Source organism: Mustela nivalis (genome assembly GCF_964662115.1).
Source record: "Mustela nivalis genome assembly, contig: HAP1_SCAFFOLD_690, whole genome shotgun sequence".
Classification (NCBI taxonomy): Eukaryota; Metazoa; Chordata; class Mammalia; order Carnivora; family Mustelidae; genus Mustela; species Mustela nivalis.
Genome location: NW_028135973.1, coordinates 11,638 through 154,235, shown reverse-complemented (window position 1 = coordinate 154,235; position 142,598 = coordinate 11,638). Strand labels below are relative to the sequence as shown.

The 142,598-nt window shown below is 47.2% G+C and overlaps 1 protein-coding gene and 3 long non-coding RNA genes across 6 annotated transcripts; 2 read left to right on the top strand and 2 right to left on the bottom strand.

Moving 5' to 3' along the window:
* Positions 1–62,799: 62,799 nt before the first annotated feature.
* On the bottom strand, positions 62,800–63,780 carry LOC309857412. The gene is made up of 2 exons (XR_014307698.1): positions 63,193–63,780; positions 62,800–62,945 (listed from the first exon to the last, which is right to left on the bottom strand). It is a non-coding gene; the product is annotated as an uncharacterized lncRNA (long non-coding RNA).
* Positions 63,781–63,925: 145 nt separating this feature from the next.
* Positions 63,926–92,901, top strand: HAPSTR1 (HUWE1 associated protein modifying stress responses). 2 transcript variants are annotated; one of them, XM_082750112.1, is made up of 4 exons: positions 63,926–64,830; positions 65,491–65,571; positions 77,197–77,472; positions 89,756–92,901. In XM_082750112.1, exons 1-4 carry the CDS (start codon positions 64,605–64,607, stop codon positions 89,998–90,000), a joined length of 828 nt encoding a protein of 275 aa, XP_082606238.1. In that variant the 5' UTR covers positions 63,926–64,604; the 3' UTR covers positions 90,001–92,901. The 2 variants fall into 2 exon arrangements, with proteins under 2 accessions (XP_082606238.1, XP_082606239.1); XM_082750113.1 differs by lacking the exon at positions 89,756–92,901 and adding an exon at positions 84,455–85,477 and having other exon boundaries at positions 64,051–64,830.
* LOC309857400 lies at positions 91,659–94,822 on the bottom strand. Its single transcript, XR_014307686.1, has 2 exons — positions 94,484–94,822; positions 91,659–94,322 (listed from the first exon to the last, which is right to left on the bottom strand). It is a non-coding gene; the product is annotated as an uncharacterized lncRNA (long non-coding RNA).
* A 441-nt stretch (positions 94,823–95,263) lies between these two features.
* On the top strand, positions 95,264–109,065 carry LOC309857399. 2 transcript variants are annotated; one of them, XR_014307684.1, is made up of 3 exons: positions 95,264–96,083; positions 101,457–101,691; positions 107,448–109,065. It is a non-coding gene; the product is annotated as an uncharacterized lncRNA (long non-coding RNA). The 2 variants fall into 2 exon arrangements; XR_014307685.1 differs by lacking the exons at positions 95,264–96,083; positions 101,457–101,691 and adding exons at positions 103,070–104,328; positions 106,109–106,201.
* The last annotated feature ends 33,533 nt before the right edge of the window (positions 109,066–142,598 follow it).

Here is a 142,598-nt window from a genome sequence, read left to right as displayed (position 1 = left end):
AGACTGGAAGGCGGGAAGCACGCATTTGCTCCTGGCGTGGGCTGGCAGGGAGGTGATTCAGATCCAGCGCTCAGCGTCCCCTCCGCACATCTGCCATCAGAGGGACGCCAGGCACCAGCGTCCTGAGAAAGGAAGATGAGCAGGCGTGGCCGGTTTCCCTGGCCTACCTTATGCCCAGCGGCTGCTGACATCGCAGACAATGGGCTGCTACCTTCTTCTCCCCACCGAGGTTCTTACGAGGAGAAAGCAGTTTTTCAATGCAGTAAACCGAAGAATCTCTGGGGCGTTTTTTTGTTTTTTTTTTTTTTAAACGCAGATTCCAAAGTTCCACCTGAGGTCTGGGCATCTGCATTTTTTACGAGCGCCCAACTCATCCCAGAAACACACACACACACACACACACACACACACACACTGACCTTCACAGATGTGGTTTTGGACCATGCTTAGGGAAACATAGGAATACAGTGTGGATTTTCATTTTTTTTTTATTATTGTGATTAGTCTTTTTATTTTTGTGGTTTTTTAAATTTTAATTTAATTTTTTTTAAGATTGCATACATTTGAGAGAGGGCGCACGTGAAAGAGATAGGGAGAACACAAGCACGGGGGGAGAGGCAGAGGGAGAGGGAGAAACAAACTTCCCACTGAGCCAGAAGACTGACATGGCGCTCCATCCCAGGACCAGGAGATCATGACTTCAGCCAAAGGCAGGACGCTTGACCATTTGAGCCCTGCTATTTTTATTTAAAAAAAATTTTTTTTAAAGATTTTATTTATTTATTTGTCAGGGATAGAGGGAGAGAGAGCTAGCGAGCATAGGCAGACAGAGAGGCAGGCAGAGGCAGAGGCAGAGGGAGAAGCAGGCTCCCTGCCAAGCAAGGAGCCCGATGTGGGACTCGATCCCAGGACACTGGGATCATGACCCAAGCCGAAGGCAGCTGCCCAACCAACTGAGCCACCCAGGCGTCCCTGGTATTTTTATTTTAAATAGGAGTAACTAACTAGCCATAAAATTTCCTCTCTCTTTATTCATGTTAACACCAGCCAGTGCGATCACCTGGGTCTAGAAAATGCACCTGCTCTTCATTTCCTATCACTCTTATTGAGATAATAATACTAAAGGCAAGAGCAAACATTTATTTAGGACTGACTAGGCAAATTTGCATAACATTTGCATTTTTACCCTTGCAACACTCCCAGGAGACGGTACTAAAATTATCGTGTCCATTTCTTGAGAGAAGGAAATAAAATAACCTAACTAAAGTCACCCAGCTAGTAAGAGGCAGAGTGAGGATTTGAACTCTGGGCTGTCTAAGTGCTCAGCCACCACACCACGCTCACACTGCCTTCCTACCTGGGGCATCCTGAACATGAGGCAGGCTCTGATGGGCACCACAAACAGGAAGTGTGAGTATCCCCAGGGAGAGGTCTCCCCGGGTATAGGGCTGGCATCCAGACCTCATTTGTCTTTTCCTCTAGTGGCCACAGAGACATTGCTCAGACGTCCAGTCAACCTTCCGTTCACACTAGGAAGGGAAATCGGCTGGGAATTCTGTGTGGGGGACTGGGCTGGCCAGGGCCACAGTTTGGACCCAAAAATCATGAGGTTTGTTTTCAGCACGGTGCCCCCCAACAACAGGGCAGATTTTTAAGAAGATTTTATGTATTAATCAGGGTGCCCGGGTGGCTCAGTCAGTGAAACGTCTGCCTTCAGCTCAGGTCTCGATCCCACGGTCCTAGAATCAAGTCCCACTTCAGGCTCCCTGCTCAGCGAGGAGTCTGCTTCTCCCTCTGCCTGCCACTCCCTCTGCTTGTGCTCACTCTCTCTGACAAATACATAAATAAACATCTTTAAAAATATATTTATTTGAGAGAGAGAGAAAGAGCTTTTTAAGGCGACCCATTTAACTGTATCAGTCAGGATAGGGTTCTACTGAGTAACAAATGATCCGAGAGACCAGTGACTCCAGCAGCCGAAAACAGCAAAGGTTTACTTCTTGCTCATACTACAAATCCACTGCCAGGTGTCAGAGACTCTGTTCCTCATGGTGACTCAGGGCCCAGGCTAACACGGCTGGATACAGCACCAAAAGGAACAGGAGCCGCTAAATGTCTTACACGGTCCCTTTGACGCACAACTCACCAGCCAAGGAATCACGGAGTCTCGCACATACAGCAGGGGGCAGGAAGTGCCATCTCAGTGTGTCCCCAGAAAGGGGGAACTGGGAACATGACTTAACACACAATCCTCCTCACCCTCGGCAGAGAGTCGCTGGCAGCCATGTTTGGTTGCCACGCCCCCTGTACCACTTACTGGACTAGGGTTGTACATCTGACTCATTTAGGGCAAAGAAGAATCCATTCTCCGGGAATTTGGAATTGGGACTGAAGGAGAATTGGACTCTGGAGCCAGGTTGCCTAAATCCAAATAATCCAAGTTTAACACCTGGGTGGTCCTGAGCAAGTTACTTTGCCTGCTCAGCCTCAGCTTTCACATCTGTGAAGTGGGGATAATTACAATAATACCCACCTCATAGGGTTGTCGTAAGGAGTTAATGAAACTACACAAAAAGTAATTTGAACAGGGCCCAGCCCATAGAAAGTGCTCGGATACGTCTGTTGTTGTGACTGCTGTTGTCTAAGTTGGGTTTCTTGATTATAAGCAGCATCCAACTTTGCTCTATCTTAAGCAAAAAAACAGGCATTTGTTGGAAGGAGAGCGGAGAGATCAATCAAAGGAAAAGATGAACAAGGACAAGAGCAGCCTTGGGGGATCCAGGAGGCAGGATCCGTCTCTCCAGGCACTGCTGCTGAGCAAGTAGGCTCCAAGATTCAGACTCCAAGACAGATCTAGCTTCAACACATGTTTACCCTGTGCTACCTTGACTGAGAATCCCAACCAAGCTGCAGGTGGCTGGGAGAGAACAGTTCTTTGAAGGGATTCGAGGGCTGTGGTTGGACGATGGTCCAGAGTTCACTCTGGGTGCCACTAAGCCATCCAACAGCTTTGTTGAGTTAGGGGAGGACCTTCCCTGTGGGTGGAAGTGCCCCTGAGCCTGTGCACATGGCTTGACAAACACAGGAGGGTCTCCTAGCTCAGGGGTCCTTGTACAGTGTGGAACCTGCTTAACAGCCTGTAGCCAACCTCTACCCTTTGCCAGGCCCCAGAGAAAGAGAATGAGAGAAAGACACTATGTGGCCATGACTGAGCTCTGGAGCTGCCACAGTCCTTGGGAAATCAGGCTGGAGGAAGAAAGAAGAAGAAATCCAACTTGCAGAGAAAAACAGAGCCAAGAGGCTCCCGAAATGCAAATCTGGTTTGCAATTCTGATGGCTTTCCATTTCTGGACCCTCCGGAGGCCTTTAGGTTCTGCAAGACGCTCCATTTCCTTATAGTAAGCCCTCCCTTTTGCTTAAGCTAGCTGCATTCCAGTCCCAGCTGACTCCTAACAAAAGAGGAAGCATTTGGTCCCAGCGATCATTCTCCTGGGTTGACAGGGAGACTCTTTTGCCGAACACCCCTGGGAGGTGAGATTCAGACTATACCCGGGGTACAAAGGGGAGTGGTGTGGTGGAGCTGATGTCCCGGGAGGTCGTGATGAAAAATGACGTCGGGTTCCCTGTGGATGATGGATGAGAACGGAGCTACCTCCACCCCTGCACTGTAGCTATTCTAGGAAAGCAGCTCTGGCAGCAGGGAGAGTAGCTTCCACAAGGAGAAGCCTCCATGGGTACAAAATGCCTTTGATGAACCCCTGAAGAGTCCTGCTAGACAGTCTGACACCAGGCCTTTCTCATTTTTTTCTGGGTCACAAACCCCAGGATGATGAGTCCACATCAAACATTAGGGTAAACATAGCACTTTCTCCCTTCCCCTGTAAAATACTCCCAGTAGGGCACCTGCATAGTTCAGTCGATTAAGTGTCTGCCTTTGGCTTGGGTCATGATCCCAAGCTCTTGGGATCAAGTCTGGCATCGGGCTCCTTGCTCAGTAGGGAGCCTGCTTCTCCCTCTGCCTGCTGCTCCCCCTGCGTGTGTTCTCTCTCCCTCTCTCTGTGACAAGTAAATAAATAAAATCTTAAAAAAAAAATATATATATATATATGTATATGTATACACATACACACATACACACACACTTTGAGATCCTATTTCCCTCCCTGTGATTGGTTCAGGAATCCAGGCCTAAGCCAATCAGCTTTGGGCACTTCCCAATCCATGGGTAGCTATGAGACCAATTACACTGCGAAGACTTGGGGGGGGTGCTCTCCATTGCTCATTGGGTATGAACAAGGCATAGAGCCTCAATTACCATGAGAAGCCACCCAGTGCCCACCAAAGAAGTTCAACCGTAGCCTGAAGGTGAAGCCTGGAGAGAGAAGGAAGGTTTCTGGGCCCCCAAGGACCAGATTCAGTTTCTGGGTTAGCCATGCCTGAAGGACACCATATCTCTGGGCTCTCTGTTATATGAAATGATACATTTTCTTACGGTTAATAAAAATTTCTGTTCCTCCCAGACAAAAACATCTGACTGATGCATGTAGATATTTACCTTCATTTTACATTCAAGAAAGCTGAACTCGAAGCTGTTATGCAACGCAAATGAGTCACTCGGGTAATGAGTGGCGGATCTGGGGCTGTCTGACTTCCATGCTAATGCCTTCCATTATGCCAGTATAAGGACTAGCTTGGGATCCAGGTCCCACTACCCCCATTTCTGTAATGCAACTAACGACAACATCAATAACAATAAAAATGATAGCTAATATTTGTTGAATGCCTACGTGCTAGGTACTGTTCTAAGTGATTCGCCTTTGTATTGTTACATTTATTTATTTATTTATTTATTTATTGAGAGAGAGACAGCACACTCGAGCAGAGGGAGAGAGAGAGTCTCAAGCAGGTTCCATACTCAGTGAGGAGCCCAAAGCGGGGCTCGATCTCGAGACCCTGAGATCATGACTTAAGCCTAAATCAAGAGTCAGTTGCTTAACCAGGTGCCCCTGTAAATTGTTACTATTATCACCGTTGAGCAGATGAGGAAACTGAAGAAGGGAGGGTTTAAGCAAACTGTCCAAGGTCCCATGGGACTCCGACTGCAAATGCTCTTAGCCACTACACCAAATAGAGCAACGTGTTTTAGTACGGATTTCACTTGGCTGAGCAGAGAAACTTGGGGCCAGACCTCAACCACACCCTATCCTTACACTCAGGCTGCTTCACTTACTGACAAAACCAGCTAGCTCCTGAAGGCATAGAATTTCTTTTCTTTTTTTTTTTAAGATTTTATTTATTTATTTGACAGAGATAGAGATCACAAGCAGGCAGAGAGAGCGGGGGAAGCAGGCTCCCTGCTGAGCAGAAAGCCCGACACGGGGCTCAATCCCAGGACCCCGAGATCACGACCTGAGCCGAAGGCAGAGGCCCAACCCACTGAGCCACCCAGGCGCCCCAGGCATAGAATTTCTGAACCTTGATGCATAGCAGGGAGGCAAAAAATAACGGACGTTACTTTCTATATCCATTTATTTCCTGGTTCATTTTGCTTGTTGGCTAGCTTTTTCCAGTTTGCCTTCATATCTGCACTGACACCCACTTCCGTATGTTATGCCTTTAAATGAATTACATTCTTGGAACATTCACCTCCCTTCTTCCCTCTCTGTCTGAAGCTCAGTAAACCCAGCTGGCAATAGGTCCATCTCCTCCTTGTTTCTTCTTGCACATCATTAACTTCAGACCTGAAAGCAATTCCAAGTCCATTGCCACTGTCCAAGGATGCTTCCCACAGGCCCAGTGCAGTTCTGAGTCCTCAACGCACGCTCCTTGAAACAACCTCTGAAGCAAGTTCTATTATTTTCATCCACCCTTTAGGGATAAAAAAAAAAAAAAAAAAAAAAAAAACCGAGACACAGAAAAGATTCAGTGATTTGCCAAGGTCACACAGCAATACACAACAGAATAAAAACTTGAATGTAGAAAGTCTGATTCACCACTCATTATGGTGGACCCTGGCACTGCACTTACAAGGGGAAAGAGGGAGCAATCTGTATGGTATCAGGGAGCTCTTGAGAGAGTAAAGGATGCCACCATCCCCCACCTCTGCGCCAATCCTGTGTTTGCTAAAGATCCCATTGAGTGAAGAATTATATTAACTGAGACCTCATCTTTCTCAGCCTGGCCCTTTGTGCTCAGCCCGATTTCCTCAGCTTAAAATGCTCTTTGCAGGGGCACCTGGGTGGCTCAGTGGTTAAGCTGCTGCCTTCGGCTCAGGTCATGATCTCAGGGTCCTGGGATCGAGTCCCGCATCGGGCTCTCTGCTCAGCAGGGAGCCTGCTTCCCTCTCTCTCTCTCTGCCTGCCTCTCAGTCTACTTGTGATCTCTCTCTGTCAAATAAATAAATAATATCTTAAAAAAAAATGCTCTTTGCAGGAGTGCCTGGGTGGTTCAGTTGGTTAAGCATCTGACTCTTGATTTCAGCTCAGGTCTTGATCTCAGGATCTTGAGTTCAAAACCCATGTTGAGGGGCACCTGGGTAGCTCAGTGGGTTAAAGCCTCTGCCTTCAGTTCAGGTCATGATCTCAGGGTCCTGGGATCGAGCCCCGCATCAGGTGCTCTGCTCAGCAGGGAGTCGGCTTCCCCCTCTCTCTCTGCCTACTTGTGATTTCTCTCTCTCTGTCAAATAAATAAATAAAGTCTTTCCCCAAAAAAAAAAAAAAAAAAAAGCCATTTTGAGCTCCATGCCCAGTATGGAGTTTTAAAAAAAAGCAGCTCTTTGCAGCCTTTCTCACTGGCTCTTTCATCCTTCCAAAGGTGGGCTGTCCAACATGGAAGTTGTCAGCCACTTGTGACTCCCAAGAACTTGAGGTGGGGCTAGTCCAAATGAAAAGTGCTGTAAGCTTTCAATCAATGCACACTGGATTTCAAAAACTTAGCATTAGGGCAAAAGACTAATCAAATCATCTAGTAGCTGGTTCCCTCCAAAAAAATAAAAATTAAAAAAAAACTCAACATTTGGAAAAAAATAAAATTTCAATAATTTTTGTATTGATTACAAGTTGAAATGATGATATTTTGTGGGTACTGGGTTAAGCAAGATATATTATTAAAATTATTTTCACTTTCTTCTGATTTTGATGTTAATTTTAAAAATTTTTTCTTTTACTTTTCTTCCATTTTCTTACTTTGTAAATGTGGCTACTAAAAATTTTTATTTTATTTTATTATCATTTTATTTTTAGAAAAATTTAAATTACATACATGTCTTATATTATGTTTCTATTGGATGTCTCCCTTCCAATGCCTCTTTCTCCAGGAAGCCTTCCTGAACCACCTCACCTAGAATAAGCCTCTTCCCCTTAGATGGGTTCTAATCACAGGTATTTAGTTCTCTGTCACTTGTCAGTCTGAACATGGGCAGTGCAAAGCTGGGATGGGGTTTCCTGGTGTCTGAATTCCAGGCTCCTTCTAACTTGTTGCTCTGCTGTACATGGCCTTCCTTACATGGTTGGAGGGGGGGGCTCCAGCATTCACCTTTCTAGCAGAAGGACCTGCCTGCTCTTTCAGGACACTTGCCCATCAGCTTTCATCTCATTGGCCAGGACTCAGTCACATGGCCATACCTGTTGCAAGGGAGCCTGGGAAACGTTGCATGGCCATGTTCCCAGCTACAAACGGGGGGACTCTATGACTTTAAAAGGAAGAAGAGATATGGGAGAGACAACCAGTCATCCCTGTTCCATCTCCTATAAGCAGCCTCCTCTTGGGGCACCTGGGTGGCTCAGTGGGTTAGAGCCTCTGCTTTCGGCTCAGGTCATGATACCAGAGTCCTGGGATCAAGCCCCATATTGGCTCTCTGCTCAGCAGGGAGCCTACTTCCACCTCTCTCTGCCTGCCTCTCTGCCTATTTGTAATCTCTACCTGTCAAATATATAAATAAAATCGTAAAAAAAAAAGGGGGGGCAGCCTCCTCTTGATTTCCTAGCACAGGTTACAATCTGTTATTATTTTGATGGCTTATCTGTTTTCTCTGGGACACACTCCCTCCTTCAAATGTAAGTTCAAAGAGGGCAGAGATTTGACAATCTTTTAAATTATGTCCCACTACTGGTGATGGGTTACCCCAGCACAAATGAGGCAACATAGTGGCTGTTTATTTAATATGTTTGTTGGGGCAGCTGGGTGGCTCAGTTGGTTAAGCATCTGACTCTTAATTTCAACTCAGGTCTTGATTTCAAGGTCATGAGTTCAAGACCTGTTCGCCCCCCCCCCCCGTGCTCATGTGCAATCTCTCCCTCTCTCTCAAAATAAGTAAATAAAATAAAAATAGATCAATGTATATAAAAGCCCAGTCATTTCTAGGAGAGCCATCAGGCAGGTAATGAGTGGGGTCTATAGAATTTTGCGTATCACAAAGTCAGGGTACTAAAAGAGAGAGCTCTCCAGATGATTGCTGGGCAGGGGTAGGGCTGGCCGTGCCTCAAACTTCCCTTTATTACTCAATCAGAGTGGTGCCCCAGCGGACTTTTCCCAGAGAGAATGATCCTACCTTTGCGTGGTTACAGCCCTTCACCGATCTTGGACCCCTCTTACAATGTTCCCTGGAATGATTACGGCAACCAACCAAGACTCCAATTTCCGCTGTGAAATTCCTCTCCCTCAATCCCACTTAGCTTCTTTCCCCAGCCCCCAGTGTCTAACATGTGTGATCAAATCCCAACCCCTACAACTGTCCTTTGGGAATTTCTCTCAGGACCACACCTTAAGGAGGAGTGGCCCATTCTCACCAATAATGAGGAGGATGATAAAACAACTCAATTCTGTGCCAGGCACTGTCAGAGCCACCAGAACATTTTCATGGGTTTGGGGCGCCAGGCTGGCCTGGTCAGCAGAACACGCCACTCCGGATCTTGGGGTCGTGAGTTCAAGCCCCATGTTGGGGATAGAGATTACATTTTTTTTTTAAGATTTTATTTATTTATCTGACAGACAGAGATCACAAGTAGGCAGAGAGGCAGGCAGAGAGAGAGGAGGAAGCAGGCTCCCTGCTGAGCAGAGAGCCCAATGCGGGACTCAATCCCAGGACCCTGAGATCATGACCCGAGCCGAAGGCAGAGGCTTAACCCACTGAGCCACCCAGGCGCCCCACATTTTTTTTTTTTTAAAAAGAAGGCTTTCATGGGCCCTTCTTTTATAAAATACATATTACAAACAAAATATAATACATTTTGTGATTGTGTTGGTACAAAGACAAAACCAAGGCAGGTACGATTATATTCATTTTTTCTTGATATTAAGATGAATTAAAGTAGTTCCGTGGGCCCCTAAAGGTATAAGGGTGCCTAGGCCCAAAGCCTGTGGTGCCTACTAGAGAATCAGCCTTGGACACTGTCCTAAACACAGTCTCACTTATTTGTCACGAAGGCCGTCTGGAGCAGGGACAGGATGGAGCATACTCCGTGTCTGGGATTCCTTCCTAAAGATCTGGCCTGGTTTTAAACTTATATAATTTGGGGCGCCTGGGTGGTTCAGTGGGTTAAACTGATATAATTTACCACCAAATCTGATTCATATTGGTAAATATTTCTATTTCCCAAAGACATGATGTAACAGGTGTTGTCAAACCGTATTCAATGTCCTGAGCCTCCCATTCCTGGTCATTTTGGAAATATTAAGATTCCTGGCACGTTTAACATCTGAGAGGCCATAAGGGCTGCAGGAACTCAAGGAACTTAATTACAAGCCCCCCAAGGAGGGTTCTGGGCAAAGCTGCTGGCTGCTGCGTGTAGCTCATCCCTGGACACTGGAGGAACGGGGCCCTGGAAAAGTATCCAGGCACATTCCAAGGGCCTGCCAAGTAAGCACACAGTCCCAGGAGGTAAAGCCCTTTCCTCTGGGAAAGTCTCTTGCCCTTACATACCTCCCATATCAGCTGACTCAGGAAACAAAATTTCAAAGGGCCCAGAACCATTTTCACAGGGCAGATAAGAAGGGTGAATTTCGGTAATTGGCATACACTATAATGGTTAGAATTCTTCTAGTGGCAAGGGACAGACAGCTGATTCAAACCTGCTTTTTAACAAACTGATGTGGGGGATGCCTGGGTAGCTCAGTCGGTGAAGCGTCTGCCTTTGGCACAGGTCATGATCCCAGGGATCCTGGGATCGAGCCCCACATAGGACTCCCTGCTTGGCCAGGTGAGCCTGCTTCTCCCTCTGCCTGCTGCTTCCCCTGCTTGTACGTTCTCACTTTCTTCCTCTCTCTCAAATAAATAAATAAAATAATAAATAAATAAATTAAATAAATAGCTGTACATGTTGGGGCATCTGGGTGGCTCGCTTGGTGAGGCATCCAGCTCTTTTTTTTTTTTTTTTAAGATTTTATTTATTTATTTGACAGCCAGAGATCACAAGTAGGCAGAGAGGCAAGCAGAGAGAGAGGAGGAAGCAGGCTCCCTGCTGAGCAGAGAGCCCGATGTGGGGCTTGATCCCAGGATCCTGAGATCATGACCTGAGCTGAAGGCAGAGGCTTAACCCACTGAGCCACCTAGGCACCCCAATGCACCCAGCTCTTGATCACAGCTCAGGTTTTGATCTCAGCGTCATGAGTGTGAGACCCTCCTTGGGCTCCGCACTAGGCATAGAGCCCCATTAATTAGCTAGCTAATTAATTAATTAAAAAGCTGTGTGTGTGTGTGTGTGTGTGTGTGTAGGGGTGGAGGTATACAGAGTCTCAAAGTAACACCCCACAGGTTACCTATGAAGTACAAATAACAGAAGGTGCCTTTATGGCGGATAAATGTGGAAGTTGTCGCCTTCAATAAATGGCCAAACTTTACATCACCGATGGTGAGAAAAATCAACATCACGTGCCCTCTGTTGGTGAGGAACTGAGGGACACAACATCCCTTAGGAAGCACTCTCTCTAAAAACACTCCATCAGCATCTTAACAGTGGAGGGGCGCCTGGCTGGTTCAGTCAAAAGAGCAGTGGCGGGGGAGGAGGGGGTAGGGGCGCCTGGGTGGCTCAGTGGGTTAAAGCCTCTGCCTTCGGCTCTGGTCATGTTCCCAGGGTCCTGGGATCTGGGAGCGAGCCCTGCATTGGCCTCACTGCTCAGCACGGAGCCTGCTTCCCCCTCTCTCTCTGCCTGCTGCTCTGCCTACTTGTAATCTCTCTGTCAAATAAATAAATAAAATCTTTTTTAAAAAATTAAAAAAAAGAGCAGGGGGGTCTCTGGATATCAGGGTCATGAGTTGGAGCCCCATACTGGGCACAGAGACTACCAAATAAGTAAGTAAATAAATAAATAAATATTTTAAAAGTGCATCTCGGCAGTAGAAAACAATTTTACAAATCCAGATTGAGATGCTCTACAAAGTAACTGTCTGGACAGAAGCCTCAGGGCCATGAAGAGCAAAAATGGTCAGAGAAGTCTTGTGAGTTGGAGGAAACTGGGGAGCTGACAGCCGAGTGCAGCGTGTGATCCTGAATTGGAGACAAGAAGGACGTTATGGGAACATCTGGGACAAATGACATGTGGACTATCTACCAGAAGACAGTAAGGCATTAACGTTAAATTTTGTTCTTTTTTTTTTTTAAGTTGATGATAGTAATAGATGAGACCTACTGTGCTAACGAGGCAGCCAATGATGATAATAATAGACAAACACAACAGAGAACTAAAGAAATGTAGGAAAAAATAATTTTTTAAAAAGATTTTATTTATTTATTTGACACAGAGAGATCACAAGGAGGCAGAGAGGCAGGCAGAGAGAGAGAGGAGGAAGGAGGCTCCCCGCTCAGCAGAAAGCCCGATGTGGGGCTCGATCCCAGGACCCCAGGATTGAGACCTGAGCCGAAGGCAGAGGCTTTAACCCACTGAGCCACCCAGGCGCCCCGGAAAAAAATAATTTTTAAAACAGGAGCAGTAGAATTGACCCACACAACTAAAAAGTAATATACCAGCTTCACACATAGTGGGATACATGTGTCAAATATGTGTCAGGAATCTGTCTTTCTCTGTCTCTCATCTCTGCTTTGCTCCCATTGGATCTCCCAGCTCACACCCTACCAGCTTAGCCATGCCAGTGGATGGATAATCTCTCTTTCCAGGGCTGATGTTCACTGGACACACTTGGGTCATATGTCCACCATTGAACCGTTATGAGGACGGTATGCCTGGATCGGTTAAGTTGGGTCATGTGCCCACCCCAGAAATCTAGGAATGGGATCAGCCCCACAAATATCTCATGAGCTGAGAATGAAGGACTGATCATTCCCCAAGGAAAACTGGGGAAGGTGTTACCAGAGGAAGGAAGAATCAATGAAGGCAGGTAAAAATAACATGTATGGTACACACACACACACACACACACACATTTAACTATCTGTATACCCTACCTATTTTTTTTTTAAGATTTTCTTTTTTTAAAGATTTTCTTTATTTATTTTAGAGAGAGAGAGACATCATGAGCAGGGGAGGAGCAAAGGGGGAGGAGCAGAGGGAAAGGGAGACAATCTCCAGCAGACTCCACGGTGAGTCCAACTCAGGGTTTGATCCCACAACCCTGAGATCACGAACTGTGCTGAAATGATGCTCAAATGGTTGCTCAACCAACTACACCACCTAGGCACCCCTTAAAATTTTACTTTGAAGTTATCTCTTTCTCTGTCTCTTATCCACACCCAATGTGTGGCTCAAACTCACAATCCCAAGATCAAGAATCACATGCTCTACTGAATGAGCTAGCCAGGCGCCCTGAGACAAACATTGTTCATTCATCAAGATATCACTGCCAGGGTTCCTGGGTGGCTCAGTGGGTTAAGCCACTGACTTCGGCTCAGGTCATGATCCCAGAGTCCTGGGATCGAGTCCCGCATCAGGCTCTCTGCTCAGCAGGGAGCCTGCTTCCTCCTCTCTCTCTCTGCCTGCCTCACTGCCTACTTGTGTTCTCTCTCTGTCAAATAAATAAATAAATTCTTAAAAAAAAGAAAGATATCACTGCCAATTATATCTCAATAAAGATGGACCATATACATATATATATATATATATATATATGTATATGTATATATCACAGACAAGAACAAAATCACAGACAGTAGAGAAACCTGAGAGACACTACCTTATCCAGGTCATCGTCAAGGTCAACACCAACAGTGAGAAGTTAGGCTGGTGATCTGTACCCTTGATTTGATGCAGTCAGAATGGCACTTTTTCTGTGTGGTCTTCCTCCCCAGCTCCATCATCCCAGGGTCTTCATGGGGGAAAACATCACACAACTGAGGGCCATTCACAAACACCTGGGCAGTACTTGTTAAAGCTGTCAAGGTCATCAAAGACAAGGAAAGTCAGAGAGGAACCTAAGGAAAAATGACAATTAAACGTAAAGTAGTATTCTGGGTAGGACCCTGGAAAAGAAAAAGGACAATAGGTAAAAACTAAGACTATCTGAATAAAGTTTGGATTTTGGTTAATAATAATGGATCAATATTAGTTCATCATTTGTAACAAATGCATCATACTAATTAAGACATTAATAGGAGAAACTCAGTGTAGGCAGATGGGAAATTTTCAGGCTATCTTTGCAATTTTTCTGCATCTCTAAATAAATGTTATCTATTTTTCTGCCTCTCTAAATAAATGTTATTGATTTATTTTTAAAGATTTTATTTCTGGGGTACCTGGGTGGCTCAGTCGGTTAAGTGTCTGCCTTCAGCTCAGGTCATGATCCCAAGGTCCTGGGATCGAGCCCCGCTCCTCTCTCTCCTGCTTCCCTCACCTGTAAGCTCTCTTTCTATCAAATAAATAAATAAAATATTTTTAAAATAAATAAATAAAATAAACCAGGGGTCAGCAAAGTTTTCTACATTGGGCCAGAGAGTCAATTTCTTTGGCTTTGGGATCCAGGCTTTCTTGCAACTATTCCATTCTGCAGGCCCAAATGTAGCCACAGACAGTACTAGGTGGACTGGCGTGGCTCTCTTCCAATAAAACTTTGTTTGGGAAGACAGGTGGCAGGCTGAACCTTACTTGTGAGCCGTGGTTTTCTAACCCTAGCCCAAACCAATGGGGATTCACTGGAGCTGGGCCCATTTCAGTCTGCTCAACACCAGGAGGCTGTAAGACAGAAGAAAGAGAAAGGGTTTGCTGGAGAGAGGACGGGGACCATAAGAGTAAACATCTCGAAGACAAGAATAGTGTTTCCTTCATCTAGTTCTGTACAGTCTCTAACACAAAGGCTTCTAGCTCAGGCAATGTTCAGTTGAACGAAAACAACCAAATGGGAGTGTTTATGGAGGGGCGTGCGGAACACTTCTCCTGAAACACAACTCAGGATCAGCCGACTCTCCAGAAATGGTTTGGGAAGAAATGTAGTCAGATCAATCAAGTGTCTCTCTTCCTACCCGAACCATTCCCCAAAGATGTCCATGTCCTAATGCCTGGAATCTATGATGACGTTATGTTCCTTGGCAGGGGGGACATTAAGGGTCAGGATGGAATTCGGATAGCTCATCAGGTCACCTTGAGATGGGGAGGTTATATCTGGATTATTCAGGTCGCTCTAGTGTAATCATAAGTGGCCTTCTAAGGGGAGGCAGGAGAATCAGAGAATTAAAAAAGGATGTGTTGGTGGAGGCCAAAGTTGGAGATGTGCTTTGAGGATGGAGAAGGGGCCTCAAAGGAATGTCACCAGTCTCTAGAAGCTGGGAAAGTCAAGAGAAAGGATTCTCTCCCAGAGCCTCCAGAAAGGAAGTCATCCAGAGTGCACTCTGAGTTTGTACGGGTGAGACCTGTTTTGGACTTCTAACCTCCAAGACTGTCCGACAATCAACAGGTGTTATTTTAAGCCATTAAGTTTGTGGTGATTTGTTCCAGCTACCACAGGACACTGGGACACTCTTTCTGGTGCCCAGACCCTAACTAACAGTGGTTCCCTGGGAGCTCTCTCTCTGGGGTCGCTCCCCCCCACCCCACACTGAGTCTGCGCTGCCTGGGGCTTACCCATGGTCGGTGACAGATGAGGTTCTCATGGGCTCCAGACCCAAGCCTCAGGAGGGCTGGAAGGGCCACCCTGCACTTTTGGGGAGTCCCCAGATGCAGTAGATAGAGCTCAGCGGCCCTATGGGGGTGGGGGGAAGCTGGTGAGAGGAGAGACCCTGAGGCAAGCAGCTTGGAGCAGAAGGGGGCCCAGCCTTCTCAGGGTCCCCCTGTAGCCTCCAAGTGACCCCGGACCGTCAGACGGCAGCAGCGTGGCAGACCCCAGGCGAGATCAGCTGCGGAGCAGCCCAGCCCGACGGGTCCACCCACAGAACTGGAGGGATAATAACACGGTTGTTTTAAGCCACTGTCTAATTTTAGCTGCCATGAGCTGAGGCCCTGCTGTGGGGAGTGCTGGGGAGCCATGGCTTCCTGTCACTGGCCTGAAGGTCACCCCACTTCCAGGATGAAGAAACTGAGGCCCGCGGAGGGAAAGCGGTAAGAGCTGCTGATGAATGGGAGAGCTGGGTTAGAACCCAAGCGCGTCCACCTCCGGAGCCCTAGGACTCGGCACTTCCGGTGCCGGCCATGGGGGCCGCCATGTTGCTTCAGGCGGACTCAGAGCCACACTCCCGGCCCTTTTCTGCTCTTCCTGCTGAGACTTCCGGGAGGAGAAGCCGGATTCCTTACAGTAAGTGAAAACCAAGACTGCGAGCGGAAGTGCAGCCTTATCCATTACAGGGTTATTCTAGCCCGTAACGGACCTGCGCGCTCTCGGACCCAGCCAGACTGTCTGGAGAGGGGCTGGGAGGGTTTCGGGCCACGCTGTGGCTGCTCCTGGGAGGGTCACGGGCTCAGGAACGCCGAAGTGAGGGGACCACAGAGGGTGTTGCTCCTCCGGGGTCTCCGGGAACTGCCACCCCGTACCGCCAGTCAGCTTGGCTAGAGTAGCAGACGCTCCGCGGCGGGAGTGTTTACCTGCCTTCCTGGGGCTTTCCAGAACCTTCTGTGGCTTCTCCCAGGCCGGCAGGGAGGGCCTTCCGGAGCTCATCACTCCCCTCGGGCCTTGACTCCAGCAGCCCCGGCAGCGCCGAGGTCCGGCCGCTGCCCGTGGTCCTTGCACCCTCTAGTGGCCATGGGGAGAAAAGAGACGCTTGGTAACAGGTCCGCGGAGGTCGGGACACCGAAAAGTCAGGCTCTCCTGTCCCTGTGCCACCAGGTAAACGGAAGAGACAATTCAGAAGAGCCGAGGGCCCCACTCAGACATCTCTTTTCTGGCGCTGAATAAATGCTGGTGTCCACGGCCTTATGGAATAGCTTGCTCCAGCCAGATTAGCTGGGAAGGGACTCTTGGTCTCTCAATGGTTTTTCTTTCTTTCTTTTAAAGATTTTATTTATTTATTTGACAGACAGAGATCACAAGTAGGCAGAGAGGCAGGGAGAGAGAGAGAGAGAGAGAGAGAGAGAGAGAAGCAGGCTCCCGGCTGAGCAGAGAGCCTGATGCAGGACTCCATCCCAGGACCCCAAGGTCATGACCCCAGCCAAAGGCAGCGGCTTAACCTACTGAGCCACCCAGGCGCCCTCTCAATGGTTTTTCTTAAGACCGTATCATCATCATCATCATCTTCATCATTATTATTACTATTACTATTTTTGGAGCAGTTTAAGGCTTGCAGCAAAATTGAAAGGAAGCTACAGAGATTTCTCATTCACCCCTGGCCCATACACCTGCACAGCCACTCTCAGCACTCCCCCCCCATGGCAAGCAGGGCATTTGTTACAACGGGTGACCCTCCATGGAGGGTCACATGGACACATCCTAGTCTCCAGAGGCCATTGTTTTCATCAGGGTTCACTCTAGCTGGTGTGGTTTCCATGGGTTTGGACACACACATAATGACCCGAGCCCATCCTTACCGTATCATGAGGACAAGTTTCACTGCCCTCAAAATCCCCTATTCATCCCTCCCTGAACCCCTGGCAACCACCGATTTTTTTTTTTTTTTTTTTTTAACCATCTCCCTAGTCTTGCCTTTTCTGGAAGGTCACATAGTTAGAATCAGACAGCATAGAGCCTTTTCAATATGGTCTCTTTCACTTCATGATGGGCATTTAAGGTTCCTCCGTGTCTTTTCATGGCTCCATACTTTCATTTTAGCGTTAAATAATATTCCATCATCTGGATGGACAATTTATCCATTCACCACCTAAGGAAGGACATCTTGGTTGCTTCCAAGTTTTGGCAATGATGGGTACAGCTGCTCTAAAGATCTGTGTGCAGGTTTTCGAGTGGACATCACTTTTCAACACATTTGAGGAAATACTAAGGAGCGAGTCTGCTGGATCATAGAGCAGGAAGATGTTTCCTTTTGTAAGAAATCTCCAAATTGTCTTCCGAAGTGCTCGGACTACCATGTGCATTCCCACCAGAGAAGCAGGTGAGTTCCCGTTGCCCTGTGTCCTCGCCAGCATTTGGCGTTGTCCGTGTTCCAGAGTCTGGCCATGCTGCCAGGTATGTGGTGGTTATCTCTGTTGCTTTTCTCATTGTTTTTCCCCATAGAATCGCAGATGCATTCTCCTGAGTTAAAACAGGACAAAACCAAAGCAACCCTCAGTCAACTCCTAGGAAAGTGTTCTCTAGATGCATCTAACATGACTTTACCTTTTGCTAGGGGTTCCCCATCACCCAAAGTATTTCCTAATCTGGAGCCTACGGAGCACCATAGTATTCCCAAATGGGCTTCAGACAGGAAATCCTCTGAGTCATCTGTTAAATTGTTTGAGGGATTGGAGGAGGAAGAGTGTCTTCATCAGCTGCTTGGAGGGGGGCTCTGACTCCAGTACTCCAGTCCCCTCAAAAGTTTAAGAAAATCACGGAAAATCCTGGTTTCTTAGCATGGCCTCTGTGTCCTTCATGATCCAGCCTGTTCCTACCTCTGATCACCTTCCAAAACCAAGAACAGATAAGCAAACAAAAAGTCACCCTCCTTTCTTGCCTGTTATATGAGAGGGGAGAGGGCAACCGTGAAATCAACCCCCACATCGCAGGGGCTTAACACAGTAGAACTGTAATTTCGGACCCTTGTCCAGCAGCGAGCCCCCTCCTATCGGGCCACACCATCCATCAGGGACCCAGGCTCCATGCCTCTGTCCATCTTGTCCTCCTTGGCGTCCTCTCCATTTGGCTGGCCGACAGGGAAAGAGCAAGGAGAGGGGGCGCCTGGGTGGCTCAGTGGGTTAAGCCGCTGCCTTTGGCTGGGGTCATGATCTCGGGGTCCTGGGATGGAGTCCTGCATCAGGCTCTCCGCTCGGCAGGGAGCCTGCTTCCCTCTCTCTCTCTCTGCCTGCCTCTCTGCCTACTTGTGATCTCTCTCTGTCAAATAAATAAATAAAATCTTTAAAAAAAAAAAAAAAAGAGCAAGGAGAGGATCAGACATCGGAGGTTTTCTCGGACCAGGCTTGCAAATGGTGCCCGAGGCTTCCCTTTACATTCTACCCAAACCCAGCCCTGTGTCCACACTCAGGGAAAGCTGGGAACGTGGTCCGGCACCACAGGAAGAAGCCGGTTTGCAGAACAGCTGGCACTCCCTGCCACCCCGGCTGACCCCTGCTCATTCGCTCAGCTCACATGTCTTCTCTAGACAACATGCTCTGACACTGTCCCACCCCCCGCAACACACTCCCGCCCCCCCCTCCGCCACACACACACACACACACACATCCCACACACACATCACCCTGCCTTGGGTCTGATTCCAGTCGATTAACGCTCCTCAAACTTTACCCTGTGGTCCAATCACTGTGGGACCTTTGAGAAAATGCAGATTCTGGGTCAGGGAGTCTGGGGCGGGGCCTGGGATTCTGCATTGCTAACTGGTGTCCAGGTGATGCCTGGTGCTACCAGTCCATGGACTGAACTTGGAGAAGCAAAGAGTCACTTGCCTCTTATCTTGTGTCCATAGCACCCTGTGCTTTCCTCCATCAAATCACTGTGGTTGACGTGGTTCATTCCTGGGGCTGTGTCTCAGGCTCCCTGAGACCATGCGGCTGCCTCTGTTCATTGCTGGACTCCTCTGGCGCCCAGCACGATAGCTGGCCCAGCGCAGGAGCCCAGGGAATGCTGTGGAGAGAATGACAGATGAGTCTCTTCCTTTGTAATTGAGCTTCCCCCTCCCAGTCCCCCGGCTGAGCCACCGTGAGGCTGGGGGACAATTTAAAATTGCCAAATTGGTCAGTGGCAGAGCTGGCCCCATGAGGTAGTCTATGATGCTGGAGGAACCAGCGAAAGACCCTTTGCTTGGGTTCCGAGGTGGGCTTTGCAGCAGGCTGCCCCCACCACCACTCCGCGTTCGCCATCCTCATCCCAGAACTCTGCTTTTGACAGGGCATCCTCTGGTCTCGAGACATTGTGTTTCTGATTTCTGTTGTTACAGCAGTGACTCTGCCCCCAGAAGGGGTCCCCCGCTCCTCCTGCTGGTTGGGGAAAAGCCTCATGCTGTCTGGGCCACTTTCCTCAGAAGCAGACCCTTTGACTAAAATTTATGGACAAGCATTTTATGCAAGAAGGGCTCTCGGGAGAAACCAGTAAGGCCATCCCGTGCTTAGGTCTTGTGGTTCTGGACTCAGATTCCTGGGGTTCAAATCCCAGGTCTACCTTGGGTCAGACACAAACTCTCGTAGTCAAAGTCCAATGAGGGTGAAATAAGCTGATGTGTGTGAAGTACTTAGCTCGTGGTGAAGTACTTAGCTCCTGAAGTTGAGCCCTATTTCCCTTTAACCCTTCAAAAATGCAGGGGTTAGAGGGGCACCTGGGTGGCTCAGTGGGTTGAGCCTCTGCCTTCAGCTCAGGTCATGATCTCAGGGTCCTGGGATCGAGCCGCGCATCGGGTTTCTGCTCAGCGGGGAGCCTGCTTCCCCCTACCTCTCTGCCTACTTGTGATCTCTCTCTGTGTGTCAAATAAATAAATAAAATCTTTAAAAACATGCAGGGGTTGGGGCGCTGACCCCCCAACAGTCAAAAATCAGCATCTAACTTTTGACTCCCCCAAAACTTAATTACTAGTAGTAACCTCCTGTTGACTGGAAAGCCTTCCCATACCACGGTCAATGAACACATATTTTGTTTGCTATTTGTACTGTGTGGTGTATTTTTGCAATGAAGTAAGCTAGGGAAAAGAGAGTGTTACGAAGAAAATGATAAGTAAAACACATTTCCAGGACTGAACTATATTCTTTGGGGAAAAAAAAAATTCACGCATAGGTGCACCCATGTAGTTCTAATTCGTGTCATTCGAGAGCCAGCTGTCTGTGGTAGGAGACGCTGCTGTCCCCGGAGCATAGGAAGAGAAGGGATTTGGAAGTCAGACCCGCTGTCAGCCGCGTAGGCTTTGCTCCCTGAGCCTCAGTTTCTTTGTCTGTGATGTGGAGCTGAGTAGGATTTCATCGAGGTGATGTGTAGAAGTGAACACAGTGCTCCATGTGCCTTCAAAACGTGGTAGTTACTTTGTTTGAAGGTGAATTGGCGTGTATTAAAGGGCATATACTTTAAGAGTATCTGTTGGTGAGCTCGACATACACACCTGCAACACCAGTGCCGCGATCAAGAGGGTGAGCACCTCCGCTGCCCCCTCATTTTCTCGTGTCCTTTGTGACCCTCCCTCCCACTCCCCCCCAAACCGCGAGCCCCCACCACCTGTCTCTAGGCAACCACTAGCACCTGTCTCCAGTGAGGGAGAAAGGGAAACACAGCTCAAGTGTTTGCCCTGGGAGCTGCAAGTCTCCCCAGTGGCATGGCAGCTCACACCGGTATTAGGGCTGTGGAAATGTACATTGTCAAGCTTCCCTGAGGTTCCACAGACATTAGCCTGCCTTAAAGTAGGTGTGTTGGAGGGAGAGAGAGACAGCACCAAGTGCAGGAGCCTCCAGGAGAGCATCTCTGCTTGACCAAACCATCTGTAATACACATGTCAAGGAACCGGAAATCGGCTTGGAAGTCTAGAGGGGAAAAGTCAAGCGTGTTCTCCTTCTTCTTCCCCCTCTTTTTCTCCTCCTCCTCCTCCTCTTCCTCCTCCTTCTTCTCTGCTTCCTCCTCCTCCTCCTTTTTCCTTTTTCGGTGGGCAGCAACGCAAAGTTTATTGAGCGATAGTATAAAGCTCCCAAAAGGGAGGGAACCTGAGAGGGTTGTCCTCAGAGGTGTCCTGATGTGATCTGTTTCACACTAAAAACTCATCCGCCTTGTCTTTGGAGAAAGAGAGGACTTTTTCCCTTGATTAGTGGTGGGAATTAGTAGCAGGCAGAGGTTAAAAGTTAAAACAGGCTCCCTGCTGAGCAAGGAGCCCCGTGCAGGACTCGACCCCAGGATCCTGGAATCATGACCTGAGCCGAAGGCAGAGGCCTAGAGACTGAGCCACCCAGGTGCCCCATAACTTACTTTGTATTCATATCTGTATTGATAAGTGCCCAAAAGGATATATACCAAAATGTCACTAGTATCTGTACATCTGGCAAGGTGGAATAGGAAAATGGGAGGAAAACGTTTTATTTCTTCATTGTTTGAATATGTTTCGTTGAACAAGTACTGTTTTTGTAATGAAAATTTTCCTGTTATCAACACTGCCCCCATGTCATTAAGTATTTGAGGAAAACATGATTTTCAAGGACTTGCATGGTATTTGAAGGGTTGAATTCAGGTTGGAGACCAAATCCACTGTCCATCTACTGACCTGTGGCGTGCAGCTGCCAGATCTCCAGGGCAGGGACCTTGGGCCATTCATTCCGCAAGGCCTGGAGCAGAGAGCAGGCCCATTCAGGAATTCTGGAATGAATGCGCAGAGGAGGGCAAGGGCCGTCTGTGAGAATGTGGTCAAGAGAGCTGGCTTGGCATCCAGATCACTTGCATTGGAACTTTGGGTGTTTCTCAGGCAGGTCACTTAGCCTCCCTGGGCGTGTTTCCCACCTAGAGAGTACAGAATAGCAATAGTTGTCTACCTCACAGGGATGTGCAGAGGACTTTTTTTTTTTTTAAGATTTAATTTATTTGTTTGTCAAAGAGAGAGAAGGGAGAGAGAGCACAAGCAAGGGGAGCGGCAGGCTCCCTGCTGAGCAAGGAGCCCAATGTGGGGCTCCATCCCAGGATCGTGGGATCATGACGTGAGCCAAAGGCAGACGCCTAACTGACTGCGCCCCCACCCCCAGGAACCCCCCAGGCATCTGCATTTTTACTAAACTCTCTGGGTGATGCTGAAGTTTGAGAACCTCTGATTAAGAACAGCACTTGCCTTAGATGAAAGTGGCTCATTCTGGGGCGCCTGGGTGGCTCAGTCCTTAAGCACCTGCCTTCGACTTGGGTTGTGATCCCAGGGTCCTGGGATCAAGGCCTGCATCAGGCTCCTTGCTCGGCGGAGGACTGCTTCTCCCTCTCCCACAACACCTCCCTCCCTGGGCTTGTGTTTCCTCTCTTGCTGTCTCTCTCTCTCTCTGTCAAATAAATAAAATTTTTTAAAAAAATATTTTATTTATTTATTTGACAGAGAGAGAGAGAGATCACAAGTAGGCAGGGAGTCAGGCAGAGAGAGAGAGAGGGAAGCAGGCTCCCCGCTGAGCCCAATGCGGGGCTCGATCCTAGGACCCTGGGATCATGACCTGAGCTGAAGGCAGAGGCTTTAACCCATTGAGCCCACCCAGGCGCCCCAATACATAAAATCTTTAAAAAAAAAAAAAAAAGAAGAAAAGAAAAGAAAAAGAAAGTGGCTCATTCACCACCCAAGACTACATACCTCAAACCTCCTGCAAAACCTATAAATGTCTACCACACCCCCTTCTAGGGGTGGCTGGGGTCTGGGGACCATTTCTAACTTAGCAACACTGCTACCCACCTGTGTCCAGAAGTTGGGCGCATTGTTTTTTTTTTTTTTCCTTTGACTTTTTGAGGGCCCCGTTAACACTAAGGTGTTGCATATGAAATTGCCTATATCGAGTTATTTTTGACCCAGGAAAAGTCAATTTCATAGGATTCAGCTTAAGAATGCCATAATTCATGTATTTGCTTACTCATTTCCCTAAAGGGATCTACAGATAGTCCTTCCTGAAATATTATGACCCAGAGTGGGCAACAATGTCAAAATAAAGAAAAAGGAGTCACCTCTAACCACTTAAAAGGAAGGCAGGATAATTGTACTGGGAGCCCAGGATGAGACAATCAATGAACTTGATAGCTTCTGTACATACAGTCTAGTTGTTTCCAGGAATCCAGGGTGAGGAGGGAAATTCAGAGAGCGTAAGCTTTTTTTTTTTTTTTTCTCCTATCAGATAAAAGCATTTAAGTTCAGAGGAGGATCTAGATGTTGTCCTCAACCCAAATTCAGGATGAAGATGGTCACATTAAAACCAGGTCTGGGTGAGTTGTCCTTTCCTAAATTTGAGCTCCTCGGAAATCTCATGTTTCTTTAAGCTGGAGGAAATAACAGTGGCTTTTGGTTCCAGCAGGAGGCATCACCACTGCAAAAGGCAATTATCAGATCAAAGGCACAATTTAATGTGTCTTTAAAAGCCACTAATTGGATGCAGGGATGACACTCAAACCCTGCTCCCAGGACTGGTTTACTTGACCTTAAAAAAAAGGTCTTGTCAAAAAAAAAAGAAAAAAAAAAGGTCTTGTCCATTTTGCGTCTTGCTTTAAATTTTCAAATCAACATCTCTTTTATTCCTAGAGCATTAAAAAATAAACAAACAGAAGTGATTGAGATCATAGACCCAGAAAGCTTCAGGGACTGATAAGAAGTGGTTTCTTGCACCCAGGCTCTCCCCAAATCAGCACCAGGATTCTTATCTCCAGAGAAATCCAGATTCAGGATCCCAACACTTCTCTTCCCACCATTCCGGCCCATAGTCACCTCACAGGTACAGTTTCTACCTTTAGGCTACTGATTCTCAAACAGGGGTGAGGAAGCAGGGAGGGGTGATTCACACAGAAATCTATTCTGGCAATGCTTCATGTGTGTTTTGGTTGCCACGACTAGGGCATATATGTGCTGTTCACATCTAGTGAGTAGAGGAGGGGCCTGAGGAGGAAAGGGAGAGAGAGAAGGGGAAGAAAAGGGGGCGGGAGAGAAGAGAGGGTAGAAGACATAAGAGACACAAAAGGAGAAAAGAGAGGACCTAGGGGAAAAAGTGCCAAGCCTCACATGGGTGCTAGATCCAGCCAGACCTGAAATATCCCTTTGGACTTTCCAATGATGTGAATCAATCACTTTCCTTTTTAGCGTAAGCCTGTTTCAGATGTGTTTCACTTGTAAGTCGCTTATAGCCAAAAGACTCCTAGTTAACCCAGAATTGAGTGACCACCCACACTTCAGGGTGCTAAGGCTGAATATATAGTTTCCGGCCTTGGGCTGCCCTTGCCTTGGGTCACTCTCAAAGCTGGGGGAGCATTCTGGTCCAGACAATCATCTTGGGTTTATGGTGTGATGTGGGAATGAAACAGAGAGACAGGGACCCTGGGTAAGCAAGAAGGGGCAGCAGGTGTAGGAGCCCCTGAAGAAGTTCCTGAAGAAGCAGGCTCACGCAGGCTTTACACCTTACGTTGGAGGTGGGAGTCCCATATTGCCTGAGACAGGGATATCTTCTTCCAGATGCAAGCGAAGGGGTGGTTCCAAGAGGAGAGTCCTTGGGGCTACCTGCTTGTGCTCCCTAGGATGTGGAACTCATGCAGGAGAGCACAGGAGCCAGAGGGCTGCCTCCCACGTTCTCCCTTCCAGCCTTCCCTTCTGTCCCCCTCCCCTCCCTGCCTGCACTGGGTGGGCTGGGGGCCACGGCAGGCGGAAGAGGTGAGCTAGGTAGCCATCAGTCTGCGTAGTCTCTGCCTGGGGGGATGTGTGGCAGTGAGGGCTGGACCATTTGGGGAGTCAGGATTTGGAGCTGGGTCCAGGGAGGAGGCGGCCCCAGCAGCTAGCTGCCTGCCCCCACCCCTGCCTACCCAGCCAAGCTCGACTCCCGGTTTCCCACCAGGTGGGAGTCCTGCTGGAAAAAATCACACACACACGGAGGAGAGAAGATACTCTCAGCTCCTTTTCTTGCATAAGGGATGCAGAGGCGTGGGAATAACTCAGCCAGACCTCTTCTGTTGAGGAACGAGCGTGAGCTGCTCTGCTTTGGCATACCACAGTTGCCAGCATCTGGACAATAGGAATATGGAATTGGGCATCACCAGAACGTGCTCTGGGATATAAGAATATCATCCATTCAGTTGTTCTCAATCCTGACTGTACCTTGGAATGCCCTGGGGAGCTTAAAAAAATCCTGATGCCTGGATTCCATGTCCTGGGAGGCTGGGGGCAGGGGTGCGATTGAACACACAGAAGAAAACACAAGCAAATGGAGACTGGAAACCACAAGCATCCTATGAAATTGGGTTTGGGTCCTGACTCCACCTCGATGTCACAGGGACCAGACTGTGACACTGGCCAGATTTCATGACCTTGCTGATCTGTAATTACCTGTAACGTGTGTGTGTGGGGGGGGGGGGCAGCGTCAACTGCAGAAAATTCTCTTGCTCTGACTTTTCCAGCCACATTGAATTTCATGTCCCCAGAGGCTGGCACTTCTCAGGTCTTCATGATTCCATCTGGACTATCTTCCCTGAGTGGCTCACCCCAAACTGTCTTCAATATCCAGTTCAAGTGTCGCTTGCTCTGAAACCCCTTGTGAGCACATGTAGTTCCCTCTGCCTGGGATGTTCTTCCTCTTGCTTGTGGCGAAGACCACTAACAACCCCCTCATATCCATTCTTCTCTTATTCCCTTAGTACTAGATGCCCGAGCGATAACTGAGTACACAGACAGAGGAAGACGGTATTTCTCACCTGATTGAATTGTGGCTTAAGGAGTGTGAGCCATGTCATGTCCAACTTCTAGGTCATGGCCTTAAAGGAAAGCTGCATGCTCTCCATTTTCCTTCTTGCTGGCTGGAATGTTAGTGTTATGGCAGGTGCTACATCAACCATTTTGGTTTACGAGGTAACAGTTTGCATTCCTGACATGGAGGAGCTGCCCTATGAGTCCTGCACTGAGAAAAGTTAAATAAGAGAGAAATTTCTGTCTTGTTCTATCCGCCATTAATTTGACCTTTGTTACAACACCCAAACCAATATACTAACTAACACACCACTCATTCCCTGGCTAATATCCATGCACTCTTCAAACCTCAATAAAAATATCACTTCCTTAACCTCAGTCGGTTAAGCATCTGCCTTTGGCTCAGGTCATGATCTCAGGGTCCTGGGATCAAATCCTGCATCGGGCTCCCTGCTCGGGGAGGAGCCTGCTTCTCCCTCTCCCACTGCTCCCATGTTTATGCTCTCTCTCTCTCCTAAATAATATCTTAAAAAAAAAAAAAAGATTTAAAAAATCACTTCCTCAAAGAAGTCTTCTCTAATATCTTTATATTTAAAATAGGCTCCCAGGGGCACCTGGATGGCTCAGTATGTTGAGCCTGTGCCTTCGGATCAGGTCATGATCCCGGGGTCCTGGGATCAAGCCCTGCATCAGTCTCTCTGCTTGGCGGGGAGCCTGCTCCCCTCTCTCTCTCTGCCTGCCTCTCTGCCTACTTGTGATCTCTCTCTGTCAAATAAATAAAGTCTTAAAAAAAAAAAGTAGGTCCCCCTTCATACCTATGCCTTCAACGAGTGGGCTAAGTATTTTATATACACTGTATCTTTGAAGTTTTTCACTTCTTAAGAGGCAGAGCCTCATTAATCCCATTTTGCAGATGAGGGAGTAAAGCCACAGAGATGGTCGCTAGCCTAGTCCGATTCCACTGCCTGTTACTACAGTATACAGGCCACAAATGCAGGTGTGCAAAAACAATCCCTTCCTTAGTGTTCTAGAATTCAGGTTCCCTCAAACCCCCATCCTTTCAGAGACCCCCACCCCCATCTCTCTGTGGTGGTGCTGTAGTCCTGGGGTCTTGCCCAGTGCCAGAGTGGCCCTCTATCATCGAGCCGCAGAGATGGCCATGGAGACACCCGCCATCTTGGTGTATGGGGAGTCTCAGGCTCCAGCCTCCCCTGCAGCATCTACATCTTGTTCGGGGCCTCCAGGAAGTCTGGGTTCAGCTGTTCCTCTACCACTTGCAAGTCCTGTCACCTCTCCAGGCTCTGGCTTCCTCACCTGTGAGATGGGGATGGAGGATTCTCCAGTCCCTTTTGCTGGGGTGCACCACCCAACCGATCCCCCCTCCAGCACTTTGCATCCCGTTCACTAACTCTGCCCAAGGCGGAGCCCCCGATTCGGAGACCCACAGACCTCTGTTCCCACCACTTCTCTTCCGTCCGCCCTCAGCCAGAGGAGGTCTGGATTGAAGCACCACCCTTTTTTCTTTTTTTAAGATTTTATTTATTTAGAGAGGGAACACAAGCAGGGGGAGTGGGAGAGGGAGAAGCAGGCTTCCCGCTGCAGCAGGGAGCCCAGTGCAGATCTCATCGAAAGACCCGGGCATCACGAGCTGAGCTGAAGGCAAATGCTTAACTGGCTGAGCCACCCAGGTGCCCTGAAGCATCACTCTTCTTTCCGTTTCTGCCTTCCGCTGTCTGACTTGACCAATAAACCCATTCTACTTTTTTTTAGGTAAGCCTTTTATATGCTTAACAGACATAAAAGGATACAATGAAAAGTCTTCCTCCTTCCCCTGTGCATTTCCCTCCAACTCCTGACCCCAGATACCAACCTTGCTACCAACTCCTTTTGTCCTTCCAGTTAAAAATCCATGCAGATCCGGGACGCCTGGGTGGCTCAGTGGGTTAAGCAGCTGCCCTCGCTCAGGTCATGATCCCAGCGTCCTGGGATGGAGTCCCACATCGGGCTCCTTGCTCCGCAGGGAGCCTGCTTCTCCCTCTGACTCTGCCTTCCACTCTGTCTGCCTGTGCTCGCTTTCGCTCGCGCTCTCTCTCTGACAAATAAATAAATAAAATCTTAAAAAAAAAAAATCCATGCAGATCCTAGCAACTAGTTCCACATATCTTCCTTCCCTGTTGTGTACACATCATTATTTGAAATTTTTGAGGGAAATTCTAAACATATGTCAAAGTCTAGAGGACAGCATAATGACCTTACCCTGTGCCCACTGCCCGGTTTCAGCCACTGTCCACCCACAGCCAGCCTTGTGTCATCTGTACCTCCACCCACTAGATTAATTTGAAGCAAATCCTAGACACATTAGTTTTTCGCTCATAAATATTTCAGAATGGACCTCAAATATACAAGGACTCCTTTTAGAGGTCACACTCAGGATAACACCATTCATTATCTGTCTAACTTTAACAGTAATTCCTCAACGCAATAAAACATCAGTGTTCAAATGTCCCAGATTGTTTTATTCTTTCTTTGGACCGAGACAAATAAAGCGCCTACGTCCCAATTACTCCATGGGGCTAAGTCCCTTTTAATATTGTTTCCCTCCATCTCTGCCTTTTTCCCTCGTGAGAGTTTGCCGATCGCTTGCCGGATAATGTCGCTTCACATACTCCTCTGTTCCCTGTGCTGCCGTTAAGCTGGCACTTAAGATCTGACCTGCATGACAAGGCTCGGGCATTGTGATCCATGCCAGTCTCTCTCTCACCCTCTAGAGGTCTAATGGCTTCATCAGAATCAGATTCCAGTTTTGGGCAAGACTGCTTCCTCAGGGTGGGGTATAGAGCTTGTCTGTTACACTGGCTGTCCTGTGTGCTCTCCGCCTCCATCTGTTACTAATTCATTAGAAGTTGCAAAACAGTGACATGCTGACTGCCTCTATTCCTCTTCCTGTATTAGGTGGAATCTTACCTTAATCAACTCTTTCATTAACTGTTTGGTTATTGAGGCACGGTTCTCAGAAGGCAGAACAAATGCTCGTTTCTTTCCTGTTATTTACCTGTTTTCAAGATAATGAATTTGTTTACTAGCACCTACCAAGGTGAGGCTTTTTTTTTTTTAAATATGATTATGAATTTATAGATTTATTAATTTTTTTAAAGATTATTTATCTGAGAGAGAGAGAGGAAGTGTACAAGGAGTGGGAGGGGCAGAGGGAGAGAGAGAAGCTGACTCCCCACTGATCACAGGGCTCCATCCCAGGACCCTGAGATCTTGACCAGAGAGGAAATCAAAAGTCAGATGCTTCGGGGCGCCTGAGTGGCTCAGTGGGTTAAAGCCTCCGCCTTCAGCTCAGGTCATGATCCCAGCATCCTGGGATTGAGCCCCGCATCAGACTGTCTGCTCAGCAGGGAGCCTATTTCCTCCTCTCTCTCTGCCTGCCTCTCTGCCTAGTTGTGATCTGTCTGTCAAATAAATAAATAAAATCTTAAAAAAAAAAAAAAAGTCAGATGCTTCAACCATCGAGCCTCCCAGGCACCCTGAGTTTATTGACTTAAATATATTTGCTATGTTTCAGCCTGTTGAGTTATCCTTATCAGTACTCTAATCATCCCCTCTTTGGCCTGTGGGAGACTCTTGAACTTGGCACCTGAGATGATTTGATAGGACCCCAGTAGTCTTTAATAGCGCCATGCTCAACTTGTACACTTCCTGCTCCAGGGCTAAAAACAGCCATTTATCCAAGGAGCCATCTGCCTGCTAGGGTTACACAGCTCTCTTCTTTCCATACGCACGAACTCTAGCAAGCTAACCAAGCCATTCTGCATCTTCTTCGCAACACGGTATATCCTGGGTATCATGCCAAGTATGTGCTTTCGACTTTGGAAAATGAAAGACCCAAAGATTCCTTCTGTGTGTCCCCTGCTACATCTCTCTCCCTGATGTGGTCAGCCCCAGGCCGACCTCAGTGTGAATTCAGGGAACAGGAAGGGTGAGAGTCAGGGAGAAAACTCAGGGTCTATAAAGTACATAGCACACGAACTAGGTGATCAGATGAATGATTAATCTCATCCTTCGTATTTGCTCCTTCCTCACATCTTTAAAATAATACCTTTCAGTTCAATGATTCTTAGGAGCATTAACCCAACTCCTTCTTACCAAGGAGGGAAAAAAATGCAGAGAACCCAGAAGTAACAATGTAACACACGTGGCTGAAATGCCTTCTCTGATCTCATCGAATTCAGTGCTTGCCAAAAGTGCTGGCCCTGTTTGGGTGCAGAAGAAGACAGCAGTCTGTCCATCTCCTGTTCCTCAGAGCCTTCTAGAGCTGGATTTCATGCCCCAACATTAGATTCTGTCACCACAGTACAAATTTGAGTCCTGCGAACTCCTCCATGCTCTCCATTCTTCCCCCAACACCCAGCCCCTCCCTCCTCATCTTGTCAGCTTCTGACAGGTGTTAGTGAGAATCTGAAGTTCAAAAAGGCAAGTTCATGGAACTAAATGCCAGGAGCCTTGAGTAATCTCACTTTGCATAATACAGTTCTTAGGGTTATTTTTTTCAAATGCCAAGGAGCCTTGTCATCTCACTTTCCTGTTTTTGATAGAGAAGTGGGTGCTGAGAGATCCAGCTGTGTGGAAGGAAGAACAGTGATCCGGGTCACTGAGCCTTTGAATCGATCCTGTGTGTTTGGTGTGAAGTAGAGATGCAGCTTCATTCTTTTGCCTGTGGTTATCCAGTCGTCCCAAACTCCTGGTTGGCATAACTCTGTAATTGACAGTTTGACTGTGTTAAAATGTTTCTGTGGGGCGCCTGGGTGGCTCAGTAGGTTAAGCCTCTGCCTTCGGCTCAGGTCATGGTCTCAGGGTCCTGGGATTGAGCCCTGCATCGGGCTCTCTGCTCAGCAGGGAGCCTGCTTTCCTTTCTCTCTCTGCCTGCCTCTCTGCCTACTAGTGATCTCTGTCTGTCAAATAAATAAATAAAATCTTTTTAAAAAAAGTAGGCAGAGAGAGAGGAAGGGAAGCAGGCCCCCTGCTGAGCAGAGAGCCCGATGCGGGACTTGATCCCAGGACCCTGAGATCATGACCTGAGCCGAAGGCAGCGGCCCAACCCAGTGAGCCACCCTGGTGCCCATAAATAAAATCTTTTTTAAAAAATAAAATAAAGCGTCTCTGTGAATCTGTTAGATAAATATCTTTAGGGGGGCACCTGGCCGACTCAGTCAGTAGAGTGTGTGACTCGTGATCTTGGGGTTATAGCTTTGGGCCCTACATCGGACTCCAAGCTCAGAAGGATTCTGCTTGAGGACTCTCTCCTTCTGCTCCCCCCTCGAATAAATAAAGAAATCTTTTAAAAAAATTTTTAAAAATCTTTTCAGTGTCATGTTTCTAATGTACAGTCAAGACAGATTCACTTTACTGAATCATTATCAAAATTATTTCATTAGTTATTCTTATGATTCCTTTTAAAAATGATACAGCAGGGGGATGTGTCATGACATCCCACATAATTTGGTTCCCAGTTTGAAGTCCTTTGATAAAGATAAGGAACTTTGATGGAACAAGGTTATTATTACTGAGCAGTGAATGGAGCTTTAGTTTCATAAAATGTGAAAATAGGGGCGCCTGGGTGGCTTAGTTGGTTAGCGTCTGCCTTCAGCTCAGGTCATGATCCCAGGGTCCTGGGATCGAGCCCACATGGGCTCCCTGCTCAGTGGGGTCTGCTTCTCCCTCGCCTTCTGCCTGCTGCTCCCCCTATTTGTGCTCTTTCTCTCTGTCAAGTAAATATATAAAATCTTTTTTTTTAAAAATGGGAAGAACGGAAGAGCTCCTTTGGGCATGACATTTTTGATAGAAACAAACAAAACAGAGTAAAAATAGCAAACTTTCAGTGGCTTCCTACTGTCTTCAGGATTAAGTTCAAAGCCCTCGGGAAGGCATTCGAGGTCCTTCCTGATCTGACTACTGTTCCCAGATCTTTTAGGGTTTGGAACACACAATCAAAGTGTGTCATCAGCAGACAGCCTAGAAACCCAGATGTGAAAGACAATTACCAGTTTTGCTCCTCAAGGTCAACGAAAGAGCTGGGCGGGGTCAGAACCTGGGTCGTGTGGACAGCTCATCAGATCCACAGCTCCCTTTTATCCCAAATATTTTATAACCTCACTTAACTATGCTGAAAGGAAATTCGTGAATAAGGTAGTCTCTCTCTACACATAATCTGCAAAACCCACGATGATGACCCAACTATATTCTAAAAAAGGAAAAATGAGAAGAAAGCCATTTGAAAAATAAAAAATAAAAGAAAGCCCTCTCTAATAAAAAAAAAAAAAGCATGCATTTTTATAAGTAAATGTCTCAAGTTTATTTTTTTTAAAGATTTTTATTTCTTTGAGAGGGAGCAAGAGAGAGAGCATGAGCAGGGGGAGTGGTAGGCAGAGGGAGAAGCAGGCACCCGCTGAGCAAGGAGCCCATTGTGGGGTTCTATCCCAGGATGTTGGGATCGTGATCTGAACTGAAGTCAGACGCTTTACTCACTGACCCAGCCAGGTGCCCCTAGAAGTTAATGCTTGGGCACAACTACTCTGTAAGATTTAAAAAAGCAGTCATGATTATTTCGGGGCGCCTGGGTGGCTCGGTGGGTTAGGCCGCTGCCTTCGGCTCGGGTCATGATCTCAGGGTCCTGGGATCGAGTCCCGCGTCAGGCTCTCTGCTCGGCGGGGAGATCATGACCTGTGCCGAAGGCAGAGGCTTTAACCCACTGAGCCATGCAGGTGCCCCCTGTTTGTTTTTTTAATGAATGTTCAGTGGGATACTCCTAAGTCCTATAGGGGATGCAGGACAGTTCTTCATTTTGTAGTACTGATGTGTTATAGGACACATCCCCAACTGTGGCCCACTCAATGCTAGTAGCTCCTCAATAACTGTGCAAACAAAAAAAGAGCCCCTCTAAGTTCCCCCAAACATTCCCCTGGGAGGGGTGATCCCTTCTGGTTGAGAACCAGTGTTCTAGAGCTGTACTTTCCCATATGGGAGCCACCAGCCACCCTGAGCCTTTGCAATGATGCTGATGTATTAAAAGACCACACAGGATTTCAAAACTCGGTATGAGAAAAAAGATAATGTTTGTGTCCTCCTCAAATTCCTATGTTGAAATCTTGCCCCATGATGTGATGGTTTTAGGAGGTGGGGTCTTTGGGATGTGAGCGTTCATGAGAGTGGAGACCCGGTGATCCACATTAGTGTCCTTGTAAAGGAGACCGTGAGAGCTCTCTTCCCACCACATGAGGACACAGCGGGAACCAGGAAGAGTTCTGTGAACCGGGAAGAGCCCCCCCCCCCCACCAGCTTCAGGATCTCCTGACACCCTGGTCTTGAACTCCCCAGGCTCCAGAACGGTGAGAAATAAATGTGTGTGGTTTCAGCCCCCATCTGTGGTATTGTTGTTACAGCCTGGACTGTACAGACTTATACACAGTAGGCTTGGACGTAGACTTAGCCCGTTGGACTGAGACAGTACTTATGGTTCTGATTCTCAATTAGGTAAGGAGAGGCTTATCTTTGCTGCTGTGCCCCCTGGGACCTAAATTCTCTGAGGATTTGGTTTATCTGTAGAGGCAGGCTGGGAGACCCTTTAACAAGGCAGAGAAGAAAGGAAGAATCATGCAGGGGGTCGGGGGTGGGGGAGCGGCTGTGGCACCAGAGCCCTGAGGCCCTCCCAGGTCGCCCAAGGAACTGACCCAGCGAAGGAAGCGAGGCTATTTCAGCACCTCCTGGGGAATGATGTGCAGCTCTGGGAAGGCATCCACAGAGTAATGTCCTCCTGCCATTGATGGGCAAGGGGATGATGACAAAATGTGCTCACTTGGTGAATAGCCAGGATGCTTGCCAGGAGCCATAGAGAGCAGACTCTTTCCTGTGGAGGAGGCCTCCTCCCAGGAGACAGGGTAGCTGGATGAGGCTGGATAAGGCTGACCAGTGGCTGGGTGTGGGTGCCCTCGGCAGCTTGGCATCGCCACATTCTCAGGGGCATGTTGTGAGAGCAGAACAGGAGTGGTGGGCAGGGTCAGTGCACAATGGCAGCCAGGTTGGGGGTGGGGGCGGGGAGCTTTGACTGCACCCCAAGTCTGGTGGGCTGCGTGGGGAGGGTAGAAAGATGACGCCGGCTGCAGTATGGAAAGTAGACAGCAGGGGGCGAGAGGAGGCCAGCAGAGGTCATCCTGGGACATCCACCTGCAGGCGTGGGGACACCCCGAATAAGGGCGTCCTGCTCTGGATGCCTCCACAGTCAAAAGCCCATATAAGATGTGGCCACGGAGATACATGTCCGTTGTCCCTGTGCCAAAATAAGTAAAAGATGAGTGGGTTTCAGCGGACTTCTTACTGCAGCATGAATAAATAAATAGCCAGACTACAGGCAAATCTGCTGTGGGAATGTGCTTAACGCCCCCAAGGCCAGTTGACTGAACGTCCTACCCGGCCACCGACATTTGCGTCCCAAATACCGTGTCTAGAACTGTTCCTGGAAGGCAGTATGATGTGTACTTGTAAGATCAAGACCATTCCCTCCTGTTAGTTCACCTTTCAGAGCTTTGGTTTCTTTATCCACAAAATAAGATCACAATTTCCACAGTAGTGTGGTTATGAGGATTTGCTAAGCTGATGCACCAAAGTGCTTAGTCCAGTGCACTCAAGAAATGATAATTATCATTACTGGTATTGGTTTTTTCCTTGAATAAGAATGTAATCCATATATGTTATTATTAAGTCATTGTTCAACCACAAAGCTGTTTCTCCCAAAGGACTGTGAGCTCCCCAAGGGCAATGGGACATCTTAGTCACCCGTGTCTGTCATAATGAACCTACTACCAGGAGTGGGAGTGGAAGAGTGAGGCTGCCCCTGTCCACAGTGCTGAATCTTCATGGCGTGGGTCATTCCTGTGATGCTTCTTCTCCAACCCATTCACACTGTGTTCTTTGCCAGGATGCCCTCTGGAGTGGGGCAACTCAGTGGCCCTGGGCCTGATCTCCCACATACGTTAACGTGTAGGAAAAGAACAAATACCGATTGATCTCACTGTTGAAAAACACACCATATGCATATTGGGAACAAATCGAACATGTGTGTAGAAATACGTAAAAGGAGGGGCCTCTGCCTGTCTCAGTAGGAAGAGCATGCAACTCTTGATCTCAGGGTAGTGATTCTGAGCCCCATGTTGGGTGTAGAGCTTACTTAAAAATCAAATCTTAAAAAGAAAAGAAAAGAAAAAGAAATATGTATGATATATTCCAAACTGTTAATGGTGGTTGTCACATTGAAGTGGGATTGGTGGGGCACCTGGGTGGTTCCATCAGTTAAGCATCTGACTCTTGATTTGGGTTCAGGTGTTCATCTCAGGGTCATGGGATCAAGCCCCACGTTGGGCTCCATGCTGTTTAAGATTCCCTCTCCCTCTCCCCCTGCTCCTTCTATGGGCTGCTAGCGACCCATGGAGTTCTTTTCATCCCATTGATTTCTTCTGTTGTCACGTGGCGTTTGATCTCATCTTAATTTACATCTGCAAAAGACCCGATTTACAAACAGGGTCACAGTTCATCGGGCCAGGGCTCAACACGTGAACCTATCTTTTTAGGAGACACAGTTCAACTCACAACACCCTGTTTCAGCCACACCCAGATGCCTCATTGTTCAGCAATAGCTATTATATACAATAAATTCTAATTTTCACTGACCACTCGGTACATCATAGGGATAGTGCTAAGTATTCTAAATATATTATTTTATGTGATTTTTTCTTCACATGGTAGACGCTATTATTATCCCCATTTTACTGATGAGAAAACTGAGACCAGAGAGGTGAAGGAAAGTGCCTGGTATCTCATACAGTTAGTGTGGCAGATTATCATTTCCAAAAATATTCACTGCAATATTTCTGGTCCCACATGCCTTTCCAGAACCTTGTGACTCCGGTCAAGAAACAGAATCTACTTCCTCTCCATCTGACCTTGGGCAGGACCTTGGAACTGCCTCAATTAATAAAATGTGGTGAGGGAGGGTCCTGGGTGGGACAGTTGGTTGGGCATCTGACTCTTGGTTTTGCCTCAGGACATGAACTCGGGGTCCTGGGATCGAGCCTCGCATCGGGCTTCATGCTCAGCACAGAATCTGCTTAAGATTCTCTCTTTCTCTCCCTCTGCTCCTTCAGATTATGCGTTCTCTCTCTCTCCTTCTCTCAAATAAATAAATGCTTCAAAAATACAATCCAATACAATGCAATAAAATTAAATATGGGGGAAGTGATGGTACGTAACTTGTAACACTAGGTCGTGAAAGGTGATACAACTTCCAGCTTCCTCTCTCTCTCTCAAGATGTTCGGCCCTGGAACCCAGGCACCATGCTATATGTAGGCCCAAACCAACCTTGCAGAGAGAGCCATGTGGAGAGAGTCTGAGGCCTAGCCTACAAGCAGCCTTAGCGGTCACCTGTGCGAGTAAGGGAGGCTCCCACTGTCTTCCAGCTGCAGCCCTGCAGATAAGGTACATCGGAGACAAGCCCCCATCTGTGGCTCTGTCTGAATTCCTGACCTACAGCATCTGTAAGCACGATTACTGGTTGCTCTGTGGCACTAAGTTTGGGGGTACCTTGTGGTCATGATGCCTGGGACAGCTAGTAAGTGGGGGAGTTAGGGTCTGAAATTGGGAGTCCCCAATTCTTTCCACTGTCCTTCCATCCTTTCCCTGCCCATGCGACCTGGTGAACCGTCCATGTTATCAGTAGTCAGCAGCCTTCCCTCTCCAAGCCCAGGGACCTCGACCTGATCTTAAGAGCAGTCATTTATGGATGCCTGGGTGGCTCAGTGGGTTAAGCCTCTGCCTTTGGCTCCGGTCACGATCTCAGGGTCCTGGGATCAAGTCCCGCATCAGGCTCTCTGCTCAGCAGGGAGCCTGCTTCCTCCTCTCTCTCTCTCTGCCTGCTTCTCTGCCTACTTGTGATCTCTCTCTGTCAAATAAATAAATAAAATCTTTAAAAAAAAAAAAAAGAGCAGTCATTTGTATCTGGAAAAGAAAACCCATAATTCAAAGACAATTGTTCACAGAATGTGTAAGAGGCTCTCTTGGTGGGAACTGTGCTTCCTTCCACAAAGGAGTGCCTCCAGCCCACAGATCACCCACCCCCACACCAGAAAACCTGAGTCAAACAAAAAGGGATGAGAACTATTCGTTCCTGCTGCCCCTGCTGTTTGCTCAGATCACAAAGGCTCCATGCTATGTTGTTGTTGTTGTTGTTTTGGTTTTTTTTTTAAATGAAGTCTTCAAGCATCTGCCAAGGTAAGGATTCTCTTTTTTATGCCTACCTTAACTCCCCCCCCCAAAAAAAAAAACCAGTGGGGCTCATTCCTTCTATGTGGTTTAGTATTTAAAAAAAAAAAAAAAGTTGACTTTTTCTGGGCATACTTAGAAGCACATCTGTGCACCTTCAGGCTGGAGGACCAAGTTTGCTTGAATGTGGACAAATCTGTTTTCTTCCTCTGGGCACCAGGATGGATTAGGCTGCATTGCATGGTGGGAAACGGAAAAACAAACAAACAACGAAAATCCAACCATCTCAACTCAAGCTCTTTAAAAATAATGATAATTAAAACAAAGAGATGCAATCATTGATATACCACTGGGACGTTCAAGCATAGTTTGACTTTAGATGAGGCGGGACCCAGCAGCTCAGACAACACCGTCTAGACTCAAAATCTCTGCATTCCTTGGCTTTGTCTTCTCTGTGATGTCTTCACTTCTTGGCTCTTTTGGGGGATCCAAGGCCACTTCAGGTTTTTTTTTTTTTTTAAGATTTTATTTATTTGACAAACAGAGATCACAAGTAGTCAGAGAGGCAGACAGAGAGAGAGGAGGAAGCAGGCTCCCTGCTGAGCAGAGAGCCCGATGAAGGGCTCAATCCCAGGAACCCGGGATCATGACCTGAGCCGAAGGCAGAGGCTTTAACCCACTGAGCCACCCAGGCACCCCAGGTTTTGTTATTGTTTTTTTTTTTTTTAAGATTTTATTTATTTATTTGACAGAGATCACAAGTAGTCAGAGAGGCAGGCAGAGAGAGGCAGGGAGAGGCAGGCTCTCTGCTCCCGATGCGAGCTCAATCCCAGGACCCTGGGATCATGACCTGAGCTGAAGGCAGAGGCTTTAACCCACTGAGCCACCCACGCGTCCCCACTTCAGGTTTTCTATATCACTGAACCCAAAACAGAGGAAGGCAGAGTTCCTCTGTCCAATGTCTTAAAAAGATGTCAAGGATCAAAGACTTGTTTTCTCTGGCTGGCTCTTCTTGGGTCCTGAGCACTGCCCTAAACCAAGCAACATGGCCCAGGGACTGAAGTGCACCTGTTGGCTCCCTTTAGGTCAAAGACTGGGTTTGACCTCATGGGGGACTGGTGTAAAGGGTCGCAGACAGAGGACCTGTTATCCCAGGAAAAGGGAGAGGCTTTGGACAGCAGAACATAAGTGGCCACAATTGAATGGAATTAGGACATGCTGAGAAAGAAATATCAAATATTCAGAGCCTCTAACGATATCCAGGGGCATCTGAGTGGCTCATTCAGTTAAGCATCTGCCTTCGGCTCAGGTCATGATCCTGGGCTCCTGGGATCCAGCCCCTCATCGGGCTCCCTGCACAGTGGGGAGCCTGCTTCTCCCTCTCCCTCTGCCACTCTCCCTGTTTGTGCTCTCTCACTCCCTCTCTGTCAAAAGATAAATAAAATCTTTAAAAAAAAAAAAAAGAAGATATCCACTCACAGAAGATAATCCAGAAATGACCCCTATAAACACTTGAAAAGATGCCTGAGCTCACCGGTAATCTGGGGAAATGCGAAGCGAAACATCAAACGAGATATAACTCTCCCACCTCTCCCATCCAGGGGCGATAAGCAGAAGCTGTACCCAACCAGGGCGGGCAAGAGTGTGGGGATTGGGTACTTATACGCTGATAGTGGGGTATAAACTGGAAATCTCTGTGAGTGCCTAGAGACATATGGTCAAGTGGTGAGGGCCAAAGGATTGCTTGTCAAACTGAAAGGGTAGAAACCCCTTGATAGTCTGTCTGCAAGAAATGGACAGATACATTACAGCATCTTTGTGCTGGGACACCATACAGTGCTGTGCTGTCCTTGAAGGGAGGGAAGAAGACCCTTATGAACTAACACGGGATGTTCTCAAAAGGCTATTGAATGCAAACAGCAACATGCCAGGGATACACCAGCTATGATGCCCTGCATAGAAGAGAAAAACTACTTAAAAGAGTAGAATGCAGTGGCTATGTATATAGGATCTGGGGCCTGGCTATATGGATTTGAATCCAAGCTTCTGTCTGAAGCTATGTGGCTTTGGGGAGGTTACTTCACCTCTCTGGACCTGCATTTCCTTCTCTGTAAAAGAGATAATAGAGTGGCACCTGGGTGGCTCAGTAGGTTGAGCATCTGCCTTTAGCTTAGGTCATGATCTCAGGGTCCTGGGATGGAGCCCTACGTCGGGGCTCCGCTCTCTCCTTCTGCTCCTCCTCCTGCTCATGTTCTCTCTCATATAAATAAAATCTTTAAAGTAAATAAATACATAAATGAGATCATAGGATTTGCCTCATGCTATTGCTGTGGAGATCAAAAAATTAACCTATGTAAATTCCTTGGAGCACTGCCTGACAGGTAGTAAGTGCCGTTAGCTAGGAGCCCTGCGCACATATCGGCATAAACACAAAGCAAAGAGGCTGTAAGGATGTGCTCCAAACTGTTGATGGTAGAAGCTGATGAAGAGGAACTTCATATTTTGCTCTGTGTAGATTTGAATTTTTAGAATCTTTCACAAAAATATTTTCGTGTATCACTAGGGGAATTGTTTTAAAGCCCCTGCCTTCCATTCTCTCACCCTGATGTCCATTAACAGGCTTCCTTTTGTGGAATATTTTCATTCTGTGAGGGACAGGGCAGGGTCTGGCCAGGTCCAACCTCCACTCTTACACAGTAGGAGAAAGGGAAGCTTCCAGAGGTTAAGCTACGAGTTCAGCATCATGCTTTGATTCACCGGACAGCCTTGGGCCCACACCCAGAATCTTGTTACCTCCAACCTTACCCCAGCGCCATCTCTGCTCCAGAGTTCAGTCCTCAGCATTCCACTGTCTTAGGGCATGTTTTCCTCCTACTTCAGGCTGTGCAAATGGCCCCCACTCAAAATGTCCTCTTCTGTCCTCTTTCCAACTCTCAGAAGCAGATAATATGTCCTCGTTTTCCGGAGGAGGAACCTGAGGAACAGAACAGTCAAGTAGCATGCCCAAGGGCACACAGCTCATAAGCAGCCGAGCTGTGTTTCCAACCCATCTCTTTCTGATGTTAAGGCTTGCGTCTTTTTTTAGAAGTTAGATTTAATTCGTGTTTTAAATAAGTTACTCCTGGCACCCTCCATGCAAGAAAACCTAAAAGTGGGAGGCATTCTGAGGCCTCACACTGCCAGCATTCAGACACCTCCATGGCCTCAGATTCTTGTGTCCAGATCTGCGTGGCCCTCCGGGCATGGCTGGCCTGGACCGACATCTGTGGTTTCGTCTGGGTCAGAATGTCCCAGCCAAGAGGGCAGAGTCAAGATGAGAAAGGAGCCTTGGACTATGTTGAGCCCCTGGCCTCACCCCAGCACAGAGCTTGGGGAGGCCAAGAACTGGAGAATGAACGAGTCAGCACAGAGGGAAGCAGAAACGATGACTCAGCTCTGGGTCATGATTTCCCTCCTCTTTGCCTAAGAGATGAGTCATGGCCTATACGCCTTTTATTTTTCAGACTTCAATTCATAGTCCCAGCAGGGACTAGGAAGCTGATGAAGGAATGCTCCCTGCACCGTAGGCTCTGCCCCCAGATGGCCCGAGTTCAAATTCTGTCTCTGTTCCTTACCCGTCATGGGAACTTAGCAAATCATTGAGCCCACCTTTCCCCACCTGTAAACTGCAGATGCTAAGTCCTCTCTTGCTAGGTTATTCCACCTAATTAATTTATTGAGCACCTACTATGTGCCAGGCATGAGGAATGTGGTAGTGAACAAAACAGACAAAATTCCTGCCCCCACGAAGCTTACATTCTGGGGAGAAAAAAACAACAATGATCAAATAATGTATACACATTGAAATGTCAGCTGGTGATAAGCTCCGTGAAGAATCGAACAGTGGGGTAGGACAGAGGGTCAGGAGGATTGACAGATACAGTTCCTAGAAACTGTCTGGCACAGGGCCTGGCACATAGTAAGGCCTCCACAACGAGATCTGAGTTCCCCTTCTTGCAGTTTAGGGAGTAAGACCTGTTCAGTCTGCAGAACTGAACAGGCCTCCACTCCCTGGAGGGGATGGAAGGTCATTGCCAAATGAGGTTCCTGGGCTGGGCTGAGGATTCCCAGCTGCAGGGGAGGAAAGCTTGCTCAGTGTGCATGCACGTGTGTGTGTGTGTGTGTGTGTGTGTGTGTGCATATGTGTGTTTAAGATTTGTTTAATTGAGGTGAAATTCACATAGCCTAAAATTCACCTTAATCTCTTTTTTTTTTTTTTTAAAGATTTTGTTTATTTGACAGAGATCACAAGTAGGCAGAGAGGCAGGCAGGCAGAGAGAGAGGGGGAAGCAGGCTCCCCACTGAAGGGTTCTATCCCAGGACCCTGGGATCATGACCTGAGCTGAAGGCAGAGGTTCTAACCCACTGAGCCACTCAGGCACCCCACACCTTAATCACTTTCTAGTGAACAATTCAGTGATGTTTAGTATGTTCACACTGTTGTGCAACCATCACCTCCGTCCTCTTCCAAGATATTTTCATCACTCCAAAAGGAAATCCTATGCCCACTAAACAGTCACTTCCTGTTCCCAGCTCTCCCGTGTACCCCACGACTACTAGTCAGTGGCAGGGACAGAGCAGGCTTTAAACCCAGAAAGGCTGTGCTTGTCATGACCACTTACCACTCTTGCCCGCGTGTTGTGTCTTGCTTCCTGTCATGCCCTCCATTCATATAGAATGCCGATTCTACCGGCTATTTCCTTCAGGACTTAGCTTGGGGGCCACCTCCTCTAAGAAGCCCTCTGTGATCACCTCTTGTGCTAGTACCTGTGGCAGAGTAATTTTCCTTGTAGCACTTCGCAGTTTGTAATTATTGTGTCTGTTGCTTTACTTACTTACCATCTGCCTCCACCCCTAGACTATAAGCTTCATGAGGACAGGGGTCCATCTGTCTTGTTCATGTTGTACTCCCACTTTTTAAAAAAATTTTTATTTATTTATTTGACAGATCACAAGTAGGCAGAGAGGCAGGCAGAGAGAGAGAGAGAGAGAGAGAGAGAGAGGAGGAAGCAGGCTCCCCACTGAGCAGAGAGCCCGATGCAGGGCTCTATCCCAGGACCCTGGGATCACGACCTGAGCCGAAGGCAGAGGCTTTAACCCACTGAGCCACCCAGGTGCCCGTGTACTCCCACTTCCTTTCTCAGGGCCTGGCTAGGAAGAGGTACTTAATAAATATTAATAAATATTAAGTGCACCTGGGGAGTAGGTGAATAATTAAATAAATGAACCCAACATACAAAACATACTGATGTCATGTTTCTATAGGCCCGACATATACAAATTACATTGTTTTCCAAATATTAATTAATGAAGCCTTTGGAATTTCCCGGAGGTGTTGGCCAAGGGTGCTCCCATGCCGAAGATCCAAGACACAAATAGAGTGAAATGATTTATTCTGGGTCACTGATGACTCAGTGCCTGGGAATAGAAACACACTCCAATACCTTTGCTCTAATTAGTCAAGGTAATTATTAGGCACAATAATTTGGCACAAATGACCTCAGCCAGGCTGTTTTGTAACCTCGGGAATTTAAGACCTGTACTAATTTTGCTTTAATGACAGTATTTGTTGTGGCTTGCCACCCCCAAACCTTTTCTGCTGCTTCTGAGCAAGCAAACATTTGTCTCAAAGCACAGTGTTTTGGGGGCATCTGGCTGGTTTAGTCGGGGGAGCGTGCGTCTCTTGGTTGAGGGGTTGTGAGTTCGAGCCCCAAGTTGGGTGTAGAGATTCCTTTTGAAAAAAAAAATCTTAAAACACACATACACAATTTTTTCAAAAAGAGATGCTTTTCCTCACCCACTGTCACATTAGGGAGTCGTTCCTCAAATAAATTCCCTCTGACACAGTTTTTGCTTTTGTGGGATTCTTTAAGTTAAGAGGTGGATTCTGGTCCCTAAGAAACTCCTCTCCTGGCTTGTTGGCTTTTTGAACCAATATTTACTGCGCCCCCTACCGGGAGCAGAGCTCTATGCATCACGCTAGAGCCAATGGGGAATAAAACAACTGCACCCCCTACCCCGCCGGGTGAGGGAGGAGGGAAACTTTCTGGGCATTCCTGGCAGCGGGAGGAGGCTTTGCAACATTTTAGTGGTTTCTTTATCTTACTCTTCACCTCTCATCACAGCCAGCCTTTCCTGTGACCTTTCTTTATATAAAGCATGTCATTCGGTGAGTTTACTCAAAACAGACCAATGAGGAAGGTATGTTATTATTGCTAGTATTAACACCCCCACTTTACAGATGGGAAAACTGAGGCTTAAATGACTTGTCTGCAGTCACACAGCTGGTAGGTGAGTGACGGTGGCAGGATATGAACCCAGCTCTCAGAATGGACGTTCTTATCCATCGACTGGACTCACTGTACCAACTTTTTGGATTGTCCAGAAAGGCCCCCAAATTCTCTGACATGGCACACCCACTTCTCTATCCACACAACAAACGACTGCTGGGGACTCTGGTTGTCGGCAAAGCCCCAGTGAAGCAAAGAGCAGAGGTATGGAGACAAACCAGAGCTCATCCTTGCCGCATTCTGAACTGCTCCATGCGGTAGGGGGGGTAGAGGGGCCTTGGGAAAACCAGTTCAGGCCACTGCCTACTGAAAATCCTTTGAGGTTCCAAGGCTCCTTAGACTGAAACCCAGAAGCGTCTGATGTTAGGATAGACCTAATATCCCCGGGCTGTAGGTGGCGCCACGGGGTCGGGACCCTTCTCCAGAACCATTGCGGTGGCTAATCTAGGATCACTCTTCTCCCAGCCTATCGTTCCTCATCCCCCACTTCCCGGGGTGCACCCTACGGGCGGGCGGGGTCCCCTAAACTCCCTAGGTGAAGAAGGAAGGGAAATGCATGGGGATTTCACCCAGTGCCTCCCAGATATCCATCTGCCTCACTCTGGCTTCCCACATCACCCCATCTTAGCTATCCTGGTGCACACAACCACCACTTCTTGCCTGCACAATCATGATAACGGGTCTCCCAGCTTCCCTGTTAAAACTAACAATAGCAGAATTTTTAATATGAAGATTTTCAAAAAAGGTAGAATAAGGGCGCCTGGCTGGCTCAGTCCGAGGAGCATGCAACTCCTGATCTCAGGGTCATGAGTTCAAGCCCCAGGTTCGGTGTAAAGTTTACTTAAAGGAAAAGAAAAGAAAAGAAAAAATAAAAATAAAAACAGAAATAGAGGGAATAGAATAACGAAGGCAATTTCAATAATGATTAGCTCCTCAGCTCGTGGCCAAACTTGCTTTATACCTTCTTTAGGGTCCTGGAATTTTTAATTTCTCTTCCCCAAGGTTTTGTTGTTGTTGTTTTGTTTTGTTTTGTTTTGGACATTTTCACCCTCAGGCACGGGATAATCTGACTTTTCATCTACCCTCCCTGCCCCCCCCCTCCGCTGCAGATGTATTGCTTGTGGTGGCAGAAACTTTATTCCAAGATTCCTTCAGGGATTTGCTTTGAATCCAAAGTCTTGCTACTCAAACCCAGTTCAGAGACGTTTGAAAAAAGAGCCTCTTTTGCAAATCTTGCAAATCAAAAGCCTTGGCTATCAAGATTATTATCTCTGCCACGAATTTCAAAAGCCTGTTTAGAAACTGGTGAAAGCCAAGAATTTGGCTCTTCTGCACTTTCTTTTTTTGAATTGGTTTGGGTCAAGCCTCTCCAAGGGGTATGTATCCAGAGTGATTCAGGCCTTGACCTCAATACCAGGTTTTGTGGGGAGAGGGGTCACAGGATTCCTTTTAAAAAGGGAACAAACATAGCATTGCTGCGCGTGCAGAAAATGCTACTCATTGCTATTTCTGTTGCTGTTAGAATAATTTTAGTGAAGCTAAATGATTTCTCAGAATGCTTACAGATGTGATGTCCATTCCCCTGTTTTTCCCTCTGGTTTTAAATTCTTCTACTACAATTTCTCCTAATTTAAACTTTCTCAAGAACCTAACTCCCACCTCTGGGGCAGTTATTTTCTATGGAATAGGTCAGCATCCTAGATGTTTCTGCAAGAGCGGCTTCTCAGGGCTGGACCAGTGCGTGCTTGCAAACCAGGGGGCCTGGCTGTCACCTAAAGACCCATGTCATTTCAAAGTCTGACACTCCTGCTTCACCTTGCATCATCTGATTTCCCGTCACAAGCGTTGGAATTTATGTTGAAGTTAGTGACCTGTTTAAGAAAAAAAGAAAAAAAAAAAGTAAGATTTTTCTCTTTCCAGGCAAATCCACTGAAATTTCCCAATGTTTTCCAACAAGAAAATCTCCCAGAATCAGGACTTAGCCAGACAGGATAATTCAGGCCCAGACATGATACACACTGAAGGGTAAGGAGGTATTGTTAGTAGTGAGCACCACTTCCTGAGAATAGAATTGCTGGTGTTTATCCTCAGCTCAGCCAACAGCTTCCGTGGTGATCCCACATGCCCACAACAGGGCTCTGTTTCCAAAGGGGCAGTTTTCCTGATGACACAATCGGAATAGCCTTGTGTCCTTAGAGCTAGGGGCTATATATTTTTTTAAAGTGGCCCAAATGATTGCAATTGGGTGTGGTTTTGTATTTTTTTTAAATAAACTTTTAAAAAAAGATTTATTTTATTTATTTGAGAGAGAGAGAGAATAAGAGGGAGAAGGAGAGAGAATCTGAAGCAGACTCCATGCTGAGCACAGAGCCTGATGCAGGGATCAATCCCTTAACTGTGAGATCATGACCTGAGCCAACACCAAGAGTTGGAGGCTCAACTGTCTAAGCTACCCGGGAGCCTCTGAAAATAAACTTTTACAACAGTTTTGGATTTACAGAAGAGCTGCGAAGATAGTACAGAGATTTCCCATATACCGCACACTCACTTTCCCCTGATTTTCCTGTATGAACATCTTACATGATTATCGTATATTTGTCACAATTAAACAACAAATGCTGATACACGATTATTAACTAAAGTCTGTACTATGTTAAGATTTCCTTAAGTTTCACTGAGTGCACTTTTTCTGTTCCAGAATCCCACCCAGAATTCCACATTACATTTGGTGTCCTATCTCCTTAGACTCTTTAAGATCATAAAGGTTTCTCAGACTTTGGTTTTTTTTAATTAGGATTTAATTCGTATACTATAACACACTCCATTTTAAAATGCCCAGTTCAAGGGTGCCTGGGCGGCTCAGTCGTTAAGTGTCTGCCTTCGGCTCAGGTCATAATCCCAGGGTCCTGGGGGCCTGGGATCGAGTCCACATTGGGCTCCCTGCTCAGTGGGAAGCCTGCTTCTCCGTCTCACACTCCTCCTGCTCTGTTCCTTCTCTCGCTGTGTCTCCCTCTGTCAAATAAATAAATAAAATCTTATTTTTTAAAAAAGTGCCCAATTCACTGGGTTTTAGTATATTCAAAAATTGTTCTGATTCTAGAACATTTTCTTCACCTCTATAAGAAACCATATACCCATGTAGCAGTCACTCCCCATTCCTGCAGACCCCAGCCCCTGGCAACAGCTGATTTTTTTTTTTTTTTTTTTGACTCTGGATTTGCTTATTAAGCGTATTTCATATATGTGGATGGATACAGTGACGCCTGGCTGGCCTAGTCGGTAGAGCATGTGACCCTTCATCTCAGGGTTATGAGTTCGAGCCCCACATTGGGTATAGAGATGATTTAAAAATAAATAAATGTAGAATGCCCTTCAATTGGGATTTGTCTGATGTGTTTCCCATGATTATGCTGGGGTTATGTATTTTGGGGAGGAAAACCACTGAGACAAAGTGCCTTTCTCACCACTTATGTTAAGGGTATGTATTACCATTAGGATTTCTCATGACCCCCGCTCTTTTGTTTTTAACATTTTATCCATTTATGAGAGAGAGAGAGGACACAAGCAGGGCGATTAGGAGGCAGAGGAAGAAGCAGGCTCCCCACTGATGAAGGAGCCAGATGTGGGACTTGATCCCAGGACCCTGAGATCATGACCTGAGCTGAAGGCAAACACTTAACCACACTTAACCGACTGAGCCACCCAGGTGTCCTGATTTCTCACTCTTGATGTGAACTTTGGTCACCTGGTAGACACAGTGTCTGCCAGATTTCTCCACTGTAGAGTGCCCGATTTTTTTTTTAAAGATTTTTATTTATTTGTTAGAGAGAGATACAGAGTGCAAGCACAGGCAGACAGAGTGTCAGGCTAGAGGCAGAGGGAAAAGCAGGCTCCCTGCCAAGCAAGGAGCCCCATGTGGGACTCGATCCCAGGATGCTGGGATCATGACCTGAGCCGAAGGCAGCCACTTAACCAACTGAGCCACCCAGGCGTCCCCCGATTTTTTTTTTAAATAAACATTTTATTTAAAGATTTTATTTATTTATTTAACAGACAGAGATCACAAGTAGGCAGAGAGAGAGGAGGAAGCAGGCTGCCCGCTGAGCAGAGAGCCCGATGCGGGCTCAATGCCAGGACTCTGGGATCATGACCTGAGCCGAAGGCAGAGGCTTTAACCCACTGAGCCACCCAGGCACCCGTGCCTGATTTTTTTTTTAAAGAGTTTATTTATTTGTTTGACAGAGAGAGACACAGCAAGAGAAAGAGAGAGAGAACACAAGCAGGGGGAGAAGGGGAGGGAGAAGCAGGCTTTCCACCGAGCAGGGAGGCCGATGCAGGGCTCGATCCCAGGACCCCAGGATCATGACCTGAGTCAAAGGCAGAGGCCCAATGACTGAGCCATCCAGGCGCCCTGAATGCCTGATTTTAATAGAAAGTTGCATTGATTTCTCTTACTTTAGCCTCGTGGTTACAGATCTAATATTAGTCTTTATAGCATAGATCTATTTAAAAGAAGGCTAGGTTTTTTTTTTTTTTAAGATTTATTTATTTGACAGACAGAGATCACAATTAGGCAGAGAGGCAAGCAGAGAGAGAGAGGAGGAAGCAGGCTCCCCGCTGAGCAGAGAGCCCGATGCGGGGCTCGATCCCAGGACCCTGGGATCACGACCTGAGCTGAAGGCAGAGGCTTTAATCCACTGAGCCACCCAGGGGCCCCAAAAGAAGGCTAGTTTTAAAATACTTCATTTGGATTCACACTTCCAAAATTTGGGGGCCGGGGCACCTGGCTGGCTCAGTCAGAAGAACATGCCATTCTCGATTTTTTAACTTTTATTTACTCATTTATTTTTAGTAATCTCTATACCCAGCACAGGGCTGGAACTCACAACTCTGAGATCAAGAGTTGTATGCTCCGTGGACTGGCCAGCCAGGTCCCCCGGATTCGCACTTTAAATAAAGACCTTTTCTTTTTTCAGATAGAAGACATTGAATTGCATTAAAAATATCACACTGAAGCAATCTTCACAGAGTTTTAAACAAATATTTAATATCCAGTGTGGGTGGGTATATAGAGAAACGGGCACGGTCCGGGGTGGGGGTGGAGATGGGAAGGACATTCAGCAATTCACCTCTGTAGTCTTGAAATAGGCTACCCTAACCCTTCCACTCTATGTTTAGAAATTTATATGAAGAAAACAAATATGTATGCAAAGATTGGGGCAACAGAAAACCCAGCCTACCTCATTACAGTATTATTTGTAGGAACCAAACACTGAAAATAAGCTAAGTGCCCCAAAAAGGAAATTAGTTTTAGAATTGAAGACACAACCCTACCGTCCAATGGCATCTGCTGTCAGAAGCGTTCTGTGGGTAACATCAACTATACTTCAGTTAAAAACAATATAAACAAAAAGAAGTGTTCTGTGGATAGAAACAGATCTTAGGAACCTCTTTGCACCTCAATTCCTCATCTTTTTTTTTTTTTTTAAGATTTATTTATTTATTTGACAGACAGAGATCACAATTAGGCAGAGAGGCAGGCAGAGAGAGAGAGGAGGAAGCAGGCTTCCCGCTGAGCAGAGAGCCCAACTTGGGGCTGGATCCCAGGACCCCGGGATCATGACCTGAGCTGAAGGCAGAGGCTTTAACCCACTGAGCCACCCAAGCGCCCTGTTTTCACATTTTAAAAAAAGATTTTATTTATTTGAGAGAGAGAGGGAGAGAGAGAGATATCACAAGTAGGCAAGGAGGCAGGCAGAGAGAGAGAGGGAAGCAGGTTCCCCGCTGAGCAGAGAGCCCGATGCAGGGCTGGATCCCAGGACCCTGGGATCACGACCTGAGCCGAAGGCAGAGGCTTTAACCCACTGAGCCACCCAGGCGCTACTCATCTTTATTTTTTTTTTAAGATTATTTATTTATTTGAAAGAGAGAGAAAGAACACAAGTGGGGAAGAAGAGCAGAGGGAGAGGGAGAAGCAGACCCCCTCAGGGAGCCCAATATGGGGCTCTATCCCAGGACTCCGGGATCATGACCTGAGTTGAAGGCAGAGGCTTGACCAACTGATCTACCCAGGTGCCCCTCAATTCCTCATCTTTAAAATGGGAATAAAAATACAAACTTCAGGGCATCTGGGTGGCTTAGTCAGTTAAGTCTCTGCCTTCAGCTCAGGTCATGGTTCCAGGGTCCTGGGATGGAGCCCTGCATGGGCTCAGTGCTCAGCGGGGAGCCTACTTGAGATTGCACTCTATTGGGGTGCCGGGGTAGCTCAGTGGGTTAAGTCTCTGCCTTCGGCTCTGGTCATGATCTCAGGGTCCTGGGATCCAGCCCCGCATAGGGCTCTCTGCTCAGCGGGGAGCCTGCTTCCTCCCCTCTCTCTGCCTACTTGTGATCTCTCTCTCTCTGTCAAATAAATAAAGAAAATCTTAAAAAAAAAAAAAGATTTACTTTATTTATTTGACAGAGAGAGACAGCGAGAGCAGGAACACAAGCAGGGGGAGTGGGAGAGGGAGAAGCAGGAGAAGTAGGATTCCCGTGGAGCAGGGAGCCCGACGTGGGGCTCAATCCCAGGACCCCAGGTTCATGACCTGAGCCAAAGGCAGATGCTTCCCGGACTGAACTACCAAGGTGCCCCAACAAATCTTTAAATAAATACTAATCTCCTTGGGGAATTCTTGGGAGCAAATAAGTTAATACAAAGGCCTTACCGTAAATATTGAAACATGTGGAATCCTACGTGTGGCAGGGGGGCCATCTATGAAAAAGGTTAGTATTAACATTAACTTGCTCTCGGGTGTAAGGAGATACCTGTCACTGTCCTCCTCTCGTGTTAGGCAGGGCCATATGACCAGCTCTGGCCAACAGATTATGATCAGAAGTGATGTGTCACTTCCTATTTGAGGCAGCAGAAAGTCTCTGCAAGACTCTCCAGACGTCATCTTCCCTTTTGTGGAGGTTGGGGTCCTGAGATGGAAGCCGCCTGCATCCCTGAGTCACGGCACATCACCCGTGGAGGGCAGCAGCCCCAGATTGTTGCCAGGACCCAGAGCAGGCTATGCCTGAGTAAGACACAGATGTTTGTGGGGTTAGCTGAGATCTTTTTGTGGTTGTTGGGCACTGACAACAACATAACCTTTCCTGACTCTTAGAACACATCTGAATGCTTCCAGAAAGTATCCCAGACAATATGTTTAGACGAAGCCGGGCACCGCCTCTCACATCCTTCCTCCCACCACATGTCAGAAACACACGCTGCTGACAATGGTGCTGGTGCCTTCAGTTCTTAGAGGACTCCTCCGGCAGATACCACTGGGCTAAATTTTTTTTAATTGAGATAAGACTGGTGTTTGGCATCGAATGTTGTAATAGTTTCAGGGGCATGACATAGTAATTCAGTAAGTGTATATATTGTTAAATGATCCCCACAGTAAATGTAGTTAACACCCATCATCACATGTCATTACAATTTTTTCCCTTGTAAATAGAACTTTTAAAGATTTACTCTTTTAGCCACTTTCAAGTGTACGATACAGTATTGACTATAGTCCCCATACTGTACAAGTGCTGTGGAGTCTTTTGTTTGTCTTTAAGATTCTATTTTTATTTCTTTTTAAAGATTTTATTTATTTGACAGAGATCACAAGTAGGCAGAGAGGCAGGCAGAAAGAGAGAGAGAGAGATAGAGGAGGAAGCAGGCTCCCTGCTGAGCAGAGAGCCCAATGCGGGGCTCAATCCCAGGACCCTGGGATCATGACCCAAACTGAAGGCAGAGGCTTTAACCCACTGAGCCACCCAGGCGCCCCAAGATTTTATTTTTAAGCTGCACCTGGGGGACTCAGTGCTTGAGCATCTGTCTTGGGCTCAGGTCATGATCCTGGGGTCCTGGGATTAAGCCCCACATCAGGAAGCCTGCTTCTCCCTCTCCCACTCCCCCTGCTTGTGTGTTTCCTCTCTTGTTGTCTGTGTCTCTGTCATTAGTAAATAACATTTAAAAAAAAAAAAAAGATTTTATTTTTAGGTAATCTCTACACCCAAAATGGGGTTCTAATGCACAAACCTGAGGCCAAGAGTCTCAAGCTTTACCTGAGTGAGCCAGCCAGTCTCCCCAGTGCTGTGTTTTTTGTTTTTTGTTTTTTAAGATTTTTATTTATTTGACAGAGATCACAAGGAGGCAGAGAGGCAGGCAGAGAGAGAGGGCGAAGCAGTTTCCCCCACCGAGCAGAGAGCCCGTTGTGGGGCTCGATCCCGGGACCCTGAGATCATGACCTGAGCCGAAAGCAGGGGCTTAACCCATTGAGCCAGCCAGGCGCCCCCCCCCCCCACTTTTTTTTAAGAAGGAAAGAAAATGTCCTTGTGAGGTGATTCTGACCTGCCAGGCCATCGTTAACATCCCCTCATCTAGGGAATCCCCTCATTTGGGAGCCGGAGAATCTGTAGGTTCCTTTGCACCTGTTCCTTGGGGTGGACAGCCTCTGAGGGGGTCCCCAAAGATCCACAACTCTCTCCGTATTCATGCCCTTGTGTAATTCCCTTTCCTACAGTGTGGGTTGGGTTCCCTGATGGGCCTCCAATGGACGGAATACCGCAGAAGTGATGGATGTCACATCCAGGAGTAGGTTATTAAAAACTGTCACTTCTGCTTAGGGCACCTTCTTGTTCTCTCTCTTCCTCTGCCCAAAGAGAAACCAGCTGCCAGGTCGCAAGCTGCCCCATGGAGACTTAATTAACATAATTATCATCCAAAGGGTTTCCTTTCCCAAAGGGGATTACAATAGATTCCCCTTGTAATCCCTCCTTCTGGTCTTGCCCGGGCCTACCCTTCATCTCCAGCCACCTTTGGTCTGTTTTCTGTGCCTATAGATTTGTTTGCATTTTCCATAAAGGGAATGAATCATAAAGCATGAACTTTCTTTTTCTTTTCTTTCTTTCTTTCTTACTTTCTTTCTTTCGATCTCGGTTCTTCCACTCAGCATAATTATTTTGAGATCCATCCATACCGTATCATGTACCAAGAGTTCATCTCTTCTTATTGTTATACATCTGTCAGTTGCATGGATGCCCCGAGGTCTGTTTCTTCTTCCACCTGTTGAGGGACCCTCCCATGGCTTTCAGTTTTTGCTTCTTGCAGACAGGGTGGATGTGAACTTGTATGTACGGTGTGGGCATAGGCTTTCTTTTCTCTTTGGTAAATACCTAGGTGAATGGTGAGGGGTCTTTTTTTTTTTTTTTAAGATTTTATTTATTCATTTGACAGAGAGAGAGAGATCACAAGTAGGCAGAGCAGCAGGCAGAGAGAGAGGAAGGGAAGCAGGTTCCCTGATGAGCAAGGAGCTCGATGCGGGGCTCGATTCCAGGACCCTGGGACCATGACCTGAGCCGAAGGCAGAGGCTTAACCAACTGAGCCACTCAGGTGCCCCAATGGTGGGGGTCTTATTGGAAGTGTCTGTTGAATTTTATTTTATTTTGTGACATTTATTTATTTATTTTTAAAGTGACCTGCATGGATAGAGATAACTTAAATCTCAAATTCATGACCCTCAGATCAAGAGTCGGATAGGTGTTGTACCGAGGGAGCCAGCCAGGGGCCCCTGTACGGTGAATTTTTGAAGGAACTCTTGATTTATTTTTCAAAGGGATGGATGGTACCATTTTACAATCCCACGAGCACTCTGTAGGATTTTTTTTTTAAAGATTTTATTTATTTATTTGACAGAGAGAGATCACAAGTAGGTAGAGAGGCAGGCAGAGAGAGAGAGAGGAGGAAGCAGGCTCCCTGCCGAGCAGAGAGCCCGATGCGGGACTCAATCCCAGGACCCCGAGATCATGACCTGAGCCGAAGGCAGCAGCTTAACCCACTGAGCCACCCAGGCGCCCCTAGGATGTTTTAATGACCCTGGCACTAACCCAGTAAATACCAGGAGACCCAGTGACTGTAACACCCTAACTCCCACCACCCCCATCTCCAAAAATGCTCTTTGGAATGGGACAATACCGCCACATTTGAGAACGGCAGGACCAGAGCATTTTTGTTCCCATGGTAGGAACCCCCATTGACAAAGGATGAAAGAAGCCTTGTGAACCCGTATTTCTGAACAGAGTTCATGGCCGCCTGAGGTAGAAGACGGTGGCAAGAGCAGGACGTAGCTGCTGCTGGCACATCTTGCCTTGACTTTGCGTTTTGTGGCTCTTTGGCTTCTTAAAAGACCAAACTGCTCGTTATTAGAGAACCAGGGTTTACACGTGGAGAATCGCCCCGTGGCCGCTGGAAGGTAGAGTCAGGACCCATATACTTTCTAGTCTTCACTGTAGATCTTTTTGTTGTTGTTTGGTCATTGACAACGGCATAACCTATCCTGACTATTATTAGTAGTATTATTTTTAAAGATTTTATTTATTTATTTGACAGAGACACAGCGAGAGAGGGAACACAAGCAGGGAGAATGGGAGAGGGAGAAACAGGCTTCTTACCAAACAGGGAGCCCAGCGCGGGGCTTGATCCCAGGAGCCTGGCATCATGACATAAGCCAAAGGTGGATGCTTAATGACTGAGCCACCCAGGCGCCCCATCCTGACTATTGTTACACATCTGAATGCTTCCAGACAATAACCCAGACAATGTGTTTGGACAATGCAGGGCACCGCCCCTCACATCCTCCATCCCACTGCATGTCCCAGAGCCTCTCAGAGCCTCCCTGGGGTAAAAATAAGTGGTGTTTGGTAATCCTGAGCTAAAAGGTGGTACTTAAATCCAAAGTACACCTGAACTCAGCTAATTTGCTCTAATCACCTATACTAGCCAGAGATGCGTAGGTGGGACACACACACACACACACACACATCATTATGATGCAACCACAACCACGCATTGCAATACAAAGCTACCAAACACTATTGTGGTTTCTAAAAACCTTCATCCCTGGCCCCCAATCAAACCGGACTGTGCATCAGAATCCCCGGGAGGGCTTGTTAGAGCCCAGACTGCCTGGCCCCACCCCGGAGATTCTGATGCCTGGGAATCTTCATTTCTAACAAGTTCCCAGTTGGCACGGCTGCTACTGGAGCCACTCTCTGAGACCCCCTTCCTTCTTAGAAGCCTTCGTTTGTCGATGTAATATCCAGCTAAGGCCGTGATCTTCAACCGGGGTGATTTGGCTCACCAGGGGACAAAATCCAGAGACATTTTTTGTTGCCCTAACTGGGATAGTGGGCACTGCTGCTACTGGCATCTGGTGGGCAAAAGCCAGAGATCCTGCTCAACATCTTACAACACATGAGACAGCACCCCTACCCAAGAATGATTTGATCCAGAATATCTACAGTGCCAAGGCTAAAAAGCCTTCATCTGTTGAGGATTGCATAAATAAATTGGAAGATTATTATCATGAGGAGTAAATATTATGCATAGGAAGAATGCTCCTTAAACCTTTTTAAAACTTGGGCAACTGTTTGTGATATGTGAAAGGGTAGATAAAAGGACTTCATTGAACATATCAGTGGTTTGGTTCATTTTCTTCATACTGTACTGCTTCCTAGAATTTTCTTGTTTGTGTGGTTAGTGATGTATCATCTGTCCTCATTTACTGGGACAAGCTCCTGGTGTACTTTAGGAGGGGCAATAACTAGTTAGGATACGTGACTGGGGAAAACTGATGTCGTGTAAGTTAAATCAGTGATGTCCTGGTAGATTGCTAACAATAGACTCTCTGGAGGTGTGCCTGGGTGGCTCAGTCAGTTAACTGTCTGCCTTCGGCTCAGGTCATGATCTTGGGGTTCTGGGATTGACCCCTGCATCAGGCTCCCTGCTCAGCGGAGAGTCTGCTTGTCCTTCCCCCTCCATGGTCTCTCTTCCTCTCTCCCTCTCTCTCAAATCTTTAAAAAAAAAAACAAAAAACAAAAAAAACTGACACTCTGAAACTGAAAAATCTCTCATTTGTAGCATATCCATGGTATAATCGTGCCCACTGTGGCTGATTTCAAGGTACCTCATGATGTCATCAGAGGAGGAGTTGGACAGATGGAAGCAACTGGCTTGCTAAACTTGCAGGAGCCAGCTCCAGCACACCACTGGAAATAATTATATTAATACGAAAGACTGGACAGAAAAATGCTAAAAGGCTAATGCCCTGGGATCATGCATATATTAGAAACCAAGAAGCTCCAGCCTGCCTGGAAATGAATTTGAGGGCATGATTCCTGGGCTGGGGTTATGTCCTTCAAGGAGGAATAGAACAACCGAGGCATTAATATGACTCCACTCCCAATTTCTGGTTTCAACCCAAACTCTAAATTTGTGATTTAGACACTCAGTTGACCTGATCTTATGAAAATTGTGGTGGGCATTGGGGGTGGGGAGGCCCCATGTGATACAGGTGAAATTTGGGTGAAGTAGAAAAGCATGGGGGCCAGGAGACTAGTATGGGCTGGCTGGTCAAGGAGAGCTGCTCAGAGGAAGTAGCATGTGAACAGAGATCTGAATGACAAAAAGGTGCCCAACAGAGACTGGGACTGTATTGTGAGAAGAGCCAGCAAGTGCCTTCCCGCTTAAGATGCAATCTGTGCCCCAGGAGCACCAGCATCATTGGGAGCTAGTTAGAAATGCACCCACTCAGGACCCATCCCAGCCACACAGAAACAGACTTCTGCATTTGAGCGAGATCAACCGGGATTTGCGTGAGGCACGCAGAGCTGTGGACTGAATTCTAGAGCCTGAATTACTGTTTCAGGATGCTGGCTATGGCCAGACACTGGGACTCCGTGGTGTGGACATCTTGCCCAGTGGGAAGCTGGTTCTCTCTTGACACCCATCTTGGCAAAATGGACCTGAGACTTTTTTTTCTTCAGAGCTGTGCCATCTTAAAACAGATTTTGGGAAAATCAAGGAATCACCTAGCAGCCAGAAACCGGAGGCCTGGGAAACTCTGTCATGAGGCTCTTTTCATGGTGACATCACCGCAGTGCTGGCGCGTGCCTCCAGCCCCAGCCCTGGGTACTACCTGCCAAGCTGTGGCAAGTTGGGAAGGCCATGGGCAGTCTTTCTGAAAATACCTTTAACTGCCTTCGATTCACCCTTCAGATAGCAGTTAAGAGACATCATTCATTTTTTTTTAAGATTTTATTTATTTATTCGACAGAGAGAGATCACAATTAGGCAGAGAGAGAGAGGAGGAAGCAGGCTCCCCACCAAGGAGAGAGCCCCATGTGGGGCTCGATCCCAGAACCTTGGGATCATGACCTGAGCCAAAGGCAGAGGCTTTAACCCTCTGAGCCACCCAGGCGCCCCAAGAGAGATCATTCTGAACCCACAATTTTATAACTGGAAGCAAACTCTAACTTTGGTTTCAGACTGAGCACCAGCCATGCAAGGAACACACTGTTATAATAGGGAAATGTTACATAAAAAGTGGGTAAGAGCAAAGATAAAGCACAAACAGCAATCTCAAAACTCCCCAAACTACAGAATATTATCTTTATTTGGCACCGTCCAGATTACATGAGCTTTATGTACTATAATGAGTAATGAATTATGTTTCACTGTTGGTGCGGAAACGTGAGCACAGACGCTTATATGAACTAGCTTACCAAAAAAAAAAAAAAAAAAAAAGTTTAGAGGTAGTCTGAGGACACCCACAAGTTCATCAGACTTCCTCCTTTTTGCTCCACCATTCTCTGCATATGGCTTCCTTAAGGTTACCCCCTTGGTCAAAGATGGCTGCCGCAGCCCAGCCTATCTCGTTTGAATTCCAAGCCCCAGGAAGGAGGAAGTAGAGAGAGGAAGAGACCAAGCTAAGTCACTTCCTTTTAAATAGCTTTCCTGGAAGCCCCACCCTATGACTCCCTGTTATTATTTCATCATCCTCCCTTCGTCGCAAAGGAGGCTGGGAAATGTAGTCCTTGAGCTGGGCACACTGCCCACTGGACTACAATTTAGGCTCTGTTAGCAAAAAATACCTGTGGAATGGATATTGGGAAGGGAGCTAGCCGGCCGTGTTATGTTTATACGATCCCATTCTATGTTCAGTTTGAAGAGACTCTTTGGAGAATCCACTATTTCCTGCACGAGGTCTGAAAGTCTTGGACACTTTTTCCGTGTCACAGACAACAGACCAGCAATATTTCCTATTGCTTTTTTTAAGAGGCATAGCATTTGCTTGTCTGAGATAAACTGCATTTCATAGCAAGGCAAGAAGAACATATAAGGCTTCCAGCTTTTGTTAAAAATCTTTTTCAAAACTCAACTTTGTTTTCTAGGTTTGTATTGAAAACAAAGAGTTTAGGGGAGAAACGCCTCCCTTCAATTTACCGAATGAGGTAAGCTGTGAGCAGATTTGATCATGAGTTTGCCTTTTTGTGCCCCAGGAAAGCTATGAAAAAAGGATCAGATACATCTGTCCCACTCTCCTTCGTCCACCTCCCTGAAGAGGCGGAAGGTTGTTGCTGGGCATGCGGACTGTGGTGGGTCTGCCCTCAACCGCACAAGCCAGGCCACCTTTAGCGTCTAGATCTCCTCGGACGAAGAATCTCATCCTCCGTGGGGAGCTGAATGCAGCATGGGGGGTGTATTTAGTATGTCAACATTGTCCCAAACAAGAAGAGGGTATATATTAAAACACACAGAAACACTGCTCTTGTATAAAGGTATATACTGTTAAGTGTTAAATAAAAGGCGTTTGATTTTATCTTATTTTGATTGGTCCTTTGTGCTCACAGTGTTATTTCACTTTTCTCATGTCATTTGACTCATGTCCTTGAGCCTAACTTTGACCTTTTCTGGCAGCAATTAATCTACGAGGCCACTTAATGGTGCTTACTGTGATGAATGCATGCATTATATAACTTTAATGAGAAACTGGTGGTATCATGCATTCTCTTGACGTTTATGCTCAGTCGTCCGGTAGGAGAGGCAAAAGATGGGCTGCCATTTCAGTTTTGAGTCAATCATGTTAACAGATAATCTCGGAGTGTAGAAAGCCTTCCTAAGCCTGATGCAAAACTCAGAAGATAGAAAGTCAAAGATTTAACAATTTTAAAAATTTCCAGGGCGAGAAAGATGAAAAAGGATAAACAAAATAAAAAAACCAATGACAGCCTGGGAAACTGGACCGATCAAAGTACAACCATAAGGAGATACTGATTTTTTGCTTATTTGATCAGCAAAGTGCAGAGGGTTTTTTTTTTTTTTTAATACTATTAACAAGACGGGAAAAACAATGCATTTATGTATTTCTTGGAGGCAGTGACAATTACTCTGCCTTCTGAAGGACATTTTTGAAGTCTCTCATAAAATATTTAATTCTTTTACCTTTTAACTGCAAAATACTATTTCTGGGGGTACACATTTGCAAGGATATTCAGTACAGCACATTTATACAAGGATGGTGATTACAGCATTATTTATAATCGCCAAAGACTGGTCACACCCTACATTTCCATCCATAGGGAATCTTAAATACTTAATCAAGGCAATGAAATATTTCACAGTATTTTAAAAGAATTTATGTACTGACATGGAACAACGTTCAAATTATGTTAAGAGAAAAAAATTTTTTAAGATTTTATTTATTTATTTGACAAACGGAGATCACAGGTAGGCAGAGAAGCAGGCAGAGAGAGAGGAGGAAGCAGGCTCCCCGCTTAGCAGAGAGCCTGATATGGGGCTCGGTCCCAGGACTCCATCCCAGGACTCATCCTAGGACTCTGGGATCATGACCTGAGCCAAAGGCAGAGGCTTTAACCCACTGAGCCACCCAGGCGCCACAAGAGAAAAATGTTTTGATAGTACTCTTAAAACGATCACCTTTTTTCCCTTAAAGACAGACACACACATATATAGTTACACATAAACGTGGACATCATTTCCAAAGGTTACAGATTATTTCTGGAGTTCGGAATTGAGGAGGTGGAATGACTTCCCGTTTTTACTTTCTGTTCTGTGTAATTGGAATTGTTCAGTTGAAACATGGAGTACTTCTGTGGTACTAATAATAACAGGACCAGTGAATACAGAATCCAGTGCCTTTACCAAGTGATTCTATGTCATGGAATGCATACGAAAGAAGTTACTGAAGGAAGGCAAAGATGAATGTATGGGAACGCTGAGTACATATTGCTGTAGTCCTAAGTTCCTGAACACAGCCAAATGCTCTTTCGTGATGAACTGATAAATACATTATCATGGACCTACACCATGGGGTACAATGTGACTGCTAATGAGGAAAGAGCCAACTCTACTTGACCTTTGAGCAACATCGGTTTGAACTGTGTGGGTCCACTTATATGTGGATTTTTTCAATAGCTACAGTACTATAAAAGTATTCTTAGTTATGATTTTCTTAATCACATTTTCTTTCCTCTAGCTTACTTTATTGTAAGAGTAGTAGATAGATAGTATATACAACATACACGATCTGTGTTAATCAACTGTATATTATGGATAAGGCTTCCAGTCATCAAGAGATTATTAGCAGTAAGTTTTGGGGGTGTCAAAAGTCACACATGGGGGGTGCCTGGGTGGCTCAGTCATTAAACGTTTGCCTTCGGCTCAGGTCATGATTAGGGCCCTGGGATTGAGCTCCGCATAGGGCTCCCTGCTCAGCAGGAAGCCTGCTTCTCCCTCTTCCACTCCCCCTGCTTGTGTTCCCTCTCTCCATCTCTGTCAAATCAATAAATAAAAATCTTAAAAAAAATAGTCACCTATGGATTTTCAACTGTGCATAGAGTCATACGCTTAATCCCTGCATCATTCAAGGGGTCACCTGTGCCTTGTTGAAATAGAAAAGATGTCCAAGATCTATTGTAAAATTGAAAATAAAAGCTCAGTTTCCTAACATGCTCTATAATACATCTTTTATGTTAAAGAGCGTTTATGTGGGGCGCCTGGGTGGCTCTGTCGGTTGGGCGTCCAGCTGTTGATTTCAGCTGGGGTTATGATCTTGGGGTTCTGGGATTCGCCTGTATTGGGCTCTGCACTCAGTGGAGAGTGTGCTTGAGGATTCGCTCTCTCCCTCTCCCTCTGCTCCTCCCTCTGCAGGCGTACACTGTCTCTCTCTGTCTCTCTCAAATCTTTAACAACAGCAAAAAAGTATTTACATATACATATTTAAAGGTCTGGAAGGATGTTAAAAATGAAAGGACAGGGGTGCCTGGCCTGCCTCAGGCAGCCGAGCATGTGCCTCTTGAGCTTGGGTTTGTGAGTTCCAGACCCACGTTGGGTGTGGAGCCTATTTAAAAAAAAAAAAAAAAAAGAAAAAAGAAAGTATACACCAACCCACGTTTTCTCGAGTCATCAAAAGCTAATTACTTCAAATGGATGTGAAGTTTCCAGAGTTTAGCTGAGAGATGTCATATGCATTGTGGCTCGTCCAGACCTCCCAATTCCAAGGTTGGAGGCTAATGTAGGAGCACTTTCTCAGGCCCCTAGAGTGCTAGTTTTTATTGAATAATCTTGTGGACTGGTATGGCACTCAGTCCTTTTCTCATTTATTCACACTTAATCCTGAAAGCAAACCTAAGGAGTTTCTATTACCAACTCCATTTATGATGCTCAGAGTCTTAGTAATTTGCCCAAGGTCACTCAGATAGGAAGTACTTATTAAATTTAGAAAGCCAAACAAGGCAGTACTCTCTCATCGAGAGAAAGAAAGAAAATGCAAACCAGATTATTTGGGTTCTTTTTTTTTTTTTTTTGGATGCAAAAATGTTGGTTTTATTATAGGATGGGGACAGGACCCATGAGCAAAAAGAGCAGGCTATTCCTGGTTCTTTTTTCCTTTTTTTTAAAAAGATTGTATTTATTTATTTGACAGAGAGAGAAATCACAAGCAGGCAGAGAGAGAGGGGGAAGCAGGCTCCACGCTGAGCAGAGAGCCTGATGCCAGGCTTGATCCCAGGATCCTGAGATCATGACCTGAGACGAAGGCAGAGGCTTAACCCACTGAGCCACCTGGGCACTCCCTATTCCTGTTTTTTTTTTTTTTTTTTAAAGATTTTATTTATTTATTTGACAGACAGAAATCACAAGTAGACAGAGAGGCAGGCAGAAGAGAGAGGAGAAGCAGGCTCCCCGCCAAGCAGAGATCCCAATGTGGGGCTCGATCCCAGCAGCCTGGTATCATGACCTGAGCCGAAGGCAGAGCCTTTAACCCACTGAGCCATGCAGGCACCCCTCTATTCCTGGTTCTTTAAGCCTTTTCCACCTCCGTGCCTTTGAATCCATGCGTCCCTCTGCTCTGAGGGGCCTCTCCCTTTCAGGAAACTTGTCTATGCTTCATGGCCTAGCAAAAATGCTTTCTACTCCAATCCTCTGTGATTCCCACCAGTGAGAAGTACCCTTTTATACCCCTTACACATCTTACTTTCTGTCCTCACGGCATTCGGCACAGGCTGCTTTTCACAGTGGCTACTGATAAACCTCATCCTTCAGCTGTTGGAGCCTGACCATGAGCACCCACCAGGTACTGATGTCTAATAGTGTTGCTTAGGTTTTATAAAGGGCAGTTTAGAATGAAACTGACCTGTAGACTGGTGTCCAGAGTCATCTCTGTGTGTATGTGCGTTTCTCGGGGTAGGGGAGAGGGGGAGAGAAAGCGAGAAGGAGGAAGAAGGAGAGAGACTCATTTAAGACCATGGCAGTTCTCAGAAAAATCTCTATGAAAATGCACTCAGATTAAACTTTTTTTTCCATAAAAGTGACAGATTTTCAGATGTTTTTCTATTGTAATCATTATTGAAAAAACTTTTTTTGAAAAAGATTTTTAGATTTTACAGATTTATTTATTTGAGAGAGAGAGAGAGCGCACAAGCAGAGCAGAGGAGCAGAGGGAGAGAGAAGCAGGCTCCCCGCTGAGCAGGGAGCCCAATGCAGGCTGATCCCAGGCCCTGGAGATCACGGGCTGAGCAACATGCAGACACTTAATGGATTAAGCCATCCACACACTCCTGAAAAAAATATTTCTTTTCATATTATAGAGTCAACAGATTGTGTTTTTGTAGTGCTTTTACAAAATCGGTAAACCCTAGGCTGTGTGCCTCTGATACTGGATGGACAAAGTACACAGCCCGCAGCTCCCATTCTGGTTGGCTGAAGAACTGGGGGTTCCCCCATAACTCCTACTATTGCCTGGCATGTCTTTTGTGGGGTGGCCTCTAACCCCATTTCTTCCTACATCCTATTTACCAATCTTTTTAAGATTCAGCCAGGAACAAGACTGCCAAGATTCTGCCGTCTGATAAGTTACTTTTTAGTGACAAGAGAGTTATAAGTAAACACATCAATAGTAGGGTCATTTCAGGTAGTGATTCAGGGTATGAAAAAATAAAGCCAGGCAACAGGAGTGTGGAATGCTCTACTTTAATAAAGCTGGTATGACAAGGGCTTATAGGCCATTTGAGCAGAGCCTTGAGAATTGAGGGGAAAGATTCTAGAGGGAGAGTGTGTACCGTGAGAGCAAGGGCCTTGAGGCAGAGAAGAGCTTGGTGTCCTGGGGAAACAGAAAGAAGGCCAGTGTTACTGGGCAGCACGAGCCAAGCAAAAGATGGCGTGAGATGAACACGGAGGAGGTGGGCCCAGGTCCCACAGGGACTCGTAGGCCTTAACGAGGAGGTCACATTTAAGTCCAGAAGTGAGAGCTTTAAAGCCACCTTACTTTGCAGGAGCTCCCTGTGGTAGCTCCTGCGAGGTGGTACCCCGGCCAGCTTCTGCAGGCCCTGGGTGGCTCCTGCTCTCACCTCCAGCAGCTGGAGGGCCGGTTTCGCCTCTGTGCGGTCATCACTCGTTTGCGTGGTGGCTTCTTCCGGGGGCCCCCAGAGCCGCAGGGGTGACGGGGCCACCGCGCGGCACGGGTTAACGGGAGTCCGGGCAGTCCACCCGGCATGGCCACGCGGGTTCCGGTTGGGGGAGGCGGGGGCTGGCGCGTGATGCAGACGGGCACACGTGGCCCCGGAGTGTGCTCCTCCGGACAGCTTGGGGGTCGCTACCCCAGCCGGGGCGTCCCGTCCGCTTGGCTGGCGGCCTCTGGATCGGGCGGATGGCCGCGTCACGGGACGCACTCCCCGAAGGGCAGCGGGCCGCAGGAAGGGCCGCTAGCCTCGCCACTTGGAAGTTTTCCTTGGGGCTCGGAACCCCAACTTGCCCATCCGAGAAATGGGACTCAAAAGATAATCTGCCAACTTGGACGTTTTATTCTTTCTCTACGCCCCTAGCCGTTTTGGAGCCCAAGGAGCTGGGGCAAGCGGACTGCCACCCCAGACAGCAGGGCGCGGTGGCCCGACTTAATTCTGGGGCCCCTGTTGCCGGGAAGCGCCTGAAAAGACCCCGCGGGGCGCGGTCGCTGGGCCGGGTCACGTGACTGTCACTGGCCGCCCGCCGGGGGGGGGGAAGCAACCACTGCGCATGCGTACCTTTTATCTTTATCTTTTTTTTTTCTTTCCCCCTTTGGTTGGCTTGGACGCAACCACTGTCAGCTCCTCCCCCTCCTTTTCCATCCTTCCTGACACAGGCTCCCTTCCCCCGCCCATTGGTTACGTCAGGCAGACTGGACGGTAAGCCAATCACAGTGCTGTGTTCAGAGGCCGGCACGCGGAACCGGTCGGATCCGACCAATGAGGGCGCTCGGAGCGGGCGCGCCCCAACCGGGCAGGGGAGCCGAGGCCGAGTGGGCGGTGCTTCCCCAGTCAGCATGTGGGCGGGGGAGGGCGGGGACCAGCAGCCGCAGAGGCGTCGACGGCGGCGGCGACGACGACGTTCCTCAGTCTTCGGGGTGGGCTCGGCGGCGTAGGCCGAGCTTTGCGGAGGCCTCGGCGGTCAGCGGCGGCGGCCCTAGGGGGGCCGCGGCGCCATGGGTGGGCGGTAGATAGGCTCAGGCCGGCAAGGCGAGGGGCGGCGGCGGTCGTCCGGGCCGCGGCGACCTTCGGCGGGGCCCGGGGGTGGGGAGGCCCGGGCGGGGGTCGTCCCGGACAGCGCGGGGCCGCGGGGCGGGTTTCGCAAGCCGTCGGGGTGCAAGAGGCCTGGGCCGCCTCGAGGAGCTGCCGCCGGCCGCTGGGCCCCGCCGCCGGGCCGCTCGACGACGACGCTCCCGCGGGGGCCCCGCCTGAGGAGGACGCGGCGGCGGCGGCGGCGAGGCCGCGGGAGGCCGCGGAGGATGGAGGAGCGGAAGGAGGAGGGCGAGGCCGAGATCCAGGAGCACGGGCCGGAGCACTGGTTCTCTAAGTGGGAGCGGCAGTGCCTGGCTGAGGCCGAGCAGGACGAGCAGCTGCCCCCCGAGCTGCAAGAGGAGGCGGCGGCCGCCGCGCAGCCCGAGCACAAGCAGCAGAAGCTGTGGCACCTCTTCCAGAACTCGGCCACCGCCGTGGCCCAGCTCTACAAAGGTGAGGCCCGCCGCCGCCATCTTGCCGCTGCCGCCGCCCCGCCGCCTCCCCCGCCGCCGCCGACGCGCCTCGGGGTCCGCGGGTCGGTGGAGAACCCCGAGGGCGGCCGCCCACCCGCCGGCCGAGCGGGGCCGGGCCTCCGCGCCCCCGCCGCCCCGTCGCCCCCTCCCCACAAGATGGCGGCGCAGGGGGCGGGCCCGGCGGGCGGCCGCGGCCAAGCTGGGGGCCGGCGCGGGGGGCGCTCCGGTTTGGGGCCGCTCTCGGGGGCCCGCCCGCGGCTGAGGCCCGGCTGCTGGCGCCCCCCGGCCGGGAGGGGAGGGGAGGGGCCCCGGGTCACAAAATGGCGAAGGGAGGCGGCGGGGCCGGCCCATTGTGCCCGAAGCCGGCCTCCGGGCGGGGACTGGGAGGGGGCGCCTCTCTCGGCCGCGGTCGGTCCCGGGGTTGCGCCTCTGGGCCCCGCGGCTCGCCCTTGCTCCCGCCGCGACCCCTTTCCTGCAGTTCTCGCAGTTGAGTGTGGGATCCTGAAGCCTTGGAACAAAATGGCGAAACCTAATATGGCCGTTCCGGAGTGATTGACGCCCAAATAACATCTTCTCTCTCTGTGTCTCTCTCTCTTTCTGTGTCTTTTGTGTGTTTTTTCTCTTTCCTCCGCTTTTTCAGACCGAGTGTGTCAGCAGCCAGGACTTTCTCTCTGGGTCCCCTTCCAAAACGCAGCCACCGCCGTCACCAACCTCTATAAAGGTAAAGATAACCTTGCTGCATTGCCGGCTAAGGGGAAGGGCAGCCTGTGTCAGGGTTTGAGCCCTGCGCTGCGAACGTATTGGACACCCTTCCCCGGGTACAGACTGCCGGAGTCTTTGCTGCTGCGGAGTCCGGCCACCAAGTGCCCCGAGTACTTTGTCGGTCGAGAACTCCGGGGATGGTCTCCTATATCCCTGCATCTCAGCCGGGGCGTTTGACCCCCTCCGGTCCTCCCCCCTGGGCGCGTTTGACACTGGGGGCAGTTTTGCATGTCATCCCTAGGAGAGGGCTGCTGAATATCCTGCGTGGCACAAGACAGGCTCCCCCGCCCCAAGTGTCGGTAGTGCGGGGTTGAGAAGCCCCGAGCTGGGAGACCAGCGAGGCCTGCTGCCTCTCACTGGCGAGGGCACCCTGGGAAGGGAGTTCATGGTGCCACAGGGAGGTGAGCACTTCCCGGAAAAGAGTCTTGAGTTAGGCAGCATAGACCGAGGTATTTTCGTAGCATTTAAGTGCGCTGAAAACGAGCTGATTGGACTAATCTGTGCATATTAACATACTGCTCTTCCTAGCAACGTCGCGTTTGCTTTCAAAACTACTGCATATCTGATTGTATATTGTTGGCAGGAAATGCGTGATCAGAGTTTGCGTTGATAGATTTGTTTTATGGTAGTGTTTTTCTGGAGCTAATCCTCACCCCTCCCCAAGACGTGAAGATATGTAAGTAAGTGTTCTTGTTTATTGTGCTCTCAGTAACCAGGGCTTTTGGTTTTATGTCTCAAATGATTTTGAAGATTTGGAAATTTGGATTTGATGCTTCTTCGGGACAGGGTGTCTGTGGAGAAAGGATTTGAATTTGTTAATCTTAGTAAAAATGTAATTAAATTAAATGCTTTCAAACTTGGGAGAAGCTGCATATAACAGTAATGGACTTAATGCATTTCAGAATGATCAAAGGTTAAAACAAGCTGTGGAGCACCTTCCTGTATTATTTTTGCCCAAGAATGTGCAAATAATGGCAGCATTCTATAGGAAAAATACATTATTGTGAGGCATCGTGGGTGGAATTTGCAGTTTTTTGGGTTAGTAATTTGAAAACATAAAGTGAAACGTGAATAGAATGTTGATTTTAGAGAAGGAGGAACTCATAGTCTAGGCCTGCGAGAAACGGGAAACGCAGATGGTGCCCCAGTGGTCAAACTTTGATTTTATGTAGCTGAGTTCCTTAAATTTTGACTCTTGAGTAAATTAACATCCATCAGTTCTAGAGGGTCTTCAGCATTGTCTGGATTGTCTCTTGGTTTCATCCAGAGAATTTGGAATAATACTTAAAACCTGTTTTGGAGACTCATTTCTTGGAGTATAATTTCGATACCATATAATCACCCTTTTAAGAATCATAGCTTGAATTTGACAGACAACATATACTGTGACAGCATAGAGCATCTATCTCCAACCGGAGCCCCTGGCACCACTGATGTGACTTGTATGTATGGTTTCCTGTTTCCATAAAGTCATGAATAGAGCCTTATGGCACAGTCTTTTGTGCCTGGCTTCATGAACTTCCCGTGTTTCTGAGATTGATCCATGGAGTACATGCTGCAGGTGTTAATAAGTAGCTGGGTGTCCATTTTGGCCCCCACCCCGACCCCAGTGTTGTTGGTTTATTGTTTGTTTGGTCTGAGTAGCATTCTATTCTGTGTGTGGTGCTACAGTTTATCCATTTGTTTGTTGCAATTTATTTTTCTTGAAGGTGGGGATGGCACCATTTTTGGTGGCTTTTGTATGCCTCTCTTTGCCTAGGCCATACAAAAACATGAACATCCTTTAGATTTTCTGTTTTAACTTTTGGTGCTGTTGTGTGCTGTTTTATGTTATCTTTTTAGGACTAAAGCTGACAGTGCTTCAAAATAGAAGATGGGTTAGAAGCTGAACTCTGAAATAATCCCCAAAATGGATTGCTTGATTTGAAATTGCTTTTTATAATTTATTAGTTTTCTTTTGTTCAGCTGATTTAATGAGAGAGACATTCAATTTTTTTTTTTTTTTTTAAAGATTCTATCCGTTCATTTGACAGAGAGACACAGCAAGAGAGAGAACACAAGCAGGGGAAGTGGGAGAGGGAGAAGCAGGCTTCCCACTGAGCAGGGAGCCTGCTGTGGTTCTGATGTTGGGCTGTAACCCAGGACTCTGGGAGGTCATGACCAGAGCCTAAGGCAGACGCCCAACAACTGAGCCACCCAGGCACCCTGAGACATTCATTTTTTAAAAAATGGAAATAGATTTTCTTGTTACTGCAAATGTGTTAGATTGTTAGAACTGGTTTGTTTTATATCCTGTTTTTGTTAAAAGTAAATGCATCCTTTTTTACCTGGTAGGAAAGGTGAGTTGTGGTTCGTGAAATTTGGTAGTGTAGCAACATACTCTTACCTGATTGAAAGAAAAGAGGTAATGCTCTGCAGAGATACTCACCTTTCTCTTTTTCAGGGTGAAGTCTTTGGAGAACAGGACTACAGCTGTAGGATTAATTAGATACCTTAAATAGAACCAGTGTAGTTAGCAAGGTAGTGTCACCAGCGCATGCAGCATTACGTGTAGTGGTAAATCTAAGTTCTTGTTCATAGCTCCGATTAAATATTTAGATATTATGTACAAGGGGGGAGATAATGGGATGGGGTCTCTTTAAAGGGTAGTGCTGCTGTATTTTTTTCTGATTATACACTTAACTGGGAAGCTGAAAATGGCTTGTTCTGCAGACTGGGGAGAGGTTGGCACTTATGCCAGGTTTTTGATAGCTCCTAAAGGAAACACATAGGAAGTTCAGATTTGAGGTAAAAGCCTAGCTGAGGGCCCCTTTTGATTGCTTTTGTGCTTTTGAAAAGTCTAAGGCTCAGTCATTTTGGTTTGGCTGGGAGGATGTGGAGGAGAGTGAGTTCTCTCTTAGTGTGGACAGAATTCAGCAAAATATGGAGTGTGTGGTTCTTGCTACTCCGTGTTGTAGGGCACGACTTTGGTATCCTCTTTTGGAAAGGGGAGGAAAAAAGTCTTGATTTGGTAGATCTAAAAAGGGTGATGTTTGTTTGGTTTTCAGTTATGTTCTGTTCCTGGCCTAGTACATTTTTTGATATGTGCAACAGAAGAGGGGAGTGAAAAGTTACCGTGTTGGTTTTAATTTAGCCCAGATTCATGCTTACCTGGGAAATACTTAACCACACCTGCTGGTTTGCCTTTTAAAGCCCCCTCCTTGCATTTTCCTGGGCGCTACTTTTAATCTCGGTCTCCAGACTCCTCATTAGGAAATTGTTCTCCTTGTTTAATACCAACTTCTTCTGTTTGGGTTCCTTGCTCAGAAGAGAGGTTGGACTGGTGCTGGTCCTCTGGGACAAGGCTATCTTGGGAGCCCCAGTGGTCTGCCTGAGGTGGGTGCTGGTGCCTTACCTCTTTACCAGTGTCCTTGACCCAGTGTTTGATCACATGGCCCAGGGCCACTTCTCAGCACGTCCCTAATGGTTTGTTCTCTCAGGGTTTTGTTGTTGTTGTTTTAAGATTTTATTTATTTATTTGAGAGAGAGAGAGAACAAGCAGGGAAAGGGGCAGACTCCCTGCCAAGCAGGGAGTCTGATGTGGGCTTTGATCCCAGGACCCCAGGATCATGACCTGAGCCGAAGGCAGATGCTCAAGGGACTGAGCCACCCAGGTGCCCCTGTTCTCTCAGGTTTTTGATGTCTTTTTCTTCTTTGACTTTTGTTTTATGGTTAGCTCCATTTCTTTGCCTCCACTTTTAATTAACTATTTACTAAAAAATATTTTTAATTTAATTTAATTTTTTTTTTTTTTAAAGTAAGCTCGACATCCATCGTGGGGCTTAAACTCACGACCCTGAGATCGAGAGTCACATGCTTTACCGACTGAACTAGGCAGGCACCCTTGTCTCCACTTTTAATAACTTTCATTGCATGTTGAGCAGTACTATGACATATGTTGAGAGCTTTCTTTCTTTCTTTTTTTTTTTTTTTTAAGATTTTATTTATTCATTTGACAGAGATCACAAGTAGGCAGAGAGGCAGGGAGAGAGAAGAAGGGAAACAGGCTCCCTGCTGAACAGACCGCCCGACTCAGGGCTCCATCAAGTCTTGAGATCAAGACTTGAGCCGAAGGCAGAGAATTTAACCCACTGAGCCACCCAGGAACCCCTGTTGAGAGCTTTCTGTTGATACTGTGTGTTTGAAAGATGTTCCTTGTTCTCTCTCTGACCAGCATGTGCCCAGGGAACATCTTTACTCCAGCAGTGCTTGAAGAAGCCCAGCATTGTTAGAAGGGCATCTATTGTAGATTGAGTTCTGGTTCTGGCATGTTATTATAATTCTGTTTTCCAGGTGTTTGTGGCTATGGGCAGTCCTTAAGATGAAAGCAAGAAATTCTAGGTTATTTTTTATCTTTGTATTTCTTCTTGTGAATAAGCTTTGTGGTGTGGTGCTTTCCTTCTTCATCTTTCCCTAAAGGTTAAATAGAATCGCCAGGTGAGAAAAATGGTATGATGCCTTTTATTTAAGTCCTTGTTTTTGAGGCCTCTTGATGCCACATCCCTTTATAACATGCTTTCTTACTTCAGCGTGGCCATCTTAGACTGTAGATAAAATGAAACTGAGTAGGACATGCTGAAAATTTGTGGGCTTGGTGGTGAGTGATTGGCATATATAAACAAATGGTCAGAGAAAGCGTGTTCCACCTGGAGATAGTGGAATTTCATCTTTTTTTTTTTTTTTAAAGATTTTATTTGTTTATTTGACAGAGATCACAAGTAGACAGTGAGGCAGGCAGAGAGGGAGGGGGAAGCAGGCTCCCCACTGAGGAGAGGGCCTGATGGCGGTGCTTGATCCCAGGACCCTGAGGTCATGACCTGAGCGGAAGGCAGAGGCTTAACCCACTGAGCCACCCAGGCACCCCAGAATTTCATCTCTTTTAAAATTTGACTTTGTGGATCTGGTTTGTGACCCTTCTTTTTGCAAAAAAAAATAATACTGAGCTTTGAGACTTTGTTCACAACACCTCTGGATTATAATTAGAAACTCTAAATCTCAAGTTGTTTTTTTTAAAGATTTTAGTTATTTATTTGATAGCGGGAGGAAGAGCACAAACAGGGGGAGCAGCAAAGGGAGACGAGAAGCATCATCCCCAAATCCCTGGATCATGATCTGAGCTGACGGCAGGCACTTAGCCTACTGCGCCACCCAGGCATCCCTTAAATTTTATTCTTTAACTTTTGCTCTATAAGGAGCAGTGGCCTCAGTCATTCATAACATCATCTGTAGATGATGTGTTAAGTTTTTGTGGAAGACATTGTCTTCGGCATAACTTTTCTATAAAAGGATGTTTTGAGGGGCGCCTGGGTGGCTCAGAGGGTTAAGGCCTCTGCCTTCGGATCAGGTCATGATCTCAGGGTCCTGAGATCGAGCCCCGCATCGGGCTCTCTGCTCAGCAGGGAGCCTGCTTCCTCCTCTCTCTCTGCCTGCCTCTCTGCCTACTTGTGATCTCTGTCTGTCAAATAAATAAATAAAATCTTTAAAAAAAAAAAAAAAAGGATGTTTTGATTGCAGGTAAGCAGAAAGTACAAGTCAGGCAGGCTTCATTGGTGTGAACATGGATTGGCTTCTCTCCGACCCAAAGGCCAATGGTAGGATTAGCTTCAGTCAGTGCCTCAAACTGTCCTGCTCTATAGTCTCTTGGCCAGAATTGGGTCACATGCTTACTCAGAACCAGTATCCTAGCTACTGTCTGGGGCTATGCAGATTAGGTTCAGACTAAACCATTTGAATGTGGAGGAAGCTCGCCCCAGAGCTATCCAAACAAATTTGGAAGTACCTTTAGGTAGGAGAAGGAAGGATGAGGTTGGATGCCAGACACATGGGGTTACTACATACATTTCTTTTCTGGCTCCTGTCCTTCTTTGTGTGCTAGGTGAAAATTAAGGAATTATCTAGATAGTGGGGGGCGCCTGGGTGGCTCAGTGGGTTAAAGCCTCTGCCTTGGGCTCAGGTCGTGATCCTAGGGTCCTGGGATTGAGCCCTCCATCAGGCTCTCTGCTCAGCGGGGAGCCTGCTTCCTTCTCTCTCTCTGCTTGCCTCTCTGCAGACCTGGGATCTCCGTCTGTCAGATGAACAGATAAAACCTTTAAAAAAAAAAAGTAAATATCTAAATAGTGGAAGTTGGTGCCTATTTTCAGATACTTCATTGCTGGAGAATGCATGAGTTGTTTCTCAAAACAGTTGGAAAATGGTTTTATTTTGCCTGTAATTCAAATCTTTGTTTCCAATGAAACACTTTTAATACTTGTTTCCCCTGTGGCAGACTGGATGACTAGTTAATGCAAATTGAATTTCTAAGTTCAAATATTTTGTCATTAGTATTTTTTTGAAATGTTGCTTTGATCTAGCAGTGTGCTCTTAGAGTTTATAGGTCCTCTAAGGCGGATGGGGGATAGTTTCTCTTGTTTTGGGGAAGAACTACCTTATAGAAGGAACTCTGTCACTTACCTAACTTCGGGCAAGGCCATTTGAGCCTCTCAGTTCCAAGTTCCTTGTTTAAGAAATTGGATGTCTGCTCTGGCCAGCTCAAAAGGATTGTATCAGAAACTATAAATAGTGAAATTGGATTAATCTTGTCTGTATATCATGTAAGAAAGCTGTACATTTGGTCTCCGTCTCAGAAATTAGGTGATTCTGTGCCTGTTGCCCCGGCCAGTGGTTAGAGGATTAGACTTCTAAAAATCTGGAATTCCATTTCAGCTGCTTATACAAAAATAGTTTTTTGTTTGTTTTTTTAAGGTTTTTATTTATTTATTTGACAGAGAGAGACACAGTGAGAGAGGGGAACACAAACAGGGAGTGGGAGAGGGAGAAACAGACTTCTTGCCTAGCAGGGAGCCCAGTGTGGGGCTCGATCCCAGTACCCTGGGATCAAGACCTGAGCCAAAGGCAGACACTTAATGACTGAGCCACCCAAGTGCCCTGCAAAAACAGTTTTTTAAAAACATAAGAAACATGGGACATCTCCCGTGACTTGTCTGCGTCAGTTTGTTTCCTGAATAGGGAAGTGACTGTTGTGCTTAAAGGTTAGATTGACATTTTGATGCCCTTGGGGTTTGCCTAACCTTCAAACTTATGGCCCTGCTTGCCAATGGCTTTGGCTTCAGTAAAATAATTTTGGACATAAGACTGTCCCCACAGTTCCTGTGCTCTGCATTTCTAGAATTTGAATGTCTGTTTGTCAAGGTTCAGATGTATTCCGGGTAGTTTTTGGCAGAGAGCCTTGAGAAAGCCATCCCTGTTTGTGTTTATTGTGCTGCTGTACACTTAATCAGCCTGTGATTACATTAAAATCTAGTACAGTCATGCCTAAGATTCTCCAGTACGTATTCACATCTCTCCTGTTTGATAGGAGGTTTTTATTTTCAACCACTTAACTGTTTAAAGTCCTAAATGTAAGGACTGTGTTTGAAATGCTTTTGTGTCAACATGAGATTTTCTCTATAGGGAAATAACTGAAATGGGATTAATGGGGGTGGTAAGGTTATTGATTTGGCTTTCAGGATATTCTGTGAATGGTATAAAACCAAATCTTGCCCAGGCAGTGCCGAAGGAGGTACCTGAAGACTTTAAATGTCCTGTCTGCTTTTGTCTTCTGTACTTTCTAATCTGTAAAAGTCAGTGTTTGTGGAGTACCTGATCCTTAGTTTGTTCTTGGTTGGTTTTGATGTTGAGACTTGCTCAGAATTTCTTAGATGAAATGATTGGTCAGTCACATAAAAATTTTTTTTAGTTGCGTAAATTTTATTTTTTAAAGATTCTATATATTTGAAAGAGCATGAGCGGGGAGAAGGTTAGAGGGAGAAGCCGACTCCCCATGGAGCTGGGAGCCCCATGCGGGACTCGATCTGATCCAGGACTCCGGGATCATGACCCGAGCCGAAGGCAGTCGCTTAACCAGCTGAGCCACCTGGGCACCCAAGTTGTGTAAATTTTAATAAAAGAGCATCACAGGTTACTTAGATAACGGTCTTTCATGTAAACCACTGAATATTGCATTTTCCAGCTTTGTTCAAGTCTGTGATTGAAGCATCAGGCTCTCCCTTGGGGTTCCTGGCTGGCTCAGTCAGACCATGTGACTCTTGATTTCAGGTCAGGAGTTCAAACCCCACTTTGGGGTGTGGAGCCTGCTTTAAAAAAAAAAAGGGCGCCTGGGTGGCTCAGTGGGTTAAGCCGCTGCCTTCAGCTCAGGTCATGATCTCAGGGTCCTGGGATCAAGCCCCGCATCGGGCTCTCTGCTCAGCAGGGAGCCTGCTTCCCTCTCTCTCTCTCTGCCTGCCTCTCCGACTACTTGTGATTTCTCTCTGTCAAATAAATAAATAAAATCTTTAAAAAAAAAAAAAAAAAAGCCCCAGGCCCTTGCAGATCTGATTTTTTGGAACTTTTGTCCTCAGACCAAAATGTAGCAACTTTATTCCCTGTATTGTCAGTTCTTTAAATAACTGCCTCAGGTAGTCCTCTTCCTTTGGCTCTTGAGTTCTGCATTCAGTTGAAGGAGGAGGTTTTGTCGTCTGGTTTGGCAGCTGTGTATTTACATGCCCGCTTCATCTTGGCTTTACACTGCACAGACCTGCTTCAGACCTGTTTCTTATAGTCCTTCTATACCTCCAGTGTTTTCCCTCTCTGCTTACAGTTCTGGGCCTCCTTTCGTCTGGTTCTCGAAAAACAATTTCCTTGGTCATTCTGTTTGGAACCTGCTTCTCCACTTACAAGTTTGAGTGTAACAGTTCTTTCAGGTGGGGCAGTTTTGTTGAATCCTGGTTGCGTCAACGTTCACACTTTACATGTTTCCTTTTTCTGGTGCTGTGGGTTTTGCTCACAGTTTTGATTTCTCTTCAAATGCTTTGAGCTCTTTCAAAATCACTCTTCTAGATACAGCTTTACCAAGGTTATGTTGAGTTTATCTACTCCTACCGTTGCCTTTATCTAAGTCTTTAAGAGATTGGAAAATGTTATATTACACTCTTAAATGTTATTTACCTTTTTAAAAAAATTTTTATTTATTAGAGATGGAGAGCACAAGTTGGGGGGAGAGAGGGGTAGAGGGCAAAGGAGAAGTAGACACCCCACTGAGCAGGGACCCTGACATTATGATGAGCTGAAGGTAGAAGGTGGCCTCACTGACTGAGCCACCCAGGTGCCCTAATGTTATTTACCCCCCCCCCTTTTTTTAAGATTTTATTTATTTGATAAGGAGAGACACACTGAGAGAGGGTTCACAAGCAGGGGAAGTGGGAGAGAGAGAAACAGGCTTCCTGCTAAGCAGGGAGGGCTATGAGGGGCTCCATCACAGGACCCTGGGATCATGATCTAAGCCTAAGGCACACGCTTAATGACTGAGCCACTCAGGCTGCCACTGTTTTAAAATGGAGTTTATGCTTGCTTTGTTTATGATGAACTGATAAATCAGAAGCCATTGGTTCACATTGTAATTTGACCATTACTCTGGTAATGAGAAAGTGGAGAAATTACTTCATTCCACGTGTGCTTTTTATGTCTTTAGAATAAGAATAATCAAAAAAAAAAAAAAAGAATAAGAATAATCCAGTTCTCAAAGTTGTTATGGAGTTGACTGCTTTATTTAAGAGTGCTCCCAGGGGTGCCTGGGTGGCTCAGTGAGTTAAGCTTCTGCCTTTGGCTCAGGTCATGATCTCAGGGTCCTGGGATGGAGCCCCGCATTGGGCTCTCTGCACAGTGGGGAGCCTGCTTCCCCCTCTCTGCCTGCCTGCCTCTCTGCCTACTTGTGATCTCTCTCTCTCAAATTAAAAAAAAAAAAAAAATCTTAAGAGTGCTCCCATAGACAAGGTTTTCCGTTTTTTTTTGTTTGGAAAAGTTTTCAGCAATAAGGACTGATCATCTAAGGAATAGGCCTTCTGATAAAGTTCTGCTTGTGCTGCCCTCCTGCACTCTTGCTTAATAATGCAAATTCATGCAGCTTGGGATCCTCTGTACTGGATAATTGTGCTTGTGGAACACAACTCTGTTGGTTATTCCTTTCCCTTTCTGAGTTACGTGTTTCAGACAAGTAATTTAAAAAGAAATCATGGCCCAGAAAAGTAATAGAGGAATGATTCTTTGTGCTGCAGAAAAATTCTTGCTCTTACAAAAGCCCAGGGATAGATAGAACCGTTGTCTTTAATGTCATTAAAGGTATACTTTTGAGTTTCTGTGAGCTTAGCAGTTCAACTAAAAATAAATGGCAGTGACTTAAATTTCCCAGTAGGTCAGGAATCATTTACTGAAAATGTGGGTTACATATATACAGGGGTAGTATTTATTTACAGGGAGACTGGGAGGCCAGTCTGAGAAATTTTTAAGTTAGGTCTTTCAGGAGTGATTGACTTATGGGAAACTGTTGGCAACTGGAAGCACAAAGAAAGTATATGAAGGGAATGAATGACTGTTTCCACTGTGCTGTTTGCTTTTGGTGTTGAGTTGTCAGAATTAATTTTTCCTCTTGATTTCTAAAATGTTGGCTGCTGCCTTCAGTGTGTTCCCAATTCTTGGTGCTGAACCTGTCAGGAGTGTATCATTCCCAAAATGATACGGTAAATGCAGGTGGCCTGAGTGATGTGTATGTAGTATGTAGTCATCTGTTGAATGATATGATGCTCCTACTTAGGATTAATTGTGAGAATTCGCATTTCTGCAGGCGAGTAGAGCTTAGTGGTTAATAGCCACAGACTCTGGAGCACAATTTTAGGTCTTGTGTGTATTCTTTGACCTTGCTAGAGTTGCTCAGTAGCTGTTCTCTTTTTGCAATAGGGGAACCTTTGTACCACTTTCAAAGTTTTTTTGTTTTTTGTTTTTTTTTCTTTTTTAATTTGAGCAGTCTTTACACCCAGTGTCAATCTCGAACTCATGACCCCAAAGTAAATAGCCGCATGCTCTGCTTCTGAGCCATCTAGGTGTCCCCCCTCCAGGTCTTCTTACTACCTTTTTTACTTACTACTTTACTACCTTACTACCTTTTTTCACAGGTGAAGCAGCATATAGTACTAATAGACATTTAATAATTTACCCACCATTAGTAGCATTAAACAAGCTAGCTTAATTTGATTAAGCTTAGCAGGATTTTAAAGGGAATAGCATTTTAAAAATGGTAACTCGGCTAACAAGAAATAGTCCTTGCTTCTATTTAAAATCAGTGTTTTGGGGGGGCACCTGGCTGGCTCAGTCAGAAGAGCGTGCCACTCTAGATCTTGGGGTTGTAAGTTGAAATCCCATATTGGGTGTAGAGGTCATTTAAATAAATAAACCTAAAAAAGTTAATTTTTATTTGTTTTTTAAAGAACCAGGCAGAAGCTGTAGGACTTCATGATCTCTGAATTTAGACCATTAAGATTAAATACCATGTGTAACACTTCAAACAGGGATGAAATACAGTTTAGTTTAATGGATTGCCATTAAGGTTTGAGAACCCCATATACTTCATGATACTCATTTTGTTTAACTTGTCATGTGGTTTTGTTTCAGAAAAGAATGGATCCTGGCTCTACTGATCATTTTGTCTCTTTATTTCTTGTTCTTTTTTCTCTAACAGAAAGCGTGGATACTCATCAGCGAAGTTTTGATATTGGAATTCAGATTGGCTATCAGCGACGCAATAAGGATGTGTTGGCTTGGGTTAAAAAGCGCAGAAGAACTATTCGTAGAGAAGATTTGATCAGCTTCCTGTGTGGAAAAGTTCCTCCACCACGAAACTCTAGAGCTCCCCCAAGACTGACTGTAGTGTCCCCTAACCGAGCTACTTCAACGGAAACTAGCTCATCTGTAGAGACTGATTTGCAACCCTTCCGGGAAGCCATAGCTCTGCATGGTAAAGCCGTTTAAACATATTTCTTTGGAAAAATGGTTAAGAGTGTGCCTGTGGACCCATTTTCACATCTAGGTTTAGGTCCAGATAATATTGTCTGTGTTTTGTCTATTATAGTAACTACGTGCTCTAGAAATGTTTAAGTAGAATGTAAGCTAAGAACATAACGTGGGCAATTTTTGAATGTTAGTTAGCCCATCCTAAAAAATGTTTTTAGAAAGCTAGTTTGAGCTTATCAGTGTCACAATAACAGAATCTTTTGCAACATTGATTAGACCTTACTGCTTTATACTTATTGTTGTACATGTTTTCTTACTATTCTGAGTCAAAGAGGAAGTTCTTGTGTCTTAAGATTCTAGTACATTTCTGACTGCCGTGAGAGTCTGGTCAGTGGCAGGCAAATGAGGCAGGTAATTTTTGGGCTGTTCTTGTGGGAACTCCCTTTGGCCCTTTTGAATTATTGAGTGTGCCTAAAAGGGTGAGAGTTGATGACCCAAGTGGGAATGGATAGATGTAAGAAGAATAAGAATAAGTGACTTTCCTTGACATCTGTTGTTCCTTAGATCCTTGCTTTGATAGGACTGTCAGGACAGTCTTAATCACCATCTCCCCAGGCCATAAGAAGCCTTCTTGGCTAAGGGCTTTAAGTATTACTGGAGAAGCCTGGGGTGAGTAGTCAACAAGGCTGCTGCTGTTTGATCCTCTCTAATACAGATTTACAGGTAGACCTGGAAGAGGTACTTACTAGACGTTCAATGCATTTATACGTTTAATAAAAGAACAATGAAGTATTGAGACTTAGTTGGAACTGAACAGGAAACATGCGTGATGCACATAACTTCCAGGAGAGAAGTAATTAGTGAGTTAGGTCAGGAGGCCTGTTAAAAGCGAACATTTCTGGGCCATAGTAGGTCATCTAAAACTAAGTAACCTGGTATTAAAAAGGATGGGATATAAATGCAGAGGATTTTTATGTCCTTGAAGCTTTAAGGCTTGTGCAGATTTCTTGTTCTCTTTGGTGGACCCTGATTCTTGACCTAAAACCCTATTCAGATCATGGGGTTGGAAAAAAATGTTTTTTCCTCCTGATAGTTTAAGTTAAAAACACAAAACATTTATTGCAGGAAAGTCCCTGATGTGTGGATGCAGTATTTAGGATTGGTGGCTGTTTCTAATATAGGGGAATAGTCATGCCATTAGAACTTCTCAAACTCAAGGCAAAAATGAGTTCGATCTGTTCTTAATCAGTTCAGTTCCAGAGTTCACCTCTTTCACCATTAAGTTTGGAACAAATGACTGGAAGTCATTTGTCAGTTGCCAGTCAGGTGACTGGCCTGTCTGCGCACAGTAGGGCTGGATGTGGTTGTGTCTGAGCATTCTGATTTTCTTTATCATCAGGTGTATTTATGATTCATTCCATACCTCTCTCGTTTAAGTTTCTTTTTTCTGTAGCATACTATACTTGATAGTTTTAAGACACAAAAATGCCACTCCTGTTATAAAATCTTAGTGCAGTTGTATACCTTGTAAAAAGTGCCAGGTCTCTCTTGCCCCGCCCCCTTCTTCCTCCCCACCTTTTTTTGACTGTTGAGCTTGTAATTTGTCATTTTGTGAATTTTTGGATTTACTAAAACAATGTAGTTTTAAGAAGAGACTTCATGATCTTGACTTGCATTTAAATTGTGAAGTTCGAGAAAGTTGAACAATAAAGCTGTGTAGGCAAATAACCTTTCCCTTTAATAGCCTTCAAGTACCATATACTGGAGACTCTGTGTACTCTAGTCCTAAGGTTCTTACGCTGAATTCCTGTAGTGGTCAGGTAATTTGGCCCCTTGGAAGAGTATACAGAAACATAAATTACACCAAGTTTTGCGCTTAGTGGTTTTGGAGAACATCAGTCTGTTGAGGAGAATGCTAGTCTGGTTTGAGATTGGAATGATTTCTCATGATAGGGCATTGTTGACTAAATTGTAAGGCAGATTAATGACCAACTTTGTAACCAGGTGTCCTTGTGATCTGAATTATTGGATAGTCTAAATTGAAGTGAAAGCTCTCCAGATCTCCTACAATGTATTTGGAGCCATCTTCAGTGAAGTACATTCTTGTCAGTTTAGTTTTGCATATAATCAATTGCTTAGCCAGATGTGTGAAATGTAGTTGAAGTCATATTGAAGTTTTTAGGGATCTGCATTGGAAGGAGAGTCTAAATTCATGAGATTTTGACCTACAAGGAAGGGGGACTTAGGAAAAGAGTTGCATATTGAAGTATACTTACTAAGTTTTTAAAACGACAAACATGAGTGTAGGAGGTCATATCATCCTGTTCCTTTTTATGAGAAGACAGTTTCCCCCATAGTTTTTCTTCTCTTTTCTTTTTAAAGGTTTTATTTATTTATTTTGACAGAGCACAAGTAGGCAGAGGCAGAGGGAGAAGAGAAGCAGGCTCCCTGGGGCTCGATTCCAGGACCCTTGGAGATCATGACCTGAGCTGAAGGCAGCCGCCCCACTGACTGAGCCACTCAGGCACCCACCCCCGTAGTTTTTCTTAATTGGCTCCTAAGTACTCTCCTGTACCAAACACACCTACATACACCCAAATTACACATTTTATTTGAAGAAAAATGACAAAGGTATAAGATACTTAACAGCATTTATTTCCTGTAGACACTGAGGGTGTGGTAATGAGTAAGGTCTTCTGATTAGTACCTCGTCAGCCTAGGAGTTAATGCAGTTTCAGTCATACATATATCAGTGGTTATCAAACAGTTACAGACAAATCTCCTGGTTACTGAGGTTTAAAGACTATAATCCACTTTATTTTGGCACTCGTCTCCACTAGGGGTTGCTTTTTTTCCTGTGTACCATGAGATCTAGTCATCTGGATATTAAACTTAACAGGAAGTCTGAGAAATACAAAAGCATGTACTATAAACTGATTGTTGTCCTTGCCTTTTTAATTCTTGTCTTAAAATAAGTACATCAAAAAGTTACCAAGTGCTGAATAGTACCTGCTTCCTTTTTTTTTTAATGTAATAGACAATTTCAGATGGACCTAAAATCCTCTCGACTGTTTTGTGGTTCTCCGTCTCCCTTTCTGATTCTACCTCTTAGGCATCCTTTCTTTCTCATGTGGAATTTTCCTTTTGGTTTTTTTTTCTTCGTATGTTCTTTCAGCTTCGATCCCCACCCCCTCAGACTCTTCCACTGATTAGCTTACACTCCCCACCACTTTTTTTTTTTTTTTTTAAAGATTTTATTTATTTGTCAGCATAAGGAGGAGGAACAGCAGGCAGAGCAGTTAGAGGGAGAAGCAGGCTCCCCACTGAGCAAGGAGCCCATCGTGGAACTCTATCTCAGGAGCGTGGGATCATGACCTGACTTGAAGGCAGCTGCTTAACTGACTGAGCCACCCAGGTGGCCCCTACACTCCCCATATCTTAAGCCCTAACCACCTCCCACAAGGCCCTCTACTTGTAGTTTAGCCTGTTCCTGACTGCCTGGTGTGTGTGTACCGTTGTCCTCTGGTGGATGTCCACACCACAGCATCCCTGCAGACCTCTTTCACATAGAGTAGTTCCAGCCCGTTAGCAAATACCTGTCTTGTCCTCATTGAGCCATTCAGATGCACACATGGCAGATTCTCTGCTGTCTCTGGAAATGTATAAATGAAGAAGGAGTGCTTTTCTGTTGAGGTCAACACATACTTGGGTAATTTAATGCCAGGGATGTGATATGTGTAAAGATACTCCAGAGGCAGAAAGGGACCTTTTACTGTGTGGCCTGGCTGTGCGTTAAGAGAAGAGTCTTTGGAGGAGATGAGCCCTGGGCTCTGGAATAATCTCCTTCCTGCTCTTGCTTCCTGGCCCTGAGATGACCCAGTCGCCTGTCCATGTTCCCTGGGACCACTGGAGTAGTGTTTTTGATCTTGTCACTTCAGTGAAAAATAGCTTTTGTTTATGGCTAATAGGTTGAAGTCAGAACTGAGCATGGCATTATAAGGTCCTTCTGATTGGGTCTTGACCTTGGGTCAGATATCTTAGCCATATGGCCTCATCTATGGAATGTCTCCTTGCCCTTTTCCAGATCTTTCTTTTTGCCTGCTTATACTTAAAGATAGATCAAGCGCCTCTTCTAAAATTAAGCTTTCTTGCACTTCTCCTTTCTGAAGCCTTCCTTGAGCTTTTAGTCTTCTCCCATTTGGATTTGCTTCTCTGGCTGTCCCTCCCAATAGACTAGGAGTACCTGAGGGCAGGGCCTTGTCTTAAAGCTCCTGGCTTTAACAATCTGGCGAAGAAACTGGCATAGGTGTGTTCTGAGTTGAACAGAGTTCAGAGGTCTGTTACGTGGATGGATACAACACAGTGGGGGTAGAGAACCTTCAGGAAGAATTGAGGATCAGCAGATCCCAGGATGATTGCAGCGGGGGTACAAGGAATGGTGTGTACGTTAGGAGAGCTAGAGGAAACTCCTTACTTAAATTAGAGCAACTGATACTTTGAACCCGGCTTGAAGATGATGGCACCATTACAGCTATGTTAGTGTTACTTTATGCCTGCATATTCTGCTAAGGAGGTTGTCATTTAATTCTCACTTGCCTGGAGTTACTGCAGTTTTGTTGAAGAGAGCGGGCTTATTTGGCTTCATAAGTGGTAGAATAGATATTCCAGATCTGCCTGCCTCCAAAGTGCATGCTCTTAACCATTGTGCTTCCTACACATTTTTACATTGTGGTCCCTCCCCCAGGGAGGGTGGGAAAGAAGAATTTTCTTCTCTAAAGATATCACTCCATACGTGAATTTTCTGTTTTTGGCATTTTCACTCTAAGTAAATCTTGTTAAGTAGGATTGAGGATGAATTGTTCATGACCTGTATTTCTGGTTCACTTTAGTAGGAAGAGTAGTTACGCTTTCTTGTAGGTAGGCTACATTCCCACTATGACCTTGGGCAAGATGGTTAACTTTTTTTTTTTAAGATTTTATTTATTTATTTGATAGAGACATAGCGAGAGAGGGAACACAAGCAGGGGGAATGGGAGAGGGAGAAGCAGGCATCCTGCTGAGCAGGAAGCCTGATATGGGACTCCATCCCAGGACCCTGGAACCATGACCTGAGCTGAAGGCAGACGTTTAAGGACTGAGCCACCCAGGCACCCTGATGGTTAACTTTTGCAAGGTAGTCTCCTCCTCTTCGTAAGGTGTTAGATTGAATGAGAAACTAAGCAAAGTACCTACCTACCCTTTCACTGTACTGTTTCTTACCCTGAGAGAAGGGGGACTTTCTGCTTAGTTCTGTGAGCACCCTGTTTGCCTCTTGGTGGATTTCAGTGCAAAAGTAGACCTAGAGTTTGGATAGCCTCTTAACACCCCCCCCCCCTTCAGTAAGGGTGACCTTCTAAATTGCACATATCACTCCAGAGGGGAAGGATAATGTAAAAATTACTGTTAATTACTATGTTACTTGCTAGGATCTTTTTTTTTTTTTTTAATTTTTCATGTTGATACAAACCAGTGAAGTTGGTGCTTTTTCTCTTTCTACTGGATGGACAGATTCTCAGTTGACTTACCCAAGCTAGTGTTGTGTCTGGAAAGCCTTAGATTGAAATTCGGTCTCCTCTTTCTGAGTTTTATTCATTATTGGGGAGGGGGTTAGGTGAAAAGGGTCCAGAGAGGAATGGGGCATGCGTTCATGGAAGGGAAGACAGAGACCAGGCTGGGAGAAGCAGCTGGATGCCAAGGCAGACTTCACTCTTACTCAAAGCGCCTCATTGACGTCATCTCATAGATGGTCTTTGGAGGCTCCTGGCTGTGGTTCAGACTCTTCTGTACAGATCAGAAACACTTGGTTTTTATTTCCAAATGTCATTTTGATGACATTCTTGACCGAGGTTTTAGGAACCAAGCTTACTAGGCCTGGGTTGTTTCTTCTGTAAAATTCCATCCATTCATATCAGAGGGCCCTAGCATGTACAGTCTGTGTCATCGTAGGCGCTGTTGGGAATTGCTGCCATTGGCATTTGGCTTTAGGATCTCACTTTGCCAAGTATTAAGTTCCTTTCATGTTTAAATTAGTTTCAAAAAGGCAGTGGGCTGCCCCATTCCCTGGTGTAAGTAGTGAAAGGGGCTTAGGCAGGCTAGCCTTTAATGTAGCCCTGGAGAATTTCAAACAAAGGAAAGAAACAAAAAGTTTGTTTCAAAGAAAGCACTTAGTTAAGACAGCAGCTCCTTAGTATTGAAGTCTGACATCTGAACCCTTTTCTGGTTTGAAACCCTCCCTTTTTGGTGGATGTGGTATTAAGAGTTCTGATTTCTGCATTTCAGCTCTTTCTGTGGAAGTGGTGGTCCTTTAAAAATAAAGTATTTATTGTCATTCTGTAGCCTCTCCATTGCCCAGCATTTACCTAACACTAAGTACTAAGCACAGTTGATTAGAGGCTAGGGGAAGGGGCCTGTGATACAATAGCTTGAAAGATTCTTGGGTCTGGAGGAACTGGGTATAGAGCTTTTTCAGAAAACCATAAAAGGTCAGATAGGAACTTTACCTAGAAAAAATGTAAGGCAAATTCCTAATTTGTCATACTCAGTGTATAAAACTGATGCCTTCTTCTAGTGCTTATGGAAATCTGTGAATTCCAGATAGCCTGAAGCAATAGGGTTTTTGTTCTCTGAGCAGACAGGTGTTTGTAGCTTTTGTTAATTTGTTGGAAAACATTTTTGGACCTGTGTGCACTAGAGTGATACCGAAGAGGAGATTTTGGTGAGAACAAGGCTTCTTGATAGAATTTGCTAGACACCTGAAATCCAATACATTTAAGAGGGATTTATTTGTGTTTGGTTCTGTTTCTTCCCCTTTCCCTCTTGTCCCCTTCCATCCATAGAGCTAAATATTATAGAAACAAATGTTTGATAGCTAACACAGATGTTTAGGTTAAGTATTTTTACACTGTTGGCATGCTATACACGAAACTCCTTGTAACTTTCTGTTGCAGAGGACTAACTGGAACTGACCTATAGGGTATTTTGATCATCCGTCTTCGAAGTCCTTCCTTCTCTTGCGTGTTTGTACTTCTGGTACAGCGTGTGGAACGCAGTAGTAGGGACTTCATAGATGCCTGTTGACTGTTGCAGTCTGCGTCTTCCTGAAATACCAGCACCATTGATACTTACTTAACAGTAAAATATTTTAAAAACTTATGTGGAAATTAAGATGTAAGAGATTAATGCACCAAAGCAATCTCCTCACTTAATTGCTTAAAATTGATTACTTCAAAGATTCTTTAATTAAAATTCCTCTGCAGACTGGAATTTCTAAATGATGGCCTTAGTTCAAGCCAGCTTTTGAGACCAAGAACAATGAAGGCAATTAACATAGCATTAACATTTTTGATGAAAAGTGGCATTTTCTGTATATTAAGATTAGATATTAGTTGCTGAAGTTTTCTGGGGTAGGACTTAAGTATTAAGTTACCAACGTCAGTGATACGAAATTGATTTTGAACTTGCAGTACAATTTTGTCGGACATTTTTTCATTGACGTGAAAAGGAGTCCTCGTAGCCATGCCTCATTCCGTTTACACACCTAGTATTGATAGTTACAAAGCACTTTAACATTTGAGTTTAATTTTTCCACTAGTTTCCTGTTTTATAAATAGCACTTTCTTGGAAAGTTGAAAATTTCCGAAAAGTAAAAAACTCAATATCTTGTTATCCCACTATATAGAGATAACTACAGTTAAATGTTTGGTGCATTTTCTTTCAGTCTTTTTTTCAATGTATAAATATTAAAACTATTTCATAGTTGAGATCATACTGCATATATGGTACTGTATCTTGCCTTTTTCATTTTAACGTCGTGAGCATTTTTCCCATGGCATTAAAACTGTCTTTGAAAAATTTGAAAGCATTGGGCTGTCAGCATAACTGAAAATGTTTTCTTGGTGTGACACATGTATCTTTGTAACTGGTTTGATTTAGTGTGCTTTACTTCAATAAAAATTCAGTATTACAATTTACATATTGGGGTGGGGAGTGGTATCTACTTCAAATTACTAAAATCTTAGTAGAATTCCTTTTTTAATGATTTGAACTTATTCCCTGGTGCATTTTAAAAACACAACATTTTACACACAGTGCTTGTTTGCTTAAAACCTCAGAACACCACTGCAGAGGGAACGCTACCCACTGAATAGTGCGATTCATTTGAAATGCAAGAATACCAGTGTCATGGTGTTCCAGTCAGGAAGTTATCACTCTGTTCAAATGGCGGGGATTCCAGTCCCCCCCCCCCCCCCATTTTCATACTGGAGATGGGAGAACTGGTGGAGCAGATCTGCCCAGGGTCCTGAGCCTGTGCTAAGTGGATCAACCGTAATGACAGCTGCATTTTCTCCTCCTGGGCTGGCCCTCTGCCCTCACAGGCCAAAGGAGGTTGGGGAGCAAGTAGACAGTGTAGATGCAGCCCCCAGGCCTCGGGCTGCCGACGGAGGAAGGGAGCTGAACCCGTTCTGCACTTGCTCTTTCTGTGCCTGTGACCTGACTCCATGCTGGGAAACTGGAATGACATGTAATTAATTCTGAAAACAGGATTTTCTTAACTATCTCAAGCATGAACTTGGAATGAAAATAATAGTTATGTGCTACTTTTAACAATTGACCATGTAACCTAGATTCCTATAACCTGGACTGTGCCTTTGTTTTAGCTCCAGTGGGAGCTTTCTTTTCAAAGTATGAAATCATCTAATCTTTTTTTTCTTTTTTTACCCCTACTCCTACACTAATCATTTAAAATGAATGCAGAAACTTTAAAACTGATTGAGTTTAATCTTGTATTAAGCAATTGAGACTTTTCTGTCTAATCATACTACTTGTTCTGCTGCTTTTGTCAATTGATATTCCCATAGCCCTTTTTGAAAAAGTGTGTTTTGGTAGAAATTAAGTTGTATGCCCTTGGGCCGTACAACTTAGTTTTTTAGTTCTGAAGCATGTTCAGACTCTGTACTTGTATAGGCCTGATTGTTCATGTGGCTTAGCTAAGGTTTCCTGAAGCATCTTCCAGTAGCTGTCATTGGTTTATAAAATAAAATTTGGGCTGTTTAAAATAATATATTTTTTGGTTGTTCATCTTAATTTTTTTTTTTTTTTGACACTTACAAAAAGTCTTTTTGGGAAAGATTTTAGATCGCTAAAATTGGAAAAGAATTTTCACTGCTGAGAGTAGATAGGAAGCAGGTAATGTGGCACATTGTGACTTGACTTTAGCTTCCAAACTAAGCCCTGAGTCGTACACCCAACAGAGAAAAGATTGCTATTTTCTAGGAATTTTCAAATTGATGAAATTGATAACTTAATATCTCTTCTTTTTCATGGAGCATAGCAGTGGAAACAAAATAGAAGTATTTGCTTGATGTGCCTGTTCTCTTCTGGTGGAGTATTCTGTGAGCCTTGGGTATTTGTCCTTAGGTGTTAAACATGTTACCATGTTAACAAGAGGGTTTCTGGGGCGGGAAGGGTGGGGATTGTTGGACTTCTTTTGGTGGCTTCAAATGATAAAGGGATCCTCAGTTTTAATTATTGAAGTAGCCCAGTTTCATGCTGAAGACCCACATTTTACAGTGTAATTACCTCAGGACTTCCTGCATTATGAAACAGCTATGAAAAGATTATTGTCTAAGTTCATGGACACCTTTTAGTAGTTTGTTACGGGCTGGTAGGTTAGAAAAAAGAAAGCACAGCTCTCTCCTCAAACTGGTGGAGAGCTGGGAAAAAATTGCCAGCAATTTGGGAGTATTTGAGTTTTTTAAAACTTGATGGCAAAGAGTTAAGAGGGCCACCTGGGTTTGTTTCCAGGCATTGGAGAGGTGAATAAACCTCAGCAGCTTTGGATTTCAGTGGATTTCAAAATGGGCAGGACTTGGAAGCACTCTGCTGTTTTCAGAATTCAGTGACTGCTTTGTGCCAGGCACCATGTGCATTAGTTAGATAGGAAATTACCCTGTCGATAGGAAGAGACAAAGGATCCTAGTGCGCTGTATTAAGATGAGCCCGGGATGTGGCTTTTCCTTCTTTTCCTGTATGTTTAATAAACTGGTGTGGGCTGAGGAGGAAGCGTAGTACCCTTTTGGTGTTAACACTGGAGATGTCTAGCAGGCAGTTAGAAATATGGATGTGTCCTTGAGCTTAGGAGAAATGCCTGCTTCTGTGGAAAACGATGCCTTTAGGTCAGCTGAGGGGTCAAGGGCACCACTGTGGGTGACCTCAGCCTATCAGGGGCAGAAGAGAAGCCTGCAGAGGCCACTGAGGAAGGAACCGACAGTCTGGAGAACAGGAAGGAGCAGAGAGTTTCAAACAGGAGGGAAGAGGAGCCAGTGAGAGAGAGGTAGGAGAACCAGGAAAGAAGCCTCCGCTGGGAGGAGCTGCCGAAGGAACTAGAGGCCTCATGGGCAGGAGCAAATGTTGGAAGGGAGGCGCAGGCCCAACCCTCGGAAGGAACCGCAGGTCCTTTGCTCTGGCAGCGCACATCCGCTCTCCAGGTGGAGCGCAGAGGGCAGGAAGGGAGGAACTAACTGTTCAGTGAAGCCTAAGGCAAGCCAGACCTTAGACGCTGTGGCCACTTCCTACTGAAATGTTGACTTTAAGAACGGGCAGGGTCACAGTGAAGGGGAAATCTTCGCTGGGGCTTGAGTTTGAGTCCCTGCTCTTGCTCACTGGCTGTGTGACCTTGGGTCGCTTGCTTAACCTTTTAATCTTGGTTTCTCATCTGTAAAAGTGGTAATCCAGATGTTGTAGGATTATTTGGAGGATGAAATTTAAAAGTACCTAGTGCCCAACACAGGAAGTGCTCCAAGATTAGTGCCTTTGTTATATAAATGTTTTTAAAATAGACACCAGCCTTGGAACCGTGTGGAGCTACAGAGGGGCTTGTGATCATCCTTTGGTCACCACTGGAGCGGGAAGACACATCTTCTACAGAGAGAACAGTGAGGGGGCTTCTGGGTACCAGGCAGGGAATTGGGTTGCAGAGTAGGATGAACCTAATGGAGGGAGACTGTTGAGGCCACGGGGCTGAGCATGCTCAGAGTATCTGCAGCGTAAGAACAGTGTGGGAGGGAGTTTATTAATAGTTTTGATGTGGTAGAAAGTAGAGAATTTTTTCTCAACTTAATGTTTAAATTTCAATCACATTTACAGGGCATATAAGATTAGGAAAAATGGGCCCCTACCAAGCCAACCTGTAAGCTTACTCTAAAATCTAAGTTCTGTTCTTTGGGAACATGGATTGTGCTAGATCCTTTTCTATAAATTCAGTCCAGCAATAACAAAATCCCCGTATGAGGCTGGCATAGCAAAGGGGAGTTCATAAGGTACAGCCACTGTTGGTGATGTTGAAGTTTTCAAATTCAACGCTGTGGTTAACGTTTCCTGCCTCCCTTGGGCCTGTCACGGGTTTATCCTGTATATTTCAGAGCAGAACATATGTTTGCCTCCTTAGCTATTCAAGAGTCTATGGAATGAGTGTCCAACGATGAGTGCTAGGTCTATTCTGGATTTAATTCAACCTTGAAAGCAGCAGGATTTTTTTTTTTATGCCATCTTTGTGTTCCCTTCTCTGAGGGATTATATATGGTAATAAGTTAGACTGTCCAAAGGAGTGTCTACCAAATACAGTCCAGACCTTGGGTGACGATATAGCTTGATTTGTCCAAGGGCAGACTGACTTTGTACTCGATGTCCCAGCACAGTTTTTAATAATGACCCCTTTTTTGGGTTCAAGAGTGCACTGTTTTGGATGATAAATTTATAAAGTCAACTCATCTGGAGGGGTAGTTGGAAGAAGCCCACTCAGGCCTGGAGATGATTGCTTGCCTCCCCTGTGTGCACATACACTGGAAGGATCTGTTGGGGATGGTGACTGCATAACTAAATGGTCCTGTTTAAAAGCAAGCATCTGCTAACCTCAGCCATAAGCTACAAGTAACATACATATTGGTAGAGTAGATGGGAGGGTTTTGTGATAAATATGTACACCTAGCATGATGCTTGCAACCTGATACACTTCTAGTAATTGGTAATTACCAATATTGTAAATATTGGTAGTGTTACCAATAAAACCTCTCCTACGTCAAGAGCCCAGCGATTTGTTTTTTCCAGAAGAAAACGTAACTGCTCTCTGGTGACCCCCTTAAGAAAACAGGGAACCTCCTTTGACCCTATGAGACATTGAACGTAAAGTGGGTTGCTTTCGAGAGGGTTCCATAATTGAGCAACTCTAAAACCTTTTTTCTTCTTCCTAGGTCTTAGTGGTGCAATGGCTAGTATAAGCGTGCGTTCGAGTACCCCAGGCTCTCCTACACATGTAAGCAGTGGATCGAATGCTAGTCGAAGGAGAAATGGACTCCATGATGTCGATTTGAACACTTTCATATCAGAAGAAATGGCACTCCACTTGGACAATGGTGGAACTAGAAAGCGTACCTCAGCCCAGTGTGGCGATGTCATTACAGACTCACCAACCCATAAACGCAACAGAATGATCTAAACTGCAAACATTTTCACACCCACCATGCTGCTTGAAAGCCACTTGATCCTCAACATATACTATTATTGCAAAGGAAACATGAGGCCATCTTCCCTTGTTCACTGTTTAAGACAAGTGAATTCTATAGTGGTTGCCATAAAAGGAAGTTCTAGGTATTTACAGTAGATGCCTCTTGTAACTATGGCTTTCTTAAAACTATAATCCTAGCAGAGGACATCAGATACCGTGTAGTCATTAGCAAGATCATCATAGGCAAACATATATCCGTTCCAAGGCTAAAAGTGACCTTAACTGTATTTATTCTCAAAGGGAAAGGAAATATCAGATGTTTATTTGGTTATAGAATGCTCCTGCCCCCCCACCCCCCCCTTTGGTCCATTTCCTGCTGTGTTGAGTATTTTGCTTCAACAGTATTGCCAGGTTCCTAAAATTATCTCAAACCCACGATTTGGCTTCTTTGTCAAATCTGCAGGCTTCCATTTTTTTAAAAATTATTATTATTTTTTTTTAAATTTTTTTTTCTATGCAGCACTCTATCATGCACCTGGGCTCTCGAGTCCCAGCGTGCGACCTCTAACAATTGGACTGTGCCCTGTTTTTCGTTTTCCAAGCAGTTTCTAATTCTGGTGATTGTGTGATGTAAAGAGGTGCTATGATGGTCATGCAATTAATACTTAATATTGAATCAATACACAGAACTTTAACGGATTCACTTTGTGTGTGTTAGCGCTCTAAAAGTAGCAATACTATTAAATTGCCCCCAGACAGACCCCGTAGGCTTAAAATACTCCCGTTCTAAGACGAGTACTACTTCCCATGCAGGGTACTGTTCCTTATGGTAAATGTAAACACATAGACTGCATTCAAGGGGGACCTGAAGTAGAGAGGTCATGAAGTTGGAGGATGGGCTTCCTTTTGGGTTCAGTGTTAGCGAGAGGGAGACGGATGGTGGGGGAGGGTAGGTATTCCAGTCTCTTATGTCCTGTAGTACATTTTTCATGAATGCCCTACTTTGTGTGCAGTTTCCATTGGAATGGTGGAAGATAAAGGTCTTTTATCTGCTAATAACGTGGTCAGAACTTAAGTAGCCGTCTCCAGTCCCTCTCCCCTAACAAGTGCAGTTTGGAATCTCATTCTGGAAGAGATGGAATCGCATGGAGGCTCTCTAGATGTTAGGTAGACCTAAATAAAGGTTCCGAGTAGATCCTCTGTCCCTATAAGACCTCTTGTAGCCACAATGTTTTAGAGCATGTTTGATTGTTTCCTCTTCATTTTTAATATCTTGAACTGAATGATAGTCTTTTTTAGATGAAGAACTGATGTCAGCCTGCCAGGTACTGTAATTTATTCTATCATATTATTATATTATATATCAAGTAGGACAGTGAAAATGTTTCCTTGCAAACTTGTAGTCCAGTATCAGTTAACTTCCTGTTTTTATCCTGAAAAGACCATTGCAGATCAGTGTAAGGGTTTTTTCCAGTAATTACTCACAGCACTTTGTTAAAGTTTGCAATTCCTTCAGCCATTTAATAATAATCTTTCTGTGAAGAAACTTTACTGAGTTAACCATAATCTTCATTGACTGGGTGGGAGGTGAATGGAATGTGTGAGCTGGAGTTCTGTACTCACTATAGATTTAGCCCTTATTTAAAAAAAAAAAAAAAAAAAAAAGTCAATTCCGTACTAGAACCAGGAACGAAAGTGCGGTGTTTCCAAATTTTTGCAAAAGTGGATCAGTTTTTGTTTGAATATAATAGCAGGAAGAATTACAGCAATCTGTCATTTTATGTGAAACAGACAAGCCTGTGTATTATGAATACTTTTAAGCTTCCCTTTGGAATATGCCCAGAAATGCATTTGGAGTTACCTTTGTTTTTCTATCGTTGTCAATTTAGATTCTGGAATTGGCGTTTGGTGGTGTGAAGAGTTGCCCACAAGTGGCCAGAACTCCTCTTCTTAAAGGATTTTGAGATTGAGGAACAGATGTAAAACCTCCCCCTTATGCCTTGGTTCTAGTTCCTCCCTCCGAGTTGAAAAACAATTTTTTAAAAAATTTTTTGTTTTTGTTTTAGTTGGTGCTCTGACGCTTAATCTCAGTACCCTTTACTCTTGATTGTCAAATTTTGATAAAACATGTGCCATTTTCTTTGGTAAGAGAAAGCAGGTCTTATGTCTGCCAGAACACGATTTATATGCCTTATTGGCTCCATTAAACTTTTTAAAAACTTTAGCACTCGTTACTTTTTTCCACTGCATTTAATCTCAAATGCTGTTTGTCAACCTCACCGGAACCCGTTTGCCTGCTCTGTCTCATTGATCTCTCCCGCGCCCCCCTCAGCACAAGATAACCCTAAGATCTAGGAGTAGAAAGGAAAGTGATTTCTTCTCATAGGAAGACTTAGTTCTGACTGCTAGATTTTTGAAGGCTTTGATTGTGCCATTTTAGATGCAAACAAATCATGGAAGATTGAGTATTGTGTGGTACTTTTTTTAAATAACATTGATTTCCGCCCCCCCATGCCCCCCCCCTCTTGAAAGCAGTATAGTCTGAATCTTAAAACTTAACAGTTTACTTTGGGGGGAACAGAACCTCCCTTTATCTTTTAAGCTAGATTCTCGGATTCTTTTAGACATCATGGCTCGTTAGATCTGTCCCCATCACCCTGACTTGGCATGAGTGGGTTGAGCTCATCCTTATACCGCAGTGTTCTGAGCATGGCTGAAGCATTAAAAACTTAATTATAATGTTTAGTATTTTATAGAGCAAAGTTAATGGAAAGCATTTGGCTGAATCTAAAGACCCATAGTCAAATTCTTCAATGTGGTTTTACCCAACTGGAGTAGTGGTACACACCTTAAAATCATTCAATGAATAAATAATTTTAAAAAACCGAGAAACTATGGGGCTTGTCTGCAGTTTTGTTTTGGTCATCACATCTGAATTAACTTTTTTGATGTAATCAAGTCCAGACTTAGAAAAGAACCAGCCCTCTGAATCCCCTGCCCCCCCCTTGTCACCACCACCCCCTGCCCCAGGCTATTGGAACACATTAAACTTGCCAAACTGTGTCTTTGGGCCGTTGAGGTTCCCTCCAGTCGTGAAAGTGGGGCTGGCTGCTGCTTGTGTGAGTCTGAGGGGGTGGCCAAGGCCTGAGAGAGCAGGCGACAGTTGGGAAGTGGAGGGAGCTGGGCACCTAGTTGGGAATACAGGCTGCAGAGTTACTTTTAGGAAGAGTATTATGAGTGAATCATTAAATTTTTGGCATGATTTATTTGGATAAGATTTTATTTATTTGACAGAGATAGCCAGAGAGGGAACACAAGCAGGGGGAGTGGGAGAGGGAGAAGCAGGCTTCCTGCCCAGCAGAGGGCCCGATGTGGGGCTTGACCCCAGGGCCCTGGGATCATGACCTGAGCCGAAGGCAGATGCCTAACAACTGAGCCATCCAGGCGCCCCCAGCATGATTTTTTGAGGGGCACGGTGACTATATTGACCTCACCCATTGCCTTTGATTTCGTAGTGCTTGTTAGAGCCTGCTGCTTCCTGAGATACACTACCTACGTGTGTCTGCTTACAGGGTGGGGGCGTCTTCAGAGATACATTCTGGACTCTATGGGGCTGGGGAGGTAACTTGAGAGATTCTGCCAGAGAAGGCGTTGTTTATTTCTAAAGCCACAAGAAACCGAAGGTTCATCCGTTTAATTTAGTTAAAGGCGGTTGTTGTGGTCAGATGTCCGCAGGACCTGCTCCCCCTCCCTGAAAGCTGTTACCACTGTGTTAGGTGACCTGACCCCACCACCGCCAGCGCGCAGACTCCTCACCGCAGTGTTCCCATGGGGTGTGCCGTTCGACATCTGGGCGAGCAGCAGGCCCGCACCCCGAGGCTGGCCGTCCTCTCACTCTGTGTTTGCACTGATGCATGTGACGCGCTGAGATCCAGGGTTTAACTTCTGCCACACACCGGCTCGTTCTCTGTGAAGTTCGGCAGACGGCAGCCTAGGTAGGACACCCAGTGGGTTTGGAGGGTGCAACACGGATCGGGTGGTCCTCGGGGAAAACTTGGAAGTCTCAGTGATGCTCTTCTGCATTCCCGAGACCTCTCTGTTGCGTTTGTATGGCATTAATGCCTTGAAGAAACACTGAAAACTCTCCGAAGTCTGGCCACAGCATATATAACCTGCATCAGGTTATATATGCTGATGACTTTAGGACCGGATGGCCCTCCCTTGTACGGATGGGCCTTTAGCTTCTCGTAATTAGCAGTGGTGCAGTAGTGAACATGATATCTGTGGGCTCCATTTCTGAAGGTAAAAGTGGTCTGTTCAAAGGAATTCATATTTAAAATATTAAAGTAAATTATTAATGGGTCCAACCAAAGGACCTTCTGCAAAGTACCGGTTAATGAAAGCATCCCCAGGGTTCTCCCTACTTCTAAGCCAGTGTCGGGAACCTGGACCATTGCAGGCAGGGTGATCTTACCATTTTCATTTGCTTTTTGCCCCCTTGTCTGAAGGAAGAATCTTTGCTCGAAATCCTGTGGATTTGAATGCTGACTCCACCACTTAACTGGGTGTGAGGACCTGGGTAAGTGCGCCTCCTTGGGCCGGTTTCATCGTCTATGAAGTAGGTATATTGGAAATTAAAAAAAAAAAAAAAGATGTGAATCTCAATGACCTGAATTCCTTGGGGGCACTTACATCTACACCTGTAGTTTGCCTCCCTGTCAGGGGAGCCCTTGAAGCGCTCTGGGATGTGGCCGATAATTTTTGCAATGGTACATTAAGAAAAACTAACATACATGCATTTTTGTAATTTAAATGTTAGACATTAGGGGCACCTGGGTTGCTCAGTGGGTTAAGCCTCTGCCTTCGGGTCAGGTCATGATCCCAGGGTCCTGGATCGAGCCCCGCATCAGGCTCTCTGCTCAGCCAGGAGCCTGCTTCCTCCTCTCTCTCTGCCTGCCTCTCTGCCTACTTGTGATCTCTGCCAGTCAAATAAATAAATAAAATCTTTTAAAAAAAAATGTTAGACATTAATATGAAGTCCTGTGTAATTTGTTCTCCCGAAAGGTAAAACTTAATGGTTTGGGTTTTTTTTAAAGATTTTATTTATTTGACAGAGAGGGAGAGATCACAAGTAGGCAGAGAGGCAGGCGGGGGTGGGGGGGGGAGAAGGCTCCCTGCTGAGCAGAGAGCCTGAAATGGGGCTCGATCCCAGGACCCTGAGATCATGACCTGAGCCAAAGGCAGAGGCTTAACCCACTGAGCCACCCAGGTACCCCAAAACTGAATAGTTTTGAAGAGCAACCCTCCTAATAATTGCCTTTCATGTATGCAGCCATTACAAAATATGCAGCTTGATTGATGGTTATTTATAAATTAGTGTGGGGTAATACGCTTGGCGGGGGGACATAAGTCATTGTGGGAGATGAACTTAGAGTCTTCAGTGTTGGAAATGGACTGATTGCACCATGTCCCGGCACAGTTTAAAGCCAGAGAGATTGGTATTAAACAAACACACAGTGAAGCTTTTGTGCTGTGAGGTGGTTAGTTTTCAAAGCAGAAGTTGTCCACATGTGAGCGTGACCCTGTTTTCAGACAGACTTGAGTGCCTACCCTAGGAGAAGTCATGGGCTGGCAAGTACAGGAGGCCTTGCCTCGATGGGTCTGAGTCCTCAGGTGGGGGGAGGGGGGCCCGCAGCACACCCTTTGAACCCAGGTTGAGGGGGTGTTTGCTTTGCAGAGGCTCTTGGTGCAGACCTCTGGCACACCACGAGTGTACCTGTTGGTGAGGGCTGTGGCTTTCCTTCGTTTTAGGTTGGGGTTGTGCCACTGTGAGCTGCCAGCAGTGTTTAGGGCTCCCGATCACGTACAGACCTGCCTCTGAGAGCTTAAAGGAGTCTTAGGTTGGATCCAGCTTCCGCAGAGGGCAGGCTTAGCAGGCTGAGAGCAGGCCTGCAGCTGACGGAGAAAGAAGGCTCCGGTCCTCGGGGCAGCCTGCCGCCACCGTTCTCTGGGCTGCTCTCAGCCACCTGGGCCAGTGGACTCCTCACCCTGATGTCCTCCAGAAACCCACCAAGGTATGTGCCACGCTAGCTTTGAGATTTGAGAGGAGAGTCTTAAACCGTTGATAACTCCTTGGGGGTATTAATGCCAGGGCTGAGATACCTTCGGGGGACAGGGGAGCCCCTACCAGTGGTCCCTGGGTGCCGGGGGAGGAGGTTGCTGGCTTCCCCCAGCTCTTCCCCAAAAGCCAGTCTTGTAACCACCGTGGCAGGGATGGTTTCAAGGTGAATCTAGAAATTGGTAACTTCCAGGAAACTCAGGGGAACCTGAACACAGGGCCTCATGCTTGTGTACACTTGGATCTGGCATATTAAGGCTCGACTCTTGCCCATCTCAGTGTTTGTCAGATGTGCTGGACTGCGAGCCACAGTAAGAATGACCTGTGGCCACCGAGACCCGAGTGCGGAGATAAATGCATACTCACTGTGTACTAAGAGCTGAGCAGTTCCTCCCTCTGTGTCTGCACGCCACTCTGGTCTCTTGCTGCTCACGAGACGGATTGCTCTTTGTGGTCTTATGGCATCGATTTCACCACCAGATCGGAAACCCAGGCTCCCTGGGCTCCGTGGCTGGCACAGAGTGGGTACCCAGACAGTTCTTGAAGGAACGAGTGGGTAAAAGGTGGCTTGAAATTTCCTAGGTTTTCATGAAAAGTCCCTCATTTCTCCTCTTGGGCTTTCACGGTGTGTTGAGAAGCAGGGTGTGGTTGGTGAAGAAAGAGCTCGACCCTGGGGGTCTGTGAGGTGGAGGTGGCCCCCACCATGGGGGGTGGGAGGGACGGTGCCTCCCGTGACAGCTGATGAGCACACACCTGTTAGCCGCCGAGTGTCCCCATCCTCTGTTCCCTCGTCAGAGTCTAGGAGGGATCACCCCGGGGTTCTCCATGAGCCTGCAGCCTCTGTGTCCCCCGTTTCCTCTCTCCCCTCAGATGGCACAGTTCTCAGGCTGCCTGCACGTCAGAGTCCGCCGTGCTCAGGCAAGCTCGATGGTTCTCCCTGGGGTGGGCCGCAGGCGCCAGCATTTTCTAAGCCCCTTCAGCTGAGGATCCCTATGCAAGCGCCTAGGCGCGTCCTGCAGAAAATGTAGAAGGGAATGTTGCTTTGGCCCTTTCCAGACTGTTTCCTAGGCAGGTGGCCAGTGTCACTGGACTCTGCCATCGCGGAGGCTGAGGGCAGCTGGCGCCGTCAGAGCACTCTGGCCCTCCCCTCGGGCGCTGCCTGCCCATCCACCTTCAGTCCCGCAGGCTTGGAGGAAGTCTGGACTTGAGCGGGTTCCTCCGGGGCAGGGTGCTTTCCTGGGCTTGGCAGGAGGAAGTTTGCACCCACAAGCCTTCAGGGTGTGGTGAATCATGGCTCACCAGGAGTGGCCCAGCAGGTGTGCCCCCAGGACGCCTCTCCTGCACCTGCTTGGGAATAGGTCACCTCGGGAGGGGTTTAATACAGATTCCTGGGCGCTCCACCCACATACGCCAATGCAAAGGTTGGGAGTGGGGACAGGGTATCTGGAGAAGAACACAAAAATGGATCCTAAGTCCTGCCACCTGGTTACGTCTGTTTACATTTTAAAGATGACATTGATAGTAGTGCATGTCGGGGGAAGATCACACAGGAAGGTCCCAGGTGAGGAGTCTTCCTCTCCTGAGTGGCTTCCTGGGTGCCCGCGTGTGGCCTGCAGTAGAGCGGGGAGCTGGGCTGTTGCACCATTTCATCCTGGAACCCAGGGACCAGTCCCTGCCCCAGGATCACCGGGTGGGATGCGCCCACCACACCCCAAGTCTCCTTGCCTTGTCTCGAGGTACTGGGTGTCTTTTATAAAACATGGCTCTGTGTGTGCCTGTGTGTCTGTATACCTGAAAAACAGTATACGGAAGGGGTCTCAAGACGCCCCAGACCGCACTCGGTACCTCTTTCCCGCCTGGGCAGGTGTGCCCTGACGTTGTGCCCTGACTGTTGCTCGTGGAACATCACCCTTCTCCCATTTCCCAGATCAAGAGCTGAGGCTTCGGTGACTGGCTTTGTGGCCGCTGACCCGTGCGAGGCCTGGAGCCTCGTGCTTCCTGTGTCACCCATCTTGGCTAGTTCGTGAGCCCCCCCCGCCTCAGTTCCCCCATCTATAAAGAGGGTTGTGAGGATGAAGTGAGGTAATGCCTAAAATGGGAGGGTCCCCAGCACTGTGGCCATGAGTGTGCTCTCCGTTCCTCCATGGGGGAGGTGAAGTGATCTCTCAAGACCGGCAAGTGGTGGGCTGGAAGCTGTCCCCAGCGAGGGGAGAGCACTCTGGGGGAGAAGTGGGGTGCGCAGAGGTCAGCGGACAGGTTAGGTGCAGCGAGTGTCATAAGGAACGGTTTAGGTGACACTCCCGGGTTCGGTCCGGACCCACCTCCCAAGGGCAGGAACTGTCTCTTCCCAGTGGCGCATGGCCTTGACCTCGACCTCAACACAGGAGCAGGTGGGCTCCTGAGGAGCTGCCTGGGACCTGACAACCCAAAGAAATCCCACGATAAGTTAGCTCCCAGGCAGGGTTGCCTCCCTCCGTGCACCACGTGGGTTTCACTCCAGCGGTGGAAGCCAGAGCGTCGACAGATGTTCCCGACATGGGTAACTGGCCTGCAGGGTCACCAGACCAGTGACTGCAGTCCTGCACGGCTCCCAGCCCGGCAGGCTGGGAGGCCCCAAAGGGACGGGGGGGGGGGGGACGGGGAGGCGGTCAGTTGTTTCCAGGGTGCTGACTGGCCACTTCTGAGGCCAGGGAGGAGGGACCAAGCTTGGGCCACAGGCCCTGGCATTCCTGCTGGTGTTCTTTCTCAGTGGGTACCAGCAGCAAGGATTTCCCGTCCTGGGCGTGACCTGGCAGGGCCCAGTGTCCACCCCACTGGAACCTTCTCCTGTAGAGGCCTCTCCCTCCTTTTAAAATTTACTCGATTCAGGGGCTCTATCAGATGCAGTTCTCTGATTTACGTCAGCCCCCAAGCTGCCCTTCTGCCCACTTTTTGAAAAGGCTGTCTGTCCTCTTCTTTTTTTAAGATTTTATTTATTTCTGTCCTCTTCTTTTTTTAAGATTTTATTTATTTGACAGACAAGAGATCACAAGCAGGCAGAGAGGCAGGCAGAGGTAGAGGGAGAAGCAGGCTCCCCGCTGAGTGGAGAGCCTGATGAAGGGCTCGATCCCAGGACCCCGAGATCATGACCTGAGCCGAAGGCAGAGGCTTTAACCCACTGAGCCACCCAGGCGCCCCTGTCTGTCCCCTTCTTTTCTGTTTATCTTCTGTGTCCCCTCCTGGGAGAGCCCTTCTGACCCTCCACTCCTGCACTGTTCTCTCTGCTCCTTGTTTCTCGTCATGTCTGCTTTTGTTTGGCGTCTCCCTGCCTTCCCTGGAGGCTGTGTACGTTCACTTGAGCCTGTCCCCCTGCCCCTCACAGGAGCAGACAGTTTGTAGTGGTTGGAAGGACGAGGGCCTCTCTTCCGAATGGGTCAGGGAGTGGCCAAACCAGGATCCTAATCCAGATCTGTACCCCCTGCCCCCCGCCCCGTCCTCTAGGAGGCACTGGGTTCAAATTCATAAGGACTAGGGAGTGTGGGGTGGTAGGACTCAGGGCAGGTTCCTTAACCTGAGCCTGAGTTTGCTCTCCTGGAAAGTAGGGATGACAAAGGTGACCGCCTTGCAGTGTTGTGAGAATCTATAAATCCTGTCGCGTGCTCTTGGTATGGGTTCCGCAAACCCTGGTGTTGGGGTTCTGGCTAGTGACCAAAAACGAGACGGCTGTGGGACCTCCTGCCTAACCCCAGTCAACTCGGGTGACCTCAGAGACCTTTTGTCACTTGTGCGCCAGCCAGCGATGCAAACAGATGCCGAAATCTTGTCCCACTTCCCTGGGAGCCAAGCACCCCACGAAGGCCCGACCCCCACTGGGGAACCTGTGGTTGCCCTTGAATGTCTCCCTAAGGCCAGGAGCCCTGCATTCTCCTGCTGTGACTCACTTCCTGTTTGGGCCAGGAATTTGGAAGCTGGGAAAGAGCTCAGAGAGCTCCATGGGAACGGCTGGGCCCGCCCACCAGAGCCTTAAAGGGACAGCTGTCCCAGCCCAGGGCTTGTGGGGGTAGGGGTGGTCCCCCGGTAAGGGGGGTGGCACGTTGACGAAGTTAGGATGTGAACCCAGGGGGTCTGCTGCCAGATCCCACAGCCGCCACCTTTTCCCCTAAGGAACCTCCCCACCCTATTTGTGCCGTGCCCAATCCAGTTGTTGCGCCAGTTTGGAAGGACCCACACTGCCAACACCTTACTGTCTTGTCCTTTGTTGCACGTCCTATCAACCATATCCCAGACTGATGGCGAAAATCCCATGAGATCCTGTTTGCCGGGGACGGCACACACAGACGCGGATGGGGACAGATAAGTGAGTGGGGCCGGCAGCCCAGAGACAACAGTGGGTTGCAGGGCGCATGTCCCCTTCAGTGCCTGTGCTCAAATTCATGTGTTTGGTCCAACAGAGCACCTGGGGGTGGGGCTGACCTTGGCCTAACTTGGGTCGGGACCTCAGGAGAATGCCTGGGTGGGTGCTTTCCTAGGCTCCTTCAGAAGCCCCTGTCCAGTTCTCTGGGCCTCACCTTGACCATTTGTAAAATGGACCCTCTCCCCGGTTCTGGCTTTGGGATCTGGGACACTCGGCCATCAGTGGGCTGTAACTTGCAAATACTTGTCCTCAGGGCTCAGACTCTGCTCCCCCAACCTCCACCTCCCTCCCACTCCTAAGCTGTACCACATGGGGTGCTGGCAGTGCCCTTGGCCTGGCCATCCTTGGTTCTTGTTGTGGCTGTAGTTCTGCTAGCCTTTGGTAGAAGATGTCTGTGGCTGTGGACAAAGCAGGCTCTGGCTTCTCAGTGTGCAGCTAACTGGGGACCAGACAGACAGGAATGGACCTGACAATTCTACAGGAAATTATGTAGTGGGCAGCAGGAAAGGGGCCAGGCATCCTCCTAGCCCCATTTCTCAACGGTCTCTTGTAAGGTTATAGCACAACCCCTGAGGCATGTGTGTCCCCGCCTCTTTTGCCAGTGGAGAAGCTAGGGCTCAGAGAGATTGAGTGACTTGTCTGGGAGATGCCCAGCTGTGACTCAGACACAGGGTTGCGTTTCTCTAAAAAGTCTGAACTCTTCTCCTGTGTGACTTTCCGTACCTGAAACAGGCACGATCCTTCTTTTCCCTGGAAATTGGGGGTACAGCGGGCAGCATGACGCTGACATCATTTTGTGTGTCTAACTTTTTTTTTTTTTTGACGACTCTGGTCAAATGGTGGTGTTTTGTGGTCTCAACATCAAGAGAGATAAACCGCGTCTTTTCCCAAGCAGTCATGCTTTTTCGTATTATAAGAATGAAATTCTTTATCGAGGTGGCTGGTTCAGGATCCTAGAAGCACACTATTCAGAGAAACAGGACACCACCGAAGGACTAAACTGAGTAACACTGATGGACAGTCTCTGCGTGGAGACCACCTGGGTTTGAATCCCGGTTCTGCTAACGAGCTGTGTGACCTTGAACAGAGCCTCTCAGTCTCTTCCTCTGTAAGATGTGCGGAAGGATAGTCTCTCTTCCACGTTCTTAGAAGGCTTACATGAGTTTAACGAGTGAGTATTTGTAAACTTCTTAGGCTAGAGTGCTTGCCATATAGTTCGTACAGACCTTGACATTGGTAGTCAGTTTTCTTTCTGGGCCCGGAGTCCAAAAAACTACAGGCCGAGGGCCAAATCCATCCCACTGGCTGGTTTTCTCCCTAAGCTCCATTTAGACTTGTCTGTTCACATTATTGTCCTGGGCTGTTTTGGCGCCTCAACGGCAAGAGCTGAAGAGTTGCGACAGACACCTTACAGGTCATAGAGCCAAAAATACGGACTGTCCTATCCTTTACAGGAAGCACTTGGCTACTCTCCTCTCCCAGGGCACGTCCTGTGATGTAAAACAGTAGATGGGCTCGTGGTGTAGGCATTTGTCTAGCTGTCTGCTCCTCGTCACATTAAATCGAGGACCCCCTCCCTCCTCGGTGCACGTGGCTCTGCCATACCTTCCTATCAGTCTCTGCGATGTCACTTACTTTATTTTGTTTGGAGTCTGTTGCAAAATGTGTTGCAGTGCACTTTTACTTTTTATTTTTTAAAGATTTTATTTATTTGACAGAGATCACAAATAGGCAAGAGAGGCAAGTGGGGTGGGGGGGGAGCAGGCTCCCCGCTGAGCAGAGAGCCCGATTCGATTCAGGGTTTGATCCCAGGGCCCTGAGATCATGACCTGAGCCAAAGGCAGAGGCTTAACCCATTGAGCCACCCAGGCGCCCCTGCAGTGCACATCTTTTGTGCTCATGTGGGAGATTTCTAGATATCAAGAAGTGGACATTCTGGGTCAAAAGCATTGATAACATCTAAAAGTTTCTACTCCCAGGGTGCCTGGCTGTCTCTGTCGGAGGAACGTGAGACTCTTGGTCTTGGGTTGTGAGTATGAACCCCATGTGGGGTGTAGGGATTATTTAAATAAGTAAAAAGTTAAGAATAAAATGAAAGTTTATGAGGGAGACTCTACGGTTATCTTCCCAGAAGGCCAGTTTTTACTACCTCTGGCTTTGTCTAAAAGTACCCATTTCCCCCCTCTCCACCCTGGAGGGCTGATTCTTTTCAAATTAACTTACAGTTGTGGTTTATAGCTCTAATAAAAGCCCCAAAGGATTTTTGGAAATGGGTCAGAAGTATTTAAGTTCAGTCAAAAGAATTTACAGTTGAGAATAGCTAAAGAAATTTTGAAATAAAAAATTAAAACAAAAAAGTAGTAATAAGTAGAAGATAGTAGCTCCGGTAGTAAGACAGGATAGAACGCTCCAGAAAATACTCTTGTTTATAGAAGAACTTGATAGTCCAGCAGGAAATAGCACAAAATGAGGGGATGGATCAGTCAACAGATGACATCAGGAACATTGACTGTTTGGAGGGAAGGTTTTTGTTAGAGTATCACTTCACGCTCCCAGATATATGGACAGATTATAACGAGCTAAATGTTAAGACATGCTCAGCAGGGAGCCTGCTGCTCCCACTCCCACTTCCCCTGCGTGTGTTCCCTCTTTCTCTGTCTCTCTCTGTCAAATGAATATTTAAGCAATTAAAAGCTGAGGGAACATATATGTGAATATTTAGCTTTGTAAGTGTAAAGGTATTGGGACATTTTTGTGTGTGTGTGTGACAGTATTTTTAAACAAACAACTTGAGGGTGCCTGGGTAGTTTGGTTAAGCATCCGACTTCAGCTCAGGTCATAATCTCAGGGTCCTGGGATCCAGCCCCACATCAGGCTTCCTGCCCAGCTGGAAGTCTGTTTGTCCCTCCGTTCACCCCCTCCCTGCTCACGCTCTCTCTCAAATAAATAAAATCTTTAAAGAAAACAGTTAAAAGTAAAATCTTGATTATAAGAGTAATCGATTATAAGTGTAAAAACGACCGATATAAACAAACTTGAAAAAGAGACCATGACAGTTATGACAAATCTAATGTATGTATATATCTCTGTCGACATACACATGTGCACACGCACATACCTGAGTAAGAGAGAAAAACACCTAAAAGGAAAAATGAACAAAAAATGCGAACACGGAGTTTCCAGAAGCAGAAATACAAATGAGCAATCAACATCTGAATCCCAAGTTCAGCCTTACTTTGTGAATTTCAGATTTGAAAAGGAGATTCTGTGGGGTTTTTTTGTTTTTGTTTTTGTTTTTTGGAAGATATCTATCTATTTGGCAGAGAGAGCACAAGTAGGCAAAGCGGGAGGCAGAGGGAGAAGCAGCCTTCCCTCTGAGCAGGGAGCCTGATGCAGGACTCCCTCCCAGGACCCTGGGATCATGACCTGAGCTGAAGGCAGATGCTTAACCGACTGAGCCACCCAGGCGCCCCAAGACTGTGGTTAGAATAAGTTTCTGAGAAGCTCCGTTGCTACTACTCAGCACCAGGAAGCCTGAGATGATGTACCTGCAGCACACGCTACTCCTAACAGGACAGCCTGCCTGCCACACGTTGAAAATTCAGTTGGCCACATACAGGAAGATCTCTAAAGACAGTCATTGTTTCCTACCCTCTAATTCCAGTTTCGAAGCATTAATCCCAGTGGGGCGATAATCAAGAGTTGTGGAAGGCAGTCCTTTAGCAACAATACAAAGTGTAGTACTTGGAGTAACAAGACAGCGTAAACCCAATGCTAGGAGACTGATCAAACATGCCAATTTCACTAGGTGGGTAAGCCTTGGTAAAGCACACTGTTGACAGATATCTTAAGAAATGGGAGAATGTTGTTCACATGACAAACACACACGGCAAGATCTTCATTTGACCAGAATGGTGCCAGGCAGCGAGTTTTCAATAAATGTTAGCTACTGTCGTTATCAAGGATTGCAGACTCTCAAAGGACCATTCAGTTGTTTGTTGATATATTCTGTGCTCTGTTGACGTTCATCTGGTATGTGAGCCAGGTGGGGAGGGCTGTGGGGGCAGCGTCCCTGGCTTTTCTCTTCCTGTTCCTCGGCTCCCTGGGGCTTCTGCTGGCCCTGTTTCTGGCTGGGCACTGCCACCTAGAGGCTCCTGGCCCACAGGGCAGCTGTCCCTTAAAGCCCTTCACTCCGGACACTGGGCCCAGGTGTCCCAAGACCCTCTTCTTGACTGTATTTTAAGATTTCTTTTTTAGTTACAAAATTTTTTTTTGGTTTTATAGTAATCTCTCCCCCTGCAATGTAGGGCTTGAACTCCTGACCCCAAGAACAAGAGTCGCATGCTCTTCTGACTGAGCCAGCCAGGCGCCTGCTCTGAGAAATTTTTTTTTTTTTTTTTTTTTTTTTTAGGGTGGTTTTAGGTTCACAGCACAATTGAGAGGAGGTATAGAGATTTCTCGCACACCCCCACCTCACCCCCCATGCACAGTCCCTCCCACTGTCAACACCCCCACCAGAGTGGGACATATATGTTTACAGTCGATGAACCCACATGGACTACATCATTGTTTGTTGTTTCCGTATGAGTTCATCTTGGTAGTGTGCGTTCCGTGGGTTAGGTAGGACCCATACAATGACGTGTATCCATCATTATGGTATCATAGAGACTGGGTTCACTGCCCTAAAAATTCCCGGTGCTTCATCTGCTCATCAACCTCTGGCAACCACACTCATCTTTTTACTGTCCCATACTTTTTTTTTTTTAAGGATTTTGTTTGTTTATTTACTGTGAGAGAGAGAGAGAGAGCAAGCGCACCAGCAGGGGGAGCAGCAGAGGGGGAGAGGGAGAAGCAGAGTCCCCGCTGAGCAGGGATCCCGACGCGGGGCTCGATCCCAGGTCCCTGGAATCATGACCTGAAGGCAGACACTTAACCGACTGAGCCGCCCAGGCACCCCACTGTCTCTATACTTTATCTTTTCCAGAATGTCGTATAGTTGGAGACAGTGTATAGCCTTTTCAGACTGGCTTCTCTCACTTAGTAATGGTGCATTGAACTTTCCTCCCTGTCTCTCCGTGCCTGAAAGCTAATTTCTCCTTCGTGATGAATAGTGTTCCATTGCCTGGATGTATCACAGTTAATGAACAAAGCTGCTGTAAACATTCACATACAGGATTTTGTGTGGACATAAGCGTTCAACTCCTTTGGGTAAATACAGCGGGGAGGGGTGGGCGGGCAGCAGTTGCTGGATCATAACAGTGGGCGTCTGTTGGGTGTTGTAAGAAACCACTAGAGTCTCCTCCAAAGTGGCTGTTCCATTTTTTGTTCCCATAAATGAATAACGGTACCTGTTGCTCTGCATCCTCACCCGTATTTGATGTTTTCAAGGTTCGGATTTTGGCCATTCGCACAGGTATGTGACAACCTCTCCCTATCGTTAAAATTTGCATTTGATGAGGATTTTTTCACAAGCTCATTTGCCATCTGTGTATCTTCTTTGGAGAGGTGTCTGTTAAGCTCTGCTGCCCCCTTTTTAAAATCAGGTTATTTCCTTATTGTTGTTTTTGTTTGTTTGTTTTTTTTTAAAGATTTCATTTTTAAGTAATCTCCACACCCAACATAGGACTGGAACTCACAGCCCTGAGATCAGAGTCGCAGGCTCCGCCAACTGAGCCAGCCAGGTGAATTTTAAGAGCTCTTGGTGTATTTTGGGTAGCAGTCCTTTATCAGATGTGTCCTTTTTTTTTTTTTTTTTTTTAAGATTTTAAAAATTTTTTATTTATTTTAGTGACAGAGATCATAAGTAAGCAGAGAGGCAGGCAGAGAGAGAGAGAGAGAGAGCAGGAAGCAGGCTCCCTGCTGAGCAGAGAGCCCGATTCGGGGCTCGATCCCAGGACCCTGGGATTACGACCTGAGCCGAAGGCAGAAGCCTCAATGCACTGAGCCACCGAGGCGCCCCTCAGATGTGTCCTTTGCAAGTATTTTTCTCTTGGTCCGTGGCTTGTCTTCTAATTTTCTTGATGTTGTTTATCTTTTATAGGGCAGAAGTTTTTGTTTGTTTTGTTTGTTTATTGGAGAGCGAGCAGAGAGAGTGACAGAGGGAGAGAGACAGGGAAGACTCTGCATTGAGTGTGGAGCCCCACATGGGGCTTGAGATCATGACCTGAGCCAAAATCAAGAGTTGGTTGTTCAACCAGCTGAGTCACCCCGTGGGGTCCCTGGAGGCCAGGTGTTTTTAATTTTAATGAAGACCAATTCATCAATTATTTCTTCCATGAATTGTGCCTTTGGTGTTGTATCTGAAAATCATTACTATAAATAAATAAAGTAAAATATATAATAAAATAATAAATAAAAATGACGCCAGGGTGGCTCAGTTGGTTAAGCCTCTGCCTTTGGCTTAAGTCCCGCATTGGGCTCCTTGCTCATTGGGAAGTCTGCTTCTCCCTCTGCCTGCTGCTTCCCTAGCTTGTGTTCTCTCTCTCTCTCAAATAAGTAAAATATTTAAAAATTAAATAAAAGTTATCACCATACCCAGTCTTCTATCTGGGTTCCCCTATGTTATGTTCTGGGAGTTCTGTAGTTTTACATATAAGTCTGTGATTACAAAAAAATTGGGTGTCCAGTGCTGCAGCCACGGTCACAGTGAGCCCTGGATGGTGGGATCCAGGTCTGCCAGCAGCAACCTGGGATGTGAGTGGGGCTGGCTCATTCACCCACAGCCCCTGGAGAAGGAGGAAAGCCTATTTTTTGCTAGTCTGCACACTCTTCTCTGTCACAGAGATACTGCACTTTAAAATTTCTATTTGATAAAAGAAGCAGTGATGTGAATGTAAAAGAGTATAATTCTAAATGCATTGTTCTTGTATAATTTCTCTCTTCCAAGCAACATAGAGGAGTTGATTACCAATATCTTACCAATACCAGGTGCATGAGAAAAAGAATCACAGAACAAGACTCAATCAAGAGAGTGTCACAATCAAGAGAATTGACTATGACTTTGGTCAGGTTACTAACTTCTAAGTTTTCTCATCTGTACAAGAGAATGAACAACAGTATCTTTCCTACAGCAAAAACTGCTCGTTATGTCCCAAGATCCTTTCTCCTTTGATTTTTAGCTGGGGGCATATGGCTGTACCAAATAATGACTATACTTCGCAGCCTGCTTTGCAGCTACAGTCATAGAGCTGTGTAACCATGTGACCAAGTTCTGGCCAATGGGGCATCGGTAAAAACGGAATGAAAACTTTTGCGTGGAGGGTGGGGTGTTGTCTTTCTCTTCTTTCCTCCTTTCCCTGAGTTGGATTATAGGCGTAATGAGTGGAGCTGGAGCAGCCCTCTGGAACATGAGGTCCTTTTAGGAATGGAGAATGGAAGACATGCCTAGAAGACCCCCAAGACAGAAGAAAGTCATTTCCCTGACACCATGGAGCTGCCACACCAGCCCTGGACCATTTCATCTCAGATTTTTATGTCACAGAAGTGACACTAAGCCACTGTCCTTTTAAGCTTCTTTAACTTGTAAAATGAATTTAGTCTTAATAAATGCATGACGTCATAGATTTCTTGGGGGAGATTCAATGAGCTATTGTATACAACTTGCCTATCACAATACCTGGCAAAGTGTAAACACTCAGGAAGTGTAAACTCCTTATTAGTACCTTCTGTAGTGTTCAGGTAGAATAACTATCCCTCCTCTCCAGTGAGAGCTCCAGGGAGGAGTGCTTCTGCAAAGAAAAAAAAAAAACAATCGAGATTGTGCTGTTAACTTCTTTTTGGTTCCAAACAATTGCAAAAAAAGAAAACAGCATCTTCATAAACAGCTAATTGCACTAGAAATGATTTCACTTGAGCTGTTGTGTTTACTAGTTGTAGCTGACAAAACCCTGCCTTACAAATTTGCATAGTATTTTAATTGGGAGATAAGTCAGACATTCTTTTAAATAGCTGTGTTTACAAACACATAGCTCAATTGTTCCATATTTGAAACACAGCCTTTCAAAACAATTTAGTTCCATTCTTCGTGGCTTTCTCTGTTTTAAAATACAAGTGGGAATGTTTTCTAGGAGTCCGTGGCCCCTTTCCACTTTGTGCCTGGTCACCTGTGGGTGGTTCATTTATCAACTATTTAATTCTACTGTTGTCTAATTAATGTCTGTTGTCTAATTAATGTTGTTCTAAGGTGCTTTTTAACTCTCAGGTTCTCTGCTTTGGTAAAACGCTGCCAGTCTTCTGGACCCAAACCTCAATTCCTAAGGAACTCCAGGGGTAAAACAAGGACAGTCAAATTGAAGGAGGAAATTTGTCACAAGGTTTATTATCAATGGATGAAAGGAAAGAGGAGAGAAAGATCAAGATGGATGTCTTAGTCATCTAAGGCGTCTGCCTTCTGCTCAGGTCATGATCCCGGGGTCCTGACATTGAGCCCCACATCAGGATCAGTGGGGAGCCTGCTTCTCCCTCTCCTTCTGCCTTCTGCTCTGCCTGCTTGTGTTGTCTCTCACTCTCTGTCAAATAAATAAAATCTTAAAAAAAAAAAAAAAAAGATTGTTACTCTCTTTTTTAAAAGCATTCTTACTTATTTAAGTGATCTCTACAGCCCATGTGGGGCTTGAACTCACAACCCTGAGATCAAGAGTCACACCTTCCACCGATTGAGTCATCCAGGTGCCCCTAAATTACTTCTCTCTTCTTGTTCTCCTTTTTTTTTCTAGTGGAAGTATAATTGTCTTCCCATATCCCAGTTGTTTGCAGCATCCATTACAGCGACTTGATTTGTACATGTCAGGAAATATCTCCACCAGAAGTGGAGCTACCATCTGTCGCTGCATGAAATTGCTACAATATTATTGGCTGTCCCCTGTCTATACTATACACCCCCAAGACTTACTTTGTAACTGGACGTTTGTACCTCAATCCCTTCACACATTTTGCCCCCCTCCTAGCTGCCTCCTGCATATGGTTACGGGTAGTTTCCGTATAGCTGTGGATCAGTCCCTGTCTTGCCTTATTTGTTCCTTTTGTGTCTCAGATTCTGCACACAAGTGAAATCGTCTTTCTCTATGTGACTTGTTTCACTTAGCACAACATCCTCTAGGTCCATCTCTTTTCTCCCAAATGGAGAGACTTTCCTCTTCGTCTTGGTTTATACCTGTTTATTTTTCTTTAGGCTAATCCATATCAGGGTTTCAATTGCTTTTTCCTTTTTATTTTTTTAAAGATTTTATTTATTTATGTGACAGAGGGAGATCACAAGTAGGCAGAGAGAGAGAGAGAGAGAGGAGGAAGCAGGCTCCCCGCCGAGCAGAGAGCCCGATGTTGGACTCGATCCCAGGACCCTGAGATCACAAACTGAGCCGAAGGCAGAGACTCAAACCACTGAGCCACCCAGGCGCCCATTCATGAAGTTTTTTTGGTTACCAAAGCATGCTCAGTATTTGGGCAAAAATAAAATCTGTCACAATCCCCAAAGTGCGTGTGACCAGACACTTTGCCGTGTGTCTCTAGGGGAGGCCATGAGGACTGGGGGAGACCCCGTGAATCAAGGAATGAGTGCCAGGAGAATTTCTGAGACCGAGTACAAGACACATCCCATTGGGATTGAAGACTAGAATTGAAGTTCACCTAGAAACGGGACCTCAGCGTCAAGGGGCAAGCGTTGAGTTGGCAGTTGGCCTCGAAAGGGTTTTAGTGTGTATGTAGTGACTGCTTTTGGTGACCATCTCTCTTCTACACTTTCCAGAGAACCCCACCTTTATTTGGTTCTGCACAGCTGTGGCTTGCTAAGGCCGCTACTGAAAGCAACATGAACTGTTTGGCTGAACCACAGACATGGACTCTCACTGTTCCGGTGGCTGGAGGGTCAAAGTCAAGGTGCTGGCAGGGCTGGTTCGCTCTGAGGCAGGTGAGGGAGAATCTGTACCAGCCCTTCTCCTTGCTTCTGCAGCCTCAGGCATCCTTGGCTTGTAATAGGTCATATCTTCACTCTGGGCCTTCACATCATTTTCTCTTTGTGCACGGCTTTATGTCCAGGTGTCTCCTTTTTATAAAGACTCTAGTCTTATCGGGATTAGGGCCCACTCTCATGGCCTTAGCGCAACCTGGTTCCCTCTCTCGGTCAGATAGCTCCCTCTGTTGGTCACATTGCAAAGTCCTGAGAGGGTCTCAATAACTTCCTTGGTTTCAACCAGTTCAGCCCATCACATCCGCGTTCTTCAAAGGGAAACCCCACAGTCGGGTGGCAGGCTAGGGCTACCCCCAGCTTTCCGTATTCCACATGGTATCGCTCTAAAAGCCAACAGCCTAACAACAGCCTAAAAGTTTGAGCTCAGTATTTATCCACGCAGGAGGGGAGCAATTGCACATGACGTTTAGTCCAGGAATCCCTGAAGGATGTTTGAACAGGTCCAGATGGCCTGCATTCTGGGTGAGCAGGTCCAAGTCAGGGAACCTGCCCAGGGTCCCCTGGATCCAGGGACAGAGCAGGATTCAGGATTCAGAGCAGGAAAGGCTTTCCCTGGGAGGCTGCACAGCCATGTGGTAGAGAAGGAAGACCTCGGGGACACCTGTCTTGCCTGGAATCCGGCTCTGGAACTTGTAGCTAAGTGACCTCAGGCAAGTCACACGACCTCTGTGCATCTGTTTCCCTGTCTTTAAATGGGTTTGATGATAGTACTATCACAGAGAGTCATTGTGAGGCTTAAAGACCATTCCTTCCTTCAATACATACTTACTGGGGTCCATTACTAGATACCTGAAGTCTGTCTAGCGGTAAACATTGAACAAGTTCAGGAGGCAATTATTTAGCAAGTGGGGAGGGTGTAAGTGATATTGCCAAAAACAAAGCAGAGAATGAAGAAGAGAGAAAGTGACAGTTTTGTACATGGACCTTCCAACAAAGACCTGAAGGGGAAGAGGGAGTGAGTTGTGAGGGCAGAGGAAGTGCAAAGGCCCTGGGGCAGGAGTGTGCCTGGTGGATTTGAGGGACAGCACAGAAGCCCAGCGTGGCTGGAACAGAGTAGGAAAGTGGAAAGGATGAGCTCGCTGGAAGACCTTGGCCCTACAAAGAAGTCAAGTTGAGCCATTGGAACCATTGCACATGTTTTTGGGGCACTGCGTTGCCCTGGAAACTATGCTGGGTGTCTGGGCCTTGACAAGCTCAGCCCTGCCCCTTAGGGCCATTGGGACTTTGCAAAGAGGGTTTCTGGGGCTGCATCTGGGTCTGCTTAGTTTGGGACTGGGAACTGGTGCTCTTCAAGACTTTGGAAACAGAATAAATACACCCTTTCAAAATCCAGTGGCTGATTTATTAGAAATGACTTAAAATTTTTTTCCTGGGATGGCGGAAGCCTGCTCTCCTGGGTTACTTTTTCTCTTGCCCCCTCTGGTGGCTGAGCTTGGGTCACTCACTCCTTCACCGCACTCTGGGCAAAGGCTACCAGCCTTTGGGATGGGCACAGATAATAGATTCTTTTTTTTTTTTTTTTTTTAAGATTTTACTTATTTATTTGACAGAGATCACAAGTAGATGGAGAGGCAGGCAGAGAGAGAGAGAGGGAAGCAGGCTCCCCGCTGAGCAGAGAGCCCAATGCAGGACTCGATCCCAGGACGCTGAGATCATGACCCGAGCTGAAGGCAGCAGCTTAACCCACTGAGCCACCCAGGCGCCCTAATACATTCTTTTGAAGCACATTTTAACTTTTACTCAAATCTTTATTTTTAATTTATTTTTACTCAAATCTTTAAAATGTTAGGCTGTTGGCTTTGGAACTCGGCTCGGGTGGGGCTGCTGGACTGAGCTCTTCCCCACTAACCCCCATGGTCCCCAGTTCCGCGCACACACACGGACTGTCATTGCCTTAGATAATGACGGTCCGTGTGTGTGTACGTGCACGCACGCGCGCGTGTGTGTGTGTGTCCCCGGGTCCCTCCCCTTTTCTGCGCCTGCTCCTTATCTGTCTTGATTCCAGTAATACTGACATTGGGGCTGGATGCTTCTGTGTTTGTGGGGACCTGGGCCCCTTCCCCACTAGATGCCAGTAGCATCTCTTCCCCAGTTGTGACAATACGACATGCCTTTAGACACTGCCGGCTGTCCCTGGGGGAACACAGTTGCTTTGAGAACCACTAGTCTCAAGGTATGACCTTAAGCAGACCACGTCACCTCTCTGAGCCTCTGTTTCCTCTTCTATAAAATAGGGATAATACCTCCCAGTGGCATATGTGGTGCATATCTCCATCCAGAGTGGATCATTTTTAATACCCTTTACCTATTTTCTTTTTTTTTTTTCTTTCTTTTTTTTTTGCGACTTTTTCAGATACGATTCACATAGCATATACTTCACCCACTTGAAGGTATTATTGGATGGTTTGGGGCATATCACATAACTCATTTAAATATCTGTCATAAAATATGTTATCACATAAGTTGCACCATTCTGACCCTCTTTAAGTGTGCAAACCAGGGGCATTAATTACATTAGGGACAGAACGGTCTGCGATAGTCTGTAGCAATCACAAACACCGGATTTGTCCTTTCTTTTTATCATTAAAAATCTGTTTAAAATTTAAATTTTTAATTGAGGTACCGTTGACATATAATACTATGTTACTTTCAGATGCAAAACAGAGAGATCTGACATTTATGTACATTATGAAATGCTCAGAATGACAAGCACATTTGCCATCTGTCACCGTGCAGTGTTATTACAATATTATTGACTACATTTTCTCTGCTGTACTTTTCGTCCCTGGGACTCATTTATTTTTTAATAGGAAACTTGTCCCTCTTGATCCCCTTCACCTTATTTTGCCCAGGCCTGCCTGTCCCACTCCTCACTCCCTTCCTTTTAAAGACAAAGGATTTGCAGCTCAAAGAGAAGCATCCATTTCAACCCTCAAGATGCTACTGGAATCCACTCAACTGTTTCCTGAGGGAATTGGAATTTGCATTCACGGAACAGAAATAGCTCACCCCACAGAGCCCACCCTTTCTCGTGGGCTCCTAAGCTGTAAACACAAATAAAAATCCCCAAGTTCTTCTGTGCCAACAGCATGGAAGTAGCTCCCCCGCTCTGTGTCCCCGTCACTGTGGCCCCCTCTCCCCCACGAGTGTGTTAACTCTGCCGTTTGCAGGCAGGCACCCTAAGCCCCATGCGGTTGTGGGAGATGTGCACTGCACCCAGACAGAGCGCCGAGCATCCGCAGCCACCAGGAATTTCTTCTCCAAACAGACGCAGGAGCCGGGTCTGTTGGGTTGTGCAGCTGGATGTTCTCAGAATTAACTTCTGGAGAATGCGGTGTTTATGAAAGGGTAAGTAATAAAAATAGGCTGATTTGAAGTTTCTATGTATATTATTAAAACTCGACAGAGCACTGAATAATATAGAGGACTATGGAATCGCTACGTTATACACCTGAACTAATACTACATCGGGTATCAGTTATACCAAAGAAATACGCTTAACTACCCCGCCCCAAGCCCAACAAAAACCCAGTGCTAACTGTAACAGCTGTTCAGAAGTTAGACCCACAAGAGGTATTTGGGGGAAAGAGGACTGCAAGGCTCTGTCCCCCACGCTGTGGCTTGATGGCCGGCTTTCATGTATGGGACGCACCCAGCACGCCCACCGTGTATAGTTCGAATGTGATTCCCAGCTGATGCCTCCGTTGTGGTCGCTACTGGCCGATGGCCTTTCCATAGGCAGGGTTTCTACCATTCTTTTGGAGTCTCTGCATTTCTCTTGGGTGCAGCTCCTGTTCAAGCATGGATCATTGTGTCCCGTCTGAAACCCTTCTCCAAGGGAACGGGGCTGTGGCATGTTCAGGAATCGGACTTCACCCTGTTTTTCTGTTTAATTTGCTGGGGAAGAAAGAGTAACCCACGTCGCTCTGAGCCTTTCTACTTTGGAGATATCAGTGGGAGCTCACGGAAGATGCCCTTTTTATTAAAATCCTCAAAGTAAATTCCAGTGATGAAGCGTGGGCATAGCACGGAGGGTAACGAAACAGCCAGGCATTTCAGGGTGGGCTGGACGGGTAACGCGGGAGCTCTGTCCTAGAGTAATACCGAATGAGATCCTGACACAGTTCTCCTGGGCCACCCCAGCCCCCCTCCCCTCCCGTGTCCCAGAGTCCTCCCTTCCCGGCCACACCTGGTGTGGCTGATGCTTACACCCCACTAAAGGGATGAAGACCCTGAGGTTAAGTGAGCCAGCGGACGTCTGAATGTCTAGTGCAAATCTCCCATCCCAAGTCCTGGGGCATCCCACGTTTGGACACTTTTGCATCCCCTATTGTGTGTTTCTGTGTGTGTGTTTGGGGAGGGGGGTGTGTGTTCCTGATAGCTTTCAGTTTCTCCAGGCCTGTTTCCCCGGGACAGGCCTGTTCCCCACCCCTTGCCTGTCAGAAGTCTGATGGTGGCTTTGTTGGAGGTCTGTCGGGGTGTCCTCATTGTCCCCATGTGTGGGCCCAGGTATCCCTTTTTTGGGGCTACCTTAACGAAAGACCCGAAATTCTTAGGTGCCAACAGCATGGGAGTAGCCCCCGCTCTTAAAAATGGGGCTTATTTACTGATTGGGTTGCTTAAAAAATGGGAATTTACTCCTCATGGGTCTGGGGGTCAGAGTGTGCGCACACGGCTGGTCCCTGCCCAGGACTCCGAAGGGGAACCTGTTCCATGCCTCCCCGCTGGCTCGTTGGTGCCCGCAGCCCTGGGTGTCTTGGCTTTGCGGCTGCCCCACTGCTCCCCTCAAGCGTCTGTGTCCAAGCTTTTCTCTTATAAAGACACCCGTCATTGGATTTAGGGCTTTCTCCCCAGTTGGTCTCATCTGAACTACTGCACCTGGAAAGACACTATTCCCAGATAAGGTTACATTCTGAGGTTCCAGGTGGAGGAGGATTTGTGGGGGTAGGATGACACACACTCTTCAACCCAAGCCAGCCCCATCTCTGCCTGACACTCCATCCCAATCTGCTAGGTGACCCATCGGGGCGAAGCGCTCTGCTGAGGTATCTTCCCAGAGGGGCTGTTTGAAGCCAGTGGTGCAAGGACCCTGGCTTGGAAGCCAGAAGACTGAGAGGTGATGGCTTGGTGGCGGACGGGAGAAAAAGGAAGAGGCCTCGTGGGGTCGGGGTCCAGAGCTAGGATGGGAAGCCAGCAAGGGGGTTGGCGACACTTTGTCATGTGGCTCCTGCTTGTGATGAGAGACATCCAGAAAACTTAGAGACAGCTAGGCAGGATCTGAAGCTAGAATGTTCTCTGAGAGGGGGGAGTTCTCTGCTCAGATCTGGGGCTGGGTTACAGAAAAGTGCACCCTGGCCCCACACCCAGATCCATGCCACCAGAACTGCCTGGAGTGGGCCATCCAGGGGGCTACATTGTGCCGAGCTGGAGTGTGCCAACACCTGCCAGGGTGGCAAAGGTTCTCCCCACCACTCCCCACCCTGACCTGCTCCCCGAGAGCCCAGAGCAGCCGGCTTAGACAGGCGACCTTGAAAAGTCTCTCAGATGGACAAGTACTCACCTTTGCAGGGCCCAGAGTGGGGGGTGGGGGTCCCGGGGCGACAACTCCTAGAGTTTGGTGGGGCTTGGGCAGGGGAGTTCTCTGCTGAAATATTATCCTTGGGTTCTGCCCCTGACAGCCTGCTTCTCTCCAGTTATCGTGGTGACTGACTGCAGTGATAAATCCTGGCCACCCAAGTCTAGGTGCCTGGCAGGCTGGGCCCTGCTCCAGCCTTTGTCAGCTCTCCGTCCCTCCCCTTGAAGCGGGCTCTGGGCCTTCTCACCTCCTTGCTGTCCCTGCTGTAGGACTCTGCAGGACAGACAGACAGATGAGCCAGATGCCCTAATGCTCTTTTCTTTTCTTTTTGTTTTAAGATTTTATTTATTTATTTGACAGACAGAGATCACAGGTAGGCAGAGAGGCAGGCAGAGAGAGAGGGGAAGCAGGCTTCCTGCTGAGCAGAGAGCCCGATGTGGGGCTCGATCCCAGGACCCTGAGATCATGACCTGAACTGAAGGCAGAGGCTTTAACCCACTGAGCCACCCAGGTGCCCCCTAATGCTCTTTTCTGGGTTATACTATATCCCCCCCGAACACGCCCCCTGCCCCATTTGTATGCAGAAGTCCTAGCTCCCAGCACCTCCAAACGTGGCTGTATTTGGAGAGGTAATTAAGTAACAGGAGGTCACTGGGGTGGGCCTTCATCCAGCATAACTGGTGTCCTCTTCTTATTAGAAGAGGAAATTTGGACACAGACATGCCTAGAAGGAGAACGCCACCGAAACACGCAGATGGCTGTCTGCATTCCAAGAGAGAGGCCACAGAAGAAACCAGCCTGCGGGGATCTTGCCCTTGGACTTGCAGCCTCCAGGGGATAAATCTCTGCTGTTCAAGCTGCCGGGTCAGTGGCGGTCGGAGCCCATTCACTCAGCACTGGGACTTGGGACCAGATCAGAATAACGTAGCCCTTATCTGAGTGGTCATCTGCAAGCTTTATTTCCTTAACCAAACAGCTGAATTCTCCAGGGGACATCTCACGTGGCTCCTCCACATGTGTACCAGGAAAGCAGGGTTGATTTGGGGGACCGATGCCGTGGGAGGGGCTGCCTGGTTCCTCTGTCTGGTGTCCTTATTCTCATCTGGCCTCCGGTGGCCCCAGATACTTTTCTCGGGGGACACTTTAAACACGGAGGTATGGGAGCATTATACCCATTTTGCAGAAGAACTGTCAGCAGGGTTGATTTGGGGGACCGATGCCGTGGGAGGGGCTGCCTGGTTCCTCTGTCTGGTGTCCTTATTCTTATCTGGCCTCCGGTGGCCCCAGATACTTTTCTCGGGGGACACTTTAAACACGGAGGTATGGGAGCATTATACCCATTTTGCAGAAGAACTGTCAGTCGGGGAGTGGTAGGAGCGACCCCTGCAGGAGAAGGTGAAATCCTTCCTTCCCTCTCCGTGCTACTGCTGGGCATCATCGCTACAGAGAATCAGCCCTGTCCGAAAGTCAGGAGTCGCAGGCTAGAAAGGAGCACTGCATTTGCACTCAGATGCCAGGGCTCAAGTCCCTCCTCACCGGTGGCTCACTGGCTGAGTGCCGTGGAAATAAGTCACCCGACCTCGATGAACCACATTTTCTCCTCTGTCCAATGGGAGGAGATGCTGAGACTGCAAGCCTAGCGGTGACCTGGGGGAGTAGAATCAACCAGAGTGGGGCACCTGGGTGGCTCAGTGGGTTAAAGCCTCTGCCTTTGGCTCAGGTCATGACCTTAGGGTCCTGGGATCAAGCCCCGTGTCGAGCCCCGTGTCGAGCCCCGTGTCGAGCCCCGTGTCGGGCTCTCTGCTTAGTGGGGAGCCTGCTTCCTCCTCTCTCTCTCTGCCTACTTGAGATCTCTGTCAAAAAAATAAAGTCTTTAAAAAAAAAAAATCAATGTGAGTTTTGAAGTCAGGCCAATCTGCGTTCGAACCCAGCTCTGCCAGCTCTTAGCTGTGTGGCCTTGGGAAGGCTGAGCAACCTCTCTGAGCTCGTTTCACAGGCCACAAAATAGTCTTTTGATTTTTTGAATTAAGTTTAAATTTTTAATTCCAGTGTCGTGAACATACAGTGTTTTCTGAGTTTCAGGTGTTCATTATTCAGGGCTCTCATCATGGTAAGTAAATGCTTTTGATTTGTAAAATAATTAAAAAACGGAAAAGTCATACTTACTTATGGGTTGCCCAGAAGCACAGTGGGCTAGATTTGCCTGGTGGGCTGTGGTTGGCCGACCTACAGGTTAGACTGTGAATTTCTCCAAAGCGCGTGCAATGTCCTTATGTTCTCAATGCCTCCTACGAGGGGAGACTCCTTGTAGCCCCAGCCAATATCTTCTATCTCTTAAACAGGATGGTGGCTGTCGGTTGGGAATGTGTAGGCAAACAGTGGGCATGTTTCAGGTGCTGGAGATAATTCTGGAAAGACGGAAGCCCCTTCCAGGGGAATTTGCCTCTTACTGGAGGGAGTCAGGGAGATCTTGAGGTTTCTGCAATTGGGGCTGCACTAGCTTCTCAGCCATTCCCAACTCAGCCAGCAGGGGGCGCTGGGGGACTACTTTCCTCTGCATGTCTGGGCAGCTGGGGAAGCGTGGTCTGCGGTGTCCTGCTGAGGAGGTGGGACATGCTGGGGGTGGCCCAGATGACCTCTGAGTGTCTTTCCTGCCCATTGGATCTCGGCTTTTTTTTGGCAGGGTGAGGCACAGAGATGAGCTGCCTGGAGCTAGCCACAGGAGCAGCCCCCTGGCCCTGGAAATGCCGTAAAAGGACACAGTCCACGGGGCTGGAGGGGGTCATCCTGGGGTTTCAGGGTTTCGGAATTCTAGCCACCACTCTTTCTGGTGTGTATGGATGTGTTCATGCAGCGGTTAGTTGGGGGTGGGGGGAACCCAGGGCTTTCTTTAATTACAGGCCGGCCCAGGAAGTACACGGCAAACAGCAGGCAGAAAGAAAATAGTCAGATGAGCCAGTGTGGGGACTGAGGACCCACTGATAACCCTGTTTTAGCCTTGCAAACCTCAAAGAAAGCTGAGAGGCGAAACTGAAACCCCCCTAAAGCCTGCACTGTCTGGGCTGGTGTTGAATATGGTCTGCGCTGTGGCTCTTCCAGTTCCTGTTTGCAAACTAGGCGTAGGGCAGTGTTTCCAGAGGACGGATCCTGACCAGCAGCGGAAACATCACCAGAAGCTGCTCAGAAGTGCACATTCTGGGTCCCACTTCCGGGACCCCTGCATCAGACACTGCAGTTGGGGGCCGGCAGCCGGCCCCTTCAAGCCCTCCAGGTGAGTCTGAACCACGGGGCGACCTGTAGCTGTTTTCAGCCTTGGTCTCACACTGGAACACCTTTGTTTTCAAGACTTGATTGGGGTGGGTAGGGGAGGGTGCATACCTCAGACCAATTGCATCTGGCTCTCTGGGATTGGGACCAGCACCTGGGGCCGGGATCAGCACCTGTGGCTGATTCCAAGATAGCTGACCTCAAGCCCAGTGATGCAGTGGAAAGTGATTTTGGAGTCAGCCAGACTCAGGTTCAAATCCCAGCCTTTTCACTTGCTGGCTGTTTGACTCTGGGCCAGGTACGCCCCTTTCCTGGCTCATAAGTAGTTTATATTCTGGAGGATTGAGATCATTTTTCCTGCTCTGCAGAATTGTTTAAAGATTGAACAAAGCAGCTGGTGCTTGGAAGCACCTAGAACAATACCGGTTGCCCTGAGGGAGTTCAGCCCATGATGGCTCCCCTTCTCTGCTCCTCTCTGTTGCACTGTGGGACTTTTTTCTTTCCAGAGCAGAGACCACAGCATAGTTTTCTTTGCATCCCCAGGGAATAGTTAATCCATTGTGCATCGCACACTGCTGGGAGAGAGCTGGGGAAATGGGTGTGTGACACAGTCAGCTCCTGGACTCCTTCCTTCACAGCCTGGCTATGATGGGCTCTGTGACCTTTCTCTGCGTTGTCCTACCTAAGGTCAGCCCTGATGTCTATTTAAATTACAAACCCTCAGTCCCCTTGACCTTTAGGAACTTATCTAATAGAAATGAAATGGCCAGAATCTTAAAATCTGTGTGCAAAGATATTTTATTTGTGCATCGTGTCCCCTGGTGGTCATTGGAAACATAACGTTACCCATAGGTGAATAATAGGATACATTATGGTTATGGCCCATTCAGTATTGTGGACATCCTGAGCCAGTTAAGAAGAATTAGGCAGATCTCTATGTAGTGATCCAAGAGTTGTACTATATGTTGATAAGTGATAAAGCACATCGCTGATTCATGCCTGTGATTCCTTTTTTTCCTTTTTCTTTTGGGGAAAAAGAACCTCTATATTATGTGTGCTCATTTGTGTGTGCGGCGTGGTGTGGGGAGACCTAAAGAAAAGCAAAGCACGGAAGAATATACTGCAGGCTGTTGGTTATGTTGTAGGATTGCAGACAGGGGACAACCTCGTTCATGCATTTGTTTGTCCTTGTTTTCGCTCAATTAACGTTTATTTAAGGTCTGCTCTGTGTCAGGCCCTGGAGCTCTGGACATACAGCCGTGAACAAAACAGACCGAGTCCTTGCTTTCATGCAGCTGGAGTGACCAAATGTCCGGTGTCCCAGGACGCTCCTTGGTCCTGGGCAAACTAGGATGGGGGGTGGTGGTGGTGCTCCCCATGGAGCTTGTGTTCTAGCCCTGGAAAGACAGGTGAACACCTGTTAAGATTCTGGTAGGTAGCTTGGTGGGAACCCGGCTGTTCTGGAGCTTCTGATTTGCTTACAGCGAGAGTATCCCTCCTTTAAATTTGGATCCACTGTTGGAGATGGAGGGGTGCTCTGAGCCGTCTCAACGCCCCAACGGTCATTGGCTGGCTCTCAGTTTTGCTGAGTTGGCAGCAGGACCTAATTTGTTAATTAAGAGTAGATGGCCAGCTGTCCTCCTATTTTGATTAACCTAATGGCCTTCTCAGCACGACTGGGGTTCAGCTGCAGACCTCCTTGCAACTTTTAATGAAATGATCTGGAGGGCCATTAGAAGGCACTTCTGGGTATTAGGCGGCTCCTCTACATAGATCACCACCTGGCAGCTGAGCCTGCCGCCCCCGCGCCCCCACGTGCGCTTGGGTAAGGGTTTTAAGGCACGACACTTCATCTTGTAGTCATGCTTGACGGCTTGCTGGCCTTTTCGGCTTTTACCCAATTTGCTCTGCGTGGGAAGCGCAGCCAGGAGACGAGGTCTCCCGAGCTCAGAGCCCTTGGCGGAGAGGCTGGTGTCCTGCCTGGGGACCACCCCCCCACCCCAACCCCGGCCCTAGGGGAAGCCATCTGTGAGTACCTGTGACAACGGAAACTCGGTGCAGGGTTTTCTTCGCTGGCCTGGGCATGGCTGGAAGAGCTGGAGGGTGGGGGTGGGGGTTTGTTGTGAGTTGAACGGTGCCCCCCATGAAAGATGTGGGAGCCCCAACACCCCCCGCCCCACCCCACCCCTGCGGAAGTTGGCACTTTGCAGATACAGAGTTCAGATGCGGACACTGTCGTCGGCCCTCAGCCGGGATGAACGTGTCCTCACAAGGCATGAGATCCGGACACAGCGGTGGGAGCATAGCCCCGGACGCCAGGAGAGAGGCGCGGCGCAGATTCAGCCCCCTCCCTGCCCCAGCTTCAGAAGGCCCCAGCCCTGCCCCTGCTTGGATCTGGGGCTTCCGGCCTCCAGGCTGGGACGCCTTAAGTGTCTGCTGTCGAAGCCCCCGGTTCTTTAGAGAGGCTACAGGAGACTTGAAGGGGGAGTGACCACAGGCCGGTCTCGGATCATCCTGCCAGCAGGGATGGCTGGGCGTGGGTGGAGAAGCCCCGCGGAGGGGGCGCCGTCTCCCGGAGGGCTCGGAGCAGTGCAGTCGGCCCTGCCCGCGGCACGAGCTGTGGACAGGCACAGCCCGCACGGACTGTCCCCCCGACCCGTGTTTCCCGGGATCTTGTCCCTGCTGAGCGGTTTGCACTCGCATCTCCCTAGCGGACGCTGCTTCCGAGACAGGCCCTGGTACCAAGATGATTGCGCGTGCGTGTTTCCGTGGGTCACGTGTGCGTGCTTGCGTGGGTGCTCGTGCGCGTCTGGTGTGTGTGCGTCACGTGTGCTTGCGTGCGCGCGTCACATGTCACATGCGCGCGCACCGTGTAGTGGAAAGACCCCAGGTGGCAGCTCCCACGCGCGGGAAAAGTAATTCTGTGTCCCGAGCACTCCATGCCTGGGACGCGTGAGCAGACAGCGGGCACCGGGCTGGGGGTTGGCCAAGCCTCAGGATGGCTCCACCGGCCACGCCGCTGTTCCCAGTTTGGTGTCTCCCGTGACACCAGCCAGGACAGACATTCCTGGGTGTGATCGTGGCTGAGAGACCCTGGGGCAGGGGAGGAGAAGGACCTGCTCCCCTGGAGGCATGATGGGGCTCAAGGTCATCTGCATTTTGAAAGCGAGGTCACTACTATTTCAAATATGTGGAAAACAGTAACATGGCAACATTCGGAGTCAAAAGTGGGATGTGCCCCCTTTACCTTGTCTGTTGGTAATATTTCCTTTCTTTTTCTGTTTTTAGGATTTTATTTGCGAAACCAAGAAAGCAGGAGCAGGGGGGGCAGCAGAGGGAGAAGGAGAAGCAGGCACCGCACTGAGCAGGGAGCCCAAGGCAGGGCTGGATCCCAGCACCCTGAGATCATGACCTGAGGCGACAGCAGACACTCAACCGAGACACCCAGGTGCCCAGTGATCTTTCCTTTCTTGACTGTTGCATGAATCTGCATATAGATACAGTTGCAGACATCCTGTTGGGGATACAAATATAACTGTGGATAAGCCACGGACATAGATACATGCATATGTCTTGGAGACAGGTTTGGATAAAGACATAGACATACCTGTAGGTATACATAGATAAGGGGGCTGTGTTTTTAAATCTACATGTCATTGCGCCATCTGGTGGTCTGGCGACTGTCCAGTGCACCAAACAGCTGTCTTGAAGGTTTCTGGAACTACAGACGTCTCTATCCACCTCATTCTTTGCATCCGGTCCCCTGTTAATTGACAGTCGTGTTGCTCCCGTTTCTAACACAGCTTTACCCTACAATGCTGCAACACACATACTTTAATGAACAGGTAGATCTTTCTGTATTTGTGCAAGGATTTCTGTAGAACAGATTCCTGGAAGTCGAATCCCCAAGTTCAAAGGTGAGCACTCTTAAAATTTGGGGAGGTGTTATCCAATGGCTCTGCAAAGAGGTTGAACCAATTTCTGCTCCTAGAGTAATTTCATTTGAATATTAAAAAGGCCGGTGACCTCGTTTTATGCTTAAAGCTGGTGAAGCGGGCAGATCAGTGACATGTATATGGGTCATTATGGATCAATCAAGGCTGAACCATTTCCCGCTCGGCAATGCTTTGTTGTTTTTTTTTCCCACTGTGCACACTTGAAAGAGAAAATAAACTTGTTTCCTTCATATGTTTTATAATTAAAAATTCCTCTGATAGATGCAAGACGTTCCATCATGGCCAGGAAAAGCATGTTCTGTGTAACTGCGGATCCTAAGGAGTGGGAGGCATGTGGAGCAGGTCACTGTAGGCCTTTGTAGCCCTGTGGGTCACAGCAGAGCTGCCCCCGCTGAGCATGAAGACCATCCGTGCTGTGTGTCTCTGGCAATGTTTGTTAGGCAGCAGTAGCTGACCGTTACAGAACTTTTTCCCAGTGCTGCCATCGACCATCTCTGTTTACGCCACACTCCCTCTTCCTAAGAATCATTGTAGTGACCTCTTTACTTCTCTAAAGTCTTTGCCAGACTGTTCAGAGTAGGCAGAAATCATCTGTATCTTGTTCACCTAAAATTCTACCTGGCACATGGTACGAGCACATGAAGCACCGTAGTACCTCCCTTATTTGTGGTTTTGCTCCCCGCGGTTATGGTTATCCACAGTGGACTGTGGTCTGGAAGCAGTTGTTCCTCCTCCTGACACATCATCGGAAGGTCAAGATGGCCTAATGCCAGGTCATAACGCCTATGTCATTGCCCTCACCGCATCTCCTTGTGGAGGCATCTCCTTGTGTCCTCTTGCATCATCATGGGAAGAAGGGCGACTATGGGGACAGTCAGATACTTTGAGATAGAGCACATTCACCGAGCTCTTAGTATAGTACGTTGTAACTTTTTATTATTAGGTATTATGCTTTTTTTTTTTTTTCTGACTGTGTCCAATTCATAAATTAAACTTTGTTGTAGGTATGCGTGCATAGGGAAAAGTATAGCATATGGATAATTCAGTGCTATGTGCACTTTTGGGCATCCACTGGGGGTCTTGGAATGTACCCCGAGGATAAGGGGGGACCCCTCTACTTACTAGATGGAGAGGTGAATGAATGAGAGTAAGGATAAATGATCTTGGGTTGCCCCATTCTCTTGGTTGTCCTTGGATCCTCCCAATTACATTTTCTTTTTCCTTTTTTGAAAAATCACTATAATTTTGGCCAGAGTCTGTTTTTATTATCCACCAAAATCGAACGTGCACAGAAGCCAAACCTTAAGTCATACATACGTGCTCAGCGCTTAGTTTATTAAGTCTTCCAATCACTACTTTGCTTTATTTCCCTTTTACAATGTCGTGCGGTGGTGTTCCTTCCCTTTCCCTGGGAGGCCCCAGGGATCAGACAGGCCATGACTAGCTCTCCTCTCCCTGCCCGGCAGGTGGCCTGACCGCGCCTTACACCTGCTCTGTCCTGCTCTAGGGTCTTCCCCCCGCAGCTGTCTCCCTTCCCAGGGGATCCTGCCCTTCACTGAAATGACCTGGAGGTCATTCTTGGAAAACATATGTGTAGTCTTCGAGCCTGGCCCTCTCTCCAAGAATGTGTCTGTGTCTCCTGGGGTGCAGGAAAATAGAGTTACTTTTTTACGGCCAGGAAAACATTAATGAAAAATGAACCATCAGTGAAATTAATTTCAAAGATTTATGCAGTCTCCATGACTAACAAGCCTGCACCTGTTCATTTGACACCCTTTAACAGCTCCCCACTCACCCCTCCCCTTCCCAGCTTCTTAAAATTCTCCTCTTTCCCTGAAGGCACCTGGTTGGTGCGTTGGGCGGTGAAATAAATGTACAGTGGGATAGAGACACGACTTGTTAATTAAAAAGGCTGCTCTGCCACTTCATAGTTAGGAAGAGACGAGCCAGGCTGAGCAGCAAGGGTTCCTAATGAGGAGACACTGGGTTGTCATGTGCTGTGCAAAAGGCTCTTCTACAAAGGGATGGGTAAGACACATCCATTAGCTTTCTCCCTGAGCTCCCTCTGCCTCACCACACCGGGGACCTCTTCCCTCTGTCACAGTCACTACGGGCACCCCGTCAGAGAAATGTGCAGCGAGAGGGTCACCTGGTCCCCATCTCCCCCTGACGCCACATCCTTGGTGCCAGCATTTCTTTCCCGGCCCCTACCTCTTGTCATATTTCCTTGTGCACTTTGATGGATGGACATCTCCCAGAGATTGACTTGATGGGTCCTTTCTGGTTAGCAGCTCTGAGAGTCAGAAGCTTGCCTTTTAGACTTTGTGAAAAGTGGCACAGAAATCCAGAATTTTGATCTGTGACAATCAGGCTTTCTTTGGACATGGCCCCATGTCAGCATACTTCACCATCAGCTGCCTTTCAGCAACATGGAAATATTTCTGGAAATTTCTCATGTTCTTGCCTTTGTATGACCTTTGGCCCGAGGATGATTACCCATCTCCTGCCTTAAAAACAAAACAAAACAAAAACCTTAAAATTGAGGGATGCTGTGTATAAAATGTACACCTCTTCGTATACAGCTGGGTGTATGCTTACCTAGGTATACACCTGTGCATCCACAACCCAGTTCAGGATGGCCTATGAAATGTTTCTGCCTTCCCCAGAAAGTTCCTTGAAGCATGTAATTGAAGATGATAGAAGTCAGAAGAGTGGTTCTATGGAAGAAGGTATTGATGAAAGTTTCCGAGACTTTTTAAAGGGCTGGTTCAATACGTCCAAAAAACCTCAGACACTTTTTTCATGGTCAGCTAGAAGTCATTGTCAGGAGGCAGAGTTTCTCTGATGCACATGGGTTTCTCCTGAGGTCCTAGACCCTTCCCCTGGCAGGTGCCACCTCTCGTGTGACCCAGGAATAAGCCGGATAAGACAAAGACAGAGCTGGTTGGAAGTAATTCTGGAAATGTTATCTCTATGAAGTCAAGTCACTGTGCTGGGTGAGAGCTAAGTGAGCTTCAAGTTTGCCTAAAGGGTCGCCTTTTGACTTAGGTCTATCTAAATCACAGAGCCTCCTCTCATTCAAAGACTATGAAGACCACATTCTCTGGAGTCAGATTCTTTTTTTTTTTTTTTTTTTTTTTTAAAGATTTTATTTATTTATTTGACAGAGAGAGAGATCACAAATAGGCAGAGAGACAGACAGAGAGAGAGATGAGGAGAAGCAGGCTCCTTGCCGAGCAGAGAGCCCAACGCGGGACTCGATCCCAGGCCCCTGGGATCATGACCCAAGCCGAAGGCAGAGGCCCAACCCTCTGAGCCACCCAGGCGCCCCTGGAGTCAGATTCTTTAAGACACTGTGGTGCCTCCTTTTCTCTGGAAGCTTCTGAAAGCAATCTCTTTTTTTTTTTTGCAATCAAAATTTTTACATGCCTAAGGGGATTTTAGGTCTTTATCTTGGTGACTAAAGGCTGTATTTCAAGAAGAGCAGAATAGTTAGCAGGCATGTCCTAAAGTCACTCGTTAGAACAATGGAAGGCACCAAAGGGAAGTCTGTATGCCCCTTTGCATGTCTGGGCATGCAGTCTTAGTTGGTCTAAATCCCTAGCAGGGAATGGAGTGTGGTTGAGAATTATGAGTAATTGCTGCTGACCTGCTGGGTTAATTTAGAACGTTTTAGAATATTAGGCTCCTATAATTTTAAATACAGGTTGCCGCGCTTAGATGTGAGGTTGGGAGAAGTGAAACCTAGCACAGCGCCCTTTGTGAGATGCACGGGGAGAAGACGTGGAAAGGCAGGCAGGAAGCGGGCAGGAAGGTGGGAAGGATCTGGGGTAGTCCCTTCTCTCTCTTCCCTCTGCATTCTGGAAATGTGCGACTGTGAGCGTATCAGAAGGGCTGAGAGCTCGTTGCTGGGTGGTTTCCCTGTGTCAGTACCCACCTGGGTAGAGTCCCGTCTGTGTCCTTCTCCCCAGGGTAGCTGCATGCTTGGCTGTTCCTCTTGGGTTGGGAGGCAGAACCTAGGATGTGGTGACCTCCAGAGACCCCCCTAGGGGCTGGGGGGCATCATCTCTGCTTTTGGGGGCCCTTACTGGAGGAGCAGCAGCCTGTTCTCCATGGTAGGAGAACCCCAGAGGGCAGGGGACCACAGGCTTGGGAACACATCTGCACAAGTTCGAATCCCAGCCCCACTGCAGGCTGGCTGTGCCACCGGGAAGCTTCTCTTCCTCTCTGTGTCCTTATGTCCTTCATCCGCCTAAATGGGATGATGATAAGAGCAGGACCTGTCTCACAGGGCTGTTGTGTGGCTGAAGTAAGCTGATGTATGCCTGGGACATCGTGAAAACTGTAATTCCTGCTCCTGTGACTTAGATTTGGAACAACGCAGACTCCGTTTCAGTCCCAGGTCCACCATGTATGAGCTGTACGACCTTGGGCAAGTCCCAGTTCAGAGGAAGCAATCCTATAATCTCATAGGTTTGCCGTAACCATGAAAACAAGACCTACCGCCATGAAGGAGTGCTGAGAAGGTCCTCAAGCAATAATACTCCTCGTCATAGACACGAGTGGGCTGAGTTCTAAAATGGCGTGCAAGGCCGTGTTTTGAACTAGAAATGCCCTTTCCAGTAGAAACCAGGCTCCGGCGGACTGGTCGTGTCCCAAGATAGCCCACTACCTTCTGTTTTTAAGGTTGAGAACGTTTTCGTTATGCAGTATTTCAAATCTTCAGAAAAGCACAGGAAATAATATGACACCCGCGTGCCCACCCTCTGGAGTTAACAGATGTCAACATTTTGTCATATTTGCTTCAGATCCCTCCTTTACAAGAGGGAAAAAAAAATATTCTAGTTACAGCTAAGACAAGCTATTTAATCAAGAATGTAACTGAATTCTGGTGATGAGCAGTCCTTCGCGGGTCCCTGGGACGCCAATACGAACAGCTGAGTTCCCCAGCCTCCGTGAGCTCAGAGCAGGGAACAGTGACTATAAATTGAGAACACACAGTTGTCCCGCCTCGGGACCGGAGATGGTGCCATGGAATTGCCCAAGAGGCGTGGCGCTGGGGGGAGTCACAGAAGGTTTCCTGGACAAAGTGACATCTAAGTTGTACCTTAAAAAGTTACGTAGAATTTTAGTGGGTGGATTAAGGGAGAAATGAGCTCTCTGGGTGGAGGGAACAGCATGAGCCAAGTCGGGAAGACCAGAAGTCCTGACTTCTTGTGCTGTGAAATAGATCTGTTTCTCGTGGCTTCCCTAACAAAGTAGCATACATCGAATAGTTTAAAAAACCCTGAACTGTGCTGTTGCACAGTTTTGGAGGCCGGAAGTCCTAAATCAACCAAGTGAGCCTCCCCAGGCACTCCACAAAGTATGACCTCCTCTTCACTCACCTAAATTACATCTACAATAACTGGGAGCTCAAAGAGTTTTGTTTTTCCCCAGGGTGCCCCTCTCCATACCTTGGGGGCGTGTTTTCATTTGTCTGTGCCTACGTGCACCTGCGCGGACGCGTGGAAGGAAAGACGTTTATTTTATAGGTTTTCTTTCTGCTCTGCTCTCCATGTTGCCATTCTAGTTTGTAAGCACAGGGAGACGTTTGTGGCCCTCCTGTTTAAAAAGCAGGAATTCTTGGGTTGGTTTTGCACTGATTTAAAAAAAAAATTTTTTTTTATTTAAAATTTTTTTAAAAAGATTTTATTTATTTACTTGACAGAGCGAGAGAACACAGCAGGGGGAGCAGCAAAGGGCAGGGGTTAGGGTTAGCAGGGAGCCCAATGTGGGGCTCAATCCCAGACCCTGCGATCACGACCCAAGCCGAAGGCAGATGCGTCATGGACTGAGCCACCCAGGTGCCCCTGATTCATTATTTATTTATTTATTTAAGATTTTATTTATTTATTTGACAGAGATCACAAGTAGGCAGAGAGGCAGGCAGAGGGAGAGGGGGGAAGCAGGCTCCCTGCTGGGTAGGGAGCCCGATGCGGGGCTCGATCCCAGGACCCCGAGATCATGACCTGAGCTGAAGGCAGAGGCTTTAGCCCACTGAGCCACCCAAGTGTCCCTGATTGTTGTTTTTTTTAAACAGAGATTTTCTTTTTGGATTTTGCCAAGCCAAGGAATCTATGGATTATGAGACATGTCTGGGACTTGGGCTGGTTAATCCAATATTTCCGGACATCTGCTAGGTGCCACATGATTAAGCTGTGGCTGATGCCTTTGTACCATTTTTAGGTGGCTGGTTGATGAACATTCCAGGTGTCAGAAGGACCTAATTCATAAAAATGGGCTTGCGGTATGGTCTGAAAGCAGATGAATGCCAAGCGTGGGCAGATGGTTTCTGCAGTGTTTATGGGTCTGAGACAGTGCACATAAAAGACAGTTGAATTTTGGGGAGTTGAGGCGAGCGTCTGGAACTGTCAAAACCTGAGAATCGTCTGGGGAAGGCAGAATGCTCCATAACAAGGCGCCAGCATACCCCCTCCTCTGTACGGCACTTGGCAGTTGACTAAGACATTGATTTTGCACCTGTTGTCTCTGGGACCCACAGCATCTCAGTGATGTAAGCAGTTGCATATTTTATGGTTCATTCCAGGGATGAGAAAATGGAGACCAGAGAGGTGATATTGTAGGACGTTAGGACTTTTCTAGGTGATTGTGTGTGTGTGTGTGTGGGGGGGTGTATTTGTAAATTACCCCCCACTTTCCACATCCTAATGTTGGGCCCGGGACTCCTTCTTTCATTTGGGGAGGGGGTGTTGGCCATGGTCTCAGAATGGGGGCTCACAGGGAGGACCCCTCTTTGTCACAGATTCGGGGTATCCCAGGGCTCCCCTCCGATGTCTCTTTCTTGCTGGTCAGCAGCCCCTGCCTCGGAGGCCCATCACTTCCCCCCATGCCTCCTCACGTCCCGCACTCCCCCTTCTCCTTAGTGGGGACCTGGAGAATCGCCCACCCCAACCCCTCCACGTGCCAGGCACAGTGCAGAGCATATTACACCCATTTTAAACCTCACTGCCTTGGGGCACCTGGGTGGCTCAGCGGTTAAACCTCTGCCTTCAGCTCAGGTCATGATCTTGGGGTCCTGGGATCGAGCCCCGCATCGGGCTCTCTGCTCAGTAGGGAGCCTGCTTCCCCCCACTTCTGTCTGCCTGCCTCTCTGTCTACTTGTGATCTCTGTCTGTCAAATAAATAAATAAAATCTAAAAAACAAAAAAACAAAAAGAAAACCAAAAACCCACAAAGAAACCTTACTGCCTCACCAACGGGCGGGACTGTTCTATTTTGTAGACCGAGAGATCGGGACAGTGTAACAGATGCCTGTCCAAAGCCACGTAACTGGCCTAGAAACTGTTTCGGTGAGGCAGGGGAAGCAGCCTTGGGGCTGGCTGGCTGGACTAGTGTCAGTGGGCTCTGGGACATAGGGACTGTCCCTAGGTGTGTAGTACCCGGTCCTGGAGTGATTCAGGCCAGAGATGGTGGCCGGGAGGGAGAGAGTGAGTCTGAAATAAGGAGGTGCTTGGGGGTGGGCGCTGGACTGGCTGGTTTGCCTGTGGAATGTGTGCTTGAAGGCGACCCGTTTGCTACCTTTAGGAACCAGCTAACCCTAGGAGGATCGGTGCCTTCTAAACCAGCAAGCCTCCAAGATGTCAAAGCATCAAGAATACAGAAGAAAAAAAAAAAGGCATGATTAATACTGAGCCCTTCTTTTGAGTATAAAACCACATCCTTTCTCTTGAATCCATCCTTATCAGAGGCTGGACGTACTTCCTTGAGACCAAGAGGAAGGCAGCATCTTTTTTTTTTTTTAACCTATGTATAATTACTCCCATGTTCCAGAGTGTCCGTGCGTGCGCTCTCTCCCTCTATCTCTCTCTCTCTTTCTCTCTTTCTCTCTCTCTCTGTATCTTTCCCTTCTTGAAATCATTGTCCGTGTGATGTCCAACATGGCACCTCTCTTTCCTGGGCCCAGACTGGGTAGCTGTCAGGTCTCTGGTTAAAAAGCATAGCACCCTGGCCAAAGGCGCCATGACAGTAGTAATGAACAGGCAGAAGGGTATTCAAACCCTTGAATTGCTTGCCACGTCTTTCTCCTGGGCCTGGAGCTGAGGCTGGGAATGCTGCTGGCAGTGGAACTCCGGGAATCCGAGGCTTTCTCTGCCCAGCGCATGGAGGTGAACTCCAGAGGTTCTGTCTGCCCTGCCATGGTTCCCTGGGAACTTTCCCATGGAAGGTTTGGCTGAGCACCAGAGAAAGGGCAGAGAGACCTAGATCTGAAGCATCGGCACGTTCGTTCCCATCAATCCTTGCTCTGTCTGCGAGTCGCGTAGTCCTAACGAGCATGATAGCTTTTATGGCGCTCTTATCATGTGCTAAGCACTCTCCATGCATCATTTACTGAATTCTCACAGTGCCTCTAGGCAGTAGGCGTGATTATTGCCTCTGTTGTATAGAGGAGGAGACCAAGGTGTAGAGGGACAAAGGACATGCAAGTAGCAATTAATTGGTGGAGGCCTGATTAAAATTCAGGCAGGCTGCTGGGGGAACACAAGCTCTGAATGCCATTTAACAGATGAAGAGCCAGGACTGAAAGGTTAAGTAAGTGACTTATATGTGCTGTTGAAGTGAACACAGTGAGTGACTTGTTTCCTGAAGGTTCTTAACCCTTAGAATCCCGCAGGGGTGATTTTGTACCCACTCCCCGGGATATCTGGCAGTGTCCAGAGAAACTGTGCTTGTCACCCTGGGTGGAGGATGAGGGATGCTATTCGGGGGAGGCCAGGGGGTGCTGCTAAGTATCCTAAGGTAAACAGGACGGTCCCCACAGCCAAAATCTCAATAGTGCCAGGGTGGAGAACCTCTGCCTTAAGGTCACAAGTTTAGAGCCAAGCCAGGACCTGAATTCTGGACTCCATACCCCCAGCATAGTGCTTATCAAATGACTCCAAAAGAATGTGGTCAGTTGTGATTCTCTGCTCACGCCAGTGCTGGTTATTGGCTCTCCACTCGGGTGAGCCTGCAACTCTCCACGGGGACTCTCCTTTACCCCCTGTACTCCCAATTCCTTGCTGGGGGTCTCTGTCACAGTGCTTATGACCTTGTCACAACCTCTCCTTTTGAGGGAGAGGCTGGGTGATGATGATGGCGATGCTGCTGCTGATGGTGGTGGTGATGGTGGTGGTGGTTATGATGGAGTTGGTGGTGATGGTGATGATACTGATGGTGGTCGTGATGGTGAAGATGGTGATGGTGATGATGGTGGTGCTGATGGTGATGATGGTGGTATTGATGGTAATGCTGGTGATAATAGTGATTTTGATGGTGATGGTGGTGATAATAGTGATGTTGATTGTGATGGTGGTGATGATTATGATGATTATGGTGTCGATGCTTGTGATGATGAAGATGATGGAAATGGTGGAGAAGGTGGTAATCATGGTGATGGTGGTGGTGAAGATGATGGTGATGGTTATGGTGATGATACTTGTGGTGATGACAGTGATGGTGATGATGGAGATGGTAGAGAATGTGGTAATCATGGTAATGGTAGTGGAGGTAATGGCGATGATGATGGTGGTGATGATGGTGATGATTATGGTGATGGTGGTGGTGATGATGATGGTGAGGATGATGGTGGTGATGATGATGATGCTATGGTGAGTCTCCCTGGAAGTCGAGAGGGGAGGGTCTGGGGTGAGGATATAGAATGCAGACAGCTCTATCAGGGAAAAGCATAGTCCTCTTGGCTTTGGCTCCGGAGCTTTCTCTGTATGTGATCTGTGTCCTTCTCTCACCTCAGACTAGGGAGATTTCACCTTTTCCCTTAATTCAGGACTTTGTAATCTGTCTTAAGCCAATGGCAGTTGATGATAAAAAAATGCTCGGCACAGCCCAGTGGTTGCAGCCTGGAAAGTGGCGTGCGTGAGCCTGGTTTAATTTTCCACCGCATTAATACTAATAGGAGACAGTTGGCTCTGGATGCAGTTGTGGGGGGTTGCGCAGGGAACAAAGGCCGCTCACAGTTCAGGAAGTTAGGAGGACACAAAGAACTTGGCTGGGGCTCTACTTCTCCACTGTGGGCCTCAGATCAACCCTGTATAAGACGGGGGGCTGGTTCAGAAGATAATCCCTTCTCCCTTGTCTGTTCTACTCTTACTTTTATATCAGTCTGTCCCCCCACCATCTACTGTGTGGTCTTCGGGGATGAGTCATTATCAGGATGGAGATTGGCTCCTTCTAGTGATACGGACTCACTACCTTCTAGCACAGCTCCTTCTTTTGAAGCACAGCCGTGAGCTTTGCCATTGTCATTGATAGTAATAGTAACAGTACTGTTTGCAGGATGCTGAGCACTTCATGGCATGATTCCTCTTGGCCTCACAGCAATGCCTTTTGGGAGGTGTGTTGAGTCTGAGAAAGGTCAAGAAAGTGACCCACAGTTGTGCTAGGAGAAAGTAGCAGAGCCAGACCTTAACCCCAGCTTGCTTGACTTCAAAGCCCTGGTGTTTATTTAAGTGAATTAACTGCAGGACGTAGTTGGAGGGAAAGTAAGTATCAACATCCTTGGAGAATGGCATCGTCCCTGATGTGTGGCAGCAGAAGGCTGGGGAAGGCAGGGCCTCAGTGGGATACTGCTGACTTACCCTGACTGAGCACCTACTATGTGCCAGGTACTGTGCTAAGCTCTCTGTGCTCATTAATACCATTTAATTCTCCAACACCACCATGAGGCAGGTACCATTATTTATGTCCATCATCTTAGCTTTCTATAGCTTTGGTGATGAAAGTCACATACTTGGTGGCCTGAACAACACAAAATGTATTATTTTATAGCTCTGGAGGCGAGAAGTCTCGAATGTCTCCCTGGACTGGGATCAAGGTGTCAGCTGGGCTGCGTTTCTTCTGGAAGTTCCAGAGGGAGAATCTGTCTCTTCCGCTTTCCCTGCTTCTAGAGGCCACCCGCACTCCTTGACCTGTGACCCCTTCCTCCATCTTCAAAGCCAGCAGTGTTCAAGCCTCAAGCTCTTTTGTCTCCGACCTCAGCCTCTTGCTTCTCTGACTCTTACCCTCCCGCCACCTCCTAAGAATGCTGTGATTTCCCCGGGCCAGCAGGTAATCCGGGATACTCTCCCATCTCAAGACCCTTGACTTAATCTTCACCACACAGCCTCTTAGGCCATCTGGGGTAATGTATTCACAGGTTGTGGGGATGAGGACGTGGACCCCTTGGCGGCTGTCATTCTGTCTACCATATCCATTTTACAGGCCCAGAGAAGGTAGGGGTCTTGCTCAAACTGCCCAGCCCATAGGTGGGGATAGTAGGAACCAGGGTCCTGATGTAGGTGATCTCATATCCGCCAACAGTGTCCCCTACCTGGCATGTCTCCACTGCTCCTGGGAAAGCTGTGTTCACAGAACGATCTCTCTACTTGACTTTCCAGTTGGGTGGGAGCAGGTGGATAGTTTTGAATGGACCCTCTTGTTCTTGGATATATAATGGTGGCACCCTGCGACTCTTCGTCTGGATCGTTCCGAAAATAGTTGCTGGGGCTCCTCTTGTACTGTAGACACGGATCCCTGTTGCTCTGGAGTTTACATTCTGGAGACAGGGATACTAGACCGAGAGCCAAATAAATAAGCATAAGGCAGAGGTGATAGGTTTGGGGTGAGCACCTGGGTTATGGGTCGAGCCCTTCCGACCAGTGGGCTCTGTGAGGGGCCGGGTGGGCTTTCTTCTGAAGGCCCCCTCCTGCCCGGCCTCGCCGCCTGGCAGGGACCTGGGGGCCACTGCGGTGTCTTGGGTCTTGTGAGCAAGGTGGCTTTGGAAGCAGCAGGTACGTCTGACAGGGCCCAAGACCGATGCTGCCGTTTGTTTTGGAGAGCGCTGGAAACTGCCGTGGTTTGTAGCTGTCAGCAGCTGCGGCTGCTGCGTAGAATGGCTTTGCTGAGGCTACTCTTTCTGGGAAAAGGAGAAAAATGATGACATTTCTGATAGCCACCTCCTCCTCCTCGCTGAGGCCAGCATTACATACCCAGATGCTGCCTCGAAGAGCTAGGACTGAATTACTTTTGACTCTGTAGATGATAAGAGAGAGGTTCAAAGTGAAGGTGCACTGGGTCTGGCCTCGTACAGAATTGTCTTCCTTTGCTAACAGAACCTTTAAGAAGAGGTTTGGGCTTTTGGGGTCAAAGGGGAGGAATCCTGGCTCTGCCATGGGCACTGAACAACTAACTTCCTTGTCTCTCCAGGGCTCGCTGTTCTCATCAACAGTGTAGGGAGGAGACTGCCACCTCACATGGCATGGGGGGGGGGGGTCTGGGACACCGTGTATGAAATGGCCAGTGTTGGGCTAGGGGAATACAGGGGGAGACAGAGTCTAATGCCAGAGACAGTCAAAAACAAGCAAATAAACACAGAAAACCAATGATTAATAAGCACCCTTTAGGATAACGTGCACTGTGTTAGAGTTGGGTGTGGGTGGGAAGCTGCTCTTGCAAGGGGCGGGGGCAGTGTCAGGAAAGGCTCTTTTATGAAGGGAAATTGAAGGTATACCTGGAGGGTGAGATGTAGTCAGTCATGGGAATACTGGGGAAAGGGAGCAGCACATGCAAAGGCCCTGGGGCTGGGAAGACATGAATTGGTTCTAGTAGTGGATAAAAAGCAGTGAGTGGGGGAAACAGGACTTAGAATGAAGCAAGAAAGGGAGGCAGGGAAGACTTACACAGTGCCTTGTGGGATTTTTAGATTTTATTGTAAGTAGGATGGCATAGTACACTGAAGGGTTTTAAGCAGGTGGAGTGTCTTGACCAGAGCTATGCTTTTAAAAGACTGCTCTGGCTGCCAGGTATCACATGGGTTGGAGGAGGGCAGCTGGGCATGCGTCCTACAGACCAGGTATGGGGTGTTGGTGGCGGGGCTGGGCTGGAGGTGGTGGAGATGGACAGCAGTGCTTAAATTCAAGATGCAGGTGTGTTTTAGATAGAATCAGTAGCTCTCCATATCTACTTGTGTACTGATTCTTTTCAATATCTGGCTGGTCCTGTTTTCATAATCTGCAGGCTTCAAAATGTACACGTTCCCACCAAAAAAAATTAAAAAAAAAAAGCCGGTCTTCAGATCATGTCTCAGCAGCACTTTCTTTATGATACAAATCATGGGATCTCCGTCTTGGCACTCTGGTCACCTGGGTTTGGGTCATTCTCTGGTGTGGGGGCTGTCCTGGGCACACTGGGAGGTTTAGCAGCGGCCCTGGCTGGGGTGGAGGAGGCTGGGTCCATAGTGGGCAAGGGACGCTGGAGGCAGGGAGGCTCAGGCGTGGAGGAAGGAGCCCCTGCTCCCCGCCATAGAAGCCGTTTGCCTGCGAGAACGGGGCTGCTCATTCGTTCATTCCCTTGTTCATTTCACGGCTCTTGCCTGAGGATTTCTATGCACCTGATGCTGTCCTAAGGCACCAGGCATGACGCTGTTTAGTGGGACGAGACAGACGAACAAAACAAATATAGCAAAACAGTGACTGAACTCTTGCGCAAGCCAGCCACCCCCAGAAATGCCGAGGCATACTGGAAAGTTCTGGGAAGTAAATGAGGAGACATGGAGGCGGATGGGAATGAAGGGGACTGTCCTCCAGGTGGGCTGGCCGGGGGGCGGGCGGGGGGATGGGCTCTAGGAAGTTGTGGCTTTCAAGCTGAGCCTAATAGGAGAAGGAGCTGCCCAGGGGAAGCCAGGGAAGCGTTATTCTGCAGTGAAAAATCTCTCCAGCAAAAATGACCTGGGCTGTTCTAGAAGGAGCGGGGGTGGCTGGAGTTGGGGCATGGAGGTGGGTGGGGACCTGTGGGCCAAACCAAGAAGTTGGTTTGTAGTCTAAGTGCAAGGGGAAGCTGTTTGGAGAGTTTGAAGCAGAGAATGTTGTTGGAAAGGTCTCTCTTGGTGCTGCTGTGCTCCTGTTCTCTAGGAGGTTCTGGTGCGGATGCCTATGACAGCCTGGGGAGGTGGGGTCTGAGCCAGGGAGGAAGCTTTTGGTCTCCCATCAGGAGGGGTGGCCCCACCGCAGCTTCCATGGGGCCCAAGGGCATCCCCCTCAGACCCTAGAGCTGCTAGGAGAGCAACCCTTCCCACATTTGCAGAGTCAAAAGTGGGGGCTCAGATCCAGTGGGGGCCCCTGGAGACAGCCCCCTTCCCCGCCCCGGAACCTCCCAGCGGCAAAGTCACACGGCCTCATCTACCACCAGCACATCTGCCTGCTGGAACCTTCCTCGCCGTTTCTATTTCTGCTCCCCTTGGCAACTCTGTGGAAATTAAAAGGCTATTTGCAGTGACTAATGTTGCTAATTCTGATCAAACAATTTAAAATTCATCCTTCACCCTATCCGAGACCCGCTAGGGAACAGAATTAACACATCATTCCTGGCAATTTCTATGACAGTTGGTGGAAAACAAAAGAAGACGTTAGAACTGGTCTTAATTCAAACCAATGCTCGTTAAACTGCCTTCTCTGTAATATCCCGTCTTGATCCATATGATTGCTCCCCGTCTGCTCCCAGCTTAGTAACTGAGAGCAAGGACCCTGACAGGCGGGCTGCTGGCTCCAAGGCACTAGAACTTGCCTGGAATCTGGTGAGGGTGCAGCTCCCTCCGCCCTGCTCCCTACCTCTTCCCGCCCCAAGCCAGTGCCAGCTGCCTTTGAAACATCCTGTCCGAGATGGGATGTGGCTCCTGTGGCCAGAAATTAGAATTCAGGAAGCCAAGATTGAGAACCAAGCTTCCCTGTGTTCCCCAGACTTGAGTCCTTCAGGTACCACCTGTGCAGTCGTGACGATGGCCGTGTTTTCTTATTTCCTGAATTAACCTGTTTAAAAATGCAACAAATACATGAATGTGATTTATACAAAGTACTCTATTTTTATAACATAGATAATATGTGGATTTTATAACATAGATAATATATATGAATTAAATTCATATATTCATTGCATTTTAAGCAGAGAACTTGACAGCTTTATTATAAATGGAAAGCCAACATCACAAATGATGAATGATCAGTGTAAAAATAGATAGTGTTTTAAAAGCATTAGTTGATTTTTTTACCTCTTGGGCTGTGTGTGTGTGTTAAAATACATGTAAAAAGTGGGCAATTCAAATGTAGTTACATACGTATTTGCAAGCCTTCTGTTAGATAAATATGAAAAAATGAAGTGACAGTTGAAACCTAAAAGTTTACGTGTGATACAACAACAAAAATAACTACAATGGAAGGAGAAACACGGTTTTGGATTCTAGCCTGATACATTGGTCAGTGAGGTCCAAGACATGCTAGTTTTCTGTCTGAAACCAAGAAAAGGCTGAACATAGCCTCCTCTGGAGGACAAGGGAAGACTTCCTGGAGGAGGTGACCTACCGTCCCAGCAGCTTTGTCTCTTTGGGGTCCCAAGGTAGGCCTTTCAGCCTGCAGAATCTAAAAAGATTTAATTGATTTCTTTTTTCTTTCTTTTCTTCTTTTTTTTTTTTTAAATCTCAAATACTCAGTGCTGGCAATTACCCACTTCTGGCAATTACCCAGTTCTACCTGCTTTGGGCAGGTGTGTGTGTAAATTGACATAGATTTTCTAAGCTCCAATATTATGATAATGTCTCGTCTCCTCATTTCTGCCCTTCCCATCACCATGGCAACCCACAAAACAAAAAAGGCAGGAGTACCGGTGTTTGATCTTATCTTGCCTGAGGCTTTGTCACATCCTTTGATATTCCTTGGGACCCAGCACCATCGGGAAGTTCAGCATTGTGTGTTGGATGCCCTGGGTTACTTGGGATTTATTCCTTTCACGGTACTGATTCCTATCCGAGAGGTGTGGAGAAATAACTAGACATTGTAAAGCAATTAACTGGAAATCACAGGAAAGCCATTATGCAAATTGCGGCCGGCTGTATTTCCCAGACATGGCTGCAACGGTGTTCCCTGGCTCACGCATGTGTTAGAACCTTGCCAGCCCCATCAGGAGTCTCGGTCCCTCCTTGTGAACCTGGAATGGCCTTGAGGCTGTCTTGACCAACGGAGTATGGGAGAAGTGATGGTATATGACTTGGGGTCATAAAAATGCTATGCATATATTCTTGGAATATATGTACTCATTCCTGGAACCAGCCACTAGGCTGGGAGAAAGCCCAGACATCGTAGGGAGAGGCCCAGGTGAGGAGGACTGGATGTCCCCAGCTCCCCACCCCTGCCCTGGCCCAGGTCCCAGCAGAGAGGCAGCCCGCACTTGCCAGTCAAGGGGGCTGGTCCTGCCCTTAAATTGGGCTGCCTGTTCCCCCTGAACCCTACACAGATTCTGTATTTGTGAGTGAAAGAAAGAAATACTGTTGTTTGACGCCATTAAGTTTTGGAGTGGTTTGCTTCTTGGCGATAGATAATGCAAAGCAGAGTGTGCCTCACAAGGGTTGTTGGCCAAATTTGTGGAGGTCCAAGATGTGCTGGTTTTCTTTTTGTCCATGTGCACTTCCAATTCTGTCTTATTATTATTTTAAGATTTTATTCATTTATTTGAAAGAGACAGCATGAGCAGGGAGGAGGGCAGAGGCAGAGGGAGAAGCAAGTTCCCTGCTGAGCACAGGGCCCCATGTGGGGCTCCATCCCAGGACCCCGGGATCCTGAGCTGAGCCAAAGGCAGATGCTTAACCGACAGAGCCACCCAGGGACCCCCCAAATCTCTTTTAAAATCAGACCTCCTCATGATGCTCAATGATAGTTCTTGACAGTGACACCTAAGCAGAGGTTTGAAAAAATGAGCTCAGCTAAAGAATAGGGAGTGACTTTGAAGGAGACAGGCACCACTGGGACAGAAGCACCAAGTTTCAAATCATGGGGAGCTTGAGGCAGTCAGGGGTTTCTGCAGCGTGAGGGGAAGGAACAGAGAAGAAGCGGGGGAGGATGCATGGGTCTGAAGGGCTGCAGTCTGGAGAACCTGCTGGTTCTGCGGACGATTAGAGGATCTGCTGACTTGTCCCCAGTCATATGGTAAACTCCCTTGGTCTGGTTTCCAGTTCTGGGTCCATGATGCCCCCCAGGACAGAACCTTACCCACTGTTTTTGGTTCCAGTACAAATGGCCCTTGCTGACAATTCCCTTTAAGGCCCCAAAGGCTTGGAGTGAGAAAAGGAGGGAGGTCCTTCAGTGCCGCAGCTATGACCTTGGGCTCCAAGTTCAACTGCCAACTTCCACCTGTGTTGACCAGATGACGTATACAACTAGCCTGGGTCTCAGTTTTCTCATTTCAGAGTGGGGGTGGTGGTGATAGCATGGCCCTCATAAGGCTGTTTTTGAAGATACATCGATTCATTGACATCAAACATTTAGCACATAGTAGGTGCTCAATAAATGCAACTCTTTGAACTTTGGGAGTGGAGGAGGTAGAAGACGTTAGGTAGGGTGGACACCGCGAATGTAGTCTTACTGTATCCTAAAGCTTGCAGGCTTATAGATAAAAACCTGTGACCTGAGAAACAAAATGATTTTATGATCTCTCCAAGATGTCTTTTCAGATTTTCAAGACATTTCAGAGTTGAGATGAGGTGAACAATGGACTTGAAGTAGGAAATGCAGTCTCATGCTCACAAGGAAAGGTCTGTCCTGTGGAATGAGGCTGTGCTTGATTATTTAATTGAGGTTAGATAGTCTATGCAGGGCTGAGACTTGCCTCCAGATCCCTGGGTCTCTCCTGAACAGTGACCCTCCCCCCCCCCGCCCCCCACTGGGAAATCTGGGCTTTTAGGCCCCTCTCTCAAAGTCTCTTTAATGGATTTCTGTTGTCTCAGAAGTGGAATAGGATTCTTTCTGCTCAAAAATGGAGGTGTGACTGCACGTTCACACCCTATGCAGAAGGGGAATGCTCCTTCAGTGCCAAAAATAGAAACCAGGCTAGCGGAGTTTCTCTCACCTTCCAGGGGTTCTGCCTTCACCCCAGGGGTTCTGCCTTCACATGCGTGAAGGTTGTACCTTCACCCAGGAACGGCGGGAGGGGCGAGTAGGTGAGGATGAATGAGGGATGAATGAGCCAGAAGGTGAGGTCATGAGTGGGTGAATGGGTGAGTCAGCCACACCAGCGAACCCCTGCTTTGCTGGTATTTTGCTTCAAGTCCCGTAGATTTTCACCTGTTCTCCCACCACGGTCTGACTGGGTTTGAATATTGCCAAAAGTGGGGCGTGGGCACAGGTGGGTTGTTGGGAAAGTGACGGGGACAGGGTCTTGGAGCTGGTGAAAGGCTGCAGGCACGGGCCTTACCTAGCTGGGATTCTGGAAGAACTTAGAACAGATGTTAGAACTGACTCATCAGAGGACAGGGGTGCAGGCAAGGGTATCTACCGTACTCTGTCTGTTCCCATCTCCCATCCATGGAGGGTTGCGCCAGGTGTGGTCTCTCTACGTCTGGGATGCGTGGCTCTCCTTGGGCAGGTAACAGAGCACACATCATCTCCATGCACCCTTGAGGTAGGCTGTGGCTGGCGCCCCCTGCAGCTTGGCCAGACCAGGTGGGCCCAGAGACGGTGGCGCAAGGCTCCGGGAGCCTCAGCGTAGGCATATCTACTGGTGCTCTCTCTGCTCTGCGTGCCACTGGCTCCATTCTCAACCCAGCAGCCCGATCTCGGGATCATGGAAATTCCCACCCCACCCCCTGGTTTACGACAGTTCAATGGACTCTCCTTTCTCTTGGGATAAAGGCAAAATTTCTTCACAGAGCCTGCAAGGCCTCCCCTCTGCCTACCTCTCCAGCCTCAGGCTATGCCTGGCTTCCTCTTTGTGCCCTGAATTCCAACTATCCTGGCCTTTTTGCAAATCCTTGCCCTTGCCTTCCTCAGGACCTTTGCATAAGCTCTTGCCTTTGTACCAAATGCTCTTTGGCCCAGTTCATTCCACTGTATCCTTAAGGTCTCATTTCAAGCATCATTTCTTCAACCTTATCAATCTTCTCCTAATCCTAACCCAGACCAGGTCTGTTTCCTTTGTATCCTGCTCTGACGGTTCTGTACATCTCTCTGAGCCGAATAATGGTTGGGATTTTAGATTCATTCTTGTGATCCTTTGCGTCACTGGTGTCCCCCACTGTGTCATGAGCTCTGTGAAAGCAAGGAGTGTGTTTCTTTCTGCTTATTCTTGTCTCCCCAGTACACCTCCTGTGCCTGGCATATGAACGTCCTGTGCCTTGCATACAGTAGGCAGTCAATAAATAACCTGTTCGGTGAGTATGTGCTCACTCACTCCTCCAGGTTTCTACTCTTGCCTGTTTGCCTGCAGGGCTCCAATCTGGCCATGCTTCTGGTCTTTGTTAG

Excerpts from the sequence above, each read along its gene's own strand:
- HAPSTR1 (XM_082750112.1), top strand. The coding sequence starts at position 64,605 with ATGGAGGAGCGGAAGGAGGAGGGCGAGGCCGAGATCCAGGAGCACGGG. Across the intron at positions 64,831-65,490 it reads CGTGGCCCAGCTCTACAAAG|ACCGAGTGTGTCAGCAGCCA; the intron begins GTGAGGCCCGCC and ends CCGCTTTTTCAG. Across the intron at positions 77,473-89,755 it reads GGAAGCCATAGCTCTGCATG|GTCTTAGTGGTGCAATGGCT; the intron begins GTAAAGCCGTTT and ends TCTTCTTCCTAG.